At 41.0% G+C, this 143092-nt stretch overlaps 17 protein-coding genes across 17 annotated transcripts; 4 read left to right on the forward strand and 13 right to left on the reverse strand.

The window, feature by feature from the left end:
• Positions 1-9161: 9161 nt before the first annotated feature.
• Positions 9162-10777, reverse strand: MELLADRAFT_96245 (uncharacterized protein; the record flags this gene model as incomplete). Its single annotated transcript, XM_007407644.1, has 3 exons — positions 9162-9560; positions 9627-10476; positions 10599-10777. 3 exons carry the CDS (start codon positions 10775-10777, stop codon positions 9162-9164), a joined length of 1428 nt encoding a protein of 475 aa, XP_007407706.1.
• A 3837-nt stretch (positions 10778-14614) lies between these two features.
• Positions 14615-15035, forward strand: MELLADRAFT_96246 (uncharacterized protein; the record flags this gene model as incomplete). The annotated part of the gene is made up of 2 exons (XM_007407324.1): positions 14615-14902; positions 14985-15035. 2 exons carry the CDS (start codon positions 14615-14617, stop codon positions 15033-15035), a joined length of 339 nt encoding a protein of 112 aa, XP_007407386.1.
• Positions 15036-15161: 126 nt separating this feature from the next.
• Positions 15162-15795, reverse strand: MELLADRAFT_71254 (uncharacterized protein; the record flags this gene model as incomplete). Its single annotated transcript, XM_007407643.1, has 2 exons — positions 15162-15564; positions 15650-15795. 2 exons carry the CDS (start codon positions 15730-15732, stop codon positions 15285-15287), a joined length of 363 nt encoding a protein of 120 aa, XP_007407705.1.
• Positions 15796-18177: 2382 nt separating this feature from the next.
• MELLADRAFT_115782 (uncharacterized protein) lies at positions 18178-19471 on the reverse strand (the record flags this gene model as incomplete). The annotated part of the gene is made up of 2 exons (XM_007407642.1): positions 18178-19144; positions 19231-19471. 2 exons carry the CDS (start codon positions 19379-19381, stop codon positions 18519-18521), a joined length of 777 nt encoding a protein of 258 aa, XP_007407704.1.
• A 7757-nt stretch (positions 19472-27228) lies between these two features.
• MELLADRAFT_96249 (uncharacterized protein) lies at positions 27229-28305 on the reverse strand (the record flags this gene model as incomplete). Its single annotated transcript, XM_007407641.1, has 5 exons — positions 27229-27504; positions 27690-27775; positions 27849-28024; positions 28087-28191; positions 28283-28305. 5 exons carry the CDS (start codon positions 28303-28305, stop codon positions 27229-27231), a joined length of 666 nt encoding a protein of 221 aa, XP_007407703.1.
• Positions 28306-30216: 1911 nt separating this feature from the next.
• Positions 30217-30962, reverse strand: MELLADRAFT_96250 (uncharacterized protein; the record flags this gene model as incomplete). The annotated part of the gene is made up of 2 exons (XM_007407640.1): positions 30217-30587; positions 30677-30962. The coding sequence occupies 2 exons, from the start codon at positions 30960-30962 to the stop codon at positions 30217-30219; spliced, it is 657 nt and encodes a 218-aa protein (XP_007407702.1).
• Positions 30963-31540: 578 nt separating this feature from the next.
• On the reverse strand, positions 31541-32630 carry MELLADRAFT_104250 (uncharacterized protein; the record flags this gene model as incomplete). Its single annotated transcript, XM_007407639.1, has 2 exons — positions 31541-31612; positions 32235-32630. The coding sequence occupies 2 exons, from the start codon at positions 32628-32630 to the stop codon at positions 31541-31543; spliced, it is 468 nt and encodes a 155-aa protein (XP_007407701.1).
• A 20032-nt stretch (positions 32631-52662) lies between these two features.
• Positions 52663-55235, forward strand: MELLADRAFT_123957 (uncharacterized protein; the record flags this gene model as incomplete). Its single annotated transcript, XM_007407325.1, has 7 exons — positions 52663-53290; positions 53383-53559; positions 53634-54018; positions 54096-54176; positions 54277-54334; positions 54864-54984; positions 55072-55235. The coding sequence occupies 7 exons, from the start codon at positions 52663-52665 to the stop codon at positions 55233-55235; spliced, it is 1614 nt and encodes a 537-aa protein (XP_007407387.1).
• A 1631-nt stretch (positions 55236-56866) lies between these two features.
• MELLADRAFT_52030 (uncharacterized protein) lies at positions 56867-57103 on the forward strand (the record flags this gene model as incomplete). Its single annotated transcript, XM_007407326.1, has 1 exon — positions 56867-57103. The coding sequence occupies one exon, from the start codon at positions 56867-56869 to the stop codon at positions 57101-57103; it is 237 nt and encodes a 78-aa protein (XP_007407388.1).
• Positions 57104-57217: 114 nt separating this feature from the next.
• On the reverse strand, positions 57218-66184 carry MELLADRAFT_96254 (uncharacterized protein; the record flags this gene model as incomplete). Its single annotated transcript, XM_007407638.1, has 3 exons — positions 57218-57253; positions 57341-57404; positions 65976-66184. 3 exons carry the CDS (start codon positions 66182-66184, stop codon positions 57218-57220), a joined length of 309 nt encoding a protein of 102 aa, XP_007407700.1.
• Positions 66185-79154: 12970 nt separating this feature from the next.
• On the reverse strand, positions 79155-80550 carry MELLADRAFT_96255 (uncharacterized protein; the record flags this gene model as incomplete). The annotated part of the gene is made up of 6 exons (XM_007407637.1): positions 79155-79235; positions 79333-79411; positions 79495-79721; positions 79824-79861; positions 80007-80141; positions 80400-80550. The coding sequence occupies 6 exons, from the start codon at positions 80548-80550 to the stop codon at positions 79155-79157; spliced, it is 711 nt and encodes a 236-aa protein (XP_007407699.1).
• Positions 80551-80586: 36 nt separating this feature from the next.
• Positions 80587-81550, reverse strand: MELLADRAFT_77161 (uncharacterized protein; the record flags this gene model as incomplete). The annotated part of the gene is made up of 3 exons (XM_007407636.1): positions 80587-80909; positions 81032-81088; positions 81179-81550. 3 exons carry the CDS (start codon positions 81548-81550, stop codon positions 80883-80885), a joined length of 456 nt encoding a protein of 151 aa, XP_007407698.1.
• A 10231-nt stretch (positions 81551-91781) lies between these two features.
• MELLADRAFT_96257 (uncharacterized protein) lies at positions 91782-92229 on the reverse strand (the record flags this gene model as incomplete). The annotated part of the gene is made up of 3 exons (XM_007407635.1): positions 91782-91790; positions 91863-91976; positions 92062-92229. 3 exons carry the CDS (start codon positions 92227-92229, stop codon positions 91782-91784), a joined length of 291 nt encoding a protein of 96 aa, XP_007407697.1.
• A 5382-nt stretch (positions 92230-97611) lies between these two features.
• Positions 97612-103248, forward strand: MELLADRAFT_77162 (uncharacterized protein; the record flags this gene model as incomplete). Its single annotated transcript, XM_007407327.1, has 6 exons — positions 97612-100912; positions 100942-101096; positions 101162-101309; positions 101378-101469; positions 101542-101761; positions 101825-103248. The coding sequence occupies 6 exons, from the start codon at positions 97659-97661 to the stop codon at positions 102609-102611; spliced, it is 4656 nt and encodes a 1551-aa protein (XP_007407389.1).
• Positions 103249-104050: 802 nt separating this feature from the next.
• Positions 104051-106945, reverse strand: MELLADRAFT_104259 (uncharacterized protein; the record flags this gene model as incomplete). The annotated part of the gene is made up of 12 exons (XM_007407634.1): positions 104051-104236; positions 104319-104321; positions 104440-104588; positions 104668-104855; positions 104930-105147; positions 105504-105814; positions 105896-106081; positions 106161-106209; positions 106291-106440; positions 106502-106572; positions 106680-106848; positions 106889-106945. The coding sequence occupies 12 exons, from the start codon at positions 106943-106945 to the stop codon at positions 104051-104053; spliced, it is 1737 nt and encodes a 578-aa protein (XP_007407696.1).
• A 6975-nt stretch (positions 106946-113920) lies between these two features.
• MELLADRAFT_96260 (uncharacterized protein) lies at positions 113921-114781 on the reverse strand (the record flags this gene model as incomplete). The annotated part of the gene is made up of 3 exons (XM_007407633.1): positions 113921-114201; positions 114310-114537; positions 114676-114781. The coding sequence occupies 3 exons, from the start codon at positions 114779-114781 to the stop codon at positions 113921-113923; spliced, it is 615 nt and encodes a 204-aa protein (XP_007407695.1).
• Positions 114782-120343: 5562 nt separating this feature from the next.
• Positions 120344-120757, reverse strand: MELLADRAFT_96261 (family 4 glycosyltransferase; the record flags this gene model as incomplete). The annotated part of the gene is made up of 1 exon (XM_007407632.1): positions 120344-120757. One exon carries the CDS (start codon positions 120755-120757, stop codon positions 120344-120346), a length of 414 nt encoding a protein of 137 aa, XP_007407694.1.
• Between the last annotated feature and the right edge of the window lie 22335 nt (positions 120758-143092).

A 143092-nucleotide genomic window follows, 5' to 3' on the forward strand; every position in this document is an offset into this window, starting at 1 on the left:
ATGTCCTCAGATTTCTATTGCTTTTTGCCATTTCTTGGGTGGTTTAAAGTTGGCTTTTTTACGTGGTTATACACTACAACAGTTTTGTGGTATACATAAAATATGCATAATTTATTGAAATCAATGAACCTTTTTGAAAAGGATTAAACAAAACTTTGCTAAGGTGAACATTTTATTGTGAACTTTTTTCAAAGTGCACAAAAGAATGCGAAGTCCATAAACAGTTCCAAGTGGAAGTTTACAGTGACCTCATAAAAAGTTTACAGAAAATTGCAATTTCTTTGTGAACTTCATCCAAAGTTCAAATTTTATTGAACTTTTTCAAAGTTCACAAGAGAAGTTTACAATGACATGTGAATTTCATAAAAATGTCACAGAAAATTGGAATCCTTTTGTGAACTTCATCTAAAGTTCACATTACATTGTGAACTTCATCTAAAGTTCACATTACATTGTGAACTTCATCTAAAGTTCACATTACATTGTGAACTTCATCTAAAGTTCACATTTTATTGTGAACTTTTCGTGAAGTTCACATTTATGGTTTGTTATCTGAACAAATGAAGTCCTCAGATTTCTATTGCATTTTGCTGTTTCTTAGGTGGTTTAGAAAGTTGGTGTTTTTTCCGTAGTTCTACGCTAACCCAATTTGTGTCTACATAAAATATGTGTCATTTAGATTTAATGAAATCAATAAACCTTTTTCAAAATGTAAACAAAATTTTGATAAACCATTTTGAACTGTTTATGGAGTTTACATTCTTTTGTGCACTGTGAAAAAAGTTCACAATCAAAAGTTTACAATGACATTTGAACTGCATCCAAAGTTCACATTTTTTCGTGAAGTCCATCCAAGGTTCACATTTTACTGTGAACTGTTTTCAAAGTTCACAATGAAGGTTTACAATGAGATGTGAACTTCAGAAAAAGTCCACAGAAAATTGTAATGTTTTTGTGAACTTCATACAAAGTTCACATTTTCTTGTAAACCTTTTCTGAAGTTCACCCCTTTTTGTGAACCTTTTCTGAAGTTCACATTTTTTTGTGAACTTCATCTAAAATTCACATTTCATTGTGAACTTTTTGTGAAGTTCACATTTATTATTTGTTATCTGAACAAATCAAGTCCTCAGATATCTATCACTTTTTGCTATTTCTTGGGTGGTTTAGGGTGTTTCAAGTTTTTTTTGCTTAATTTTCAAAAAAATTCTGCAATTCCTACATGAAAAGCAAGTGGGATTGAATCGGATGGGAGGATGCGATAATACATCTGGGGTAGAATCGCATGAAACGAGGCGAGGTTGGATCACATCTAAGTGGAGCGATGAAACAATTTGTTCGGATTTTTTTGGTGCGATTCCATGGGTTGAATCGCCTGCGCATTTGAGTCGCATTTGATTGATGCGATCTTGAATCGCCTGAGCGGTTCAGTCACATTGAGCCGATGCGATATTGATTCGCTTGAGGATTAGATCGGGCTGAGTTGATGCGATCTTAAATCGCATCTGAGTCAAATCGCACAAAAGGATGCGATTTCACAAGTTGGATCGCATGAAACCTGTGCGATCTCACATCGCACAGGCTCTTCATCGCATGTCACATATGCGATCTGAAATCGCATCTCAAAACGCGACCTGAGCGCGCATGCCACAATGCGATTCAAATTTGTTGGAGGTGGGACCGTGGGGTGAGTTTGTTGTGGTGTCCAGGAGGGATTGTATAAGCGAGACAACCTATAACACGAAGTCGACTATAAGGAATATTGGGCGTTTTGACCTTCATAGCAAGTCTTTGCCAAGCGTATTCAGGACAGTTGTATCTAACTGATTTGGATGGACATAGGTTAAGAACGAAAGAGGTGGCCATTATGACCTCTCCCCAAAGCCGCACGGGAAGATTTCCATGAATCAGCTGAGCACGCAACCTTTCAGCAATCGTTCTCATGAACCTCTCAGCTACCGAGTTTTGCTGAGGACTTTCCGGAGGACCCATCTCATGAATTATCCCATTGTCACTTAGGTATTTGGAAAATGCTGCACTGGTGAACTCGCCTCCTCTATCACTTTTGAAAACTGCCAACTTGGTTGAGATTTGATTACTTATCATAGAATGAAATTGTTTAAAGGCTTCAAATGCCTGAGATTTACACTTTAGTAGGAAAACCCAATTACGACGAGTAGCATCATCTATAAGAACCATAATATAATTGAAACCCCCAATGCTCGCAGCAGGAAACGGACCAGCAAGGTTGCAATGAATACGGTGAAAAGGTATTTGAGACCGAGGAAGATTACCAGAATGACTGCTCCTTGTTTGCTTCCCCATGGTGCAGGCTTCGCAAGTCGACGATGCATTAGGACTAATTCGTAGGACATCTTCCATGACACTTGCGGTACTCCTATTGTTCAAGTGACCAAAACGCAGGTGCCACAAGTCAGTTTCATTGGGCTTGGGTGAAACGACAGATAACGCACGGGGTTCAGTGAAGTGATAAAATTTCCAGAATCCCCCTGGTCCAGCGTCTTTGAAGGCAGGTAGGATGCTCTTGCTGTTGGAGAAGTACATGTTGACATAGCCTTTGTTGGTGCCGGAGTGAGGGTCAACAATTTTGAAACCAGACTCATACAATTCAGTGACTGAGATTAAGTTTGCCGGTAAAGCAGGTGAGAAAAGTACGTTGGGGATGTTCACGAAGGAAGGTGCACCATTGATGTCAAATGCGTGTAACTTTGCAGTTCCCATCTTAGTGGCTTTGATGCGCAATGATTTGTCCACATTCGCTACATTGATCCAGACCGGATCAACATCTCGCAAGTCGTCCAAAAGCAGCTCATCACCGAACATGTGACGATTGCATGCAGTGTCGGCTAGAGTCGCCTTGTGAGTCGGCGACGCGGTAGGGTAGAACTCGGACATAGTCATTGATACCTGAGGTTGAGCTTCAGCAATAGTGTTGTAGGATGTTGCGAACTGACAGTCTGCCGTTTTCTCAGTAGACGTTTGTTGTTGAGTGTTGTCTTGCAACACCGGTGAAGACTCAGGCACTGCCTGCGCATTGAAACTGATCACGCCAGCTGCCGCAAGCTGATTGAACCGCCTCACTTTCTCCTGATCAGTAAGGGAGGTTGTTGTCTGTGAGTTGGAGTTGTTTCCATGAGGGTTACCGCCAGCCCGTCGTCGTTGTTTAGAGCAAACGCTGTTGGGATGACTGAAACCCCAGTGTTCACGAAGGACACATGGGGCATTCGGCGACTTATCGGTTCGTGGAGTGATGATCCTTGACTGAGAACTCGGCGTTGGTTTGGCAGAAGCAGCCATGACAATCGGAGACTCGTCCACAAAGTTGAGTGCAGATTTTGTTCTAAGTCGAGAAAAGACCTTGGCAGTTGATAAGGTTTTCAATTCGCCAAACATCTGATCCCTGATTGTACCGAATTGTTTGCCAGGAAAGCTTAGCAGTAGAAAAACGGCAAGTAATTTATCACTGATCTTTAGCGCTTCATCGGTTGACGTTGCTTCAGCAAGTTTGGTGTGTAGGTCATTGATATTGTCAAGAAATGATGAGATGGTTTCAGAACCGGTGAATCGTATAGTAGCAACTTTGGCAATAAGAGCTGCTACTTCCAGGCCATCATCCTGGGAAGCCTGTTCAACAAGCATCTCGTAGGCTTTCTTAGGATCCTCGATGCCTCTGATGACAGGGAGTCGAGTGGGAACAACAGATGCCCTGATGACTTCCAGAACGCTCGCTCGATCACATTCGAGTTGTTCGACCTTGTCGAAGTCCTTTGCGTCCTCTTCAGATAGGGACATGTCACGAGACACATACTTCCAGAGCTTTCGACCTTTGAGGTAAGTCTTTAAGCCAAACTGCCAATCAACTTTGTTGGTGTCGCTAAGCTTGGGGATTTGTCCGATGAGGAATGAGGAATGTGATGGTACGGAAGTGGTGTTCTGATTAGACGTCATGTTGGAATCGTTTACGAGTACAGATTCCGAGACAGTATTCGTTGTATTGATTTGGGTTGACGGATCGTCAGTTGAGTTTTGAGGTGGGGGAGGGTGGGCCAGATTGACTGAGATCTGGGTGTGCTATTGGATCCGTTAGTGTTTGTGGGGTAATCACTAAGTTTGATAAATGAACTGAAGTTTATGTTTGTACTCCGGAATTCGAAAGAAGATGTTCGAATTTTAGACAGTTCAGATTATCGTTCAGACGCTAGGATTCTAGAATCTATTTGATAGTATTTTGAGTTTAGATTTTACGGGTTCTCGTGCCAAGAGATCGTGTCTATAACTCTAATCTACTTTTTGTTCGAGTTGATCGATTCAAGTGCCAGGGAGCCTGGGCTCATAACCTATAGGAATCTTTGATTCCTTTATCAATCCAAAACAACACTTATATCAGTCAGTAATCAAGAATGGAGGTATAATCCGGAGTGAGAAGATGATATAGAGTGTTGTAAGAAAAAGCTTTCAATAATGAATAATAAATTTCTTAATCAAATAACAAATGAAACTAAACATAACAATAAACAACAAGGTCATACCTTTATCAATCCAAAACAACACTTATATCAGTCAGTAATCAAGAATGGAGGTATAATCCGGAGTGAGAAGATGATATAGAGTGTTGTAAGAAAAAGCTTTCAATAATGAATAATGAAAGAGAAAGAAAGCTTTTTCCCAACCGGATGATTTGATAAACTATAATGAGTGATACATCATGTTATTAGGTTTGAGACATACAAAGTTCGTGAGTAATGTAACAGAACATAATTCATAGCACATGTTAATTCATAAGTAAATAAGACATAAAGAAAACAAAACCAGAAACCATTAATATGAATGTAATTTGTTCCAACGTCTCATTCACTCATTTCCAATCCTTTTCTGATTCCACCATGTCATCCCTTTCCCAAACCACCACATCCTGCACATCCTGAACCCTCAATTTGACTGATCACTTCTCACAACCAGCATACTCCTTTCTTCTCAGTCTGCTGCTTCCCAACACACTATGACCTCTTCAAGTATCCTCGCTCCAGAAACGCAAGTTTGATCAGGACCATACAAAGTCAGCATTAAGGTGTTGGATATCCAATACCTCCAGGGTGGAAAGACAATTTCTCAAGTGCAAGAGTTATTGATGTCACCAGTTAGCTCACACATAATCTCACAATTCACACCCTCCATCATAGGAAGGCCTCCATGGTTTGCAACCCTGAGGAGCACAACATGCTTGGGAGGAGGTTACCCTTGCTGGAAGAGGACTAAGACTTCATGATTGAGCTCATCAAAGGGAATCCTGGTCTTTACCTCAGCAAGTATTGACACACCATGTACCATTGTACTGGTACATGGATCTCCCTACCAATGGTCACCTGTGACCTCAAAAATTGACACAAAATCTCTCTCAAGAGATGTCTTACTGTTCATCCCTGCCAAAGCACTTCCAAACAAGCCCAATATTTACATGCAGTTGCAGGTTTGACCCTTGATATGCTGGTTTTCTTAGGTGAGTGTATGATTTGACCCATTTTTCCAAGCTGAAGAGTTGATTTGTGATACAGACAAGTGTGCCCTCCAGGAATGCTTCCTCAACAGGCAGTTTGGCCAAGCCATCAAATGCCATTGTACTAACAGAGTACTGGGCAGTTTTACTGGCAAACAGTACTCCTTTCTTGCAGCAATTTTGCAGGCGGTGTTCTGATTCCCGCCTGCCAAGAGGGAAGCTATCTTTGCATGGACATCAAGGTGTTTTCTCAAAAACCAACTGGTATGTCTCTGTATTTTGTCACCTGTGGCAATACCTGATACTCACCTGTTCAATGTGACAGGTTCTAGTCATGAATTCTTATCCACAAGCAAACTTGGTTTTGGTCATGGACAACACCTGTGTCCATCATGGGGAACAGATTGCTGAGCTGGCCCAAGAAAGAGGTTTACACAGCATATACCTCCCTCTGTAGTCACCCAATTTCAACCCCGTTGAGAAAGCCTTCAGTGTTCTCAAGTCCCACTTCAGATGTACTTATAACAGCCTCTACCTAGCCACAAACCACGAGAAGATCCACTTAATTGTGGACAAAACTTGGGCCATATTTTCTGGTGATCTTATGCATCAGTTATACATGGTGGGCGGGTATTGGTTTACACCTGAAAGGTTTACTAGTTGACCTCATCAGCACCCTCTAACCCATTGGCCTGAAAGCGCATAAGATTGCCCTGAGTCAAAAACTTTTGAGAAACCAAAAGTGATCAAGATGAGATAAAAATGAGGAGACATACCCAATCATTAGAGTAGACTTGTATTTGCAAGGTGATGAGGAGTACTACTTGGTCAGGATTCTTTGGGTTTCAAACCAAGGTGTCATTTCCACCCTGTTTGAAGTCCATTTTGAAGTTTTGCCTCAATATTTGGAGGTGGTGTTCCCTGGGGCTAAGAATGGCAGACAGACACATAAAAATTTCAGTTGAACTCCTCTACATGAGATCAAATGGAAGACAACAAGATTGTGAAAAGGTGAAGCCTTACGCCAACCAAAACAACAGATCCCTCAGAATCATTCTCATCAACAGTATTTTGAAGGGCACTTGCAACAGCTTGTTTGGTGTTTTTGGTCTTTACTGGGTTTTTGTGAACAATTCTGAACCCCACAACCAATGCAACAGAGGCAGTCAAGGCAACAGTGACAAAGTCTTTGAAAAAATTGGTGCAATTGATGGCAACTTTGTCATTACCCTGATGCTTGGGGAATTGTTGATGAACTCCTGGATCAAGATACATCCAGATAGCCAGCCCCCCTGAAGCACTACAGAGACACTGAACAGATCAGAGTTTTAGCCAGTAAACATTTGTTTTTTTAAAACAAACAAAAACCATTTTTTTGGACGTATAATTATTGGGACTGGGTTGATTAATGGACTCATTTATCTTTGTCACCAAGTTGGTGGTTGGAGATATCCTACACCAAAAAAAAGATCATGAGTGTTTCTTTCCAATTCTCACAGCCAGTGGCAATAAATAACTCACTTATTTATTCCCATGCTTTGAGCCAGAAAAGCCTGGTGGCTGCAAGGCCAGATTGCCCACAACATGTTGTCAATTTGGTTGTTGGCAGCCTTGCCAAGATGAGAAACAACCAAAACAAAATCAGTGAAATCAAGCAAGCAATTGTGAGGAAGAATTGAAAGGGAAAAATTAAAGGGAAACAACTCACAATGGGATTTGTGACAATCTTTGGTTAACCATAGTGGTAGTTGGTGTGTTGTTTGGAAACAGGGATAGTTTTATGGATTTTTGCCAGTATGTTGGGGGGATTGATAGGGAGGATAGCCTTTGATGGTGCGTAATGGGTTGTTAAAGTTGTGGTTCATGAGATTATTGAGGACTGTGTTGACCAAACACCTTAATGGCCAACCGGAGTTGGGTCACTGATGTGAATTCAAGACATTGAGCAGAAGGATGCAAGCCATTTGTTTGTTGGTCTTTTGGGTCCAATTTGAATAGGTCAGCCAAGCATCAGGACAGCCTGATCAGTGGATAAGGGCAGGGACCTGATCTACAATGCTTTGTGAGTGATTATGGTAGGTTGGTCCCGGTGGTCTATCAATGGTGATACTAAACAACAATCCACTGGTTATCAAATTCAACTAGGTTAATCAGTGAAAATGTCAGGTATATGATCTGTTGTTAATTGTTTACCAACTGTGAGTGTCTTCTTTCTTGTTAAAATGAGCAATGAAGAGAGTTTTCAGTGACATATCCATTAGCGTCTACTCATCCCAATCTAATCTGCAAGGTATAGCCTCAAGCCTAAGGTGTATGAAGTGTTGGGGTTGTTTACCAATCACAACCCTACTATTACTAACTGGCATTACCACCCACATCAGAGTATCCTTTGCACTTGTCCCCCAAGAAGTAAGGAGGTGGGGGATCTGTATGCGAGAACTTAAGGGTCTTGCTAGGTTCAACAGTGACATCATCTCTGCATTCCACACTTTTTTAAAGTGCTTTTTGGCTAAATCACAATAAAAGTACTAGTACACCTTGAAATATTGGCCATCTAGTTGAGAACAGGAGTAGACATTTACTTTAGGATGAAGCAGATATCTTTTTGATTCCAAGCTTATTGCTTTTAAACCCTTTTTACATCTTTTTTTGAAAATAATAATTGAATAATTTAATTTTATTAATCCATCTTCAGGATTTTAGCCCACCCAAAGTAAAGCAATGGACCCCTAGCATCACTCTTTCTTCTTGGAAGAGAGAGATGGTAGAGTCACACTTTGTCAAAAGACATCCTGGATCCATGATTTGTATCATCCGCGGCTGTCCGTGCGGATCCCGTTACGGGCTTTTTCCAGCCCGACTATCACCTCTAGAGGGCCGGATCGTCTCGCTGCGGAGCTTGGCCCGCGCGGTTTTGTGGACTAACAGGGCTATTCAGGACCCCGGTATGCGCCTGCAAAGGGTAGTCCTACAGACAAGTTCATTTTGAGCTCTCGCGTGGCCCCGTCTCTGCAAAACTATTAAGTCCAATCCCTATTGTAACCCATAGCTTTAGGGTCCTTCCTCGGAAAGCTTTCAAAAATCAAAATACTTGCGTCCATGCTATGATACAACCACTCCAAAAAGTTTCCCGACTCTCAAAAAAAGCACAGAGACAAACTTGACAACAATCACCTTGTGCGTATAAGTTATAACTATGGACTCCGATTCGACCGATTTGGTTCACATGAAAATCAAATCGGAAAGAAAACATCAATAGTTGTCTCTTTTACCAGTTCACGTTTTGTGTATCTTTCGCGGTTCTTTTTTTTGTACTCTGTTTCTTTGTTCTTTTTGTCGACTATTTGCTTACTGAAATTGTAGGACCTTTCGCAAGTCGTATCTTTCCTGTTTCTTTTTCCAAATACAATGAGAAAGTAATCTCACAACACTGCTTACAGGATTGATAGGTTGAAAATTTGTCGAGTCATCGAACTCAGTACATGATGCACATTATTCAATCGGCTGCTCCACTTTTCTTTGCTCACGTTTTATGTGACAAGACCAAACTAAAATTCATCGTTTTATCAATGAGTATACATACTGTTGGATAAGAAGCATACAAAAAGGAAGCATATAAACTGCAACGTATTAGTTTCTAAGAATATCAATCACAAGGTTTTTCTGAAGCTTTCTTTGCTAGCTTCTGATACACCTTTTTAGTCTTTTTGGGCAGGAAGAGACTCTGCCACGCAGGAGCAGTAGATATGAAGTTTACAAGTACATCCGGGACTCGATAATGACCTGGTCCAAGGTTAGTAAAATCTGGGTCGTCACCTTGCGGACTGTAGAGGTACACAATGAACTTTGCAGCCAGATGACTGAAAGTCCATTCATTTGGCAAATCTTGCTGATGAGCAGCGTGAATTGTTGTTTGACCAGGGCTGTATCGGTAAATCTCCAGCGAGACGTAGGAGAGCTTGGCGCGCGATGAAGACTCGGGAACCCATGCGTGCTTGCCTGAGTGATGTTCAAAGATCGCAAGAACACGTCCTAGGTAGAAGTACTATTCATTTCAAAATCTGGTGTTAGTTTTGAAACAAGTGAGATATGATTTGAATATAATGCTTACGCCGTGTTTGATCACAACAACCCATTTGTTATTTGTGATTGGTGTTTTGGCTGTGATCGCACCGGCTCCGAGCTTTTGATCTTGCTGTTCTACACCAATCTGGCCTGGTCCTTTTACACATTCAAATTGTGTGTCGAGATCATCTGGGTTTACTAAAGTGTCTAACTGCATGTCGGTAGGCTTGCAAAGCTTGCGTTTTCCCAGAGTCTTCCAGCGGTGTTGACAGGCTTCACCGTATTCTGGATCGTCCTGTGATCGCCAGTAAAACAAAATGGCTTTACTATACTGGCTTGGCGAAAGCGTCTGATGGCCGGTGTCTGGGTCGTATTGAGGAGTGGGCAGATCTTTTGATACAACACGTGGTCGCTCTGGCCCGTGATGATTACCGACTTGACTGTCGTGAGCGTGTCTTTCAGATGCCATACGAGCTGTATCCAAATCTCCGTCTGATGTCACCAAAGGTTTTGAGAGACTTGATGAGTTTAAATTCGGATCTTGTAGCTGATTGGGATCTGGCTGCTCAGCAATAAGATTGATAGGTGCTTCGAGTGCTAGATCTTCCAGGTCTTCTGTTAAATGAGACATCGCCACATCAGCTTCCTGATGGTCGCTTGTCAGTCCTGCGGCAGTTTCCAATGCCTGCTCAACGCTCATCGTTGATGTGTCAAAAGGATAGTCGAAGTTTGAGCGCTTGTGTATCGACACAGATGCATCCTCATGTTCTCCAAGTGCCTGATCGGACACCAATTCTTGGAGTGGCTGAGACAAACCGTCGCCTATTCCAGCAAAAGTTGCAAGTGCTTGCGCTGAAGATTCTGCTATTTTGAGTAGGTCACGGATTTTGTTATCACTTGGGTAACAACTGAGGATGGAAGTATAATTGTGTCTATTGTCATGTGAGAAATCGTGTTTGTAACCTATGCAATGCATGATCAGCTTCCTATTAAATTTGATGAGACTACAAAAACAAACTTGCCTGCATGTAAATTCTCACTATTAGGTATTACAATGTGCCCGCTCATGACACTCTTGATAACAGCAAATATTTTTGGCATCATCTGCCTTGCATCCAATAGGGTGAAAGTTGGTGAAATCACCCGCATCCATCCAAAGATGTGCTCGCAGCATTCAGTTCCATGCTTCCAGGGCATCAGTGGATGTGTGGGGTACCGGTCGCGATGGGAAATGATGAGTCCTAAAAGACTCTCTCCGAGTTTTTCAAAGATGCGGATGCTTTGGTGTGAGATGCAGTTTGAAGATAAATTCATCAAGTTTCCGGGTTCCTTCTGACGTCGGAGTAGATAAGCCTTCCACTTGCGGACAAAGAAAACTGCTGTGTAGCTTGAGACAATCCTTGCTGAATGTGGCATACTTTGATTTAACCATGAATCAACAAGTTCACCAAAGATGTAAAGGTATAATACAAGACCGATGCGATCCGGTTCCGTACAAGCAGCCCTGAAAGTACTCTCGCTGAAGGTCCGGTAAGCACATCCATCATCTTGCTTGTCCGTGTTTAGTATATCCTTATAGCCAAGTGGTGACTCATTAGTGCTAAGCAAGCTACGTAGCTGGTCGAGGTTGACATTGAACCTTCCAAAGGCTAATAAATGTGCCCCAGAAAGCAGTTGATTCGAAGCTGTCTTCCGAGCATGCTTAGGATCTTGTACTGCCACAATTGGTCTTTTGGAAGCGCCTAGAAGTGGAATGCGTATGTTGACTGCAAGTTCGGGAGCCGAGAACTGTAGATATTCATTTGCACATTCGACAAGTTGTTCTTGTGCAAGTACTTCTGATGCAGCACCATCGGACCCCAAGGAAAGAAGTGGGATTCCAAATTTTTCAAGCAAATCAAGGAATTCGAGATGTTGAGCCTTGATATCCTCAGCGGACTCATCCTCATGACTAGCAATCAAAGCCACAACAAAAGTGGGAACGTTGGGCAGCGGTACCTGTAATGTATATGCTCGAATCTGATGAAGGAGTCAGTTTTCTTCATTTGTGCTTTGGAAGGCAATGGCAGAGATTGAAATAGATAGATGCTTCACACTAACCTTTTTACACAGACAATCTCTCTCGACTGCATCTGTCACTGCAGTTTTTAAGTGATCGAGATCAACTATTTCAATATTGCCACCTTCCACACCAACTAAGCACCCCTCATTATAACGAAGTGCCTTTACACATACTGTTTGGTCAGTCCCAGCTGAGATCGGACCAGTGTATCCAATATGTTTTAGCCAAGAAACAACTGGAAGGACATTGTTGATGTGAAAGCCGTCAAGCATCCGAGCCCCAATCCTCTGCCGTACTGCGCGAAAGCTACGAGATGAGCGGCCGCAGAGATTTGCACGGAACAGCTCGAGAGCACCTTTAGAGTACGCTCCTGCAGTGGTGAGCATATTGTCGAGGTACTTGTTAAATTGCATTCCTCGAGTGCTTCGACCATTAGATTCGCGTTCGGCCCGTATGCCAACACCCTCTGCCACACCTCGGAACACCGGTAAATCCTTGAAAAGGCCAGCGCGGGCATGTACAGCAAACATAGTCCAGAATTCTAGGTCTCCAGCTCGGGTCGATTGTTCGAGTGACTGGTATAACATCCTTACTTCATTATACCGTACAAGCAGGTCATAAAAAGCACCTCCGTTCATGAAAGTCTTTGCAATGAATCTGAGACTATCATCAGTTGCATAGCCTCGATTGATCGCTTTACTCAAAGAGGAGAGTTTCTTGAGCTCCAAGCAAGGCTCGCAGACTTCAACAGCGTCAGGATCAAGAGTTGGAACCCTTTGAATACACTTGGTCGAATGGATTGAACCCTGGCTCCCGTCTCGCCTGATGATCCATGACGATAAAGATAAGAGCTCTTCATGTAACTTTTGTTTCTGACTATCTGAAAGAGAACTTTCTACAGAGGTGTTGAACAGTCTAATACATATAGTAAATCTTGGTGGATAACCATGATATGGTGTGCAAGAGTGTTGAATGCATCTTGATATAGGATGTTGTTCTGATTCAGGACGCTCCCATGTCTCGTCAGTCAAGCCAGCACATCGAACATCAAGTGGCTGTGGCGGATTAGCTGGATCATTCAAGTTTGTTGGCCGATTCACAGCCCTTCGAAGCCTCGCTGTTGCCTCCTTACAAGTCTCTACATTTGAGAAATCACCGGAGGTTCAGTATATAGAAAGTCCAGAGTTCCACAAACCACACCTACTCGTATTCCAATGAGCTTTGACAGCCATGATCCTGCCTCCTAACATCTTAACTGACTGTCCACAGTGGCATCGCAGAATTTGATTGGCGCCGTCTTTTGCAAAGACACAGTTCAGGCAACTCCGGCCGTCGTCTGTTTTTAAAGGACAGTCCGCACGCCGGTTTGCTTCTTTCTTGGCAGCTCGCTCAGCAGATAATCTAGCTTTGGCGGTGCGGAATACTGGTGACCGTGAGGCAAGAGATTCTTCATTAGATGTTGACATGGTTGAATTAAGGTTGAAAAAGTTGAATAACAATCGAGTACACAAGCTTTGCAAGAACCATTTAAGCGCCATCCAATTCGCGGAGAGATGCGGTATCAGTCTTTTTCTGAGACTGCCTGAGACAAGCCCTGGGACATACAGGGGTAGTATAATTTTTTCTCGAGTGGCGCTTGTTTTCGAGAGGCGTGTTTTGTTTTGAATCGCCGAAATTCTAAGCCTGTACACAGGTATTTTGTACAATTGGCGGATCAGAACGATCAGAACAATTTAAAGGAAAGTTAGGAAATGGAAGACAAATAACTTACGTTAATTTGATCAAAACATCAAATCAAGAGGTTGAGTCAGCAAGAGTGCGAGCCGCACAGTCACTTATAAGCTCTGTGAAAACTAGAGCTACAAAGTGACAAATCGAATGAAGCAAGAGAAACAATAAAAGAGATAAAAAGATGATCAAAAGGATTAATCGCTCCAAACGAGCCAATTGTAATGAAAAGGACACCCTAATGGAAAACACTTACAACATTTCAGCTTTATAAGAAGCCGTTGATGAGAAGGTGTCAAAGATATAACATATCTTGGACGAGTAAGAGGTGACAAATTTCAGTCCAGATCATCCAAGTTTTGCTCCTTTACAACTTCAAGTCCAAGCCCCTTCATTGTACTCGATTCATGCTTTTCAAAACCTTTTCAAAGACTCTCCAGGATGTAACATCTGGAATCTGGACTCAGCTTCATGTTGAAGATTTTGTCAAATTCTGTCTTTTGGTCATCGTACGGGTCGTGGTCTGGGTTTCCCTACCAAGACGCGAATCGAGCGAAGTGAAAGAGACAATATAAAGAAGATTAAAATAAGGAACTAAAATACTTGATCGCTCCAAAAGAAAATGCTGAGGAACAGATTACTGAAGTTCATCTTGAAGTCGCTCTGAGTCTGATCCGATTGAACATGAAAATATAAAAAACCTCAAATTTCAATTCATCTTTTTATCATCTATTCTTACGTTGATCTGTCAGATGAGGAAATGACAAGATTTTTAGGATGATCATGATCGATTGTGACCATGTAAGAAAATACAACGAGAGTTGAAACTTGAGCTGAGTTGAGAAACAAATAATGAACTATGGAGTGCCACCCTGTGCCACCATTCTTGACCACACTGTATGACGGGTGTACACAAAGCCACTATTTTCTGTAGCTGAGAGGGAGTCTCAGAGGAGTCTCAGAGGAGTCTCAGAGCATCAGAGTCTCAGAAAAAGACTGATACTGTTACGCTCCCCCAATTCGTATGCAGATGAGCGTCTGGGATGGCAAAAACTGGCAATAACCAGTGGCAGAAACATGTGGTGTATGTACAACAAAGTGTAAACCCATCATGTAAAATACCCGATGGAGCTCAAAATGAACTTGTCTGTAGGACTACCCTTTGCAGGCGCATACCGGGGTCCTGGCTATTCATCATATCCTGATTCCTGACTGTTCTACTAATTCATCTTTTTTGCTTCACAATGCCAGTCTCTCAAGAGTCAATGAAAGAAAAGTTGGTACAAGCCTTCCCAGGTGCGATCAAGACCGAAGTCTTTGATATTTCCGGAGGATGTGGGCAGTCTTATGAGGTCCGTACAAGAACCAAAGTTCGAGACATAAGAGTGATTGTAAGTTTAACGTTGCAGAATGGTCCTTCACAGGTCTTGATTGTATCTGATGAGTTCAGCGGTAAAAACTTGTTGACAAAACATCGACTGGTAAACGAACGACTCAAGGAGGAAATTGCCGAGCTTCACGCATTCACTCAGGTTTGGTGTCTTTCTCTAGTTATTTGGACTCATCTCTGCTGGCTATGAAGTTGAAGGGTCTCATCTTGAATCACTCAAACAGAAAACCTACACTCCCGAGCAATTTGCGAAGCTTAACATCACTCAGCCCTAGCCCAGAAAAAAGCATTCACTAATATCTCAAGCGTCACTCCATCCTGCTTCGTATTGATAGAATCGAGCTTCAGACTTAATGGTCGGTGAACATCAAGTCTTGCGATGCAAGGCCCGACTGTAGAATGGGTTATATATGCTCATTGCTACTTTCTTATTGATCATCCAAGCAATTCGTACGGCCGACCCGTTGTCTATCACTATCTCCAAACTTCAGAATTTGCACTACTCTATCTTACTCGTCCAGTCATTAACCGCCATGCAGCGTACTGATGAACAAGACATTATCACCATCTTTCAGAACAGCTTCCATCCCACTAGGTTCCAATAACTCCCAATCTTCATCATTGACTAGCGGAAGGATTCCAGGTTTGATATCCCATTCTGGCCCGGGTGAACAAAAAAGTGAAAGTGAAGTAGGTGGATTGACGCGTGTAGCCAAGACGGAAATGAGGTGCCGAATGTCAAAGGGTTCTGAAAGTTCCATCATCATCGTAGTCGAGTTGCCGAAGAGCGTCTCTAAGCCTCCTCTTCATGGTCATTGTAGCCCATCGAACACACATGACTTGTATTAATGAATATGAGACAGAATCAGAGAAGCGAGAACAGACCTACCCTAGTTCAACTTTCAGCTTGATTTGACGAAGGCCAGTCCCCCCTGGATCAGCAGATTGTGTTGATGGTGTCGCGGAGTCCATGTCGAGAACGGTGAGCAGCCGTACCAGATCTGTGCCGGGCAATGCAATCTCGTCTTGCCGTCAGTTACTTTTTTGTTTTGGGTGAGACGATTTTGTCCGTCTATTCGGATCGGAAAAACCCGGTCCGATATCCGAGCCTTCACAACATGCGGCTTTGTTGAAGCCTTGCTCCTCATTCTTGAAGGATGTCCCCAGCTTGGCTGTTCAGTAGGTCCTGCATGTCCTTCCCAACACAGATCAATCAGCTTATGAGCTGGAAACCCCCTACATACATGTGTAAGATGATATCCTATCAGCTCGTCTGTCTGGTCAAACCCAAGAAGACGGTCTGTCGAAAACTGATATTTGTGTGCTGTAGGATTACTTGGATTAATTAGGGTTCAAACCTCTTGCTAAGCTAGATTTGAAAGCGGAAAAGACCTGGAAACAAGGCTGATCCCACCTGACAAAGCCCATTGCAACAATGGGGACAGATTCAACGCTGCCTGGGACCTGTCCGTCAGAATGGCCTTTGGTGAGGGACCTGTTAAGGTAGAATACTGGTCTGATTCATGCAGGGCAGTGCTAAGCTTGCAAGCTTGGTACATGCCCTGCCAAGATTGCAAAGATGAGTGCCAAACTGAGGGACTTTGTTAATTTGGCAACACCACCAAGATATTGAACATGTCTGTTTTTCAAACACGTCCTATATAAATCCCAAAATTTGACTTCCAATACCAACTCAAAAGCTTCCACTTGTTTGGGCTCCACATCCTGACAAGTTGAAATTTTCTCATTGTTAAACTTATGGGCACCCTAGAAGGCTCTTGGATACAACCTCACACATCTTCTCTCCTGAGATCTGCTTCCAGGCACCACTTGGTGTACAAGGTGCACCTTTATTGGCAAATTGCTTGTAGCAGTCAAGAATGCTGATTTGTATGCCTGTGAACCAAATATAACCTAATACCATCAACCATCAACAGGATAAAGTGCTCTCCAGTTTCAACTCATGCTACCAGGTTCCACTTTTGATACTGGCATGTCTGCCCAGTATCTTGGCTTCAAAACACACTGTGGGGCACCCCAAGCCAGTTACATTTTTTTTGGCCTTTTTGCCCCCCATTCAAGCAAAATACTACTCTACAGAATCTGAAGAAATACCTCCAATGAAGACATTTACCAGCACCCTCACAGCCAAAAAAATATTCTAGATTTCTCAATCCAAGGTATCATCAGCCTCAAATCACCAGACAGAATACTCCTAAGGTTTTGAATCTGATCCAAGGTATTTTTACACAGCAAGAGATACCCCAGATCAAATCCTTGGACAAGATCTGTCCAAGGATTTAGATCCAATGATGCCTTAGATTCTGCAATCTAAGGCATCTATGTTGGTGGTGCCTTTGATCACTTAATTCAGGAGTATTACACAAATCTGAGCGGGTCTGCTATGCATACATCTTTTTTGACCTTACATTTGAGAAATGGGATCTGGGGCCTGACTGGGAGCTTGTACAATAAGGGCTCCACCAAAAATGGCCCGCTAAGCTAAGCTAAGGATTTTTGCCACCTTGGCTTAGCTTAGCTAGAAGCCGCTAAGGAAAAATCCGCTAACACTAATCTTATCAGATTTCCGCTAACGGGCAGAAAGACTTACACCCCAATGGGCTGAGTATGAAGCAGTAGTGGACTCTCAATAGTGTAGGATGGTTCCAATAGTATTTGAGTCACAACTTTCCTTTGCCTAGTAGTTGTACGCTCAATCTCCAGATCCACATCTCCATAATCACACACGCGTTTTCAAAGCTCTATTACAACAATCCACTTTACCGCGCGTGAAGATTTTCCATTGTTGGCGATTGTCATATTTTTTTATTTTTTCTTCCCACCCACCCACCCATCAGAAAAAAAAAAACATGACAAATTTTCATAATAAAATTTCTTTTTTCCTCATTTTACATTTTCAATTTAGGTAATAATTTTAAAAAAAAAGTACATCCAGATTTCCTTTAAATGTTTTATTTTAATTATCTTAATTGTGTTTTCTTTTCATTTATACGTGTGAAGCAGAAAAAATTTGTTTACAGTAGAAGTAACATTACAATTTACTGGGAGATTATTCCCAAATGATACATGGCTAAGAATATAGATAGGAAACCCAAGAAAATAGGACACAAAGAAGAGTAAGTAAAGGAGACAGTTTTCTTGGTAGGTTGAAAGAAGATCAATGCTTTTAACAAGCTAGGAGATTACCAATTCACAAGTTTCAATCACTCAAGCATATAAAATCTTCAGATGATGACCATTTGGATTGATAGTTGTCAGATTCAATGGTAACCAGATCACCCTCAAACTTATTCTGTATGGTTTTATTTGAAAGCCCTTTCATAATGAGAGAGTCCATGACAAACTCAACAACTTCATATATCTACGACTAGTAAAAGGCTCAATTTGGAGTCAAATAGAATTTTCAAGTAAGACGCGCAAAAGGCATCATAGATGTCCATATAAAATTTCCCAGATGATGACAAGTGTTCCAAAAGGAAAAAAACTCTACAAATGACATGTGGTATATGGAGCCAAAAATGAGGTATAAAGTAGAATGAGAGGTTGTACAAGCAGATCTTGATAGCTAAAAGAAAAAAAGGTTATTAAAAGAAGTTGAAGACGCGAGTTGTGGATATGTGAGGTAGAACAAATGATTCAACCCGTATTGGACGCTTCTATACACACGAGTTGATCAAGGCCGCGATGGACGAAACCCGCACACGCAAAGGGAGGGAAGGGCACGACGACAAAGTCTATTAAGCTTTTGGCGGTTCGACTGATTCTTGATGTTGTCGCTTGATGGTTCGCTTCCGTCGAGGTAGTTTCGTACAGCTATCCGCATCGGCTGAGCTGTCCGCCAGGTGCTTCGCAAGTGCCTCTGCCGCTTGAATCTCTGCCCATTTCGCTCGAAGTCTCTCTGACAAGGGTGGTGGAGCGGGTAAAACACGTGGTGGGGTGTGATTACACGCGTTCCTCAAGGCATCGAGAGTGGAGACCAATGGCAAGGGAGGGGAGATTTGAAAGCGTGTGAGGACAGGACAGGCCGGATGATGAGCAGTTGGCTGGCGAGGAAACATGCGTGGCACGCCGGCCTTTTGATCTCGATTCAAACTTGTTGATGGTGAGATCGCGTAGCCTTCTTGTGAGCCTACGCTTGTGGAGCCAAAAGTGGGTTTGAGGGCCGCACTAGAAGCTGTGGTGAGGGGGTCGACGCCGATGGATGGTCGCTTGCATGTACAGTGCGGAGGACTGCGACTTTGTGGCGGGGTGGGAGCAGTTGCGTCGCGAGATTTGGATGCGATGGCTGGTTGTTTAGAGGAGGAGGAACCAGCAGGCATCTTGCTCTGCGACGTAGATGAAGTGGGCTCGTCGGGTTTAGGAACTAGATGGATCGGTAAGCAAGCAACAAGTCAGCTTTGTGCTCGAGTCCACCTTTGATTTGTGAAAGAAGATATGGTAAAGACTAACCTGCCCAGGGGTTTTTGGTAGTGGACCGACGTCTGTGGGAAGCACTGTGATGAGAGTAGGTAAAGTAAGATTCGTCTTTGAGTTTGTGGGTTTGCGAATCGTTGTTTGAGGAAGGTGTTGGGAGGTGTGATTGAGTTAGACTGGCGGTCATGTTGGCTGTGTTTTGAGAAGTGATATTAGAAGTTGATAAAGGTTGATGGATGTTTGAAGATGAGGTATTCAAAGTGATATGATGAGGAATGTGATGATAGATTGAATGAGAAAGAAAGCAAGGAATAAGGAATGAAGACCAGGTATTTATATCGATTCAAAATGGCTTGAAGTTGAAAATTGTTAAATGAAATGGCTGTTGGTATTTCACACAAGTGTAACTAACCAACCAATCTCAGCCAATCAACTCGTCTATTTTAATTAGTGGTCTAGGTCAGTCTCCTTGTCGATCATCCGCCTTCTCTTTACCAAGACCGGCTTCAAATTTCTAGTCAACGGGATTACGGATAAACTTTGCACTACTGTCATCGGCTGACCACCGCCATCATCAATCATCCGTTTCAGGCCTGACGATGGTTAGAGTCTCAGCTTACAAATCTGAACAAATCAGCTCGGGTCGATTGTATAAGCCTTCTTTCGATTCCAAGCCCTCTGCAAGGTCCGTAATATCGAACAATCCAGCTTGCTATCGAATCGCAGAAGGCGGTTAGCACATGACCGTACTGGTTGTCGATCCCGTGTTGACTGCCGCCGATGAGGCAGTCTCGTGTTGCAACAGCAAGTATGTACTCAGGGACGGAATTAGGAAAATAGATGATCAGTATTGCAGCGATGAGACCATCTTCCAAAGGAAATACGGTCATCATAAGGACTTGTGGGCGAACAAAGGCTGGCCTCTGATGCTCAATTGAAGCTAGCCAGCCAAATGATGGATCATGTCATGTTCAAAGTAACAGGAAGAATACAATCATCTGATTGGCAAAAGGTGGATTTATATCGATCTTGGTGATGGCCAACAAACACAAGCAAGACAGGCTATATTATTCATGAATACATCCTGGCTGTGTAATATCCTTCTTTCTACCTTGCAAACAAAAAATCATCTAGTTTGCTAGCCTCCAAACCTCTCAGTCGAGTACCACATCTCAGACTCTCACCCACTCTTAGTGAGCAGCCTTCTCACACAAGAACAGTAATCTTGTGTCTTGTAATTTGGTCTCCAGGCAGAGATATTTTGAATCTCCAATCAGATCAATCAACATCAGATCATCAACTGTGGCTGCTAAGTTGGATCATACAGAGCCATGAGGTGGGGTAAGATGAAGTTTTGTGCAAATTCAAAAAACCTACAGTTGCTCCAGTCTAGTCACGACCAGACTCGCTCTGCAAAATCGAAATTTGATTACACAAGTTTACACACTGAACTCTTACTTACAAATCATGTGTAAAAAGTCATTTTTGGGCTCTAAGGGGGGTGTTTGTGTCAGAAATGACTTGGTGAGTCAACCTGCTTGGCCGATTTTTTTTTTTTTTACAAACCTCCAACATTTGGGTCTAGGTACCTAATGGACCTAATATTAAGTCCGTAAGTACCTTACTTAAGTATTTAAATCCTTAGGTAGCCACTTAAGCTGTTACTTATGTACCTTAAGTAAGTAGGTGGAGCACCTCTCATCACAACTCCTGGGGTACAGAACAGCATAGACTTGTATTTTTACAATACAAGGGTGAAGTATGCAGTGATAGAGTGAAGAAAAAGAACTTTCGCCGGAAAAAACCCCTGCAAATTTTTTTTTGGTATTACTGGGACCCCCCAACATTTGGGTCCCGGGGCCGGGGCCGGGGCCGGGCTCTGGTTGTGACTAGACTGGAGCAACTGTACAGGGAGATGATTGAAAGGAGACTTGGGGAGTTGGTTTGGCAAACATCAATGAATGAGACAAGGAAGAAGGAAAGGATAAATGAAATGAAATGGTGAACAGGCATGATGTCATATTACCATTGAAGGTAATATGATCATCTAAGACCCAACCCAACAGTTATATCTTCTACTTTGGATTACCTACATTCCAATATCACAATCAGTAATTGAACAGTGACCTACAACTATCTCCATGGTAATGAAGGAATCACTTGGACAAAAACACTAATGGTGGCTGTGCCAATACTTTATGAATTACATAACTCTAAAACCAAACAAAACCCTCTCCTACGTGCCTATAACAAAAGTGTATGTTGAAAAGTGGTGAAGAGGAGAGGAGAGAGTGAGAAATTCATCAAAAAGCAAGCCAGAACCATAGAGTTAGTAAATGACTTTCCAAAGAAGAATTATGGGAGAATATTCCATGTAACATGTTCATCTCTTCTTAAAAAAGAAAGAGAACAATGAGACTTTTAAGACAACAGCAACCATAATAAACCAACTTTTTGATGTTTTCCATATATTCTTCCTTAAGAAGACAAAAAGATCCACAACTCTTGACACAAAAATCTTGTCTAAGAATAAAATTCAAACACTAATGATCCAAGAATAATTCACATTAACAAAAAATGACAGACACATCAACATGCTTCAGTTCACCAATCACAGGGTTCTGAAAATATGGTAACCTCAGTGCTACATGACCTTGAATATATATATGGAAAGCTTCTGATGACCAACAACCATCACATTGAAACCTTTGATGATCTCTTCGAATTCTTTTTCTAGTACAGCTATTCACGAAATTCGTGTCCTGTTCGCATTTTTTTCTTTCTTTTTCCCCCCGCAAATACAGCTGCCGCGCAGCGCAGCAAACCTGTATCACCCCGTGGAATTGGTCAACCCCGAACCCCGGGATCTCTTAAGACACATCCTCCCCCTGGTTTGGTGCTCGCCACGTCGGCAATTTTCACATCCAATCCGCACGCCGAGTGATCACGATTGATCTCTCTTCAGTTTCACTTTCACTTTTGACTTATCAACTTATCAACCTCAATTCACATACAGATCCGTAAGTTTACATGTCTCTCAATTCTTCAAAATGATTGATTTGAATAACTAACTGACCTTGAGACTCCTTTTTTATATATAGTATGGATGGATGTCAAAAGCTAAAGCAAGATCTATAGGACTTAAATCAAATGTGAAGGTAAGGAGTTCATTAAAGATAAATCACCACCATGGAAAGAAATGCAAATCGAGATATATCCATCGGTAAGTGATTATAAACTTCCTTGAAAAGCTATTAACATCATTTCAAATTCTGATTCTTATGTTTCTGTAAACCTTTCTCCTTCTCCTTGGAAGTCATAGTCACTGGTTTACTTTGTTTACAAGCACATCCATCTGGAGCCAAACATTTTACTTGTTCAGTTGATGTGCTATGCAATTCATCCAATCTTGTACTTGTTTTAAAAAAGGCCAATCATCCCGTCGTCGAATTGGATGAATACAAAGTCACTTGCGCCACCAGATCTGTAAAGAGTCTTCCGCAAGCCAAATGCCCGACTAAATCAGACGTCAGCAATGCTAGCTTTGCTCATAAATTTAAAGCTTTCAAGGGTTCCAGATATCTGGGTCGAGAGCTCTTTCTACTCGCAGTGTGTGCTCCCCAGCAGGTTCTTGGGTCCAGATAACATGATCTTACAAGAACAAAGTATTCCTTGCACCAGAACACATTAACCAAACCACGACGCCAAATTAAAAACCTTATTAACACATCAATGCGTGTGCTTTGAATAACACTTTGAAACGAAGGGTATATCAAGCTTTGTCGTCCGTTTGCAGTTGGAATTTTATGAGGCACCGATCCTCAAGAAACCCTCAACACTCAGGAACACCACCTCTTGTTTTATGAGATGAACGGAGGCTGTTCATCTGAGAAATCCTTGGAGGTTTAGACTGGACTTCATGGTGCAGGCACCAAAGCCAGCAACTGATACAAGTTGTCAAAAGAAATCGATTTTTTGGTGTTTAAGATGTATATCATCCATATCTCTTTCATATATCTCCCCTCAAGTCATGGTTTGCAAATCCAACTAAGTCATGATTTGACCAGGTTGTTAATCATACCAAAGAATTATGAAATATTCTAATCAGTAAAAGGAAAATGAGAATGAAGGTGTGAATTGATGAGAAAAAGATACAGCATAATATTGATAACATTTTTTTCAATAACTCAATAACACACAAATCAATTATGAAAAGTCTTTTAGAAGGCTACATTGTCTACATGTAAATAATCCATTCAAGAAACCAATCACTCATCACCTCAAAACATTTAGATATCCAGATATTCAAGTTTGGTTGATCTTTCATCGATTCCAGAGTGAACTATAGCACCGCCATCATCATTTTGATGAGTTGATCGATCAGATAGATTTTGGTTTGATTAGATTGGATCAATACTTATTTTTTGGTTCCGAATGGACGTGCTTTAAGTGACATGAACCAGTGACAAGATTTTTCCATAACCTCAAAGAAAAAAAATTACGAACACATAAGAATCAGAATTCGAAACAAGGATGATAGCTTTTCAAGGAAGTTTATATTGACTTACTAAATTGATTTCCAGTTTGTGATTCGTATGTGAATTGAAGGAGAGTGAAGTAGATAAGTTGGTAAGGATCGATCAGAATCACCAATGTGCGGATTGGTTGTGAAAATTTTCAATGTGGCGAATACGGAATTGGAGGGAGGATGTGGCCCGCGGGGTTCGGGGTTGACCAATTCCACGGGGTGATACAGGTTTGCTGCGCTGCGCGTCAGCTGTATTTGCGGGGGAAAAAGACAGAAAAAAGTGCGAACAGGACACAAATTTCGTGAATAGCTGTAATTCCTGATTTTCAAAACAAGATTTATGATTAGGCTGGTTACACTACAAGAAATATAATATTTTCTGGGCAGAAAATTACATTATTGATACACAAAAATATTGAGAGGCCAGGCAAAGGGCAAAAAATAAATAAAAATATGCATCTTGTTCCCTGCGTTGAGAACTTCACTCTCCATATTTTTCCGTATTTTTACAGTCCATATTGATAAGTGTACTAACAATAAACCTTCATAATCATCCAATTACAACCTGTAACAAGCACTGAAATTTGGCTCATTAGTGTTTAGAGAAACTTTTGATTTCTGAAAAAACTCATAACTTTTTCAATTCCGGGCCAGAACGCTCGATTTTGAGTGCATTGGCAAGCTGGAATGGTCCTCCAAATAGTTCATAATAAGACCACACAGCATGCTGGTCTGCTAAAAAGGATATCATCTTTTTTATACATTTGTACATACAGATCCATAGAATGTGTGTCATACTAGCTACATAGTTATTGTCATTGTGAAAGTTTGAGAACGGGAGTTGGGCTTTCTAATGCACCTAAAATCAAGTGTTTTGAGGCAGATTTGACAAAGTTATGGGTGTTTTCAGAATTCAAAAGTTTCTCTAAACACTAATGAGCCAAATTTCAGTGCTTGTTACAGGTTGTAATTGGATGATTATCAAGGTTTATTGTTAGTACACTTATCAATATGGACTGTAAAAATACGGAGAAATATGGAGAGTGAAGCTCTCAATGCAGGGAACAAGATGCATATTTTTATTTATTTTTTGCCCTTCTCCTGGCCTCTCAATATTTCTGTATATCAATAATTTAATTTTCTGCCCAGAAAATATTATATTTCTTGTAGTGTTAAAACGTCAGAAGAAGGTAATGGCAATGAAGTCCAAAATCCCCCTGTGTGTCCTTTCATTGCTGATCTCACAAAGGGTTTATTGGGATGAAACTTGAGGTTTTAGTTCATGGAAAAGCTAAACTGTGTGACTATATCTTTCATTGAAACAGAAAGGCTGTATCTTAATCCAAAAAATATCTATGTGACTACATATGAAACAGTTTCAAATGCAAATAACTATCTTTGCAGGGAAGATACAGCTCATCAGCCAAACATTTAGATGAATGCTGTGGCTTCCTAATGAACCAATGATAGAGTGTTCTGGCCAAGAATTGCAAAAGATATGAGGGATTGTAGGATCCATATTATTGCCTTGTTACCCACAAGCCAAATTCCAATAATGGTTACAGGTTGTAATTTGATGATCCTGGAGGTTTTTTGTTAGTACAATCAAGAATTTGCACACTCAAGATACAACAAAATACTCATATTGAAGGTCTCAACCATGGGAACAATGTGCGTTTTTTGTCTCTCTCTTCCTGACTGTCCAATATTTTTATGTGTCAGTATTTATATCTTCTTCCCAGAAAATATTATATCTCTTGTAGTGGCACAATTTATTTAGTGAACACCTCATAAATCTTCACCTCAGCTGCCCTAATTGTAAATGCTGATAGGGGGAGCTCAAGTTGGGCAAAAAAGACAACCCTTTTACCTCCCATGAGCCCTTCAAATCCTTTTTTTTACAAAAAAACACTAAAATGTGCTTCTGAATCTCAAGAAGGGTTTTCTACAAATGTATTTTAAAAATTTATAAATATCATAAGCAGTGTCATTGGATGTAGGGACATTTGTATTTGAGGGATATTTTCCATTTCACTTGAAATCCCCCATGATATACCTCATGAAGTGTAAATCAATTCAGGGAAAAAACATACAAAAAAATCTTTGATCAGAAGAAAACTCTTTGAAATTTAAACCTCAGATTTGAAAAGAAAGGTAGTGAGATTGAAGAAGATATGTATATGGGATCAAATCAAAAGTTTTCAACTGAACTTTTTATACTACTCACTGTCAGGATCAAGATGAGTTATTGAGTTGTGAAGTTAAGGTTTTTGTATGTAAATGTTGTACATGTATGCATGTAAGTGTAAAATTCAAAGTTCACACCAATTTCTTATTCCTCTTATAACTTTCTTCACACACCTCTGTTACTAGTGGTCTAAAGTTTGTACATTATTTAATCCATGCTTCTTCGTTGAATGAGCTATCTACTATCCAACTCTGATGTCATTTAACATATGTAATAAGCTGAGGGCCTCCATTTTTGACAAAATTCACACCTTTTCACCTCTTTACACAGCTATTGCTAACACTCTCTTGCTTCAGTAATGTTACATCATCATATATAACCTTGAAAATCCAGCAAAATCCTCTTTGCAACCTCAAATATCACTACTACCACCATTACATATGTAAACTACCCGTAAAACCCTTCTTTACCAACTTCAAAAAAGTACTGTTTTCCTAATAGCTTTTATTCCTCCTTATCAACCATCAAGATTAAAATTGTTACTGTATAATATAATGCTGTTCTTTCATATTACAACCTCACAAAAAACGTAAGCCTAATATCAATACCCTAAAATCCATTTCCCAGCCTGTATACCTATATTTTTGAATTTTCCTGATGTTTTTGTTTCTTTTCTTTTCACAATCCTTCTGCTAACAGTTCACATTGATCTTAATAAGTTAATTGAAATATGTGACCTCATCATAATTTAATGTACAATTCATAATCCTTAAAGAGCTTCTATTGATCAGATTCCATCAATTTTAAGTTTTTCTTTGCACCAAACTTTTCTAATAACTCGGCAAACTACTTGTGATTAATTTTCTTTGGTTGATCCCATGAATTGATCACCAAAAATGTCAAAAGCTCAATGGTTTGATTTTGGCCTTGGAGGTCAAGAAAAACAATTGCCTTTGACTTTTACACCACAGTGAGCCAAGTGGCAGAGCTACCAAGTCTTTGATCAGAATTTCAAGGTGAGCTCTCACAGTAGGAGGGCAGCCATAGCCAAAGTGATGAATTTGGTGGAAGGTGTGCTGTCTGAAATCTGAAACTTGTCATTACCTTTATGCAGAGTTGAGCCATTGACAAAGCCCTGGATTTTGAGACTGGAGGAAACCCACACTCCTTGAATAGCATTGGAAGCACTGGGACATTGTTTGTTGCAGGCCTCAAAAAGCTTCTGTTTGGATAAAAACCAGGGAATGTTCTGTGGCTGGCAGATGAATTTTTTACCAAATTTGGGGTTGTAATTGGTGTACTTGAGGACTGGGGACTTTTACTTGCTGAGTCTGTGTCCTCCGGGTCCTTGCTTCTTTGGATCAGGCAAGTCTGGGACCTGAAGTTGCCAAAGGTTTGAAACCTGGAATGTCTGTTTGTTGCTGATGTCCGGACCACACAGGTTTGAAGCAGATGCCGCAGACTCAGGGGCCGGGGCCACTTCATCCTCAAATTTGACTGGGGATTCTGACCAAAGATACAAAAAAACATCATAATAATAAGCCACTGAGGTTCCATATAACAAGGTGGTAGTTGGGGCTGGGGTGACTCTTACCTGGGGCAGGGATGATGACATCAAGGATATCAAGCAGCAGATCTACAAAAATTGACAAATGCAAAAACAAAGAGCAACATCAGATCAGACATATGATATTTTGCGGTGTGTGAACAGTCAACTTCTTACCTGGGGAAGGGTTATCATTCCTGGACACCAAAGGATGAGCAGTTGATTTGGCTTACAGGCCTCTTCAATGGTGAAGTTTCAGCCCTGGGTAAGTGAGCATTACCCAAGGATGTTGTGTACAAGATCAAAGTACTTGCCAAGGCTGGGTGTTGACAAGATTGAGAAGTTTTGAAAAAGGACTGATAGAGGGGTTGATAGACAAGACCAAAGATGACTGGGAGGAATTGGATGGGGCAATGCCACTTGGGGATGTCTCCCAGGCAGATGTGAAGGTGACATGGCAGACAAATAGGCCAGAGCAGGTTGACATGGACTGTATGGAGGGGGTAAGTTTCCAGAAAAATCCAAAAGACCCGGGAGCAGTGTAGCTGCGCTGGGGGTGGACAAGATCCTGCATGGATGAAGGATGTCAACAATGGTTATATGAAAACAAAGAAAAATTCAATGACTTACTGGTCTCTCGTCATGCTTCGAGCTACCAGGGCCTGGTATCTGCATGTGCAAATCACCCATGGTGGAGATTGGGCTTGTGGGTGATTGATTTGGTTTTTGGCTGGTCTTCAATGGTCATGAAACAAATCAAAACAAGTTAATTTCAGTGAAAAAAGATTGGAGAGCAAAAAAAAGGATAAAGAATGAAAGGACAAACATTGCTAGTTTTTGGATGGCCATGGTGTAAGGCTGTAAGATTTTGATTCTTCAAATTGAGTGAATCTATCTTTTCTGGGGATGTTGATAGGACCAGGCCGCCACCTTTTTGTTGAAATCCAATCAAGACAGGTCTAAGTGTAGTACTTACAAGTCTAGTCCGAAAAGGTTACGATGTTAGGTTATAGCAGTGTAGGGTTAGGATGACTGGTCTCAGAGTGGTTTTCAGGTTTGACGGTTAATCATCCCAATCAATGTTATCGAAAATCTTCCCCAATTTGTTTTGAGTGTTTTCCTTTTTGGCGCTATGAGTAAAATATAGGTGTACTAAATCCTGCTCTAAGGAATAGTCACCTGTGGCTACTAGATCTTTGGAGCAGTACCCGAGTAAAGTAGTGTAATTTCCCTTGGGTAAAAGCCGCTTCATCACTGTAGATTCCTGGACTTGTCAGACGCATCTCCAGATTTGTTTCCAAGGCTGATTTTCACAAGTCTACACAAAGACCAATCTACGCATCAGCAGACACGTCTGCAGACTGTTTACACAAGGCCATGGCCCACACCTGAGTCCACTGCTGAGCTACACCCACCAATTGCTCAACTTCACAAACCCGTTGCTCAACTTCACAAACCAACCCAAACTTCCAAACCTCAAAGTTTCAAACTCATCAACACTCGTCACACCTCACCACCTCATGAAGCTCCCACCTCTCATCGCTTGAGAAACAATCAATCAACACTCAATCGGTTTTGCAGGAACGGCGTTTGAAGATTCCAGATCCACTCAAACTATCATCGATCAATTAGAACAACCCATTCACCCTCAATTTTCTACTTGTCATTTGCAAAGCTTAACAATTCAATCAAGAAGACTCTTCAATGAATGCGTGCTATCAAAACGTGGATCAGAATCAAGTCTTACAAAACCGACAGCTTGGTCAAGTCTTGTTTCATATCTGAGATCGACTTGGATTGATCCAAACTAGAATTCTGATTTATCTTTTCATGTCATTTGGGTGTGAGTTTTCTGGAAAAAGAATTGCTAAACAATTATCATGATACTAATTATGTTTTTTTGATTTGAAATTCTACGCATGTTCAAGTTGAAGTTCTTACAGATCAAATTTACTTGTTTCACGTCTTTCTTTCCACGACATCACCTAAGAATGATTCCTATGCCCAAAAATCATATTGCAGAAAGTAAAATTGTTGTTGCGACTTCCTTTTTTTAAGTGTGTGTCACATCACATCAAATCATTTTGGAAAGTAATAGTAGGAATCGTATTTGTGGACTTTTGTAAGCCGCATCCGCTTTTGTCAGCCGCCTCCGAGATTGTTGAGCTTGGCAATGGAGTATTACAAATACAAAGAAAATTGTAGTTCAGAAGATTGATGATCATGATTGATCACAAGCGCAAATAGCCAAATTGTGAAGGTCCTTGTGAAGGTCCTCCATACACATACAGATGACCAAGGGTATATATTTGTATATAATTTTTTAGATAGGAGGCTGTCCTCAGACATGTTTATCGAATTGATTATAATCGCTCTATCGCTTGGTCTGATACCAATTTGATTTGCTATTTGCAAACACTTTCTTTGAAAATAACGATTGAAACCAACTTGAAAGCATTCATTGCACTAAACATACTACATGTATATGTAACCTTACTCATTTGAATTGGTTGTACGCAAGAGTCTTTATCTACAGTGTTGAAAAGACTGAAAAAAACAAAAAATGGAACAAGATTTCTTGAAGGAACTCTCATTTTGGATACTTTCAAACCATTCAAATCCTTACACCGGAGCTCACTTGACATCAAACATGATTATGATCACTTCCGTCAAAGAAGGTAAAAAAATAAGTCGCGTCAGAAATTCAAATAATGTAGGATTGTATTTTATAAGAAGCACAAACTTCACTGGTCCCATATTTTAAGTCTCATCATCTTCAATACCAATACTACCAAGCCCATGCCACTCTGGTTCGTCTTCTTCCGGGTTTTCATCCGACTTGTCCTGATCTTTTTCAAAGTTTGTATCTTCTTGGTCAGATTCATGCACAGACATGTGATCATCTTCACCGGGTATTTTTTCCAGTTTGAACAGTCCGGCGTTCACATCATTCAGCCATAGATTACGCCGGCTGTTGGTCATGGCATTAAATCCTAGCTGCAAGACTTCGGAAGGAAGAGTCGATCCAGGTAGTTGTACCATCTTGATGTTGTATCCCTTTTTGATCAATCGAGCGGCAGGGTCTGTTCCTCGAGGAAATCCTTGAGAAGGTGAGGTTTTCAATGCCTTTTCTGTAGAAATCAATCATTTTGTTGTTTGTCAGCGCTCCTTGAATATAGCCCAATAGAATCAGGAGGAAATAGTGAAAGAAAAAGCGTACTCAATTTGGCACGCAACAATTTTGCAAGTTTCCCTTTCGTCTCATCTGCCGAAGAAACCGGAGCAGTCGTAGATTTCTTGTTCTTACCAATAACCTTTGCAACAGCTTGGTCCACGGACTGACCTTGGGTCTGTGCAGCAAATATAGTTTGAAAGTTACACTTCTCACGGACATACTTAGCCATGTCTTTGTGTGAGGTATACTCTCTGCACCACCCAGGAGCCTCTGAATCTCCCTTGGTAGACGTGTAGGTACTACTAGCAATGAAGTAATACGCAAAATCCATGTGATTGGATTGGGTTTCGATCTATGTATGACATATGGATAAACATTCCATCAATTGAATTGAATAAATGTAAGCAAGTGGTCAAAGTGAAAAAGTAGATTCAAATATCACACCTGATTGTGAAGCTTCTGTACACACTTCAAAGACTTCTTATTATAGTTCGCTAATGATGTTCCTTGTGGTATACCAGCAGCCACCTTTGCATATACTTTGGCTACCTTCGATTTGCAGACCATGCGATCATATAAGGCTTGCAGGTTGGCTCTCTCTTCAGTAGTTAACTTGATTGACTTTTCACATCTATCGGATTGTTAATCTTCGTCCTTGTTGTCCTCATCGTCGGTATGATCTGAAGCTTTTGGATCAGGCAGGCCAGAAAGCAAGTAGAAAATGGGCGGATGGAAGACACGTTTTTCGTCATCGGACAGCGATTTCCACATTGCTGCTGTTTCACGATTTCGTTCACCTAATGCTTTTTTCTGGCTTGTGCGAGGCACTGTTGACCAAGATGATATAACTCACAAGGTAAGCAGGCAAAAATATAGACGCAGTTGCAAAAGATTTACTTACTCCTTGCCTCAAGAGCCCGGGTAGCATAACTCTGCCAAAGCCGCAAACAATCCGGAGACCGGGTTCCACCTAGCTCTCCACTATTGATTGAATCACATAACCAGTCAATAAATATCAATCTATATGTGCTATTTGACATAAAGGGAGGCTTTCTCACATGGCTTTATTCAATGTGAATAAGGAGACCCCGCCCATGATCGCAAGCATAGCTTTCACCGTGTCCGGGTAGTGTTCGCTCGTCGACGAGCGCGCACGACTTCCCTTTCTGCCTCAAAGGGAGTTGGTGTGCGCTCGTCGACTAGCAAAGCCTACACAGACACGGTGTTTGTGTTGTTTGTACAATTTCTGGATTGCTTTGAGCTCGTCCAAGATGTGTGCCAGTACCGCGGAGCTGTGGGGTGGGTGATCAAGTTCATACTGTGCAATACGTGAGTCGTGCCACTGTTTAACCTGACTCTGATAGGTTTTGATTGTTGGAAGAACAGGATCAACGATTTCAGATTCGGGGAGGTGGCTGAAATCTTGGACGTTGTTAAGTGTGGAATTTCCAGTGCTGAGTGTCAAATTGGCTCTAGGGGGAGTCGTTGCGATACTGTTTCGAAGACGTTCTAGAATTGACTCGTCATCGTCGTCATCATCATCATCAATATCAGGAAAGACATCCTCATCGTCATGTTGGGTTTCATTGGTGTCGATGCGAACTCGTTTTGAAGGCCTGCTGCTAGCTTTCTTAGCTCTGGAGCGATTGTGCAAGATTTTTGCGGTCGGTTCTTTGTCATGATTGGTTGTAGATTGTTCGGATTCTGAATTGTCCGGATTGGGCTGGTACATATCGTCATCGGGAGTTTCATTTTCGGAATCTGAGTGTGAATGTAAATTATTAGACTGATGGTTGGTGGAAGCTGAGGCGCCTTTGCGTTTAGTGCTGCCACGAGTTGAACGAGTGTCCAAATTGGTTTGGGTAGCGGATGGCGTTGGAAGCGTAGCTGCGGCTGATTTCTTATTCTTGGCAATTGACGATGAAGTGTTGTTGGATTCAATATGAGGAAGGGTACATTGCGGTTGAGATGGACGATGTTTGGAGCGGGTGATAGGCATGATAATGAATCTGGATGTAAGATCAATCCAGCACAACCGTCTTGTTTTGTTCAAATCAAGTGGAATTTGAGAAGTGCAATTTGTGAGGGGGTTACTTCAAAAGGGTTAAGTAGTTTGATTGATGGAACCACTTAGTACAGTACAGGCTTACGTATACATATGTAAGAATCAGATGTATGTACCTCTTGTTAAAGTATGATGCCTTGATATCACACAACTTTTCATTCAAAATTATGTAACCATTGATTTTGTCATTGAAGGAAAATTACAAAGTTGTAGCATTGAGTCTGTCATTTTCATGTAGTACATGCCATGTACACGCTTTTACTATTCATTTGTCACATTTCTACTGAATTGGTTTGTATAGTGAGCACCCAAAGGGTTTCCAGATTGTTTCACATTCTCTCATTGGTTGAAAAACACTACATCAAAATTCTGATCATATCTGTGAGTAGTTGCAAGTTATGCTTCACCTTTGAAGATCAAGTAATCTTTGCGCACAATAGTTAGTTATGTGACAGGTAAGTTTCCTCAAGTGGATATCTGTTTCTTTGTGTGTTGGTCACAGCTTTTTGTTTGCTCTCATATTTCTTGAAATATGAGTTTTTGGTGAGTTAGTAGATGGAATTACAATTACAATCAATTTGAACTAACAATCTTCAACATAAGATTGATCAATGTGGAGACTGTGCTCAGTTTATGATAGAATCTTAGGGTGTGTGTGCATATATGTGCGCTGTTTGATGTCAGTGCAGCATCTTCCAAAGATACTGTGCATCAAAGTTATGTCCAGGTGGATTGTCCCAGATGTAAGTTGAGTTAAACTATCTGTCTCAACAGTCATCACAAGAACTGCAGTAGTATTGACAAAGTTGATCACAAAAAGATGAGTTGAAATAAACATTCTTATATACAGTCAACTCCAGGTGGATTCTCCCACAGGTAACTTGGATCATAGTATCTATCTCAACAATCATCAGAAGAATTGCAGAATTTTGTAATAAGATATCAAAAAGTGATGAGTTGGAATGTGGTTTGGTGACTTAGTGGGGTGGAAACCACATATCATAAACATCCTTATATCAACTCCAGGTGGATTGTCTGGGTGGATTGTCCAATATGTCATTTCAGTCAAATAATCTTTCTCAACAATCATATCAAGAACTGATGTAGTATTGAAATATATATTACAAAACTGCTTGGTTGAAATCATAAACATTCTTATATATAGTCAACCAAAGTACTATATACGTGGATTGTCCCAGATGTAAAATCAGTCAAATAATATTTCTCAACACCCATAAAATGAACTGATGTAGTATTGAAAAGTTATTACAAGAACCTTGGTTGAAATGTGGGACATTGACTTACTGGGGTGATAACAATTAAAGTGTATATGCGCTGTTTGATGCCAGTACCACATCTTCTGAAGATATAGCGCATCAAATTTATGCCCATGTGAATTGTTCCAAATGTAAGTTGAGGCAAAGTAACCACAATAACTGAAGTAGTATTGAAAGATTTATTTACAAAAAGGTGAGGTGAAATGTGGGTTAGTGAATTATTGTGGTGAAAACAACATATCATAAACATCCTGTGGCAATTTACTTTCAAATCATTCAATATATACTTCACTTGGTTTGTCCCAGGCATGTGGTCCCAGGCATTAATTTGGCCAAATGATCTTTTGAAACAATCATAACAACAATTGGAGCTGTGGTGATTTACTTTGAAGTCAATCAATATATACTAGTAAATCTATCATATCAACAATTGAGGCTGTGGTGATTTACTTTGAAATCACTCAATATATACTAGTAAATATATCATATCAACCATTGAAGCTGTGGTGATTTACTTTATATACTAGGAAAAATATCCTTACTTTCTCTATTGAAGTGTAAATATATATCAACTCATAATTGCCTGCTAGTAGGACCTTTCCCTTCCTCACACTGACACCTTAGGAAAACCGCTTGTTCTTCTCTTCATATTAATGATACTTGACAAGTTGTGGTCAATCATTGTAAAAAGCTTGTGTGTAAATAACCCCAACGGCATAAGTAACTTATTTCAGACTACGTATAGATGATTATGTACATCTCATCATCTCGCTTATTTGTGATGATCTTCGTTAAGGATATGTGAAGATCATCGTCAGTGTGATGATTAATCAATCATTAACAGTGGCGGGAGACTTACTCATTAACAATGGCCAAACACTGCTCTCATACTTTCAGTCTTTCTTGTGCAAAGGACTTGGTGACAGGTGTCTGTCCGCTCATGCTAATGTAGATTATGTTGAATTAGATCTTCTTGAATGTCAAGATGAACTAATTGCATGGTATTTCAAAACGGGTGACCATTGTGATATGTACCCTCATTGGAACTCTCCGGTGCCTGGGCCTCTTTTACTTAATGGAGAAAATCATAGCCTATTGGGTGATTCAGCTAAAGGAGCATTGTCTATCAGCTATATCAATCACAACGCTTATAACTTTCCCCCATCATATTTGTTAAATTCATCTTGTTATGGCTCCAAAGGGCCGCTCGATTCCATGTCCTTTCGGCGCTTCTAAAAAGAAGAGAACCACCTCGATTCAACCTGGACCTTCATCTCGATTAGTTGCAGAAGTCGAGGCCAACGAGAGTTGCTGGGCGCAAAACCGGACTAATGAGCCAACTCGCGCGCTCGCAAACCATTCAGCAATGCAACTTTCAAATGTCGAAGTCGATGAAGCTCAGAGTGGGAGTGATGGAGGTTCTGAATCCAATTCGTATTTTAACAATTATCCACATATCAACAACTCTATTGGGACCGATAATCATGAAGTGTTTCCAGACGTGAATGGTTCGTTTATTGAGTATGTCAAAGGGAGTTATTACAAGCATAAGCCATTAAAAGAATCAAATAACTGGCTCAAAGTGATACCACAGATGTTTGTCGCTTACATGAATTGCTCTCAGCCTACCTCACAATGGGGTGATAAGGCACAATGGGACATGGATCGTAACACTACACAAAATGTCATCTTTACCGGGCGGTAAAGAAAACTACTGACATAGAAAAGTCCTGAGGCAACAGGAAGAGAGCTAAAAATCTGAAAAAATACACACCTTGTTCCTAGATGTTGGGGCGTCATGACGAGTATTTTTTTGTATTTTACACACAGATATTGGTTAATGTACTAACAATAAAGGCTGAGAATCATCAAAAACCCACCTGTAACAATACCTGAAATTTGGCCCTTGCCTTTGAAGACAGGATTTTGGAATCTTCAAACATCAATAACTTTTGCAGTTCTGAATCAAATCACTCAATTTGAAGTGCATTAAAAAGGTGAGTCTTTCCTCTACATTTTTCATTCAGACATCACATCTGTCGCTGGTCTAAAAAAGATCCTACAGAGCTATTCATGCAGAACTGTTTGAACATATGTAGAGTGTTTAAATGACTAGATAGCACCTTACTAACATTATGAAGTGTGAAGGAGAATAGTTCAGCTTTTGAATGAACCAAAAATCGAGTTATTTGAAGCAGAACTGAAAAAGTTATTGAAGTTTTTAGACCACAAAATATTGTCTTCATACTCATGACCCAAATTTCAGGTATTGTTACATGTGAGTTTTTGATGATTTTCAACGTTTATTGTTAGTACAAAAACCAATATCTGCGTGTAAAATACAGAAAAGTACTCATCATGACGCCCCAACATCTAGGAACAAGGTGCATATTTTTTCAGATTTTTAGCTCTCTTCCTGTTGCCTCAGGACTTTTCTATGTCAGTAGTTTTCTTTACCGCCCGGTAAAGATTACATTTGGTGTAGTGTAACATGCTGTGCTCCTGTGGAGACGGAGACCGAAGCTCTCAACTCGTAGACATCGTAGACATTGTAGGTACATAAACCTTTTCTTACATGTACAAACTACTCAAGATGGAGAATGACAAGATTGAAGTGATATTTGTAGCTCGCGATCAGGCTGAGATACAATTTTGTAAATGTACTCCAGACCAAGTACGGCTTATTCGGATGGGCTACATAGGAGGCTCTCCTGTTCATCCTTGGACTGCATATTCGATTCGACTGCTGAAGTTGCATCACCACTTATGGAAGTATTGCACCGTCCGTACTCAGGGATTTGCGCTTGCCTTGGACGAGTCTCTTGACGCAATCAATGCACTGATATTGGTAGAAGGAACAAACGAGGTACAGTTCAACCATTTATTTGAAACTCACAAGAACTTACTGACGGCTGAAACTCTACCCATCACTAGCCTCGTCTTTGGAGGCGGACTATGTCTTTGGCTATAGATGCTTTCAGACATATGTTACAAATGGAGGAGGAGTTGGCCATTCGAGCCCTTCTTCTAACAGCACTGCAAAAACTTGCCCAGATCTGCCCCCATTGTTTTGGTCCTCTTCAAGAAAACGATGAAATAGACGAAAGTGACTATGTAGTTTGTTGTGACGGAAACTTTCAGCACCGTAGGCACAAAGCGGCCAGTCGCGAGTATGAAGAAAAAGAGGTAGTGTTACCGTCACTGTTCATGGATCCATGAGACGTAGCTAAATGGGACCCAGGTCTTTCAAAAAAGGACCAACAAAAAGAATTCAAGGTATGGACATTGTATTTGGGATTGTAGCTTTCTTCGATCTGACCTATCTTCAAATAGGATCGGTGTACATCCCAGCACACTGCTGCTGCGGACCATCAAGGCGCCAGTACCTGGAAAGGTTGTGATGAAACTGGACTTATAGGCATGTGTAATGATGCATATATATACATCATCACAACATTACATTAAGTACACATACCTTACATACCTAGACCTTAGACTTAGACTTAGTAGTTTTTCATATATCCATCGAGTGCCACGCTTACGGAATGGCTCCTTAGGGAACTCAAGACTGATCTCGTATTCTATTCCTTTGGAGCCAGGTTAGCAAACTCATTTCTCTTATTTCTATTTATATCAATTTCTCTTATTCATACAACTTATATTGTTTAGTCCCGTGAGGGAACTCGAGACTGATATCGTATTCTATTCCTTTGGAGCCAGCCAGCTTTTAGAATTAATTCAATCATACCTACTTTGGTTCTAGAAGCATAAAGTCCCTTGTGGCATCAGACCCCTCAGTTCCCTCCGTGAGACTCCTTCGAAGTGAGGACATCTTAAGTCCTTTACACTTTTTTTTTCTCGAACCAATACCGGTATTGACTACTTCAGATTCCTTCAGAAGAACATAGTTCTTAAAAGCACCCCGGATATTCAAGATCCAACCTTATTTCAACTACTTACTCAACACCTTGAAGATCCGTCTTCACACTTCGATTTCGTACATCAAGAACTATACCATATATGACCCCGCCGGTTTCGACTCGCAGCAATTCCACTGATCTCACGTCTCGGGTAGACGATCCGGAAACTTTAATCAGAAGATCGAATACACTACCCCCACAATTCCAACACCATTCCTTTGAAGAGTTAGGAAGATATACCCACGATAAGGTTCTTGCGGCAAGCGTTCCGTCTAAACCCATCCCAGCGACAGCTAAACCATATAACCCAGCTGTACAGGCCTCGTCGTCACGTGCATCCTCCTTACCCGGAACCTTCCCCACTTCTCCTCTTTCACATCGTCGTTCTCCTTTATTGCTTCTACAACGAGAGGAAGAACACATTCACCGCGATTTAAACATCAGATCTAAACGTCCACCCTCACCTTCTTCATCCCTACTACCAAAAGTTGACGAGATGGCGGGCCAAACGGATGATTCGTCCTTGAATCCGACTTCGACCGACGAGCTGCTACGTGCAATGTTAATGGCACAAGCAGCAGGCATCAAAGCGGCTAATGAGGCAGCAGAACGCAATGCACGATTAGAAGAAGAGCGGATCGTAGCTGCACACGAAGCGGCAAAGCGAATCGCTGGGTTAGAGGAGAAACTACTCCAGATGCAGATGAACACGTCTACACAATCACCTGCTTCTACGACTCATGAGGGAGTTTCCCGAGGACTTGATCTTGCTAAATTCAAGGCATTGGATGGACCGCAATTCAAAGGTCCATACCGGGATGTAGAGGCGTTCCTGAAGTGGTTTACCTCCCTGAAGATCTTTTTCATGGTCAAACAAGTCAATAAAGACGAGGACCGAATTATACTCACCGGCTCGTACTTACTGGAAACCAATCTCCAAGCGTTTTGGGCCCACAATATCGATAACTTCAGCAAAATATCGTGGGACGACTTCAAAGAAAAACTCTTTCGGGCAGCCCTACCTTCTGACTGGAACGACAAGCTCAGAGAAAAGATACTCACGTTACGAATGTCGAACAACGAGGACTTTCGGTTTTACTGTACTCGCGCTCGATCCATTCAGTCTCTTATGAATCACGACCAAGTTGAGATCGATGATTTCACACTGGCCAGCCACATGTTGTTGGGAATGCTCCCGGAGTTGAAATCAACTCTTAGGTTAGATGGTCCCCTAAAGAAGGAAAATTTTGACTTTATACGGTTTGAGGAACGCTGTGATTTGATTTACGAAGACTTGGTCGTGAAAAAGATCCTCAATCGACGACCCATCCCCACAACCGTCACTAGAACTTCACACGGCCAAAACGCTACTCAAACACCTAGCCATCAAAACACCAATTCTGAATCTGAGGAGGATCGTAAACAAGCGTTGTATTGGAAAATTAATTCGTACCTTGATTCACAAGGACTCTGCCACTTCTGCAAAAAGCAGTGCGGTAGCGAGTATAAACATTGTACCGGCACCTTCTCCAAAGAGCGGATCACCTTCCCTCCCGGTTATACTCCTCCACCTAAGCCTGCGAACTATGTTCCGCCTCGAGCCCGTTTAGCGAACACTGCAGGACGTCCTACTCATGCACCTGCAGGACGACCTCCACGCTCCCAAGTGGCCGCTGTTAGCTTCCCAGAGTACGACTCAACTACTATTGCGGCATATGAAGAGATAGATCGTGAACTCCAGGAGATTGCCGAGAGCGCTGAGGATACGTCGGAACCCGAGGTTGAAGGGTATGTGCACCAACCTATCTCGAAACCCACTGTCATCCTGCAATTGACATGTAATGGAAAAACCTTCCAGGCCTTGGCTGATGCAGGATCCGAGACGAACCTGATATCGGAGAAGATGGTCGATGAGCTACAATTACGTCGTCGCAAACTAGTCACGCCAACAATTGTAGGATTGGCTCTTGACTCAAATGGTCAACCACCTACACTGACCGAGTTCACCACAGCGTCACTAGGACATTCTTCATCAAGGTCTCAGTTTGATCGGGTGTACATGAAAATAGGGAATCTTGGTAGCTCATATGACATGATACTTGGTGCCCCTTTCCTTTGTCGTTATCAATTGTCTGTGTCGTGTGCCAAGAAAGCGGTAGTCAAGGAAGAGTCGGGTGGTTTATTGTTAGATTACCGTCATGAAATGAAATTGAAAAAAGATTTTGAAGAGGAATGTAATGACAGGATGGCATCCTTAGATGAGAATTGTGAGAGCGAGAAATGGAGAGATTGGGAGAAGACCTTGAGAAAAAAGAATGAACCAAGTCGGAGTGCCGAACCTGTTACGTGGAAAGTCTTTGAAGAAGCACTATTACTTCAATTTGGAGACATCTTCCCAGCGGATATACCAGCCATTTCAGATGAGGCCGAGGAAAAAGGAGAGTTTGTGGATGGATCATTTCCTGAGAAACTTCAACACCCATCGTCTCAGGTCAGACACAAGATAGTATTGACAAACCCTAATGCTATTATCAACAAACGGCAATACCCGTATCCCCCAAAACACCACGGAGCTTGGCGCAAACTCTTGGATCAACATCTAGACGCGGGAAGACTCAGACGATCAACGAGCCAATATGCTTCGCCAAGTCTTATTATTCCAAAGAAGGACCCTTCGGAACTTCCAAGGTGGGTATGTGATTACCGCACCTTGAACAGTATGACCGTCAGGGACCGTTCACCACTTCCTAAGGTGGACGAGTTGGTCAGACTGGTAGCTGCAGGAAAAGTTTTTTCTATTTTAGATCAAACCAATGCTTTTTTTCAAACTCGAATGAGGGAGGCGGATATTCCATTGACCGCGGTGAAGACTCCTTGGGGGCTCTACGAGTGGTGCGTGATGCCTATGGGACTGACCAACGCACCAGCTACGCACCAAGCTCGACTCGAAGAGGCCCTAGGAGACTTGATCAACACGGTATGTGTGGTTTACTTAGATGATATTGTGGTATTCTCCTCAGATGTTGAGGAACATAAACGGCATGTTCAACTTGTCTTGGAGCGGTTGAGAGCGGCGAATTTGTATTGCAGCAAGAAAAAGACAAAGCTTTTCCGGCGTGAAGTGAAATTCCTGGGCCACGTCATCTCAGCGGAAGGAGTGCGTCCAGACGAAGATAAGGTCAAACAAATTCGGACTTGGACATCTCCAAAATCTACTAAGGGTGTGAGAAAAGTTTTAGGAACGGTGCAATGGATGAAAAAGTTCGTATCTGGGTTAGAGAAGTATGTAGGAACATTGACACCTCTGACCAGCAGTAAGCTGGATCCCAAGAAATTCAAGTGGGGGCCAGCAGAAGAGACCGCGTTTCAGAACATCAAGACTATCATGACATCCCTTCCGTGGCTCAAAAATGTTGATTATGATTCCATTGATCCCCTGTGGTTATTCACTGATGCTAGCGGTACGGGATTAGGTGCGGCCTTGTTTCAAGGACGAGAATGGCAAAGCGCTCACCCGATTGCTTACGAGTCGAGGCAAATGTCAGTCGCGGAGCGGAACTACCCCGTCCATGAGCAAGAACTTCTCGCGGTGATTCACGCCCTTCAAAAATGGCGAATGCTCCTTTTGGGCATGAAGGTGAACGTGATGAGTGATCATCATTCTCTCACATATTTGCTTAAACAACGCTCTCTCAGCCGTCGACAAGCTAGGTGGCTAGAACAATTGGCGGATTTCAATCTCGACTTTCAATATGTTAAGGGCAAGGACAACTCCGTGGCAGATGGGTTATCCCGAAAAGATGCGGAGGATTTCCAAATGGGCGTCGAAACGGTAGCCGCGATAGCTCTCTCAGGGACGTCAATTTCAGATGAATTTCGTCAAGCGATTCTCGAGGGTTACAAGGTTGATAAGTTTTGTCAAGCTGTGAGAGCAGGCACGCCTTTGAGAGATGATTGCTATGTGGATGATGGCCTGGTGGTTATCGACGGCAGATTATTGGTCCCGAACTTGGGTGGTCTTCGACTCCGTTTGATTGACGAAGCACACTGCCGAGTAGGACACTTAGGTTCACTCAAGACCATCGCCGCCCTTCGGACCGATTTCTTTTGGCCTAGGATGACCAAAGACGTAGATCACAGGATGCGTTCGTGTGAAGTCTGTCAGAAGACCAAGGCCCGAACGTTGCTTCCTAACGGAAGAATGAAAACGCCCATGATGCCAATCACACCTTTATCTGATGTCGCAATAGACTTCGTCGGTCCCTTACCGAAAATCAATTCTTACGATATGATCCTAACGTGCACTTGCCGACTATCTGGATTCACGCGCTTGATTCCGGTCAATCAAACGGACACCGCAGAGAAAACGGCATCTAGGTTTTTCTGCGCTTGGATGGGAACTCTAGGATCACCCAAATCTATCATAAGTGATCGAGATAAAGCATGGGCATCTAAGTTCTGGAAGGCCCTGATGGGCAAACTGAATATCTCTTTTCATCGCTCGTCAGCGTATCACCCACAGGCTGACGGTCGGAGTGAGCGTACAAACAAGACCGTTGGACAAATCCTGAGAACATTCACCGCCAAACGCCAAACACGTTGGCTAGACTCCCTGCCCTCTGTCGAATTCGCGATCAATAGCGCTGTTAATGTTGCCACTGGGATATCTCCTTTCGAACTGATCTTTGGTCGGCAAGCACGACTATTCCCGACTGTCGAAGGTCCAGACGATTCACCACCTAATCTTGACGCGTGGTTACGGCAACGTGAAGGCTGTTGGGCCCAAGCCCGGGACAACCTTTGGTCGAGCAGAGTCATTCAAGCACTACACCATAACAAACGGCATTCTGATGTTACCATCAAACCTGACGACTGGATTCTTCTGGATTCGGGGGACTGGCGCGGCCGACATTCAGGTGGAGTTGATAAACTCAAAGAACGATATGAGGGACCTTTTAAAGTTCTCGACACGTTGAATGAAGGCCAGAGCATTCGAGTCGACCTTCCAGCAAGTGACAAACGGCACAACGTCTTCAATGTGTCAAAGGTGAAATTGTTTGTGGAACAAGAGGAGATCCCGCTAGGGTCAGTGGACCAGAAGTAAGTTCTCTCCTTAGTATGCACCGCCGGGCTTTTGCTACGTGTTTTAGTCAAAGAAAACATTACCTTGGCCACACTGTGAGCGTCGAACGTGGTCTGTCCTCCTCCATTTCAGATTACCTTTCGAACTCGACGGGCGGGTGGATTCTCGACTGTACAACACATCACGGTTTCCTTTTCTCTTGGTTCTTTCAAGAAGAAAACCTTTTCTTTTTATATCTCTTTCTTTCAAGTTTCTCTTTTTTTTCTTTCCTTTCTTTCTTCTTTTTTCTTTATGCTCTTTCTATAATTTTCATAACTCAATTAGGCTCTTACTTCTCCCCTTTCTCAAGTTTTTTTTTATAGGGGGGGAGAATGTAATGATGCATATATATACATCATCACAACATTACATTAAGTACACATACCTTACATACCTAGACCTTAGACTTAGACTTAGTAGTTTTTCATATATCCATCGAGTGCCACGCTTACGGAATGGCTCCTTAGGGAACTCAAGACTGATCTCGTATTCTATTCCTTTGGAGCCAGGTTAGCAAACTCATTTCTCTTATTTCTATTTATATCAATTTCTCTTATTCATACAACTTATATTGTTTAGTCCCGTGAGGGAACTCGAGACTGATCTCGTATTCTATTCCTTTGGAGCCAGGTTAGCAAACTCATTTCTCTTATTTCTATTTATATCAATTTCTCTTATTCATACAACTTATATTGTTTAGTCCCGTGAGGGAACTCGAGACTGATCTCGTATTCTATTCCTTTGGAGCCAGTCCCGTGAGGGAACTCAAGACTGATCTCGTATTCTATTCCTTTGGAGCCAGCCAGCTTTTAGAATTAATTCAATCATACCTACTTTGGTTCTAGAAGCATAAAGTCCCTTGTGGCATCAGACCCCTCAGTTCCCTCCGTGAGACTCCTTCGAAGTGAGGACATCTTAAGTCCTTTACAGCATGGCGTGTCGGCACGACCATGTGTTGAAGTTTTTCAACGTGGTTGAAAGCGGGGAAAGGTATACATCCGATTTGACCATCTACACTCACCTAATTGACTCATTTTGTCATCTTTCAAACCTTCAGACAGTTTTTTGTATTGGCCATGATTGACCACCTGATTAAACAGGTTTCTGAAACTGGAAAACCCAATAAGCGCATCACAATCTTATATGACATTGGGTGCACATTAGAGAGAAGTATATTGAAGGTATGTAATAACTTCTGTGTCCGTGAGATGTGTTGCTGATTTATGGAACGCCCACTATGAGAAACGGTAGAACACAATATTCAAAGCAGAATGTGAGTGACGGGAGCTCAAGTTTGGAACAAGCGCATTCCACGCATTTGTACATGAGTGGTCGTGTCAATTACTCTACAACCCTCGACTCAACAAGGGTTGGGGCTTGTCGGATGGGGAGGGCCTGGAGAGGACGTGGTCTGCCCTCTCTTCTCTGGTTAGTCTGAATTGTTATGCAACCAAGCAGCATCGATTCGATTCCTTGAATTTAAAGGCCAGCCATCAAAACCAGATCTTACACAGCAATGCCGGTATGTATAATTCAGTCTCTCTATTGTCTAAGTGGTCTAAAACTGTATGTTTGCTCTGCATCGGTATATATCAGTGCGATCTACTGTGATGAAATTGGGAACCACCGAAAAGACATTTGATGCAGCCCTCAAAATCCTTCAGCGGCTCAAATCTGAAAATGAAGAATACAGTATTGAGTATTTTGCAGAACAGTGGGAGCGACAGAGACGCTGTCAGCTTGCCGCTATGGCTAATGATGGCGTAAGGAAGCTGGAGGAACACCTGACCGAGCTGCTTGACTTTGAAGAAAAATTAAACAATGCCCAGTACGTTATGAGCTTTTCAAAATGGCTGTTTATGTTTTGCTGACTGTATTAACAGCCGCGAGCTCTCACAACTACGAAGGAAGAGACGGCGTCATCAGACAGAGGCCGAAAGAGAACACATCTTGAGGTTACCAGCCTCAATAGTTGTACTTGAAAATGCTGTCCTAAATGTGACTGACCAGCTCGGAGGTCCTGAATTTCGAAATCTCAAGGATTCATCTAGTAGGCTCTAATGTGTATTTTGTTTTCAAATTGTTTCTCACAGATTGTTTTTTGTCTTTAGCCCCATTAGCGCGAGCTCTGATTCGTGTACGAATTGCAAAGTCAAAGCTATATGAGGCCAAAGTTGGCATCATAGTGGCACAGCAGCGATGGGACAGGGGTGGTTGGGGTGAGAAGGGTTCATCTTCCATACTATATTGATTGTGCATTGTTTGACATTGGCTTGCGTAGGTACCAAAAATCAACAAGGTCTAAAAAAATTAATGTCGAAAAAGCAACTCATGTTCAAAAAAAAATGGACTTCGTATAAGGAACAGGTTGACCAATATTATGGGATTGCACCAAACCGTAACCGTAGGATAATATGCCCGGGTCTTGATGAAGCCAAGCGGCTAGAGTTTGAGGACGCATTTTGGAATGTAGGGGAACTGTTGCATCCGTCCGAGAAGTGGGCTACAGATGCTGGAACAAAAGAGGGTATCATGGCGTTCCTTAAGCATCAAAGTGCCAGTGAAGAACTCCGACGAATTGGTAGAGAGACACAACAGATGGTACATGCCGCTCTCAAAACAGATGAGAAGTTGAATAAATTATATGCTCAATGTAACACTGGTAAATCATTCTTTGTGTAAATCAAAACATCTTGCAACAGTAATATCATTTTCTTACCTATCATTCTAGAGTGGGATGGCCCGGAGAGTGGGAAGAAGCTCATCGATTTGGTTGGCCCAGGTCAGCGTGTGTCCAAGGACGTTTGGGAAGTTAATGTAGGAGTTTTGTGTGCACTACACAACAATCTCCGACAGCTCCATTGCCGAACATGGATGAGTTGGAATTCAGATGTTGCCAACCTGCTTCGAAGAACGGTAAAATACACCAAATCAACAGTCAAAGCAAATGAAGAGTTGATTCGACGGTGGAATCAGTTGGTAGAGAGGGGGACAAGGACTTGGGAGCGGATTGTGAAGGCGAAGAATTTTAGATCGACAGAACTTGATGAACTAGAGGCAGTTGAGCAGCAAATGCTAGTCGATGAAGATGGAGAAAACGATGTTGGTCAGTTGCTAGTAGCCAATGAGGCTTATGTAGAGGATGACGAAGAGAGCTCGGAAGAAGACAAATAGTAACTTCACCAATCGATTGACTTGATACTCTCAATGTCAGTGATGATTAGTTGTAATGAAATTTGACATGCATGATATTGCCCAGATGAAATAGTTGAAAGATTAACGCATTTGGATCGAATTGAATTGAATCAAAATACTAAAACGGTTTGATCAAGTTGAAGTGAAGTGCAATGCTAAAACCCTCCCATGATACTTTTCCGCATGGTCATTAATTCCTTTATACAGTGCTTGCTCTATTAAGATTAACCACTGTATAAAGGGATCAATGACTCTGCAGTGAAGCTGGGAGTGAATATCAATGATTTGAATCAATTTAGATTTGACGACGAGATGTGATGGGTGAGTGTTCGGGTAAAGGTGGTTGTCATTTAATCCATGATAGTTTGAGTGGATCTGGAATCTTCAAACACCGTCCTGCAAAACCGATTGAGTCTTGATTGATTGTTTCTTGAGCAATGAGAGGTGAGAGCTTGTGTGACAAGAGTTGATGAGTTTGAAACTTTGAGGTTTGGGAGTTCGGGTTGGTTTGTGAAGTTGAGCAACGGGTTTGTGAAGTTGAGCAATTGGTGGGTGTAGCTCAGCGGTGGACTCAGGTGTGGGCCATGGCCTTGTGTAAACGGTCTGCAGACGTGTCTGCTGATGCGTAGACTGGTCTTTGTGTAGACTTGTGAAAATCAGCCTTGAAAACAAGTCTGGAGATGCGTCTAAAAAGTCCAGGAATCTACAGTGATGAAGCGGCTTTTACCCAATGAAAATTACACTATTTTACTCGGGTACTGCTCCAAAGATCTAGTAGCCACAGGTGGATACCAGTTATCAAAGATGGCAAAGATGAACAAGCTATTGATCCAAATTGTATATTGCAATGGTGGAGAGTGAGTCTTCAATTTTTTGTTCAACTTTTCCACATGCTAATCAACAACAATGTGTTTGTAGGATCATGAGCACCTTTATCTGGTGCTTGCGTCAATGGCCCGTGACTATCTAGGGGTTCCAGCTTCCTCTTCAGCTGTGGAGAGGTCTTTTTCAGCAGCCGCTGATGTGTGCTCAGCCAATAGGGGTTGATTGGCACCACAGACCATCGAAAGAAATGTGGGTAGCCTCTTGTGGCTTCGTGAAAAGGTGGAACTCATGGGTGAATGGATTGTTGTAGCCGGTGTGCTCGCAAGGATCGCGGTAAAGGGTATTATAAAATAATTTTTCTTCAAATAAAAGCTTGTCTTGTTTACTATTATATCATGTCTTTACCAAAACAAGAAAAAAAAACTTCAAGTGCAATAAGCACCGCTAATACCGCTTTTAGCGGTATTAGCGCGGAATTTCTTGCTAAGCTAATGACCTAGCTTAGCAGGTCCTTTTTACGCGCGCTAAGCTAATTCCTTAGCGTTAGCGGAATTCCGCTAAGATTAGTGTTAGCAGTTTTTGCCTTAGCGGAATCTAGCTAAGCTAAGCCCAGGTGGCGAATTTCCTTAGCTTAGCTTAGCGAGCCACCGTTGGCTAAACTTACTGAGACTTTACTTGCATGTTAGTAGATGTTCTTGTTTATCTTTTGAATTCTGCTTTCTTGAGACCATGACTTACCAATAACTTATAATTATAATTATCATTGGTTGTCTTAATTTTCTTAGACCCAGTCAGTCGAATTTCTTTTTCTTGACAAAATAAATGATATTGTTTATCTTTGAACTATCCTGATGATTCCCGTTTTTTTTCAATAGGTTGAATTTGGAAGAAATGACGGTAAACTTGGTCATTGGAATGCAGATTTAACTGATTTGAGAAACATAGTAGAGAACGGCGCAGCTTGTTGGATACTTCAACAAGTTGAGTGATTTTTTGTCCTTTTTTTGCAACTCCCAAAAGATATTCAAAGAAATTGACCAAACAAAAGTATAAAATGCTCCTTTACTTAGTTCAAAATTCACTTGCATCTGTTTTTGAGCAACTTGCTTAGCCGTGTTCAAACCTAACCCGGTTGACACAAAAACCCGGTTACCCAGTTGCTTTTCTGGTGGTAACTTTGTGTATCCATTGACAGTTCTTGACAGCTTCCAGCCAAAAAGTCCACTGGGTCAACTGGGTTTTTTGAAACCGGGTCAGGTTTGAACGCGGCTCTTGTACTCCACACAGTACCACATGACTTAGAATTCTTTTTTAGTCGCCATCTACTTTCTGCTTATTTTCTCCTTGATTTATTGTCTTATCTCAGTGCGAGATTAGTTTGATTTTCAACTTTTTGCTTTTTGAGCTCTTTGATCCTTTGTTTTGGCAACGATCGGATACGATGATATAATAGGATTCGGGAGTTTTATTTATTGGATCTCTTTCTTTTGGCCTTCTGAGACCAGGTACAATTTAAATATGAATTATGAAATGTACCGGTTTTTTTTTCTTTGTGTCAACAACTCCATCTTTGTGTGTGTGACGTGTTCAGTTCTCACTTATCAATATATATTTTCATTTCTCTTCTGTAAACTTTCGTCTTGTAAATATATTTCTCTTTCCTTTCTTGTTCAAGCAATCACTGATCTAGGTCTTCACCTTATTCAGGTTTAGACCTGGTGTGGGGGGGGGCCGTAGGCCGGGGACTGCCTGTCCGAGAAAGGGTTTTTTTTTCTTGGGCAGGGGCGGGTGGGTGGCCCATGGAACCATTTCCTTCATTTGATGAGATCTCCAATTTTTATGGCCAATTCCATCTATTTACTGTGCATCTTATTTTTCTTTTTTTTTCATCTCGATTCATTTCCTCAGTCTTGAATTTATGTAATTCTTGTTCCTGTTCTTGTACTTGTTTTGTTTCCTGACTGACACCCATTATACTTCCCGTATATTATCTTGCTCATATCTCCTGCCCCTATCTGTAGGGCGGGTGGGACGGGTTTTCAAAATGAAATTACTTTATTTCTTTTTGGGAAGCATTTAGCAAAAGATTTGATGATTTGAATCTGAGATGTATGAGTGGTGTGTGGCATGTCAAACTGTGATGAAGAGATTTTCACAGTTTGCCTAGCCTCTCTCTCACAGGGCCGGGTATTGTCCCGGCCCTGATTACTTCGCACTCATACACTACGTCAGGATGGGGGCACAAAAAAAATAACGCGCCACGCGCCAGGCGCAAGGCGCGCCCCGCAATCTTGAAAACAGGGTTGGTGCGCCCAAAAGTCTGTAAGGCCCGTAGTGAGAAAGTGGGGCTTTCCCTGTTTCTAGTCTGTTGCAAACGCCATTTTATGAAGTTTCCTCTTTGTCTTCTACTCCATTTTTGTGATGCCAATCATGTACACCACAAAGACACTTTTGCGCAGAAAGACGTCCCAGCCGTCCAAGACTCAATGCTCAACTCGGTGTCCCCGATTGGGGTGTCTTTTAGGCGTCCTCAAGCGCCGACATCTTTTGCATACTCTCAGGATATTGTGATGACTCTCTGATCTTGGATGGGGGATCAGCCCCCCTGCTCTCAGCCCGACCTGGACATCCTTATTGAGGCTGTCTTCCGAGTGAAGCCTGTATGTCCTCACAAGATCTGAGATCATAATATATAGCGGGTTCTGTCAGGTGTGCATCAGGTAGTCCGTGAACTTGATGTTGCCAACTGACCCCCTTCTCTGAGCCTTGTGAAGACATTTCCAAACCACAATGTTCAGATGGTCCCTGTGGTGACCACGTATGAAGGAAACTTCTAGAAAAAAGACTACATAAACAAAAGGAAGAAGTTGGAGGGAGAGGGGGAAACAGCTTGAAAATTCATAAGTCCGCTTTGCCTTCCTCATCTCACAAAGTTCCAACCAACATTAATTTCATAAAATCTCATCGTCACCACTTCTCATTGAAAGCAACATGATCGATAAATTACACAACACTTCTAATGTTCCAAACTCCTCGTCCTGATAACTTTATCCTCATCATCATTCTTGGATTGATCCCTCTCTCAGACCAGACCACCAACTCAAACTCCAAGTCATGAGAGGCTTTCAACATTAATAACCCTTTCCTACTAAACTTCAACTTGGCATTTCAGGTCTTCTTACTCATCAGAGCCTATTCATCAGACTCTGTAAGCTGAATCATTTCTTCCACTGAAAACCTACTCTAATTTAACCATACCTCGTTTGCTTGAATCACTTTGAGTTTATCATCATCTTCAGGATTACAATTAGCCCAATTTACCACATTTCAATTCCAATTGGCTATCAGTGATTGGAGCTGAAGGTCCTTTTGGTACATCTTTGATTGATTTCATTGCTCCCACCTTTCGTGAATCAATCAAAATGGTTCAAGCTCAATCATCACATTCTGATTTTGCTTGACAGATCTGTTTGTTGTAAAACTCTTCATACATGTCTCAAATCCAAAACAAGTCTTCATTTCAAAAACGTTCAACATTTCGATTCCAATGGGCTATCAGTGATTGGAGTGTCTTCCTTTTAGTTCTTGTAGGATTGATTTGATTGCTCTCACCTCTCATGAACATATCATTGAAAGAGTTTGAGATCAATTGTCATTTTCTGATTCTGCTTGATAGATTTTTTTCTTTTCAAACTCTTTATTGGCGCCTCACATTCAATAAGTAGTCTTTGATGTTCTCTCCTTTTACCACATTGAAATGTAGTATAATTTGTTCTCATAAAAAAGGTCTATGAAGCTGTCTCCTTGGTCTGATAGCAGGTGTGTGAGACAAGTGAGAAGCCCATCTCTAGGACAGCCTAGATACCATTTTGATATTGTGTCTATTGTACAATCCGGTGCTTCAATCGGTCCTAGAGTTGATCAGTAAGGACATCCTCATGACTACTGCTGAGTGTCCCAACAGTTCAATCATATGCGGAGCTCTCAGCACAGCCCGTAGAGGCACCTTGAGGACTCCCAATGTAGGATACATGGGAAGACTTTTGGAAGCCCGTGGGACGTCCCAAATTCCTGTTTTGATCGGGGCTCCTTGGATCAGTTTCGTCAGGACGTCCCTCCCCCTGCAACAATAACCGGTTGTCCCTGGGACATCCGTGTGTCTTTATGGTGTAAATACCCTCCATGAATTGACTTCTAAACCATTCGGTTCAAATTTCACTTGTTGCTCAACTTCCATGGCTTCAAGTAACATGCAACCTTCAAATATCTCATCTTCAACCTACCTGATCAGTAGCTAAAGTGTATTTAAGTTTAGTTAAAAAGCAATTTTTTGATTCTTTTTCCATCTTTTCCATTTTTTTTGTTTTTGCACTGTGAGAGGCTGCGCCTAACGCGCCAGTGGCGCCCAGACGCGCCTACTTTCTGCACAAACGCGCCAGGGCGCGCCTTTTTTTTAAAGGCCGCACCCCCATCCTGAACACTACGTCACGTGTCTCGATGGAACTCTTGGGTGACGTCGTGCCTTTGGCCACCCTCGTCAATATACTGTGGATGCTGTGACATGCCGAGGGGTACACAACCCCACGAGTCACTAGGCTCTTGCTATTACTTTTTTTTGGCGGGGAAAAAAACAAAAATATACTTTTGGTCTCGTTTTCCCCGCCAAAAAAAAGTATGTAGCAGAGAGTATGTACGCCTACATACTTGCTTTGAGTACTGTAACTGACTATTCAGAAAGATCGCGTGGGGCAAAAAGAATCTCACAAACATCGGTTTTTGAAACCCTCAATGAGCCAGTCAATGCCTGCAAAGAAATGATTGCAAAGTTCTCACGCCCCTTATATAAGTCAAATGATAACGGTAGACGTAAACTTAATAAAGTCCCACACAGTCAGCTTTCGCTTGCGGCAGCCCAAGCCTGCGAGGGACTTATCGAGACTTATTGGCAATGCCGCACAAACACAAGACTCCCCGTTGAGCCTTTTGCTTGTCTTCAAAATCCTTTTACACCTTTAACTACCGAGGATTCCGTGGTGGTTCAAAGAGAAACTTTATGCGCACAATGTACATATTTTTTTCACGAGCAACTTGCTGCCCTCTGCCTTCATTCGTCTCTCAAAGGTTGGTTCTGGGACTTTGTTAAGTTTACGGTAGACGGCTGATAGGGGGTCTCAAGTTTGGTCATTTTTTACGTATCACATATCTTTCAGAAAAAGCGCCTATGATCATAACCGGAAATGTGAAAACATCACAATGACCATGACAGATCGCAGCGTACTACTTAAACCCTCTGGGATATCCATCACAATATGTACTATGAAGTGTGATTGAAGCTATGGAATCAATTGCAACCAAATTTTTGTCCAGTCCACCTCGACCAAATTCAGGGGGACTTTATGCAATTGTCGAAACTTCAGTCAATTCAGAAAAACTCAAGTTCCCCGCCAATTTGCTGAAGTTGTCCGGGCAACTTTGGTCAATGTTTTGTGAGATGACTGTTATATAACCCTGAACACTTCTCCTCCTTGTCCTTTTTGTCTTCTGTAGATATAAATCCAAAATCATCCATACCAAATTATAATCGTACATATTGAAACCACATCTGACGGCCTCTTACGACCTACATCATGGAGTTGATCATATCGGATCAAATAGGCTTATCATCAATGATTCCGAATCTCAATGTTAACAGTCTAACTTTTCTGGATCAATTCGTAATATTGATTTTATTAGTTTACTTGATGAATCAGATCAGATGGAAAGTTGAAGAACACTCTAATAAAACAAAAGCAAAATCCTTAAATAGTAAAATAGCACCTTTAGTGACTGGTACAATACCATTTGATTTGAAATTCTTGTATTATAAAATCACTTCACTTTTAAAAGGTGATCCATCAAGTTCATTCGCTTACCTCAATTCTCATTCAAAAGTAACCCCAGCTATTAGAATTAATGTCTTTGGAACCGACATCATTCAAACCTTCTCACATTTGGATGTTAATTATATTCTATCTAAAAAACTTCAAAATTGGGGTAAATCAAATAGTTTCAAAGAGGCCCTTTATCCATTGTTAGATGATGGTATCTTTAATTCTGATCAAAGATTGCTTTGGTCTTGGCATAGAACATTAAGTAGACCTCATTTTACAAAAAAAAGAAATTCTGATGTGGAAGCTTGTGAGAATCATGTTTCCAGATTGATTGGTTGGATTGAATTTCAAAATGGGTCAGATCATTCTGTTGATATTCAAGATCGTACGATCCGTTTCACTTGTCCGATTTTTCTCGTCACTATTGATGAACTTGTGATTTACTGACTTGATGTGCTTTTTTGTTGATTTTTTTAGTCTTTTCACGTTTAGCCCTCACGGTTGCTACCCAACATTTCTTTGGACATTGTTTGGATATGCTCAATGATCTCTTACTTGATAGACCATTACAAGAAGGTGCTATAGATGCAACAGCTTTCTCCACCGACTTTGCTGACGCCCAAACACATTGTATAGCATATATCTTTATACCATGTAAGCACCTTGTTTCGGTCTTGTGGAAGTTTGCTTTCGACTTTCACCAATCCCCTTCCTCTTCTTTCACCTAGCTTTCATAGTCAGATTATTTCAAAAATTATCACCCGATCCATCCACTAAGAGAGTCTCGGCAGCCGTAGATGTATTGATAGAGAATGTAGCCAAAGAGCGTAGTTTATCAGATGATCAACAAGAACCTGAAACCCTACTTGATGGCATACGTCGATCAGGTTGCTCAACTTGCCTTCTTCGTCATGAACTTCTCAATATATTAATTGCCGGAAGAGATTCACTTTCTTCTCTACTCACTAGTTGCATTTACGAATTAGCTGGCCGGGATGAGCTTTGGCATCGACTTCAATTAGAATTGAGTCATCTTGCTCAAATTTCTACAATTTCTAGCAATCAAATCCGTCAATGTAAATTACTTAGAGCAGTGATTAACGAAACTCTAAGGTTTGTGCTTCCAGTTCATCCAATCTTTTACATCTGCTCCTTATCAACATCATTGATGTGTTTTCTCTGGTTTTCAGACTTCATCCACCTGCTTGGTGTAACCTACGCGGTGCATTCGAAGATGATGTATTACCATCCGGTATATTTGTTCCAGCTGGGTTAGTCTTGATCACAATTTTACTTATCTCACATTTTAACTTCATCTTTATATCTTTTGAAATTGACTGTTACTGATCAACTGCTTACTCAAACATCTAGAACTGATTGTCGATTTAGTTACAAAGACCTCCAACGAGATCCAGAAGTATGGGGTATGGTCAGGACCCAGGAATGCGCCTATAGAGGTATGTAATGTAAATTCCGACATTTTGTTGGCGGGGTTTTAGGGTACTAAATCACCTTATCACAGCACCTACAGTAGCGCAAAATGTGCGTGAGAAGGAGGGCTTTCATTTAAGCTAGCTTTCAACCTCATAGCACCTATGGTTCCAGAGATAATTGGATGTAACGGCCAAAAATGGCTCAAAATTGAATGTCGGAATCAGGCCTCGGAGGCACAAATTTTTTTTGCGCCTTTCCATTTTACGCCAAAAGTAGCAAAGCCTCGGACCTCGGGCTAGGCTCATTCGATAGCTCTAGACCATGCGCATCTTTTGAAGTGCTCTGGACCTTGTTACGACAAGTGGTGTGTAGTGTAGAGCCCAAAAACTAAAAAACGAGTTACATTACATACCTCTATAGGCGCATTCCTGGGTCCTGTATGGTCAGTAATAAAAACAAAACCTCTTGATACATTTGTGAAACTAATGAAGCTTGGATTTGATAACCTTTTGAAATACGCATAGGATGCAGAAGAATTCATACCGGATTGTTGGTTAGATGGTAGACAGGTCTTACAAAGTGAAAATCCATCTACTTTCCAACCATTTAGTGCAGGTCCAAGACTTTGTCTTGGTCAACAATTTGGTAAGCTTTTTTCTTGCTTTCAAAAGAAAAGAAAACCCCTTTCTCTTGAAAGTTAAACTCACACAGAGCATTTTTTTTCTTCTTCAGCTTATATTCAGACGTCTGTCGCATTGATTAGATTAATTCATCAATTCTCTAGAGTTGAGTTAGCAGGTAAATCAGCCGTTAGGGAAAATATTAAAGAAGTCCACTCTGTGACTTTGAGCTTTCAAGATGGATTATGGGTTAAGTTTCATCCACGAACGATTTGAAATTGCATGTTGATTTTAAAATGGTTTCACAAGATATAATGATCTCAGGCACTAGTGGCATGAAGTTGATGAATTTGATGGATGTGGAACCTCAATGAATCTACGTAATTAATTTGTATCAATATTCCATTCTTCCAGGTTTATGGTTATTCTAGATTCTCTTGTCGTATCTGAATGCAGAGAGTGTTTTTTTTCAATGGAGGCTCAGTAAGGAGATGATGCTGTTTGGATTTAATTTTGTTGTTTGAAGATCTTGACACCTTTGTTAGGGTGTGTCTCAGAAAAGCTTTCTAGGGTATTACTAATTTTTCTTGTAAACCATTCCTACCATCAGACAATTCTTGCTTGGAGGAGGACATTTGCAACTGTTGAAGCATTCCATTTATTACCTTGATCATTATCTATCTTCTGAAAGATGATGTAAGTTTTCCAAATCTATTTTGAGAATATATGTACTACCTCTCCAGAAGAATCCTACAAGAGCATACACAATATTTGGTGCCCGGAGTGTGAGGGATATCAATGGTATAGGGAGCCAAGACACAAAAAACTGCTGCAGTGGACCTTGTACAATACAACTGGGGGTGATACATCAAACTTAACATTTTGCGCGTCAATGAGATTTTCAAAAAAACATCAATCTTTATTGAAACAGCTGTAACTCCAAGTTGCCTTTGGACATGAAGATCTTGGCTAGTATGTATACTAGAACAAGGCACTGATAAAGTATATTTGGCGGTCAACAAAAGAAAGGCGCATAATTGCACGGTGTTTCAATGAACCCAGCTAATTGTGATTCAGATCAAGCTATAGAATTTATAAATCAGAATTTTCTTGTTCAAACTGTCCCCATTCTTATCGTTCTGATGATGATCAACATCATCCTCTTTCTGTGTGAAAACTGTCCAAAGCGACTTTATGCACTCCTATGCAATGGTTTGATTGCCATTGCCGAGCCAAATAATGGCCTTGTTTTCCCATTTGGAATGCTGAGCTGAGGAGTGGGTGTAGCCAGGGGCAGGTTCAATCCACCCATGGATACATATGACAAATGATCTGACTATCAATTGACCAAAGTAAAAAAAAGAAGAAAGAAACTAGCTAGATAAAGAAAAAGAAGAAATCACATCTGTACAACCTTTAATATCCCAAGATGTCCATGTACAAGATACACGTCTATCACTTTCATTGAACACATGAGAGAAACCAATTACGGTACTCAAAGCAAGTATGTGGGTGTACATACTTTTTCCCACATACTTTTTTGGGTTGTTTTTGAAACTATGTCCGGTCGACAAAAGTATTTTTTTCTCCATCAGGGCTAAGTGACTCGGGTTGCTTGAGACCCTCTGTTCACCCCAATTGCATGTCCGATCACCCTCCTCCAACACCAAACAACACATGCATCAACTCATCGAATGCACTGATAGGCATGATTGAAGTAAAGAACAGGAAAGAACAGGAAAGAACAAGAAAAGTATGTTTGGGGTCCTCAAAGCTACATAGTTCTCGACCCGAACATACTTTTTTTTTCCCCGCCAAAAAAAAAACTCACAAAGTATGTGGGAAAAAGTAACATACTTGCTTTGAGTACCGTAAATACCAAACCAGATAAAATTGGTTTTTACCAAATGGAGAATTACATCAGATTTACAAATGTACAACGCGTAAAACATACAAACGTCAAGAAATCTGAAGAGGAGCAAGCAGTAGTTCATGTTTGCGTGATTGCTAAACCTTGCATGCACTATAAAAAACAGTTGGAAATTAGCGCATGTAATTGTTTGACTTTCTGGAGCCGTTGGGATAGCTCGCTTTCAATAGTCATGATGACTAATGTGTGTAAAATGTGTGCCATAAGGTGTTGAGCCGGTTGAAGATGCGAGGATTGATGATACATTGGCTCTAAAAGTATTACTGGTTTGAGTTGGAGAGTTAATTGTTTGGTTCGATTCATCCGAATGTAAGATGAGGTTCAATCCCTAGATGGTCGGTTGCGCGACATTCCGGCCGGTGAACTGAGTTGAAAAGAACATGTTAGGAAGCATTTGCATTAGTCGTCATCAAAGGATGATCAAATCAATAGAAGCGTGCAGGAACTCAACAGCTTCTTCCGTTTTATTTGAATGATTTGTTCCGATGTCCAGATTGATGTTCCAACAACAGAACCTATGAGATGATGATTTGACAAACTTAACTAAGTCCCACCCTGGACCTAACCACCAACTCCAGGGAGGGACTTACGCCCAATTGAGGAATTTCAGCGTGAGATCGGTCAGGGTATTTTCCCAAATAGCCTGATCTCGCTTGCTCGCCAAACCTTCATGCAAAAGGTGGTTGAGGTATATATGAAAAAGAAGCGCAGTCCTTATGGCAATGAGCCTGCGCTTTCGGCTGCTCAAATGCTCAAAGAGTCGAAATAATATTGCAGAAAAGGCTTTTGGGGCAAAAGCCGGGGCCAAAGGCTCAAGAAGACAAACCAATGCTGCGCGTCCAAATCGTTTTGGACCAATCATAAAGACACAAGAATAAAAAGCAGTTTGACCTTAGCCAGTGGCTTAATAATAATGCATTACACCCATTACCCTCACTCATGCATCACCGCAAAGGAAACCAACCAGGCCGGCTTGAATGTTGTGCGTAATATGAAGTAGGTAGACCAGGAGCCGAAAATTGGGAGGTTTAGCTTGTGTGACTTGTGCTTCCGAAAATCATGACAGATCAGAAGGGAGCACTGTATATTCCTATATCATGCATCTGGTTTGTCGGACGTGGTTAGAGTCTTAATCAGGGGGGCCAGAGGATATCAAGAGTAGTGAATTGAGTGCACACCTGGCCTTCTATATATTCCACCCAAAAAACCCGGCCAACACTATAGCCAAATAGTTGCCGTCTGATCATATTGAGGACCAAGCAAATACTAGACCGCGACGCGGCTGCCTCTCCCCGCCATTTGCAACGCACACATCTGAACTCTTGAACCGTGGGGTCGAGAAACGTATGAAGGAACTGGAATAGAGTGACATCTTGACCTTCCATGAATAGATAAATATCAAAGACCCGTTCCACTAGTGACGGTTGTTGCTGGGGTGGACGAGGTCTTTGTGACTCTAGCAAAAGCAGGAAAGACGAGACTGTCAAGCCTTCCGCTCGGATGGCCTCCAATATGTTGGACACCGCGCCGTTCTGGTCGGGGGGAGGCTGGGTTTCAGTTGGCTCCATGGCTAAGTTGTTAGTTGATTGATTGCTCTGTCATTTGTCGTGGCAAAAGAATAAAGATATATATATAAATATCTGACCATCGCTGAAACATCGCAAAGCTAGTTACCCCCTCAGTGAACGCGTGAGTCATGAAGGGTAAGATAAGGATCACTAAGAACAGTTTCAGTGAGTTAGACCAGAGCAAATAGTGTCATTGATTCTGATGTGGTGCGTCAGAATCTAACTCATTTAGATCAATCCGAATAGAGCCATAGGCACTATTTGGATTCCATGTTCCAGAGGGACTATTCGGATTCAATGAACCAGAGGCACCATTCGGATTCGATAGACCAGAGGCCTCGCCGCCGGCACGTTTCAGATAGAGACCATAGACATGATGTTTGGATGTCCATGCTTGATGTGGGGCGGTGAGCATCAAATTCGCCTCATTCTGTGCTATTATTTTAGACAGGGACCTGAGGGTGGGGGTGCATACGACTTCTTTCTGGCCTCGCACCCGTGGGACGGTGGAGAGTTGGAAAAGACATTGAAACATGTCTTGCCGTGGATACACTGCTAACCTCTAAGCAGTCAGCCTGGTAGGATATCCCAATTGCAAAAGATAATAATAATATTTCTTAATTAGGTCGTAGTTCTTTAACTTTTCTCTACTTTATTGAATATAATTTTGAGCAATAATGACACAACCTCGCATTCCTGTCACTGTGGCCCATACCATCAAAATATGCAACTTCATAACACTACACGAAAGATAATATTTTCTGGGCAGAAAATTAAATTATTGATACACAAAAATATTGAGAGGCCAGGAGAAGGGCAAAAAATAAATAAAAATATGCATCTTGTTCCCTGCGGTGAGAGCTTCACTCTCCATATTCTTCCATATTTTTACAGTCCGTATTGATAAGTGTACTAACAATAAACCTTCATAATCATCCAATTACAACCTGTAACAAGCACTGAAATTTGACTCATTAGTGTTTAGAGGAACTTTTGATTTCTGAAAACACCTATAGCTTTGTCAAATCTGCCTCAAAACACTCAATTTTAAGTGCATCAGAAAGCTGAACTCTTCCTCTCAAACGTTCATAAGATCAAAAACTATGTAGCTAGTATGACAATCATTCTATGGATCTGTATGTACAAATGTATAAAAAATATGATATCTTTTTTAGCAGACCAGCATGCTGTGTGGTCCTATTATGAACTATTTGGAGGACAATTCCAGCTTACCAATGCGCCTAAAATCGAGCGTTTTGGACCGGAATTGAAAAAGTTATGAGTATTTTCATAAATCAAACGTTTCTCTAAATACTAATGAGCCAAATTTCAGTGCTTGTTACAGGTTGTAATTGGATGATTGTGAAGGTTTATTGTTAGTACACTTATCAATATGGACTTTAAAAATACGGAAAAATATGCAGAGTGAAGTTCTCAACGCAGGGAACAAGATGCATATTTTTATTCATTTTTTGCTCTCCTCCTGGCCTCTTAATATTTTTGTGTATCAATAATTTAATTTTCTGCCCAGAAAATATTATCTTTCTTGCAGTGTAAATTCCTTGGGGTTCTCGCCCAAGGAATTCATGGTCACCTTCCTCTCGGCGGATAATCCCGACCTCAAATCACGAAGGCGCCTGATGAAAGTGGGACTGGGCCGCAAGCAAACTCATTCGATATTCAAGAATCTTGGAAAACTGACTTCCTCGTGCGAGTCGGGGCAAGCGATATGGGAGGAATTAATATTTGAACAGGTCAGTGTGAGTGTCAACCAAGTACAAGGTACTCATAGACTTACCCGCACAATTTACTGTTCCAGGCACGTACCATTGTGAATGCCCAAGAAGTGCCACGTGGACATTTTCCTGCTGGCGCATATATTAGCTCGAACAGAATCACACCGGATTTTTTCAGTGAGAGCGCCGAAAAGCTTAGACATGATCAAGTCACCTCGGGCATGAAATTCCTTTACCACCTGATTCATAGCAAGATTACGACCGGGCTCAAACAGAAAGACACCATTCAGTATAACGACAACCGCGACAAAACCAAAGATATTGCACCCGCGGCGGATTCGGACTTGACACAGGATCCTCTGGATATTGACGGCGCGCTGGACGAAACCGCGGTTTTGTCTCTTGAGAACCTGGTGTATGTTGAGATGACTCCTACAGACCATGCTACCCACAAACTGGCCACCGTGAGTTGTCTAATGTATCCACTGCGTTGTATGTGGCTAAGTATGCTTTCCAGCTCGCTGATAGCTACCCGTGACGGTGTGTTCCATGATCGCGGCGGTGTGCAATTGTCACAGCAATGCAATATCCATGGCTAACGGCCTAGTCGCGTTCGCTGGAGGGGTGTCCTGTAGGGTACATGAATGGCTCAATGGTCTGGGTATATTGGCGTCCAGAAACACTACCCTTCGCGCCATGGAACACCTGCGTAAAATTCAAGAAGTTTGCATGATGGATATATTCAAAATTAACCATAAAATCATGCCGCTGTTATGCTATGACAATATCGACATACATCTAAGAATCCACAACACCCGAATTGATACTTCTTCGCGTCTTTTCCACGGAACATGGGGGTTCTTTGAAGTGGTTCGGTCGTGTCTTCAGCTCAAGTGTACTGAGGAGGCTGATGGACTCGCAGCGTATTTGAATGCCATGGCAGCAGCAGATCAGAAAAGTGTGAACATGTCCCTTTTTTTGCCTGGCCCTTCAGAAGCTGAGCATTGGAGGTCAGTTATCAAGGCCCAACTGGCAAAAGCGCTCAAAGAATACTCAAATCACATACCAGGCGCTCCTGAGCGACATAAAATTGCCTCCTGTCCCACGCGACCCCCGCCAATCGATCTCATTTCCATGCACAAGCCCAACATTCACTTCCTACAAATGTTGAACGCCCCCAACTTGTCAGCTGAGGGCGTCACTCGGGTTCTGGAACAGATCAAGTCTCAGATCGGTGTTGATGAAGCTGCTTACGCTGAGAGACTTTTGGTGGCCGGGTGTGACGTCGGCTCAAACTTGCTCCTGGAGAGCTTGCGCGTGAAGCGCTTCCCGCCAATCAATTCGATTGAAGGCTTTGAATGGGTGCTTTTGGTGTTTGGTGGGGCTCATACCACCTGGAATTTCGCAAAGGCCTTATGGGGACATCACTGGGGAAACATGGACAACAAGGACAATCCGGGAGTTTGGAGATCGTCTTTCGCCTTGGGGGGGGAATACAAGAAACCGCCGGCGAGTCAGGACTTTAATACGATTATGTGTTGTTTACAGCAGGTCCACAAAGCAAACCTGGTCTTTATTTTGAAGTAAGGACAACACGATCTTGAGTGCGATCGGCACGGATATACTTTGCTGACTTACTGATCACTTATTAAGACAAGTGATTGAATCCACAGACGGTTTTGACCTGAGTAAATTCAAGGACTGTGAATTACTTTTTGAAGAGGTTTGGGTTAGATACTTTGATCAAGCCGCTATCCAAGATGCGAAAGAAAGTAAAAACCACACACATCATAACCTTTTATTACGAATGCGAGACTTGGCTACGGTAGTGGCAGCACATGACACGACACGAGGAGGATACATTGGACGACTTATGTCAATGTGGAAGCGTTGGGCTATAATGGGGCAACGATTACCCGGCCTGTCTCACTATAGCCGACATATCCCCCGCCTCGTAATGCTTTTGGAACAAGACTTACCTGAGAACCTGGCGCACGCTATCAAGCACTCCTTACTGATACCTTCAAATGAGCGACAGGACCATTGGATGCCAATAGATGAGTTCCTTGAGGTTCATATCTATTGGCTTAAACACTTGTACAATAACACGGTAAAGGTTTTCTCGTTATATTCGTAGCATATATACAAAGACTTACAGAACACTCTCTTTCTGTCTTGCGTGCTCATCAGGGCCATGGCACTGATATCGAAAGGCTCACATATAGGTTGTCCAACAATATACCTCTGGTGAGTATTTGATTTTGTTTGCTTATTTGCTTTCATTGCATAAGTTTGGGGATGTTACATTCTGGACGGGCCGCTGACAAGGGAGAATTTCGTGATGTTTCAGCTACGCAAGCTCATGCAACTGCTGAAAGCGATGTCGGGCCACAAACTCGTTTACCAGCCGAATCTCAATGCCATCACCGATCCTTCTTTAGCCAGTTTCCTCAAATATGCTGAAGAGAACTTGGCCAAAGATAACTCCGCAAGACCACCGGCTTTGGTAACAAACTGTTGGCGCGCTGGTAATTTGAATATGATCAGGATGATCACAGCAGACAAAGACGCGGGTTGATCGTCCTGATTCCGTTGGGGTGCAGCGGATGTGTTATTGTCTTGGGAAAGTGAAGACGTAAATGAAGATATGGAAGGTTGATAGACAGTCATTTGCCAAAATCAGCCTGTTTGAGCGCATCTAAATCGGCATGGGAATCCCTTTAAGAGGCCTTGACTTACATCCAGGCGTGTGTGTTTGCTGGCCTCATTGAGTAGCCCTGGCTCATCCACTGCACGTTTCGAGCGTGGCCAGGCCGCTTTTGCAGCATCTTGATCCTGCTTTTAGCGCGATCGTCTCTCGTGTTCAGCGGCCTTCTGTAATGCAGCATTGCTTTTGACTTTCTCATGTGCCACCTTGGCTGCGTCCCGCGAGACAATCAGCGCTTCCCGCTCTAAATTCGCCTTTTCTTTCGCGAGTTGGTTACCCTCGACGGATTGAGGAGTTTTGAGAGATACCACAGGGCGAGATCCTTTGCGCCGACGTTCGGCAGCTTCGGCGATCGCGCGATTAGATCCGGGTCCGTCTTTCCACCGCAGAAAGGTGTCAAACATGCAGGCAAACTGGCCAGGCAAGGTTTCACTACCAAGAACCACCCCTAGATCACTGGGCACTTGGAGTATATCGATGTTTTTTACCACATCCCACAACATTTCGCGACCAAGATAGTCTTCAGGGCTTAAATCACATCCGCGAGGAAACTTGCTGAAAAAATAGCTATTGAAAGTGCGCTCTATGCGTGAAACAAGCGCTTCTAAATGCGGTTCGAGCAATATGGGGTCATCTCGTACACATCAGAGGCTGACTGGTCGAACGTTGGCGGGATGGGAAGGTGGGGCCTTGGGCAGGTCTTGTACCAGGTTTGTGAGGTCAGATACCCCCATGGTGAAGCTACTATCTATGTTGTTTTTTGTCAGCGCAGCCTGGCAGAGCCAGAGGGCCTCGGCTTCCTCGGGGAGGCAATTCGAGCAGTCACACACAGCCATCCCCGCACTTCTCTGCCTCGCAGCCTCAGCTTTCACTGTTAGATCTTCCACACAAAGTGGTATATAACCGTGGCTAAAGAATTATGTCAGCTAGGGGTTGCGAGATGCCTCTGTGTGAATTGTGCCCACTGACCTCAGATCCACCCCAAGTGCAACCTGTAGGCATACAGGAGTGATTGCCAAGGCGTCCATCCTGTCGTCATCCGTCATGACTGTAGGAGTGGCAAAGTGCGCAATCTCATTCTTGCCATTCGTACGTTTGTGCTCAACCAATAGGATTCCGAGGCCACGTCGGCCATCTCGACCACAACAACTGGACATTTGAATGAAATGACACGGATCTTGACGCCCTACCACAACCACACGACGGACCCTGTGCCAATTTTGGCCTAACCCAAGGGCCAGCGTGCAGCAAAGGACTGCGAGGGTGCCGGCTATGTAGGAAGCAACCGCGTCAAGCTTGGCTTGGGGTCCTGTAGTGGCGTAGTACCGCCGAGCAAAACCTGAACGTCCGTTTGCCGCTTCTTTCGGTTGACCTCGTGATGCACATATTATTTGCAAAAACTCCAATGTTGCGTTTTGTGTACCGGAGTATAGGAGTGTTGGGGGAATTGCTTTGTTTGGTACCGTGGTGTGATGAGTAAACAGACCGTGGAGTGACGCTTTGAGCGGGCGCTTGAAAGTCCTGCAAAGTAGTCGAATTTCAGGTCTTACGAGCTCGGCACGGTGGAATCGAACATCACTGGATTCTAGTTTGAGGTTGGCTGTGATCGCGTTGATCGCTTGAGGGGTGCACGTAGCTGACATTAAAAGCAAAGGCACTTTGCTCAAAGATAAAAAGCGCCGAGTGAGGTCTCCATATGACGGCCGGAACACGCCGCCATCCTGGACTCAAACATGACTGGCCATCCTTTTTGCTTCGCCGCTGGCCACAAGGCCCCATTCATAGACCATGTGGGCCTCATCTACCACCACGAGCACGAGTCTAGCCTGGAATCTGGGATCACGCCACATTCGATCGAAAGTCGAATTTGTCAATGCCACTTCCGGACTCTGATCAGTCAGAAACGTGAAAGACTTTGGTCAGAATGGCAGGCAAAAGGGATTATAAAGTAAATCCCATATACCACATAGACAAAGGGGTAATTCCCTTGCAAAATCGCGTCACATGCGCCTGGGGTGCAGTTGGTTGCAGTAAGATTAATCGCTGCCAGGTCGATTTGGGCTTTCTCAGAGACCTGACCCATGACACATTGGGTCAGCGAGCCGTGGCGCTGTGTCTAGGACAGTTGTTTATGGCCTTACCTGATCATCGCCCAAGGAGTCCAACGGGTTGATACAGAGGATGATAGGTGCATAGTCTTCGTTATGAGCGTCGTAAAACATCTCGGGGACTCTGCTCTGCCCAAATCCGGTCCCGGCAAGCAAAAGTGCCGTGCGTACATTGAGCACATCCACGAATGAGTCAACCTGCTGTTGCCTCGCGGCATAGCTGTGTTTCGCCTCGAAATGAATTTGTCCTGCAGCGGCTTGGGTGAGTTTGGATCCGTTTTGATACACAGGTTTTAACGTTGGCCGTGCGGTCAATGATTTGACCCTCTGAGTTTCGCGAGCCTGGCTCAGCTCAGCCTTGTTGGCGGCTGATTGGCTCCTTTGGAGCATCGATAGTTATGAGAGCTTGACAGTCTCGCAGGAAGTTAGATGTGGTTATATCGCAGGTAGGTGGTTGTGGTAATATCACGCACTTGGTGATATAATGCCCGTCGTCATCCAAACTACAGTTTGGATGAAACTGATTGACGGTTTTGTCACACATAGCTGTGGGATTTGTCCCAATTTCCTTGTTTGGAATGCCGCAGTCGTCTACGGCCCCGGCTTTTGCCCCAAAAGCCTTTTCTGCAATATTATTTCGAGTCTTTGAGCATTTGAGCAGCCAAAAGCGCAGGCTCATTGCCATAAGGACTGCGCTTCTTTTTCATATATACCTCAACCACCTTTTGCATGAAGGTTTGGCGAGCAAGCGAGATCAGGCTATTTGGGAAAATACCCTGACCGATCTCACGCTGAAATTCCTCAATTGGGCGTAAGTCTCTCCCTGGAGTTGGTGGTTAGGTCCAGGGTGGGACTTAGTTAAGTTTGATGATTTGATGGTCAGTTCAGGGAAGCCAAGTCTAGATAATATCAAGTGGGTTGTATATGGCTCAAAACGCAAAACGCAAAATATGATAGATGACTCAACAGTGTATCAACCGAATTACTAATGAGGTCTGTCACAAAACAAAGGATCCAGAATGGCATAATTCCGCACAATATGAAAATCAAAGGTTCGAATGCATATTGTGTTTCATCGTTGGCGCCTTGTCGCCGACCAATCACCACCATATATCCAATCAAGCCAAGTGTCAAGCTGATGGTTAAGGACACCAGATTTAGGATCAATTTGACCATTAGATCTTGATAGGCAAATGATGTATGTCAAGCAGGCAATTTCCAACATTTAGCTAACTGTTTCAAGAATGATGTATTACAAGGTGAGAGGAGAAACATACTATGAGCTAATCCAATTTGGCCATTGCGACTTATCAAGTGTGATGCTCTGGGATGTAGCTGAGATTCTCAATCGGAAAATCCTCACGGCACGATTATAGCAATTCCTCTTTTATGAAAAGACGGTTTTATCTCGGATCGGAGATGTAAACAAAAAGAGAAGGGAAGATAATAATTATTCTGATGAAGAGAAAAGCATCATAATCTAGACAACCATAAGACATATATATGAAAACAAATACAAAATAAGGCACATAATTTTTAGGTCTGAGAGTTGTTCCTTGATTATGTAATTCTCTGTAACGCATCTTCTATACTGCTAACAGCATATCCTACTAATACGTAATAGTCCTAGCAGTTCATGACAAATTATGACTTGTCATATACCATAGCAAAAAAATACCACCACGCTTTCACATACCCAAGTCTTGAGTGGCTTGTTTAGGCTCACAGGGGTCAGCGTGGAAGGTTAAAAAACTTCTCATGAAATAAGAGCACCAGCAACTGCATTATAAGCAGAGTCCACTCTTTGTCATGCCCGTGTGGGGGCTAGACATCATTGGCAGGTCCTGATCCCAAAGAAGGCGACATCCAATGGAAGCGTTCCAGATAATGATCCAAGTCGAAGGGAATCCTGGACAGGGGTAGCCATAGCGCGTCCAAGTGCAATGCATTCTCCATCTTCACCAAATATTTGTGCATGCCAACGTTGGTCAACCGGTAATCCAAGATAGTCCTCACACGCTCGTGATTGCCTACTAACAGATCCGTCATCCCCAAAGGCCTGGGAACGACTGAACTTCCTGAAGATCCTACAAACGGCAGTAATAAGGAAACATTGAATACAGGATGCAAACGCTGCAATGAAGGAGGCAATTGTAACTCAGCTGTGTTGTTCCCAATCATCCGAACCACCGGGAACGGACCCAAACGGCATACGTCCGACTTGTTGTTCGGGCGCTTTGTCTTCAAGTTGCGCCTAGAGAGCCAAACAAGGGTCCCTGGCTCGTAAATCACCAAAACTCAGCGATCCTTGTTGTAAAACCGTTCTTGAGCGTTTTCCGCTTGCGAAATATTCTCCCGCAACAAGTCTTGTACGTCTTGCATGTGCTGCACAAAACCATCGGCCGCTGGCCTCCCCGAAGAGCCCGTCAAAGAATTGAAACGCGGGTGGTATCCTAGAAGCGCAAAGAAAGGCGTCATCCCCGTGGAACTCAAAACAGAATTATTGTACAAAAACTCAGCTAAAGCCAGGAGATTCGCCCAGTCACTCTGATCCTCAGAGACAAAATGCCGCAAGTAGTCCTCTAACAAGGCGTTGGTGCGTTCCACTTGTCCATCCGTCTGAGGATGGAAAGCCATGGACGGAGCAGGTTTGACACAAAGGAGCCCTAGGACACTCGTCCAGAACGAAGAGACCAAAGTCGTACCCCTGTCGGAAACAATAACATCAGGTAAGCCATGAAATCAAAACACTTGATCCACAAAAGCCTTAGCTAATTCGTCCGCCTTCCATGTCTCTTTGGCTGGAATGAAGTGCGCAGCTTTTGAGAAATGATCCACGACCACCATCACCGAGTCAAAACCTTTCGAAATAGGGAGTTTAACAATAAAATCAATGCCGATTGTTGACCAAGGTCGATCTGGAATTGGTAAAGGAATAAGTTGGCCTTGGGGAGAGCGTCGATCCACCTTCACCTGCTGGCAACTAGCGCAACCTTGAAGGTAGCCCAAAATGTCTGTCCGCATACCAGGCCATCCAAACGACCTTGATAACAACTCGTAGGATTTCAAACCACCCCAATGTCCTCCGGCCGGTGATACATGTGGCTCTTCAAACAGAGCCTGCCGCATCCTCATAGGTATATATAACCTATTCCTTCACCACCAGATCCCATCCACAAAGCGTAAGAAGGCTGGATGAACTCCTTTGATCAAATTGTCATCTACATAATGAGCCACAATTTTGGCCGTCAGTTCTTGGTCAACCGGCGTATAGGTAGAAGAATCAAAACACCCAGGATTGGCAATGTTAACCACATTAATTGGGAGATCTTTTACTTCACGAGAACCGAGTAGAATGACACGTGAACTGTCTGCCTTCCCACAAACAAAGTCTGAGTGTCGAGAAGCAGGATCTGCCGGATTCGTTTTTCCTGGAGTATGTAATATTTCAAAATTAAATTCGCCTAAAAACAAAGCCCAACGAGCTTGGCTTGGTGTCAGCATCTGCAAAGTCATGAAGTATCGGAGGTCAGCGTGATCTGAGAGGACGGAGACTGGTAACACTGTCCCCATTAGCCATGCCCTCCATTCTTGAAAACAAGCCACTATTGCCCCTAACTCTTGATCGTGAATTTGCCAACGCCTTTCTGCCGGTGTCAATTTCTTTGAAAAATATGCCACTGGACGCAGTTCTCCCGATGGTGCCTTCTGTGACAAGATCCCAGAATAAGCGTAGCCAGAAGCGTCGACCTGTAGTACACGCGGTAGGGAAAAATCAAAATGCAGCAAAAACGGTGCTGATGAAAACAAACGACGTAGCAAATTAAAGGATTCCACGGCTTCTTTCTTCTTTAAACCCGAAACAGCATCTGCTGTCTTCGCCGTTAAAGTTGTTAAAGGTGCCACTACTTCCAAAAACTGTGCTATAAATCGTCTGTAAAAATTTGAAAAGCCTAAAAAACGCTGTAGATCATTCAGTCCTTCAGGATATGGCCACTCAGCTATAGTTTTCAACTTTGAAGGATCCATGCTAATGCCTTCTGTCGAAATGACAAAACCTAAGAAAATGACTTCCTTTGTGAAGAACTCACACTTCCCTGGTGATGCAGTCAACTTGTGTTCTGATAGCTTGGAAAGTACCTTCCCAATGTGATCTTCGTGTTCATCTGCAGTTTTTGAAAAAATCAAAATATCATCAAGATAAACAAAACAAAACACATCCAGATACTCTCGCAATACCAATTGAATGAATCGCTGAAAAACAGCAGGTGCGTTAGCAAGGCCAAATGGCATGACACTGTATTCAAATAATCCCCAAGGGGTCCGAAATGCTGTTTTCCACTCGTCACCCTCTGCTACTCTTAGTAGATTAAACGCCGCTTTCAGATCAATTTTAGCAAAAAACTTACAACCCCGCAGCTGATTCAACAACCAGGACATGACGGGAATAGGATAACTGTCTTGTTTTGTTATTTTATTCAGACCTCGATAATCAACGCGGGGACAATTCTTTTTTCCTGGTACTTTGACGAAAAAGATTGGGGCAGCTGCGGAAGATTTTGAAGGTTGAACAAACCCTTTACTTAATTGTTCATTCAAGTAGTTTTTCAATTCAGACTGCTCATCAGGGGACAAATTGTATAACCCTCCAAATGGAGGTTCACAACCAGGCTTGATTTCAATTGCAATATCAAACGGTCTGTGGGGGGGCAAAACAGATTCCTGTGGACAAAAAACATGTAAGTATTTCACACAACTCGCGGGTAGATTAGAAAGAAAAGACTTGTCAAGAGAGGTTTTGAGAGGTGCTTCAGGATTATCGATGGGTGGAGAAATGTTTGAAATTGAAGTGCGAGTGGAGGTAACGAGAGGAGAGACAGTAGTATTCTTTGACTTACAAGAAACTACTGATACATCCACACAGTCATCCTCTACTATGACTGTTGATATCATACAACCACCGATTTCCAACCATCTACCTGACTTATTCATCATCAAAGCTACTTCATATTCTTCCATCCACGGTAAACCTAAGATCATATCATGTCCTCCACTCAGCTTCGTAACTCCTAACGTAGGCTTCAATTCCTTCTTCTCTCCTTCAACATCCAACATACTCAAACATCCCTTCCATTCTTTTGTTACTGAAACACCAGAGACTCCATTGAAACCAAATAATTTCTGCGCAACATCCTTTGTCTTCAACTCTATTCACAGCCCCCAACTACTGGTCACTGGCAGACCAGTACATCCGATGTCTCCAAAATGTTTTCAACAAAACTTCAATTTGTTTTCAGCATAACATCCATCTGCTATCAAGATGTTTTGGTTCAGTTACCAGCAAAATATTTCATACCACCAAAATTGAGATGATGTCATACAGCATCATAAACCTGTACAAACCTGCTCCTGTATTTCCCCACCAAGAATATATAGTTTATTAACCTTTGTGACATAAATTGACTGAGTTATTGAGGTTTGAAAAAAAAATCACGGACTAAAAATACTATTTTTGTACTATACCTAAGAATTGATTCTGGAATATCTTCCAGTTTCATCAATATACATACACAAAAAAATTGATATTCCTTTTGAAAACATGTTTCTCCACCTTTTTGTCACCTCAAGCCTTCCTGTGTGGGCAGTATTTCTATATGTAATTGTGGTGTGTACACAAGCAGTCAACAATTTGATTGATTCTTTGTTTCTAGGCAGTATATGGCAAAGTTTATGGCAGAAATTTTTGTCAAATAACATCTACATGTATATCAATCAAATTCAGAATGCTTTTCCCAATCTGTTCCCTCAAAATTTTTATTGGGGCAAAGTACTTCAGAAAATCAAACTTGCAGACACATTCAGGAATTACATGTAGAGATACTGCCCATACAGGAAGGCTTTAGGTGACAAAAATGTGGAGAAACATGTTTTCAAAAGGAATATCAATTTTTTTGTGTATGTATATTGATGAAACTGGAAGATATTCCAGAATCAATTCTTAGGTATAGTACAAAAATAGTATTTTTAGTCCGTGATTTTTTTTTCAAACCTCAATAACTCAGTCAATTTATGTCACAAAGGTTAATAAACTATATATTCTTGGTGGGGAAATACAGGAGCAGGTTTGTACAGGTTTATGATGCTGTATGACATCATCTCAATTTTGGTGGTCTCCTACGGAATGCGACATGTGCCAAAGTGACAACTTGAAATTTCAATTTTTGAAATTTCAGAATCCCCGGGTCAGAAACTGACAAAACTGGATTAAACATCGGATTTAACTCAAATACTGGTCTGAAACCCCCTGTATTTGGGATGAAACCGTACTTTTTGCCAGTTTTTACTGGTTTCCAAACCACTACCCTGAACTTGACTGCTGAGTTGGCACTTTGGCACAAATAATACACAAAAATTTCAAAAAATCGAATTTCAACATGACAAATTTGACAGTAAACAAAAAATGTCCACACAGAAAGAAAACAAGTGTAAAACTCAGTTCGGAATTGGCAAGAGCATCATGATGTAGTTGTGAGTACTGATGCATATTGTTTCCTTGATACTATATCTTCTTCTTATTTTATTTCCGCTGCAGCCTTCATAGTAGCTAAAATGCTTGCAGCTGGGGTATCATTGGTGTACCTCAAATTGGGTATCAAACCTCTGACACCACCAATTATAAAAGATCCTAAACATCCCCAAGAAAATCTGGAGTTTTCTACCAGTTTGATCTGCACATTCAGAGCGGAATGAAGATCCTTCTCTTCCTTCCGGTTCCACACTTCTACGGCTCCGGTTGATCGACTGAAGCTGCAGACCACCTAACACTAGGTGGTCCAACTTTAATAGACAGACCACCTAGCCTTAGGTGGTCTGGAGCTCCAGTCGCTCCCTAGAGCTCCAGTCGATCGACTGGAGCTACAGAGCAGCTAACACTAGGTGATCCAACGTTGATAGACGGACCACCTAGCCTTAGGTGGTCTGCAGCTCCAGTCGATCGACTGGAGCTCTAGGACCTCGGTACCAGTAAGAAAGTACCTCTGGTACCGTGGTCTCAAGCTCCGGTCAAGCGACTGGAGCTGCAGACCACCTAAGGCTAGGTGGTCCGTCTATTAAAGTTGGACCACCTAGTGTTAGGCGGTCTGAAGCTCCAGTCGATCGACTGGAGCTCCAGATCACTTAAGGCTAGGTGGTCCTTCTATTAAAGTTGGACCACCTAGTTTGAGGTGGTCTACAGCTCCAGTCGATTTGCTGGAGCGTGAGCGAGTGGTACTGATATAAATGTACCACTGGTACCCTGGTCTGGAGCTTGCACCCACTTAAGGCTAGGTGGTCCTTCTGTGAAAGTGGGACCACCTAGTGTTAAGTTCTTGATTGAATTGAGCTTGAGCCAGCGGTATTTATACTGTGAAAGAGAGACCGCCTAGGCTGAGGTGCCCTATTCCTCTAGTCCAATGACTGAACCAGTGGGTAAGACAAATACAAGGGGTTTCAGACCAGTATTTGAGTTAAATCTGATGTTTCATCCAGTTTTGTCAGTTTCTGACCCGGGAATTCTGAAATTTCAATTTTTGAAATTTCAAGTTGTCACTTTGGCACATGTTGCATTCCGTAGTCTCCCAACCACTTCTCAACAAATTCTCAATCGATGGATGTTATCCATTTGGTATCCATTTCAAACTTTCTCATAACTTGCTAGGGTCGGTGGGAGGCACTGGCCTGCCAGTGACTTGTGATTGGGGGCTGTGAGTGTCTCTGGTGTGTTAGACTGGCTGATGATGTCCTGTTCAAACCAGTCCTCAACCTCGGCGTGTTCAATGGATTCGTCATTAAACCAAGCCTCTACACAGTCTAATTCAGCGTTAAAGGAGGCTTCCGATAGGTTCTTGGGTCTTAGGAGGCTTCCAAAGGACAGCTTCTCCTCCGATGAAGGCTCCAGGTCGGGGCGTCTAGACAGAGCGTCGGGTTTAGTTGAGTCTCGTCCTGGCCGGAATCGTTTATGGAAGTCAAAACATCCAAGTGTTTCCGCCCACCTGGCCTGTCTCCTCGTAAGTTGATTGGTTGTCATGAACGTCTCCAAGTTCTTGTGGTCCATGAACACAGTCACCTCTAGCCTATTTGGGTTTCCTTCCAAATAGTGCCTCCACTCCTTAAAAGCTGCCACGACCACTAACGATTCCTTGTCAAATATCTCATAGTTCCTCACAGCCTGTACGAGTGACCGGGATGAGAATGCAACGGGATGGAGTACTCCTTCATCGTCATTTTGGGACAGTATGGCTCCCAAGGCGTAATCTGAGCAGTCGCACTCCAGGACAAACGGCTTATACGGGTTAGCGATCTTCAAGATGGGGGCGGTCGTAAAGGAGGTTTTCAGTGTATCAAAGGCTTGCTGTTGAGCGTTGCTCCACTTGAAGGGTACTTTGTTGCAGGTAAGATTGTGCAGTGGTCTTGTAATACGTGAAAATCCGCTAATGAAACGTCGGTAGAAGTTTGCGAACCCCAAGAATTGCTATACTTGCGATACGTTCTTGGGTGCAGGCCAGTCGCTCACCGCAGAGACCTTTAGGGGATCCATACAAATCTTGTTCTTCAAAATTAGCAAGCCCAGGTAATCAATCTCCTTGCGCGAAAACTTGCATTTCTCAGGTTTGAGCCAAATATTGTGCGATTGTAAGATTTCAAGTACTTCTTCCACAACTTTTTCATGGTCTACTCCAGCTGGTGTATAAATGAGTAAGTCGTCCAGATAAGCTGCTAAGTCCTTTCCTATCTTTTCTCTGAATATGTCCGATATGAAGAATTGGAAATACCCAGGAGCTCCAGTTGGCCCAAAAGGCATCACTAATGGCTTGAATTGTTCCTGTTTACAAATGAACGCTAACTTTTTTTCATCTCCTTCCGCAACTCGCAGGTTATTGTATCCGTTACGCATATCCAGGGATGTATAGTCCTCGGCATCACGTAGGCTATCAACAAGTTCCATAGTTAACGGTAACGGGTATCTATTTTTCACTGTCAACGAGTTTAGCTTCCGGTAATCAAAACAAGGCCGTAAGTTCCCGTCCTTTTTTCCCGTGAATAAGACTGGGGCGGCCCAAGGTGACGTCGTTCTTCTTATTGTTCCCCTCGCGAGTCCCTCATCGATCATTGTGTCTAGGGCTATCTCTTCTGCTGGGGACAATGGGATCATCTTACTTGCCTGAGCTGTGGCACCAGGGATAAGCTCGACTCAAAAATCATAACGGCAATGAGGAGGTAGTGTCATCGCTTTGCTTTTTCTGAACATGTTGATGAAGCGGTGATATCGTGTAGGTACAAGTTCTTTGGCCGACTTTGCAGGTTGATCCCGTATTTCTTCCACCGCTAGTTTGGCCGACACGTTCCAGGAAGTAGTTGCTGGGCATACAGATGGGGTAGTGCTGTGTCCGGGACATTGAAGCTTGTCAACTGCTTCACGGTCTAGGGTCTCTCCAGTAACAAACTCACCTCGCGGGGGCTGAATCTCCATTTTCAAGAGAGCCCCCTCGCCAAGTTTCCTAGTGTTCCTCATATGGGCCAAAGGGCTATCCGGGGGTTTTTTTGGAGTAGGCAACACTGTCTTCACAGTGGCGAGTTCTGCATCTTGACGTTCACGGTCTTCTTTGTCGGCTTTAATCTGTGGTAATAGATGTACAAGCTTGTTGGCTGTTTCGGGGCGGGGTTGTAAGGTAAGATCATTGTACTCACATCGCGGAGGTAACGTCAGATAAACTAACAGCCCCCTTGTCATGTTCCCTAGCTTTCCCCTTCCGGGCCTCAAGGCAATCTGGGGTGGTTTTCGGGTCGGACGACGCCATCTTGATGGCAGCGATGTCTTGAGGTGAGTCTTTTGGTCGTAACGTTCCATTCTTCCAATCAATACGATGCCCGTTCTTGCGTAGCCAAGGCATACCGAGGATTGCATCGTATGAGTCTTTGATTTGCGTGACTAAAAATTGTGTCTTTTCTTTGTCGTCATCAATGCATAGTTCAGCATCCTGTGCAACAGCACGAGGAGCTCCATCAAAGCCATAGACCTCTCCGGCAGTTTTCAAGGTCAAAATCGGCAAGCCAGTACGCTTGGCGAACTTCTTTCCCAGCACCACATGCGTCGAACCGCAATCGATCAACGCATGGGCTTGGGTACGGTCAAGGTTGGGGGACGTGGCACAGGAAGTCTCAGATAAAGAAATAGGTGTGAAAATACGGGGATCAGTTGAGTTCTTTGCATTTGATTGTACAGCATCTAATCCCGTCACTAATTCCTTCCTACTATGGCCCGAGTGTGGCACATCAGTCACTCTTGAGTATCGCCATTTTTTGATTGGTCCGCTTTTAAACTACCACCTGCCGCTACACCCTCCAACGCCGCAATTTTCGCCTCTAACTCCGCCACTTTTCCTCTCCCAACTGCTCTCTTACTCCCACCCTCACGACTTTTCCCTTTACACCAACGAGCTGAATGACCACTACCTCCACAATGAAAACACAAACGCTCTTGCACTCTTTGATGATACTCGTCCAATGATATATTGAATCTTGCTGACGAGATGTCCATGGGTATGTGGTCTGAAGTCCGGGATATGGTGGCAGGTTCGACGGCTTCACCTCTCAGGTCGTTGTCGATTGCACAGGCCAGTTTAGTAATGCTCTCCAGGTCAGTGAATTGATCTCGTATCATGGGGATTCAAACGTTGCTTTTTAACCCTTGACGATAGTGACTTATTAGTGTTGGCAGTTCCCATTTGGTAGCAGGTGCCAGTTGATTAAAGCATACCGTATACTCAGCCGCCGATTTGGTCTGTTTCAGTGCTCGCAGAGCCGTCTCAGCGCGTTTTTGACAATCAGAGTCGAAAAAGACGGATTCAAAGGCTCGAACAAACTCATCGTAAGTGACAGGGTTCTCTTTTGCTGGGTCCATGATGTGTTGCAGTAATGGCTGAGCCCACTTGATGGCTTCGCCGGTTAGGTACGAGATTGCAAACATTACTTTTGCATCATCCGTCTTGAACAGTGTGGCGTTCATAGCAATATAAATGCCTACTTGACTATCGTACGCCTCAGCCAGAGCTCCGCGTGCGCCTTCATACTTGTCAGGAGTGGCGACCTTGATGAGTTGGAGCGGGGTATGTGCAACGGGATCAGGCGGTGGTGTGTTTTGGACGGGGGCTGGATTGGACGTCGGTGGGTTGGTCTGGGCCGGGTGGCCAGTTTCCAGCTGGGCCAGCCGAGCTTCTGCCTGTTCTCGACGCAATGATTCCTTGGCTAGTTGAGTCGTAAGTGTAGCTCTTTGTGCCGATTCTTCCGCTAGACGTCGACTCAAGTCCTCCATCTGCTGAGCTAGTCGGTTTAAATCCTCAATAGTAGCCATTGGTGCGATGGTAGGGTCTGGGTTTGCGATGTTGTGCCAAGATTCACTCGTCAGAGACTCGGTGTCGTCGGTTGGGGTTTGGAAGGACGGTGTGGTGATTCAGGTGGTGGTGAGAGGAGTAATGGGGTGGTTCAATGGCTTTCTTGTGATAACTTTTAACTTCGTAAAAAAAAAATTCTTCCTTCAATGTTACTAGCCAAATTGCAGCGGGCGCCGCTTTAGCGGCTGACGCCGCCATCATTATGACATGTGTAACCAGTGTCAAGTTGCGGGCTTAAGAGGTCTGATCACACTTTTCATATAAGGCAGTATGCTGCTTAAGCTGGACTTCAAAAAAATTGACTTCAATTTTCATGTCTTGAAATAATTTGTTTTAAGATGGCCAGTAAGAAGTCTATGCTGCAAGCAGATCAGCAGCAGGCCATGCTGAATACTCATTCTTCTTCTAATTCCGAAAGATGATTGTTCCCATCCTCTTTTGGTTGGCTACAAGTAGAAGTCAGTAATGGTTTTAATTTTTGATCATAATAGTTTGGAGATGTTTCCTAAATTTGAAAATGCTTCATGATTTTGTTGCAAGGAAAATTTCCCTCAGAAGGTTGTGATTGCCTGAGATACTCACACAAAACCCAATCAAATGCAAATCAGATATTTTGACCTGAGTAAAATCTTATAATAAGTAAGCAAAATGACCTGATGAAATTTTGTCAAGTTGATGAAATCTATATCATGCAACACCTTTCTCTTCATTCAATAATGAAAAAGCTTTTCAGATACAATTAGGATTTTTGATCAAGGAATATTTGAACTTCTGTTGTGGAGAAGTAGAAGCAAGCAATGAGATTTGATAACTAATGACAATTGATTATCATGGGTGTTCTTAATTCAAGTCAACTTGAGCTGTCGCAAACTGAGAAGTCAGGAGAAGGATCTTCAATTTGATAATATGATAGCTTGATGAGAAAGTGATGAATTATATGATGATGATGATGGTGATGATAAGACCATGATTTTGATTGAGGGATTGAGGTTTGAATTTGGTTTGTTTTGACAGTAGTTAATTTTGATTGGACATCAATCAAAGTATGCATCAGAGTTTTGTTGATGTTGTTTCAATGTATGTCAAATCAAATTGAAGCAATTAAATGAAATTATTCATGTATCATCAGAGGGATTTTGTAGAGGAATAAAGATTGTTTTAGATGTTCGTAACATTTTTGAGAGTCCTAGTTCATGTATGTTGTATGTTTTGGTTACTGAACGCTGTAAGATACCAAACAGCAATATAGGACCATTAGTTTTGAATTTTGACTTGACTTCAGCTCTTGGACTCAATGACTCTGCGGTGTCAACTCACAAAATTTCTGGGACTGTTTGCCTGGTATAAAAGTTGTCAAATTCCATGTTGATTTATTGAAACACCAGCAAGCAGTTAGTCTCTCCAATAGATTTAGTCTTTCAAGTTGGTAAAAGCTTGGAAAATATAGGTCCAGAAGCTTGACTGGTACATACATTGTCATTTGCAGCTGTAAGTGCATGTAAACCTCATCAAGTAGTTCCTTCTATGTACATAATCTTCAAGTTAATGTTTGACTTTATTAGTTAATGAACCTGAATGATGATGATTTGGTTGTGTTAAAAGCATGTTCTTATTCAATGAGGTTGTAGAAGAACTTTGATCAGCTGATGATGAAGCAGTGATACATTACTATTACTTGAATTAGGTATTTCAGGTCTTGGAATTGTAGTAGCATTAGTACGTAAGATTGCATTTGATGTCACTCCATCTATTGATCATCTAGACCTACACAATTTTCTTTTAGCTACTGCTTCAGGTCCTTGATCATGACTCAAAGTTAAACCATGATTCACAGTTTCAGAAGAAGAAAGTTGTTCTCTTAAATACATTCAATCATTAGTTGATGTTGAATCTGTTCAATTTCATCTTTTGTTGCTCCTCTCCGCTACTATCACCATTAAAATATCTTTCTTCTCTATTTGCTTGTTGATAAACTTGTGGTGATCTTGGTTGTGTCGATTTGGGACTTAAGGAGGCTGATTTGATCATATTAGATAAACCTAATCTCCTCTATGATGATTGTACTCAAGGATGACCTTGACCAATCTAGCTATGTAGTACAATGTGATTCTTGACAAGGTGTATAAATTGGATTTGACATCTTACAAGCTCTTGGTGTTGTTTTATCTGAAGTTTGGAATTCATTGTCTGCCATTGTTATGATGATGGATGGTGCTGGTAACAAGATAGGCTGCGGACAAGAGTTCTCTGGAGTGGCTTCGGAAAAAGAGAAAGAACATGTTATTGTACCAGAAGATGATGTATATTTGGGTGGAAGTAATCGTCTTAGGGTTGTAGGATTTGATCAATTATAGGTTGAGTTTATGTCCAGGTTTGGTGTTAAGCTTTGATGATGATTTAGATTTAAAACTGTTTATAATGATGAATAGGATTGTGGATTGGTTTGATTTGAATGTATCAAAAAAGGTCGATCATAGCTATTTGACGAATGCCTTCCTTGGTTTGAATCATGAACATCTGGAGTTTGTTGTTGGGTATGCAAAGGGCGAACTCAAGGTCAGTCAAAGTTATAAAAAAGATTGTAAGAATCAATAACTCACCATGATGAACTTCGATTGTAGAGATGATTGACTTCTAGGTTAGTTGAATGTCTTGAATCTGGAAGTAAATGAGATAAAGATGAAGATGTGATGATTTTAGGATAAGGTCTATTATCCTCAAGGGGTGAACCATGATTCAGTAGATGGCGATATAGGAGAAGATGAAAACGAGAATTCTTCAAATATTTTTTTAAAACCCTTTCAACGAAACAAATTTAAGAGGGATGATTCATTTCAACAACATGACTATCAAAGAAACAAGTCATTTATGAAAAACGACGGTTTTCAAACCGACGGATAAAAAAAGAGATGTCGGCGGTTTTGGAAGGACAAATCCCCAACACCTTATCAGTGGAACGATAAAGCAAAAAACCCTGTAAATAAAGGGAAACAAGTGTTAGTCAAATTTGATATTGTTGTGAAAGTGTAACTACTGATAAGATAAATGTATATTGACCATTCATTTGATTCGGGTTCTGATGTATTTGGAGTAGGAGGTGCAAATTTCAAGATCGAATGATTTGCTATTGTTGAAGTGGTATTAGTGTTATTGGGATTACCAGAGTTTGTGGTGGTAGCTGTGTTGGTAGTAGTACTTACTGGATTGTTTGTTGAACTTGTTGTTGGTTGGTTCGGATCTGATTGATTTAAGATTGATAATGAATGAGTTTCTTGATGCATAAACTTCGTAGTTGTTGTGGTTAATTCATTGAATTTAAAGATTCAGTCATATTTAGCATTAGCATATATGTGAACGATAATCGGTAAATCAATCAAATTACTAACCATTTCCTTTACTTCATGTTGTAATTCGGTGACAGTGTCTTCCAAACTCTATTACATAGAAATCGATCTGAAAAAAGATCACCCATCAAATCGTTCAGTAAATCATTGAAGTTCAGAAACGCCTCATCACGTAAAGAGAAAAGTTGATATAAGAATAGGGTAGGAAGCTGAAGGAATACTAACTTTTAATGTAAGTTTGACGACATAAACAAAAAGCAGCTTGAGCATCAGAATTTTGCCTTTTCTTTGCAAGTAACTCTAAATCACCTTCATCTGATTTGATTGGTTTGACTGATGAATTGGTGATTGTGTAGTTGACTAATGACAATGACGGTTTGAATTCAATTGAGAATTGTTCAAGGTATGTTGAATCAAATTATACTATTTTGTATTCAACATGCCCAAAATCGGTGTATGTCCATTGAAGTGGGTGGAATTCGGGGATAGAATGAAGTTAAATGGCCTATAATATTTCATGTCTACAGCCTATTGTATGACGTGTGAAGTGCAAAAAGGACCATATTAGTATAACAATAAAATGGAGAAATCATGTAAAAATATGACAAAGAACATTACAAACACCACTTGAGCGTTCCAGAATCCAGTATGGTAGCATACTAAGTAGTATGAGACAGATAGTGGGTTGATATGGAGAGAATCTTTGAGGGTGTAATCGGTGTAGATGAAAATCAAGGTGGAGTACGAAGTTGATTCGAGTTCGTGGCATTGCAGGTTCAGAACGAATTTCAATTTAGCATGATTTCTAGTTGGCAGTAGTGTTTCCAGTACGTTCATCTCAGGATCCAAGTTTTGATTTTGTGGAATCGAAGCTCTTTTCTTAGCACTTCATAGATGATGTTGATAAAGTTGATTAGATGTACCATTGCTATGTATTAGATTTTGGACAAACAGTGTTGATCAAAATGAACTTGATTGGTTGTCCATCTTCATCTGCACTTTTCACAGCAGCAGCGAGTTTTTGATTTGGATTCTTTCAATCGGTATTTTTGGATTTAAGGTTTTTTGAATGTGTTGACTTTGATCTGGGTTTGATTTGAATTAAAATAGGGGTATGTTCAAGGTGAACTGATGTTGACATCACACATCCAAAACAAACAAAACAAAACCATTATCAGTCAAACAAAGCGAATCAAAGAATATTCACCATCTAAAGGGTCAAATGTGAGCAGCAGATTAAAAAGATTTACCTTTAGTTTTGGTAGCAGGATTTGGTTCCTTGGATGACTTTTAGAAAGTATGAAAACCTTTCAAGTTTCATTTACGGATATGCAAAAAACATTGTATTGAGTAGTGTGCATTCCTGGAATTAATTGTTATCAGAAGCGTGAACTTACTTCCAAAGTGCGAAGTGATTTGAGTGTTGAGGCGGATGGTTTATAAATCTGAGCAGGGGTCTGGAGGAACTGAGAGTAAGATTTACGTGTAATGACCTGACCTCTCTCCCAATGCCAATGAGATTGTGTTTGAGGTGATGGAGTGAAAACACTGGGGGCGGACGTTGGTATGAGAATGTGAACGCTGGTCGATGTCGTAGGTGTTTGCCAGGAGGATGATCGCTCCTTTTCTGGCACATATGGTGAGTTGGTTCGAAGTAGGCTGGGTGGCAAGGTAATATGGTCAGGTTGATCAGACAGAATGTTGGTGAGGCGGAGGGTTTGAGGAGAGGAAGGGTGTATCTGGGTAGTGATGAAATGGGGGATGGGCATGTGAAATGTGGATTGAAGGGGGATTTGCAGGGATTTGCCTTGCCAGCGGATTTCTGACCAAGACAAAACTGGAATATCCCAGCTTAACACAAGCCCCCCCAAACCTCCGGAGCCTGCGGAGGGGGGGCTTGCGCCTTATACACGAGTTCTCGCGTGATAGCCTTTGTAGTTTGGCTGGGACTAACTTCATCCTCCCATACCACTGTTTTACACAATTCAAGTGTTTGAAGTAACATGATGAAATTGTAGATCTTTGTCTTCCTGATCTTTTGTTCGATTCAGATTCTTCTTAATCGCTTCGGAGCTCAAAATTGCAAAGGAGCTCTTGTTTGAGAGTTTCAAATTTCAATTTCTGAGCTTGCTGCGACTACAGGTGATCATACATATACTTGATTCTTTTGAGTGTCTAAAAGGTTTTGGACAAGATAATAGTTTCAGCCGTCAGCGCAGTTGTTTGATCAAGCAAGATTAATGTTACAGTCTTCAGTTCTCCACTGAAGACTACAAATACAAATAAACACATCTGGATTTTGGAAAGGAAGAAGTACAAGATGCAGCGGAACAACTTGGCTGATTCGGAAATGTTTGTTGTCTAGTGGTGAGATGAGTAGCTTAGATGGAGTCGAAAACGGCCAAAAAACACAAATTTCAAAAAGGGTACCAGGCAAGGAGACGTGTATAAGTCGTAAGTCCCTCCTCCGCAAGCTCCGGGGGACGCGCGCGGTTTGAGGAGGTACTTAGTTAAGTTAGGGAATATCACGCTAATGGTGGATTTTGTCCAGTTTTGTTAGGGCCCGTTCGGACACCGCGAGCAGATACTATCTGGCGAAATTTCACACCAAAAGTGTTACATAGCGCCAGATAGTATCTGGGTCCAAACTCCACCAGATATTCAAAATCTGATTGGCGTTCGGTTCAGATATCTGAGGTCAGTATCTGATCATCAAGATCGAGATATTGATCCATATTGAGATACAGCCAAAAGGTCTCGAGCCAATATGTCGATGTGCCCCTCCCTCAACCCCCATCTACCCATCACTTCTTTCTCCTTTTCTCATTACCCACGCACCCTTTTTCCTTTTTGATCCTCACAACTTTGCTTAGCCGTCCTGATTCCTCGCAGCGAAGCAGTTCTTCAATCAACTTGTTTTCTGCTGTCTTCGTGTCTTTCTTTTTGTTTTTTGTTTCTTGTTTGCTTCTGTTCTTTGTTTTTGTTTTGTTTCTTTTCTTTTCGTTCTTTCCTTTCTTCTATTCCTTTTCCTTTTCCTTTTTGTTTTTTTGTTTCTATTCGCTTTGTCTCTTTTCTTTTCTTCAACTGTTATTACTTTTGAAATCGATTGTTCAATTTGAACCATTTTGGTGCAATGTCAACACAAGAAGGAAAGTTTAGGATGTAAATGATGAAGGTCTGGATGACCGTTTCAAAAGATTGAGGCAAATAAAAATGGATGCAAGTTGATATGGCCGTTACCGAACAGCGATATGATCATCACGAGGTCAACAGATGTCGGTTGACCTCTTTTGGTTTGCTGTTCAGTAATCTCCATGTCCGAAATACGACAATGTCGATGTGCCCCTTGAGATAGGGGCAAATCAAAATTTTGTTTTCAGGTCAGATAATATCTGAAAACGATCCGAATGGGCCCTTAGCGAACCGTCTTTGGGATTAAATGTTATGATATCTTTATGGTTTCAAAATTTTCAACTTTCTTCTTTATAACTTCAACTTTCTTCAATTTCTTTGTTTCTTGAATTCTTCTTTATCTTCTCAGTCTGTCTCAGTTTTAGACGCTACAATATGTTATGACTGGCTTCAGGGGTTTGGGGGACAGAGGGAGAAGTTGGCACCACGTAATATAGTTATTGTAGCGTAAGGAAAGAGAGCAAAGTGGGATGTGCTATCTGGTACAAGTGCGGCTCGAAGCCGTGAGGTGTCACAGTACGTGAACCATGATCCGTCACATAGGATCATAACATATTAATTTGTTCTGTATCACTCCGTCACCAATAATTAGACCTGAACTGATCAAATCCCCTGTCGAACGTTAGAAAGTTTTAGTTCCCTATGAGTCTTGATCGAAAGTCTTTATTACAGCGGAATTTTTGGTCAACGACGACTAACCTAGATTGAGAGATGGTAGGTAATCAATCATTCGGATTTTTTCAATGATTGTTTGTTCAATAATGCGGCTAGATGATAAGATCCAGCTAAAGTTTGTAGCACATGAAATGAATTCCAAGCATTAAAATCATTAACGTTTCATTGATGTGCGAAATATTGAGAAGGATACCTAATGTTAGGGAACGAGCTGTGAACAAAAAATTCAATTGAGGTGGTGCAAAGCATAGCTTGAAAGAGGTAGTTGTCCCCATTGAGTTCGGCTATGTCGATTGAACTTTCATCATAAACAATTAGCTCCGTTTTAGCTTTGGAGAAGTTGATGATGCAACTATGTACTGCGTTTGGAATAGATAAATGACGTAAGATAGAGATGCATTGGTTGTACTGGTTTCTAGCAAGCAAGGCGTAGTTGTTAGAAGACATGTTAGTTGATGATTCACTATTGGCTAATGCAAAGACATCAAGTCAGTATCCATACTGTTAATTTAATGATCGATTACGGTAGTTGAGGTAAAAGAATGATTATTACCGGCTGAAGAAATAATGGGAAAAGTAAATGGTTGAATGTAGGAATTTAGGTCAGTAAAGAAGTCGGTAGAATGCGGAGTATTTAATTTGGGTAGCAAGATGTAAGAGAAAAGTTGACGAAGGATAATACTCAATGTTGGCAGACTGTCTCGATATAAATAAACTTTAGTGATCGAAAGATGGTGTGGAGCTGGTAGATGCAGGAAGGGAGGCAAGTATATATCTTGCGGTCATGGTCATTGCTATGAAATTCCTGATGATGTTGCATGTAAGAATGGAGGCCTGGGAGCTGAGAATGAAGTACAATTTTGTGTAAGTTTATAAATGGGATATATAAAGCACAAATTTGTGGTAGATGGTGGGTTGTGTAATATACACACATAGTGGTTTGTATGGTAATCCTTAAAGGATCAAATAGCACGACCAGACGAAACTCTCACATTTTCAAAGTGATGGAAGGTTTTGTCCGACTTTTGTTCAAATTGCAAGTTCTCCATTAACTTGTATGATCAATTCTTCTTCTTCAAATAAACCATCTTCAATCTTGAACCGTAATAATCTTCTCTTTCCACGTCTTGAACCTCTTCTTCTTGCTTTACATTTACCGCTATTCAAACATTTACCACCGTAAAAATTATTAAACTCATCATCATTTGAAATAAAATTAAATTGAGAAAAATATGAAATTGAATAAGAGTCAAAAGAAAAGTTTTGATTTTGAATATAAGATAAGTCAGAGAAATAATTCAAAGTACAATGAAAATTATGATGCAAATAATTAGATGAACCAGGGGTGTTTTGCTGCACCTTGACAATTTCCCCATGTAAAGATTCACCTACAAATCTTTTAAATGCCTTTGACCGTCATCAGCATCTTCTCTAACTAATTTCCAAACTTTCTTCCCACTATTTGGATACCTATGTCTTCTTGAAGATTGATTTCCTCTTGAGTCTTCATGCTCATAAACTTGAGGAGGCCAATCCATTCCCGGAATACTCCTTTGAAATTCACTAGCTTTACCATCACAAGTTGAAAACCTTGCAACCATTCCTCTATCATCTACCATTGAAATTCTTTCACCATACTTCTCTGAAAACTGACAATTTGCTTCAAAATCAACTAAGAATGGACGTCCTAAAATAACTGGTGCATCACCGGTAGTTAAAAAGAAATGAACTTTTCCTTGAACATGATTACCAAGTAAAAGCGGAACATTTTCAACAATACCAACTAATTCAGCTTTATTATCACAATACCACGTAATGACATCTTGATTTTAACATGAGATTCTAAACCCATACTATACGCAAAATCTACATTCATGACATTAATTTGAGAACCTGAATCAATAAGACACCTTGCAGTAATTTCATGATCTCCAAGTTCAACATTAAGAAAACCCAAAGGACATGAATACAACCAATCTTTCTGTCTACCCCAAATTGATTTTAATTTACCAAAATCCAAGTTTTCCAAATCCATATGATCCATATGACCAATATCTTCTTCCTTAATAATTTCATTACTACGCCTAATACTACCACTTGAACTTAAATTGACCTTCTTACTGAAACCATTTCCAACATTACCACCTTTAACTTTCAAACCATCAACTAAATCAGGCACTAAATTAATTAATTCCTCCATTGTAAGTTGAGGAGCCTTCATTTCTTTACACTTATCAATTAAACCTTGAAAGCGCCATTCTTCTTGCTTGAAACAATACCAGGTGACTTTGATCTTGGTTCCTCTTCCTTGACATTCTTTAAAGGTGAAATATAAGTAGGTTTTCTTGAAGTTCTTCCATCTTCAATTGAAATGTCCCTCAAAACCTTATGTCTTTGATCTGGAGTATTTGGATAACTTCCAGGTAAAATTTCTAAAATCTGAATCAGTACTTAAATCTTCAATTCTAGTACCTCTCTTTAAAATTTTCTTGGGAGTAATTTGAGGTGTACTTGAAGCAGGTACATCTCTTGAATTTTCCACAACTCCATCCCAACCAGGTGTTGAACACCTTTCTGAATTCTCACGTCTAAATTCCTCAGCTTGTCCATCAGTAATAATAATTTCCTCCTTTCTTCTTTCATCATTTCTTGAAGTTGATTGATTAATTTGATCTTGATTATCTTGATCCAAATTAGCAAAACGTGGTGAAGTCCTCTTCTTGATTACAGGATCCACTTTCCTCCTTGCCACATCTGACTCAAAAATAACTCTTCTTTGACTTGAAATTGAAGGAACATTCCATTGACTTAAAGTTCCACAGCTTGATTTAACAGCTTCCTTTCCTTTATCTTCATCCTTCTCAACTTTGACTTTGTTTTCAGTAACCTTAGTTGAATTTTCAATTACTGATTTCCTATACGGTTTCTGATCCCAAGGAATTCTGTCTCCATTAGGAAGAAAGAAAGATTTACCATCAAACTTCACCAAATTATCATCCACATCCTGCTTGACATATCTACAATCATGAATTGAATGACCTTCTCTATCACAATACCAACACATGTAAACAGACCTGCTACCACCTTCAATCCTCTTAAAATCATCATTTTCATTCCTGTTACCATAATTATGCCGTGAATAATTATTTTCTCTATTACCACCATAATTACCACGAGTAGAATTACCATTACCACTGCTACCATAAGTTCTTCCACCTGTAGCACCACCTTTCTTCAAAGTTTCATTCTCTTTCTCAACCATTTCCAATTTCTTCTTCAATTGATCCAATAAATTACCTGTACCACCTGAACCACCTGAAATACCCAATGAAGTTTGTCTTTGAGTCCTAAAAATTTCCATCACTGAAGCAACATTTTCCTTCTTAAATGAAGATCTTTCTTCTTCATTCTTTGTTAAATCTCCAAAAGCCATATGCATCCGCATTACTCTACTAACGTAATTTTCCAACATACTCAAATGAACCATTACATAATTATGACCAACCTTCTTCAACTGCCCTTCACTATCCATTAAAATTTTAATTTGATGTTGAATAGGTGCTGAAAAAGCCTTGAAGTAATACCTTGCCATCTGTCTTGAATCACCTGAATCAATTTGACCTGAACTCTTCAAATAAATTAACATGGTCTTTGATTTATTTTCAAACTTCACATAAGCATCATTTGTTGAAATGCCACCAGCTCTAGCCAAATCATCACATAATTTATACAAATCCACATCCGTATACAAAGGTTGAGTACCTGCACCCCATAATTCATTCATCTCATTCTTCAATAACCTCCATCTTTGAGTCCTGTAACCAGCCATAGCTTCAATAACAGTCTTCATCTCATCATATTTAATAAAAATTTTGACTTGAAGACACTTATCTCTATCACTTGCATTATCAATCAAAGCAGCATCTTCAAAATCTCTCAAAAACCTTTCCATATCACCACCTGATTTAAATGATAAACTTTTGTCAACTGGTTGAATCTTAACAGGTTTCTTCTGATCCTCATCTTCACTAATGATTTCCTCATAAACAACTCTCCTTGTCTTCTTTGATTTTAACTTCTTCTTAATTTCATTTTCAATAAATTCATTCTTCACATTCCTCATTTTAATTTCATCATCAACTTGATTTTATCCATCACTTTCCAATTCCTTTCCAACACCTTTACCCAATAGGTCATCCTGAACTTTCTGAGCATCAACATCATCCTCTGAATTATCACTATGATAAACTCCTTCACTCCTTAATTCTCTTCTACGAACTTTCTCATCTCTTGAAGCCTTCATCTTATGCTGCTTTAATTTCTGCAAAACTTGAATAACTTCCTTCTCAGTTAAACCATCCATCAAACTTTCCATATTATCCTCAGCAGCCTGATAACTTTCTGATAAATCTTTTCCTTTTCCTTCATCCAACACATCATAACCACTTGAACCAGCCTTCACATCCTCCTTTTCCCATTCATTATCAAATAAGTTAGCCATTTGGATTAAATTTAATAAGTAAATTGAGTTAATGAATTAATTAATCCAAAAACACAAAATTCTTGATGAGTTGATGAACAATAAATAAACCAAAAATAACAATAACAATTGAAAACCTGAGTGAATCTTCAATAATTTCTAAAAGACCAATATTGATCCTAACATACCCGGGAGGCCGCGGTCACAAGCTTCATTAAGTAACATCTGAGTGTCTTCAACATTTGGCTTGCGCAGGTATTCATCCCCGTATAGCTGAACAACATCTTGACAAAAGGTTTTAAGACATTCCAGAGCGGTAGACTCGCCAATCTGGATGTATTCGTCCTGGTATTCGGCGGAGACCCCAGTAGCCAACTGTCGCATAGCAGCCGTGAGCTTTTGGTGAGGAGATAAACCAAGACGTTTCGCGGCATCGTATGTCTGGATCCAGTAGCGGTTGTGGTTTTGTAAATCAATCATAAGCCTGTCAACAATGACTTGATCTACTCGATATTGTCTTCGGAAGTGATAGTCGGTGTAAGAATGATTCAGAGCAAAGTACTGTCCGTATATGATCTCGTGTGCAAGCTGACGATGTCGGCTGATTTCTTGATGTGTTTTCTTCTCTTCAGGAGGAATTTGTTGTGTACTTTGGTACCAGTGAGCGGCTACTTGGGCTGCAGCCGAATCGATGTCATCGTCATCGATGAGGTCGTCAACAAAAGCTATGAGCTGGGTAGGATCCATTGATGTGGTTCATATGACTTGTCTTCTGTTCGCTCTGGGTGGACAGAGCGAGTATCATGGAGGATGAGATGGTACAAGCGTACCATATCCCTCAATTGAGGTTAGACCCCCCATTTTAAGTGCACTGCTGTGCACCCGTGTTTTTTCGACCCCCTACATCCACAAATCTGGATCAGGGGTCTGTTTGGGGGCCCGTAAAATAAGCGGACCGTTGTGGATGCTCTAAGGTTCAATCCACAGTTGACGGTAAACCTAACCTAACTAAGTCCCTCTTGGACAAACGAGTAGTCGAGAGAGGGACTTATAGCTTATCCACAGATTTTGGCGTGTGAGCCTGTGGACCTTTGGCAGGGGCACTTTTCAATCTGATACACAGCATAATCCTGCTTACAAAAATCCTCCAGACCCAAGAAATGCACCGTTCTCTGAATTGCCCTACATACACCTGTGCCAGTCTCACCCTCCTAATCCAAATGGATACTGAGTTATTCAAGCCCAATTTTTTGGGAAATTGCATCCTCTGTAACTTGCTGCGGAGGCGTCAGAGAGTCTTCTACTCCTGTCATTTGAGAAACTCTCAAATTTTCCTTCGATCTCTTCAATTGATTTGAATGAATTTGGAAGGGAGAGGACATTGAATGAATAGCACTCGGTTTTGACTTTGAGATCTTTTGAAACCTATCCATACCAGAGGATTCCTCATACGAGTCTCTACACTTTCCAACCTCAACAGGGGAAGCCTCAACGCCTCGCGATTTATAAGTACATCGATTCAATAACTCTGAATAGTTGCTCGTGATCATGAAGCTCCAAAGGAGTCACCATATTTACGTAACTGACAGCTTCGAGATAAAAATTCCTCATTTTTGCCCAACCTGTCAAACTTGTTGCAAACTCGCAGCAGCCACACTGGAAGTTTACATGAGACTGGATTTTTTCAATCAATATCTTGATGACCTTCCTGGGGGTGAGTGTTTATGTAGAAAAACCAGTGTATGTAGGACAGCTCACAGAACAATCCATTTCTTGGGTCCGGGGGATTTTTGTAAGCAGGATTATGCTGTGTATCAGATTGAAAAGTGCCCCAGCCAAAGGTCCACAGGCTCACACGCCAAAATCTGTGGATAAGCTATAAGTCCCTCTCTCGACTACTTGTTTGTCCGAGAGGGACTTAGTTAGGTTAGACGGTAAATCAACTTTTGCTTCTTATCATCTCACGCTCACACCCGAAGCCACGAAGCCTCGTGGCGCTATGGCAGGGCTCAGGGCCGTGGCCGTGGCCGTGGCATAGGCCATGGCCCCTGCCCTGGCCTTGGGCCCTCTGTGGCCTTTGCAGGGCATTAAGCTGGCCTTAAGTCCCCTGAAGACAGGCTTAAGCATGGGGAGTCGGCCAGAGTCGACTTCGGCTCTGATCAGACGTTCTCTGGCTGATGCAAATGAAAGCCTTTGTTCATATGTGGAGCATACGACCTCAGCATTTTGGATCTTTCTCTTTTCGAAGTTCTGGCATTGATTCATGATGATGAATGAACAACAACCAGATTGAAGCTACAAGTCTTTGAAAACAATAGATGTAATTGTCTATTTTTATTTCATGATACCACTCACATTATGATGTTGCTTTCTTTTGATTCTTTGCTGAATTTACAAAGAAATAACAGTAAAGACGAGCCAGACAGAAAAATCAACACGAGAAAATCATAAAATTCACTACATTCGAATAAAAATCTATATGTTCCAAGTTACCTTTGAAGATTTATCATTTTATCGTCCTAATGCCATTAAAGCCGCAATGAATCTTAGACTTGTTTCTTCTTTAAAAATTTTAAAAGATCAAGATAGACAAAGGAACTTGGATTGCAGGGGATTGAGTAATCGGCGAACGTTTGATATGGTGGGCTTTATCGTGGCGCCACGGTAAGGCCCTGGCTAGAAAGGGCCTTACCGTGGCAGGCCACGCCGGGTGTAGGCCATGGCCCTGGCCATGCCCTAGGCCACGAAAAAGACGCCGGGTGTGAGCGTGACTTGTCAAGAAATTCCTCATTCTTCCATATGAAGACAATTTTGGCTATGCTGCTTTTCTGGGTTATCATACTATGTGATCTTTACCTCAATTCATAGCTTAACTGAACTTCGGTCCAGTAGCTGGCATCATCATGTTTGTGTCACACTTTGATCAAAAAGTTGAAGCAAATCCTGCTTATGTACATTATAATGGCATCACAAAAACCCCTTTGTATTGGAATAGAATAGATCAAAACCAAGATATGATGCTTGCTCAATTGTAGGTGAATTTCCGGGATAGACTTTGGACTGAAATTGGTTTCTATTCTACCTTTAGGTAAAAAGATTCATGCTTGAATTGAGCAGAACATAATGAACCTCTTTTGGTTGTCCACTGGTGTGATAAAGATTATCTTATATTTGTTTACCTTCTCCATGTATGACGATTATGTTGGTTTCCTGAAAAGCTTTTAGCTTCATGAAAAAAAAAGAAGAATTCAATTTCCAATCATCATATCCAACACCTTCTATGTGACTTCTGGAGAAAATTGGTGATCTTTGTTTTGCAAAACGTACTTCACAAATTAATATTAGTCAAATCCGAGCTCAAAAATTTGACTAAATAAGATAAACAATGATGTATTTGCATAGGCACATGCGTAAGAGATTGTAGGAAACAAATAAATAAAGTCCAATAGCTCAGACTCAGTCTCAGAGCCGTAATGATCAAAAAAGACGTGTCACAAAAATGGTCTGGTATATGTTTACAAGTTGATTTTGGTATGAGAAAAAGAAACTTGTTAGTTGAATCGTCAGTTGAAGAAAATGAGAAGAAGGAACTTACAGAGAGTAAGATGTGGAGATATGAAGATTTGCACATCCAATAGTAGTGCAAAAACTCTTCAACAAGTCTAAAAGGTATCAAATCCCATAAGCTTAATAAGAGTATGATCTCTGATACACAAAGAATATAGATTGCTTACATGATGGGCCCACACCTCTGCATTAACTGCATCATCAACACAACAGGAAGTGATAATACATCTAGCACTGATTCGAAGATAACTATCATCCTGACAATGACAATTAATATCAAGCTAATTGACCGAAGAAACGTTTATCAGTAAGCTTTTTTTGAAAAAATGACGACATTCATTATGAAGAAATTCAAGGAAGACTTACTAGGTTACAGTTTCTAATAGTACCTAATGCTGCTTTGATCACACATCCTTGAGCACACTTAGGAAGACCGCTGAGATCTAAACCTGGTAAGCTGAAAGCCTCAGTGCCAGTGGTGGAGATAGTAAAGACGAAGACAGTAAGGAAGAATAGGTTGTAGAATGAAACCATGTTTGAGATTTGGATGACGATGATTTGATGAAGATCAGGTATAGTTGGTAACAAGTGGATATTGGATGATGAGATGAATGGAGGGCAAGGTAAGGATGGTATAGAGGATTTATATGTTGAATGGAGATCTGATCAAAGAGAAGATTAAACCCAAGGAAAGAACAAGAAAGCTTTAGGATCGTTTGAGCGAGAGGTCTGAGGGTGTGAAAGGATGGCTCTCAATCACTCTCAGATCCCAAGCTGTGGTATGATACTTCTCCTTACCTGTCCCAATCCATTGAAGCTCAATCAATCAAACCATTCCTGGCGATTTTTAAATAGTCTCTTAGACTTCACTGACAAAATCACATTCAATAATTATGGATCTGGATCTTTTAAGACCTATAATGAAGCATCTTTTTCCCGCTTTCCCATTGCGCTCATCCAATAGCGATCAGTCTGTTCCACTTTCTCCCATCAATTTTCTCATATTGACATCCTGAATTCAGGATATCTCTGATCCATAGAACTTTGTGGATAATTGACACGCACATAACTGATAATTAGAGTCTTTTCCTGCTTGTTTCGTCTTCGCGCACGCCGCACTGATATCGAGTGGGATCGAGATCGGTTTGCTTGGTCACATATCTGCTCAATTCCACGCTGCTCTGGCACAAAAAAGTCAATTGTTCTCGAAACACCAATGCAAAAATTTAGGGTATTCAAATATCTTCTGGAAATTTCCAGAAGGTCTTTTACAGAACGCCAGAACTTTTTTTTTTGGTGTGTTCTGGCGTTCTGGAATTTGGCAATTTTGAATGCACCAAACTTCCCAAATGCCCACAAAACCCCATGAGTGTGTTATGTACACGATCCAACTCCAACTCTGCGCCCCTCATCCACGCTCTTCACCGCTCACACCCAACAAATCACAAGACCATCAGCTACTCTAATCACTACACTCATCTAGTTGAAATCAATTCACCACTGATCCCGCAATGCCTCGAACAAGCCAGCGTCGACTTTTGAAACACTCCATCCATCTGGCAATCAACAAGCGGAATCAGCTCGCACACACTAACTTTTCAACTCTGGCTTTTGTAAAAAAAAGGAACCATGAAAGTTTATTCATACTTCGGTGCATCCAAGCGATCATGATGCATCAAAACCAACTATCAGAGGCTGCAGCAAATGATGAGCATGATGATGATGGATTCGAGGCTAAGAAGCCATTCTACCTTTTGTTGCTTTCAGCGCTGGAGCATCACTTAGCCAGGGCACGGTCTGTCAAGCTGGTGCTACTTGGTCGTCGTCTACGTCAAATAGGTCAAAACGAACTTGATCGTCTTGAAGAGGCTTTAAAAATTCTAAATTCATCTCGTTACGTCAAGGATCGGGAATCACGTGGACGGAAAGATTTACGAAACCAATCATTTCCACACAGGATGTGGGAAGGAGGTGATTCTTTTGTGGCTATAGTAAGTAATGACTTTGTCCGATTGTGTGTTGCTTTTGGCTAATGGTGGATATTGTACTTTATCTTTTAGGCCTGAATGAGCAAGGAACGTTTTTGGAAACTGGTTGAGCTGATTCAGTCAAATGAAGTCTTTATATCTAATTCAAGTAATAATCAAGTTCCAGTACCATGGCAGCTTTTGGTGGCTCTAGCAAATCTTGGATCTTCGGGAAATGGAGGTGATCATTCTCACTTGGCATACATGTTTCACATTTCAGGTTAGTGGACTTACTTGTTTGATTAACTTTGAGTCTGTTCACTAATCCGATAATTTTTATAGAAGGTAGTGTCCACAATTGGACTAATCGATGTATTTACGCTATCCTTGAAATTGAAAAAGATTGGGTGTTTTGGCCAAAAGAGGACGAACGAGAAATACTCAAATCAAAAATGGCTTCTTCTGTCTTTAAAGATACCGTGGGGTTCATGGATGGAACTCTCATTCCACTGGCCTATGCACCGGTGAGCAATCCCGAGGACTACTGGACTCGAAAGAATTTTTACGCTTTCAATGTCATGTTGGTGTGTGACATCAACAAAACTATACGATTCTACGAGCTTGGTTGGTGTGGCTCAGCTCATGATCAAAGAGTGTTTCGCTCTTCGGTAGTAAGTCACTATTGGATGTGAGTGTAATGAAACGGTCTAATTGTACTAACTTCCTCACAGCTCTTCTCAACTCCAGACGACTTCATGCAAGAGGATGAGTATCTCTTGGCAGACTCGGGTTATACCTTATCTCAACACGTTATTACACCTTTCAAGCGCTGCCAGGGTCGCCGATTGAGGGAAAACGAAAACGCTTTCAATGAAGAGTTGAGCATGTGGAGGGTGGTCATTGAACAGAGTATTGGAATGCTCAAAGAGAGGTTCCAATCTCTAAAAGAGCTCAGGATATCATTACGAGGTGTGCAAAGTGCTAAAAGAGTCAATGCTTGGATTCGTGTTTGTATAATTTTGCATAATTTCACAAAGGCCGATGGTGAAGAGTGGCATTCCGAATATGGACACAATCGAGAAGTCTCTTTGGGACCAGGAAGGCATACTCAAAATCAGTCTTCAGCTGACACCGTGTCCGTATCCGTGTAGCACGTCCACGTGCACACACCAAATACTTTCAATACATACTTGAAAGACACATTAAAGAGGTCTCCACAATAGGCATGTCTTCCCTTTGTCAACTGGGACGTTGGCACTCAGTTGACCCCAACTGCTGACAAAGGATCCCACAAATTCTTTTGTCAAATTGTCATTCACAAAGGGTGCTCGGCACCGATCTCAGACTAAAGCCTACCAAACAGCTTTCTGTTTTTTTTCAAAACTCTCCGTGTGTGCACGTCGACGTGCTACAAGGATACCGACATGGTGTGATGTCTATGAATTTGGTCAGGATACTACAAGAACACTTTTGTATAAATCATCTGCGATTGCTTTGGCTTGTTCATAAGGAGCGTTGTTATCTTTCATAAACTGATTGATAAATTGACCTTTTGCCATGGCCAAATCCAATTCCATAGCACGTTTTGTTTTTTGAACATCTAATTGAGCTGCCTCAAGCTGACAAATCTTGAGTTTTGCATCAACGTGTGCTTGTTCTACCAGTTCATCTTTGGTCAACAAGCTCGTGGCATCTTCTTTTGGTTTCAAGACACTTGCTAAAGAATTCATCATATCCTTCATTGCAGTGTTTTCAAGTCCGCTTTTAATGAAAACGTCTTCGAGTCGTGTCATTGTTGAATTGGTCTCAGTATCCGGGCGACTCAAAAGTTTGATTACTTGGGATTCAGCACCGCGCTTGTTATTCTTGCGTGATCGAGAGGTTTGAACCGAGCCACTGTAGTTGGAAGTTTGAGTTTGAACTGAAGGACTCTGTTTGTCTGGAAGAGATGATAGAAGAAGCGTAAATATTAGTACATATCTAACTGATCACAAGGAACAATCTTACCACTATGTGGACTGTGGTTCTCTAGAGAAGATTCAAGCTGAATCAACATGACTTCACATATGCAACAGATGATGAGTACAAACTTACGATCATCTTCTTCAAATTTGTCATCCAGAGCTCCTCGAATTTGATTGTTAAATTCATCTTCAACATTACTTGAGTCGAATTTCTTATGATGAAATTCATCATTTGAAGCTTGTGAATGATCATCGTCATTTCGTTCGGTCGAATGAAAATCTTCAGGGCACTGTGAGGACTTCTTCCCCTTGGATGACATCCCCAAAAAACCTAAAGAAGCGTGAGCAGGAAGTTGTGCTGCACTGGTTGCACCATCGAGTCGAGTAGCCTTGTCTCGAGTGCCCAGGATATGCTCAATCTGATAGTAGTATTTAAATTTATTCTTGATTACATAATCTGTCATAAAACAAGATCAGCGAAGGACAAGACGGACGTTCAAGAGTAGAAACACTGACCTTCTATCAAAGACTTCTTACGCTCCAGACTTTGCCTTTCCATGCACATTCTTGACATCTCGGCCATGAAACCCGTTTTGAGCCAAGTAATCAATAATTTCCTGCACAGTATGAGTTTTCACAGAATTCATATTTTTATATCGGGTCCAATTACCGTAAGTTGTAATCCAATTTAACAAAACACTCATTGCACTTTCTCCCTTATCGTTTTTCTCCTCTTCCCAATAAACCGGTGCCTTTCTAGTCAAGGTACCATCATCGGCATCTTGTTTCTTTTGTTTCTTAGATGTGGTTGTCAATTTCGACTTCGAGTTTGAGATTTTGCTTGTGGTGGCTTTGCGGGTGGCTGAAGACTGGGCCTTACCTTTTTGAGGCTTGGTTGATTTTCTTAAAGATTTTTTAATCGGAGAAGGATGTTCGATTGGTTGAGAGAGCGAAGCCATCGAACTGAAGGACGATCCAAAGGGAGAGGGTTGAAGTACGGTTGCAGGGAAGCTTTGTGAATAAAAGTTTGGTGAAGCCGAATTCAAATTGAAGGATAGGGCAGAGGGGTGAATTTGGAAGGCCAAAGGTGTGATGACAGGATCTTCTTGAGGGCTGCTTGGATCGCTGGAGGTGGGGATATCGGTATCGTTGTTGATCATTTGATCATGCATGTTTATCATGTATGGTATGCGGAGTGAAATGAACTAAGAGTGGAACACACGCATGCAGAAAACAAACTTTGATTGTTTGCAGAAGTTTAGGTTTTTCCCAAAGTTCAGAAGGGTTCTGGACTTCTGGAAAAAACCTTCTGGAAATTTCCAGAAGATATTTGAATACCCTAATTGAAGAGAGAGTCTTGATGGGAATCGGATAGAGGTGTACCGGCTTATACCCGGGTTCTGTTAGGTTAAGATCGGGGTCGAGTTCTTGACCAGTGTTCGTGTGACACGAACTGATAAATTATAATATCATCATCACCATCACCATCACCATCACCATCACATATCATGGACAACAATAAACCACTATGGCAAACAGATGAACTCAGTCAGGAATGGGTTCAATCTTCTTCTAATTCTCAATTCTCATCCGAAATTCAACACCCACCTACAACTACTACCAGTCGTCGTTCAACTTCCTCGCGAATACCCATCAGCACCAATCGGTCACGATCAATTGAACCTTCCTCTCGATCTGTCTCTCAATCAGAGCTCGAACCCTCAACCTTTCGCCCTTCCATCTCTCAACCTGAACTATCTGATGGGTCCAGTATTGTCGTAAACCGTGATCTTCCTCCTGATCCGGAAACTCCGCCATGGCTCAAAGCTGCGGTTGATGGAATGGTTCAAGACGTTCTTGGGAAGCGTCCGGGGAAGCTTGAGAAGATTTTTCAACCTGAACAACTTGATCATTCCAATCACAAATCTTCTCTAATGCGTGAGTGTTCTTTCGTTTACTTCCTTCATTCTCTTACGCGACCTGCCCATTCTACTACTTCTATTTACTGAAAGACAACAAATTCTATCGTAAAATGTTTCCATTAGTCAACCGCGAAAGTCCAGATTCATTCCCAGACCCCCACCACCCTCCTCGTATTCAAATCAACCACCATAGGGTAGCCGAAGACGCGGACCTAGCGAGTTGTAAACTAGCCAAGGAGACCTTTCAATTTGCTGTCCCTCGATCAAACACATCCTGGAAGTCTCTTCGACATTTCTCCGCTTCTGATGTCTCCTCAGAGGAATCGTCTGGGCGGAGCTCCATCGTGGAGCGCGAGGAACCCCCGGCGGCCGAGTTCTTCGAACCAGCTGCTCAACATCAATATTATCGCCGCCCTACCCGTCTGGGTGATATCGAAGTAATTGAAGAGGTTTCAGAGGAGCCTAGCTTGCAGTCTGATTCAGGACGTGAATACGCTTCAGGTTCACTTCCGAGTTCTACGCACCCACCTTCAATCCCTTTCGCGCATCCAACTCCTTTGCTCCGTCATCCAACTAACGGTCGAATGGAGCAGCCTGATTCATCTTCGTCTCAATCCGATTCCTGTGAAACTTCTAATTCGATTCGCCCTCCGCCTTCCTCCTCCGCTCAATCACAGCGCCAAACGTCTCAACCCACACCGGATCCGCAAGACCACGAACAGCGGATATTCCATTTCACATATGATACCTTCGCTCGAAAACACCTCAGTCGACTTGTCGAAGAGATCGACGGATTTTCTTCAGGCTCCCTACTACATGACGGCTCACCTAAAATTCACGCTTTGATAGGATCTCCAGGAGAGGTTCCATCCTCTAATGTCAGCCGATCTAGTCGTGGTCTGGCTCATTCCACACCCCCTACTACCAGTCTTTATGCCGGTCGGACTCCTTTTCGCCCGTTGCAACTACCAACGTACAGCCAACGCGTCAGAGAAGAGGCGGCCTGGCACGCCAGCTTTCTCGAACCCAACGCTTACGCAGCTGAAAGCCTTTGCGGACCTGGTCACCACTTCCTCGACGCAGACAATGATGATGAGAAGAGCACATCCTTTGATCGCCAGGCTCAATTTGCTGCCACTGCTCCTGCCAGAAGCAGTAAGCGTATCAGGCTTCTGTCTTCTCTTCCTTCTTCAACACACCTTCATGTTGCGCCCTCTCTCAACACAAGCAGGTTGAAGGATTCAGTGATCATCGCAAGCGAGCGAAAGACCAAACGTCATCTCCCTACTGATGTGCACAACCCAACTATGGGGATGCCTTCAGTGACTGATGCCGAACAACAGCCTGCAACTCGTGATCGATTGGCCGAAGCACGCGCACTGATGGATCGCATCCGTGCCAAGAATATATTGCCACCACCTGTCACAACTACACAAAAGTCAGACCATGTTGATTCGAGTAGCTCTCTGGCTGATGACAGTCAATCTCACCACCAATTTGAGACCCCTATGAACTCTCGTCCTCGTAACCCCACGCCTCACGCAGCGTCATCGATACCACGTCAATGGATATCATCTCCGGAAAGTCAGGAAGATTGGGCGGGCGACATTGAAGAGAATGAGACTCAATCTTGTGAGCAAGCTGGTGAAGGAATCGAAGACTTGGTGGGAAAGTCTCAAGATGATCAAGTGTCTGATTCGATTGTCGAACATGACGATGAAAGGCTCATTGCCGAAGAAGACGAGGATTTTGCATGGACTATCGTGAGTGACACCTCTGCCAAAGGTATGAAAGATCCTGCCCAAATTCACCCAAAGCAAGTTGAAGAGCGAGATGAAGCGGATTCGATACACGATGAATGTTCTAGTACCCGTATCCGATCCTGCGGCAGTTCTACATCCGAATCTTTTGTCCAGCAGAGTCCATCACTCGATGCCGTACACGAACGACTCGCATCTACTGCTGCAGCTTCATTACGCCAAGCTCTTCTCGACTCAGCACATCCTGCTAGTCGACCATCGGCAGGAGTACATCAGTCTAGGCGAAGTCCCCTTGGTTCTGGCAGATCGGTGGCTTCCTTTGCTGCCCCTGGTAGTGCTACTCGCCGGCATTTTGCAACGCAGCCTATCCCGTGTCATGAACTCGTCACTGATGCGAAGGTTGGGATGAATATTGGAAAATCAGCGCATATGTTGTCATCTTTACGAGCTCGGCCGGTAGGATCATTCGACCGCCATACTTCTGGTACCGGTTCCACCTACACACTATCAAGTACAACCACCAACACTAATCAGGCTCACAAACCGATACTCATGACTATCGGTCCAGCAGATGTTGAAGACCTTTTGCAGCAAGAGCGAGTAGGTGGAATGATATTTGATGCAACTCAAAAGAGATGGCGGCGGTGTGGTGTTGAAAAACAGCCGGTGGAAGGAAAAAGGAGCGAAGATGTTGGCAGTGAAGCAGAAGAAGAAGAAGAAGATGTGTTTAAAGATATCGAGAGTCTCAATAGCCGTGGGCTGACGGATGATCAGGTGTCTCGTCGGCAAGAGGAAGATGAAGCTGATGGCCGATGCAAAGAGGACAATCATCAACGTGAGCCGACAACGACAGATGGAGGTATGTTTGACGCCGCAGTGCAACATAATGAGCCTAGGACGGCATGCTCAAACTTCAAGGTCGCTCAACACTTACCTTTTGTCGATAATCACTCCACACCGGCTACGACCACCCGACCCAAGTCTGCATTGAAGTCTCGACTCGGCGCAACTCGAGCGCCTTCTCCCATACCAAATGAAGAGGTGGTGATCGAACATAGTACTAGACCTAACCGATCTGTCAGTTTTCAGGACGGGAGAAAGAACGGTAAAATTATCGGATTGGTTGATCAACCTCGTTTGGTTCATGATCCTGACGGCACAACAGATCAAGACGCTTTCAAGTCGATTGCGACCACAGCTGATGAGATTTCAACACGTACACGTCGTATTGGGGCCGCGCTTGATGAACTTATTGGAGTAGGTGGAATGAAGCCGGGGGATACATCAATGATCTCGCTTGGCTCGACCACTAAGAAAGTCAGACCAAAGAATGGTCAAAGAAAAGTTTCATCAGGTTCATCGGGTGGTGGTGGCCAAGCGGAACGAACATTCTTGACCGATTGTTCCTTTGGAATGTCACGGGAAAAATTATTGAAGCTGATCACCGATATTGAACCCTATGAACCTATGTGGGACCAATTGAAAGTAGTAGATCTGTCCGGCAAAAGAATCGAGTCCGTGGTCAAATTGGATGAGTTCTTGCCTAAGCTAGATCAAGTAGATCTGTTGAGTCTTCTCGTCTATTCTCATGTTAGATCGTCTGAGTGACTAATTGTACAGCGATGATATCTAGGCATTCGAATCAGCTCGGTTTCTTGACTGGTCTTCCGGGCACAATCAGAATGCTATTGGTGAACGAGAATCGATTGACCGATTTGGTTTCCTTTGGACATCTTTTGAATCTTGAAAGATTAGACTTGAGCAAGAATGGGTTGACTAGTCTTGAACGTATGTCTCTCATCTCATGACATCATGTCTACTAGATTCTTATGTGTCTGGTTTGTGTGTTTAAGAAATATCTGGATTGAAGCATTTACGTGAATTGAAGGTTGATGATAATGAGATTGTGAGTTTGGAAGGATTGGCAGCTTTGGACGGACTTACAAAGCTGAGTGTAAAAGGTAACAAATTGAAAAACGTTCATCTTGAAGGATTTGCATGGTGAGTTCGCTTTCTTGATTGGAAATGAGTTCTTCACCTGGGTCTAACATACCACCTGAATGGTATAGGCCTCGATTGGAAGTTTTGAATTTGAGTCGGAACCAGATTCGAGAGATAAGTGGCTTGGAAGGGTTGCACTCGATGTATTCTTTAAATCTTGGTTTGTTCTTTTGCTTGATTGTCCCGATTGCCCCTGAACTCTGAAGTGCTGACTTTACGCGACATCCCACAGATCATAATGATTTATATACATTATCTGCACCACAACAATCAATGTTGGGTCTGAGAGTGTTGAGGATATCAGATAACCACATTGAGAGTGTTGATATCTCAGCATTTACGAACCTGAGAACGATTTATGTGGATCATAATGATTTGATTGAGATAAAAGGCGCGGAACGATTAAGGAAATTGGAAAATTTGAGTGCTCGTGATCAACATGGCGGAGAACTGTAAGTAAACTTGATCTCTTTAGGGTTGGTGTGTGTCTTGACTGAGGAAGTCGATATTGTCAGTTCTTTGCCGATGAAACAGTTCAGAGACGTAAAACGGCTTTACCTAGGTGGAAATCCGATCCCAAGTGCTTTTCCATCTCAACGATTCTATAACCTAGTCTACCTCGAATTGGCAATGTGTCAATGCAAGACCTTACCGAGCGATCTAGCCAAGGTGATGCCGAATGTACGAAGTGTGAACTTGAACTATAATTTCTTAACCGACTTGGACGCTTTAGTGGGATTAACTAGACTTCAAAAACTTACAGTCGTAGGATCCAGATTAAAAGAGTTTGGCAGAAGATTAATCAAAGTCTTGGAAAGTTTACCTGAACTTGAATTATTGGATTTAAGGACGAATCCATTCTGTTCATCATTCTATGCACCACTTTTAGCCGAATTAGGAACCAATAAATCACCACATCTGAATCAATATGAGATTATTGCTAGTAGTGCCAATAGTAGTACACCATGTATGCCTAAATCACAACAATGGAATTCGATGGATGAAAGATTTCGAAAAGCATTACCTAATGAATATTATTTAAAAAGAACTACCTATAGAGCCTTGGTGATTGGAACAAATTTAAAATTAAAAGTTTTAGATGGATTATATATTGATGAACCTGAAAGAAAGAAGATGGGTAAGTTTTTAAGAGGATTAGGTAGAAAGATAGAATCCAGTAATCATAACCATCCAAAGAAAGTGGAAAATAATGAAAGTCAAATTCAAGGAATTGAAAAAGTAGAGGAAAAAAGTTGTGTGGGGTTTAGTTCTTTGATTGCTTCTGCTAATGCTCGAGATTGAGGGATAGTTTGGAATGATGTCGTCTTTTAAAGTTTCAATAGATTGATATATAATAGTTCTAAGGACTGGTTTCTGGGAACAAAGTTGATGTTCTCTCTTGATTTCAAATTCCGATGTATAATGTTTTCTTGATATTTCTTATTTCACTTTGGTCTTTCTTTAGTCTTTCTTGTCATTATGATTCATCAAACTTTTTTTTGTTAGGTATTGTAATGATCTAAGATTTCTCATTTAAACTAAAATTAGGATTTGTAAGGGGTTTTTTTGTTTGCTTGTAATCCATTTCACACATTCATTTTTCTTACTAGGTATATAATATAGAAGGAAAAAGAAAGAGACTTCTAAACTCACAATCTTTCGTTATGTTTTTCTTTTTTTTGCTTCAAAGATCAATTGTCCTTCTTTTTGGGTGTTTTATCTCTTCTTGGTTCGTTTCTTATCTTCGTGTCTGTTCTTTCTTTGTATGGGGCTTCTTGCAAAACTAAATGTGTAATACCCAAAAAAAAATCAATTAAACCTTAAAATGAATTTAATAAGTACTTCTTTTGATTGTATCTCTTCAACCAATGTTTTTCTTTTCTTGTGTGTGTTTTGTTGGGAAATGAAGAATTAGGAATCGTTTGATTTGATTTTTGAGAAAAAAAAATGTAAATCTCAGTCTTAGAAGTCTTATAGCTTTTTGATCATCCGATGGATCGGAAGCTTTAAAAATTAAAGATTTCATGTTTTGAAAATAAGTCTTGACTTTCACTTGTTTCAAATTTTTAAAACAAGAATCATTAAATAAATTTACATTGAGAAGATGTTTCTCTTTCTTCTTTTGTGTTTGAGTTTCAAATAAGTTTTTATTGTTGCAAGAGAGATGAAGGAGGATGTAGGAAGCTCTTCAAAGAACATCCTTCAGCTTTCGTACGCTATTGATCAAAATCAGGTTTATTGTTCATACATGACTATATTCGAGGATCTCAACAAATTCTAGATTACCGAGTCCCACTTGCTTCTTGAGCGAGCCAGAGCGAGCCTTACAAGAAACAGGTGGGACTTAGTTAAGTTAAAGCGGACACTTGCGATGATGTCACGTTACAAACCAAGTCTCATAAACACCAGTCTCTTTCCTCAATAAATGATGAGATGATAATTTTTTTGTTAAGTTTAATTGAAAATGAAATTCATACATCAAAGCAATTATCCACACATGATGAATCAAAAATTACACACCAATCACATTATGACCATAGATAAAGAAGAAAACAATTAACGATTCAAGGTTCAAAAAGTATGATGAATTTAACTTACAAACGAAACTTGAAAAGATGCCAAACAAAATGTAAGGGTCGAAAAGAGATGAAAAGCAAAAAATAATAATTCAACCTTCTTCCCAAACCACCACCATCCCTCAAAAACAAAAACGATATGTACACAGGACCATGGAGTCTGGATTATGAACCTTGATATAGGTTTACAGATGATGAAGGACCACTTCCGACAATATTAGAATGATGACTACCAACTGGGACAGTCAGTGCACATAATAGAGCTGAAAAATCAGCTTGAGTTGTACTAGATAAGCTTCTTAATCCATCTGCTAACAATCTCGTGAAACTTGGAGTTACTGCTACAGTTTTCTAATCAAACCAAAACCAAATTACATCGTTAGTCGTCAGCAAGTGGAATCATTTCTGATGAGGTGAAATGTGTTTAGCTTACCCACTATTCATAGAAGGAAATCGTTAAGGCATACCCAAAAAAATATTCGTTGACGTTCATAAATCTCTTTCTTTGGTAAAGAAAAAGGACCGGATGTACATTTGAAGAATAATCTACTTACGTTATTCCTTAAAAAGTCAAAAGTGATTGCTCTGGCTTGATCATATTTACCTACAAAGGAGCTAGCTAATTCTATGCAGACATTATCAATGGTCAAGAACCTGTTGAACTGATTCAAAGCTTCCTGTCTCAGTTCAGGTAATTGTAACACTGTCATTGAATAAACAGAAGATCAGTTTATGAGAAACGTATTCAGAGAGAAAAAGGTAAAGATGGTTCAATAGCTCACTATCCGCTAGGACATACATCGATTTCGGTGAGGTAGGTTGTAGTTCATCCGTACTCAGGGCCAATGAGAATTTGACAGCTTGGTCACGAACGTATACATTCCTCCTGGGTACTAATCCGCGTCCTTTGGCTTCTGCTCTGTCCCGCAACACTTGCCAACTTGACCTCAAAGGGGCAAATGCAATAGAGCTAAACACGTAACAAAGCCCGCCACCGTTGCTCAATATAGTAATCAATTAATATGATAGGAAAGAAAAGCTCACTTGGAGTAGATATATAGCAGCAAGGCACGATAAGTAGTATAAGAAGTAGTGGTGATCACGATTCGATGAATTCCCTTACGAGGTGAACCATCTGGATGATGAGAATTCGTATCAGCCAATTGTGAAATCCTTCGCTTCTTCGATGGTCGATGAACGTTTGCGTTCAATGTACGAGAAGGTGAAGCGTCCGATAGGTTTCCAACATCGGCGAGGGTGAGCTTATGATTTTTTTGTATGTTTGTGAGTTTGTTTTGGGTTTCAAGGACACGTACAGGAGAAAGTGAGTGAGTGGAACCAAAGCAAAGTTGAGGAAATTGAAGAGTCCGAGATAGCAGGATAAGGAACAGAGAGAGACAAATCGAGTACAGATGAGCTCAAGGTGAAAAGCCACATAAGGATGATTTGTTCAAGACGAGGGGAAGGTATCATTTGGATTTATGATATCATTTTAGGCTTTTGTACATCACAACCCTCCGTTTCTGTTCGTGCGTGCGAAGGATTATAATTTCTAGAAAAAGATTCTACAAGAAGATGACCAGAAAGTAAAAGTTTGAGGAAAAGAGTGATGACTCACATGATCAGCAGCCTGTTGAACGCCTCTTACCGATTCTTCAAGTTCATCCAATTCAAAATCCGAATCGTCTTCATCGTATGCACAGTTTTCACTTTCGAGGATTCCACTTTCCCCCATGAGTGAATCTTCAGCCATGAGCGTCATATCCGGTAAATCCTCGAGTAGAGGGCTAGATGGTTCAGTCTTGATAAAATCTGGATCGGTCTTGATACCCCCATTTGGCAGTGATGGAGACATCGACATCTCATCCATCTCGATTGAATCCGCTTGACTCAGGGCGTCTGCACTTTCTAGAAATCCTGACTCGAACACTAGAGAGCAAAAGAGATAGTTGAGATAGTGTTCTTGCTGTCTATGTACCATATAGAAGATCGTGATAAGGATCACTCAACTTGTATTGAAGTAAGGTACTGATCGAATGATATACTTTTGAGCATATATTGTTCGAATTCCACGTTTGCTCCCTTTCTGCTTCGGAAATACGAAACAAACATCCGAACAATCTGGATCATCAAATAGTCCCGAAAATCGTGCTGAACAACCTGCGAAGCGTGTGATATCGCCAAAGGGTGAAGGTTCTAAATTTCAAAAACGAGCATGATTAGATTTATGTTTCCACATGGAATGCCATTCATAATTGATGAGATGAAGACTGACCCGTTGTTCGCCTCCGTTCGGTGAGAGTAACTTGCACAAATAATGCTTGCTAATTTCCTCAAGAAGCAGGAGCATTGATAATCAATAGACCACTCTCAAACCTTGCAGCTTGAGTGGGTAAATTGCTAACCTCGAGAAGAAATCCTTGATCCTGAAAGAGCTTGTCTAGCTTTATGTATTTGGCTTGTCCTCTTCGACTTTCTAATCCAGAATTGAAAGTATATCCACCTGAGATGTTTTTGTCCTTGCCATAGGTACCAGGTTTACTGGGAGTCCCAAGCTAAGGCAAAAAGTCGAGATTAAAAAGATGAGTAAGGCTGTAAAAGTCAAGGATGACTCACAGTCGCTGTACATGTCTCACAACGTCTGACCCATGTCTTGGATGTCCGTAGTTCAGTATCTTGAGCTGCACCTAGAAAGACGCCCAAATAACCTTTTATTGAGTGAAATAAATCGGTATCAGATAAGGAGATTGGTTTAAAATCATGGAAAGTAAGGGCAATGAGGATAGATGCGAACCAGGTGTTTTGGCTATTGTACCAACTGAGATTTGCCACCGGTTATCACCAAAAGGTTTAGAGAGTAACTTGACTGGAGAAGTCTCGAGAAGTTCCTTTGTGCAATTTGGAAATGTCCATTCGAATTTATACTTTTGGGTTTTCAGATGATAATCAGTTCTAAAGATAAGCTGTAGCAAGGACAAAAACAAGGTCGGAGAACAAACTAACATCGGCTTTCCAATACTCCACACCTGGTTCTTCGAACCAATCCGTCGTAGAAGACATCTGAATCGAATTCTTGAACTTATGACGAGTGTAGTGGGTAGGAATTGGATCGTTGGCTACGTTTATGTTCGAGTCCAATCGAGGTTTTTGGGATGATTAAGTGTGTTGAATGGGGAGTTTCTTGAGGAGGTAAAGAGGAGTCTAACTTATGAACAATCTAACAAAGACTTGGTCAACAAATATGAATGAAGAGTGTACAATTCAATCAATCGCATTCAAAGGTAAAGTGATTTTGCACATGTAGCATATATATACATACACAACCAGTGACATGTCTAATCAAGGCTTTCCGTGATTTCAAATCCATTGATAATCCCTCAGAATCCCTCTGAGTCTCATTCTCACTCTTCTCATCGAGCTCTGAAACAAATCTTGAATGACTTCTCTTGATATCCCATCATCACTTACGTTGATCACACACATCTGCCCGGTTTGTTGGAAGTCCCTCTGACACGTACCTCACAGATTATGGGGTATCTATCGGGCGGCTCCGGATGATGTGGCCTTTGGGCGGAGGAGTTTGAATGCCTTTATTGCGTAAACTTGCAAAAAAAGTGGCAAAATGAGAGCTCCATAATATTTATCAAGGTAGATCCTAGCTATATCATGTCACAGGGTGAAAAAGTCTTTCTCTTGGAAAATTCTCTTCACCCAATCATCTTATCTGCAAAGATCCTTTGTGAGGTGATGATGCGCTCAAAACTTCCTCATCTGCTGATGATACAAGAACATCTAGCTAGATTCAGCACTGGATCTTGAACTCCTCAAGTGGTTCCAGGAGGCAGATCTGTCAGGGAGATAGGAGAACCAAGCATCAACCATACTGGGTAGAAAAGAAAGCAATACTGTGATGAGAAGATATGGATGCAAGTCCAGCTTGAAGTCGCCTCACGTACACCTTGGCCTTCACCAGGAAATGAATATAAAAAACAAAAAACAAGACTTCAAGTCCTCCAGACATAAGTCTCGGAGGGCTACTGTGATTTCAATAGCTTATGAGGAAGGGACTTGGCTGGATTAGTACAAAGGTTCAATCATGATAAAAAGTTTTTAAGCTTATTAAATATCTCTCAAGCTGCATATACATACCTGAAAATAAATCCTACCTTTCAAGCTTATCAAAGCTTCAACCAAATGGTGCATCTTTTTTTAAAGAAAAAGTGCTGAGTTGCTGAATCACATATTAAACGATCTAAACAAGTTAATTGAGTAGGTACTAGGACACCTGGACCAAGCAGCCATCTAGTCAAAACCCAGAGTTTGTGTTGTCTTTTTATCCTTTAAACAGTTTTCGATTTTCTTTTTCTTTTTTTGTTTCATTTTGGCACAATAACCATCATCTTATTAATTTTCTTACAACTCTTTTATTCAAGGAAAGATAAGAACTTTATTGACACTGTCAGGTGTGTGATTGGTTGGTGATTGTTGACCAATCTCGGCTATGTTCTTTTTTTTTGAATGACCAATGAAGAGGTTATTCAGTGACAATTCCTTTGGTGTAAACTCTTCCCCATCTAAGGTGGAAGGTAGAGCCTCTGTGTGCATGAAGCTTTGGGGTTTTTTACCAATCACAACCTTACTCTTATACAGCCGTTTCAAGAAAGGTTGACAACTTTTTTTGGAGAAAGTTGTCTCCGCAGCGGGTAAAACCAGAGACAAAACTTGATTTACAGGTTTATTCTTTTCTGTATTCTTCCAAATAGCCGAGAGACAAAATCGGGTGAGGGACAAAACAGGACAAAACCCGGGTTTTGCACATTGGCGAGATTTTCAAAAAAAAATCAATCTTTGTTGAAACAGCTGTACTACCTTTGCTAAAAAGGTTGACCGGGTCGACCGCGAAGGAGAAGAGAAGAGCTGCCAAATTTGGCCGCAGCCTGCTGCGCAGCGCATCCAAATTCCAATTTCGCTCGATTCAAAAAATGATCAGGTTGTCAAAACACTCAACGTGACCTGGTGGTTATGGTAGATACCGAGACTGGTCACGACCGATACTCAGTTGATTTAGATTATGACAAAGTCGCGCCAACAGCTGTCTTTTGCGACTTGTTTCGATTTGATCGATATCTTGCCAAATAAGAGAAACAAAAATTGCTGTGGACTAATAGTATAAAGTACCGGCTGCTACAAGCTGTCGAGATTGGGTACAGCTGTTTGTGGGTTCAATCCCCATGGTGTTGCCCTTTTGCTGAAATTTTGAAGTAAAATTGAGAAGTACATCTCAGAGATGTGTCAGTGCCATCATTGTTACATGATGACCCTCTTTGAGCTTTTTGGGGGTAAGGAAAAAAAAAGTTTTTAAAAGACTTGTGCTTTTTTTGTATCATGAGGTAAAACCATCCAAGCTCAAAAAAAACATGAACGCGACTCGAACACACGCCGAGCTGTGCATCACATCTGGGCAGATGTCACACCTTACACCACGTGCATACAGCTGTCGCAGCATTTGTTACTACGCGCTGACGTATACAGTGTTCCTCGGTTTGCGACAGCTGTGGGAAGTTTTGCGACAGCTGTGAGTTTTTTGCGACAGCATTGCAATTTGTGCGATAGGGTGTCGCACGGGCTGTTGCATACACTCTCATCCCTTCTCTCTGCTCGCACGACTATCAATAAAGTCCATGGCCTTATTCATGAAGGTCACAAAGAGGAAGAATACCTTGGGTTTCTCAAAACACAAACCAATCGATACACGGAATTCCTTTCAACATTAAGAAACTGATTGATATTCTCAAGTTTTTCAAGCACAAAATATCAACTGATACCCGGTTTCTTGTGATATTCATATACACTATTACCTTCTCCACTTCTTGAAGTGGTTTCATTTTTCAAGTGTCACATAACAAACTCATACACAGTCAATTAATTGGATTTTATGATGTCAAGTAAAGTGAATCGCTGTTTGCTTTCCTCGCATTGTTCCTAAAATGTTGAGATTTTTGCTTTGGTCTTCATTTGTAGTAGTACTTGTTCTTATGTATGTCTAAAAAATAGAAATGAATCATGATCGATTAGATTTGTTTTCATTTGTCAATTTCTATCGTTATCTTCAGAGTATTTCTCAATCAAAGTTGTCTTCTATGTGAAGATTGTAGTGTTTTAAAATTGATCATAACTTTATTGTGATAATGACTGGTATCACTTTTTGAATATTTCATTCGATTCGATGCAATCATCAGATGTCCATCGAGCGTATAAAATCGGTCTCATATCTGTATTGATCCTTTCATTTTGATGTTGTTTTTGATACAAAAGAGAAGGACCTGTGGAAAGACTTTAATTTGGCCTCCATGTGTATCAACTCAAATATATTATCTTTACAACAAGATTTGGTCAAAAAAGTAGACATTGAATCAAAGGAGACTTTCAGAGGTATCACGGACAAAGGGCAAGAGGAGTCTTTGTCTTGACACTTGATCTTTTCTGGCAGAGATACCCCAATGTATCTAGGTAACACCGGACCTTTATGTTGATTTGTACTCCCTTCTTTAACTGATTCTTCAGAGGAGCGAGTTACAAATATGGACCATAACATTCCATCACTCACTTTGTGTGCTATGTCCTTCACATACATCTTTGACCAAGTGTGTTGACCAGATCAACACTTCAGAGGCTAGCCCCATCGTGATCCGAACAGAACTTGCTTAAGACATCAACTTTGTCTCCATTGTTTAACGCAAAGGGACAAAAATTGTACAAAACTTGTAAAAGTAACAAATTCCACTGCCTCTGTGATCATGCAGGCAAAGTCTTAGAATGGAGACTCGGGGGCATTGCCATATTGGTCGCATGGGGTGTTGTCTGCTAGGGAATACATTGGGTTCTTGTTCTCGTATGTAGCTGTCTGCTCTTGTCTTTGACTTCATGTTCTCACAATCTCTGGGCCCTTCATCTTGTTTTGGTAGCTCTCCCTCTTCATTTTCTTGATCCACTTCTGGGATTCATGTTTATCTGTCTTTTGACTCTTTTAAATGGGTTTTGATGTTTTCATTTTGAGTGATAGCAAAATCAATCAGGGGAACATACATAAACTTTGCAACCCAGTATTAGGATGCAAAAGAGGTTTAAGGTTGTTACTGCTAGCACATTTCATAGGATTATCCATTTCAATCATTTTTGTTGTTTCTGTTGCCTTGTATGTGAAGTCGTTTGACCACGTTAGAGTATCTTTCATTTGAGTTGTATCCTCCATTGTACCTAAGCTCATGACTCATATGGGGATATTGGCGCGAGATTGACCATTGAGCAGAAATGAGCGGAGAGAGGGGATGAGCGCCGAGTGCCAAAGACTTGTATGCAACAGCCCGTGCGACACCCTATCGCACAAATCGCGACGCTGTCGCAAAAAACTCACAGCTGTCGCAAAACTTCCCACAGCTGTTGCAAACCGAGGAACACTGTATACGTCAGCGCGTAGTAACAAATGCTGCGACAGCTGTATGCACGTGGTGTTACTGTTTGCACCAAGAAAGCTTGGATGATATAACGTCCAACACCATCTCATTCCGGTCGCAAGTCGGCTGTCTGCACAATCTCAACGTAATGAGCTTAATACTGATTGTAACTAATCTCAATAGTTGCCATGAGACAGTCACATCAATTTTTTTGACAACTCGATCATTTTTTGAATCGAGCGAAATTGGAATTTGGATGCGCTGCGCAGCAGGCTGCGGCCAAATTTGGCAGCTCTTCTCTTCTCCTTCGCGGTCGACCCGGTCAACCTTTTTAGCAAAGGTAGTAACAACTAACATCAGCGTAGTATCCTACCCACTTGTCTCCCAATCTAAGGAAGGTGGTGGGAGCTTTATACATGTAACAGGATCTGCTGGATTCAAATTATGACAGTGAAATCTGCTTAGCCATCCACTCACTCCCCAATCTAACACCATGTAAATATCCTTGTAGCATGTCAATGTGCACACACACAAAAGACTTTTCTTAGACCCTGTAAAGAACCATCAAAGAGGTGCCACAACAGGTGCATCTTCCCCTTATCAACTGTGACCTAGAAAGTCAGTGGACCCCAGCTGATGACAGAGGATTCTACAAATACTATGAATAAACCACTATTCACAAAGAGCGCTCAACAACAATCTCAGTCTAAATCCAACCAAAAGACTTTGAGATTTGTTTCAAAACTCTCTGTGTGTGCACATTGACGTGCTACACGAATATTGACACGGTGTACGGAAGGAGGTGGTGTTTTGTAGAGTATGTTGTTGAATGATTGATAGTAATTTAGTTTAAACTTGAGTTTGTTTGAAAAGGAATTCCAAATGTAGGAGTTTGTTTTGATCCCTTTGTCTTTGATTCTTGTTCTCATTGGTTTTCTGGCCTTTGAGTAGCTTCTGCAATAAAGTAAAAAGTGGTGAGTGTTTTTTTAAGTCAGTCCGCATGTATCACAGCAAGAGGAACTTGTTGGTTTTTTTTGAGTAGGTGAGTTTTAAGTGGGCTGTTTTGGGCTCTGAGCTGGAAAATAGCAGCCACATGCCCTTTCTCAAAGCTTTCTAGTGAGTTAGCTATGATCAGTTTGTTCTTTGTCTTGAATGGTTGTTTAGAAATTACCAGGTTCAAATGACAGAACTATAATGTTAAAATTATCTTTCTCATGTTTTCAAAACTTGCTAAGCAGGTAGGAAGAGTTATAGCTTAATCAGGTTTAGAAGATGCTTTGCTGGCTACAATCTAGAGTGTCAGCTTTCTTGACTAAGTCAATTCCCATGTGGCCTGGAGTCCAGGACAGTAAAATTGGTGTCTGGTGGAAGTTGGTTGATCTGGTATCAAATCTTGATAATTTTTTTCTATTTCAGTCTGTGTCGGGTTTTTAGAACCAGTGTCCCTTTTTAGTCTTTTTGTGTACCTTTTTCTCTCATGCAGGCTAATAAGACTAATTGCCTTCTTGGCAGTCAAGCGTAAAAACCTAGCTGCTGATCAGCCCAGAAGCCCAGAACCATTCCATTATGTTGGAATTGTTTGAAATCCTGTTGAAGTCTTGTTGAAGTTGTGATAGTCTCTGGCCTACCAGTGACTAGTAGCTGGGGGCTTTGAGTAGGGCTGTGACCCAGTCGTGAGTGTGACAGGGCCACCCCAAGACTTTTCCTGGCCTCAGGTAGACCAAAGTACCTCTCAGAAACTATTAGGGCTGGCCAGGACATGTCAGGGTGGAAAAATGCAGGGCATTATTGCAGTTTAATAAGGGTTTGAGTCCTTCAAAATAACATCTACCAACATCATTGTGAGATATTTTTGGCAGAAGAAGGGACAGTATCCTGGCCGGGTCAGCCTTCCAACCCACCTGAAAGGCCATTTTTAACTGACATAAAGTTAGTTTTAAATGCCCTGGGGCCCATACTGTCACCTCTGTGGATGTCTTCAGGCAAAGTCAGGTGGCCAGGGTTGGGTGTGGGTCACGGCCCAACCTTCTAGTGGAGGTTATTATAGCCACCCTGACACATAGCATTAGCCGGTCTCAAGCCAAACCCGGTTGGCGAAAAACCTGGTACACCTGGTTGTCTTTTTGGCTGGGAGGTGTCAAAAATGTCAACTCAATACACAAAGTTACCACCAAAAAAGCAACTGGGTGTACTGGGTTTTTTGGCAATTGGGGTTGCTTTGAGACCGGCTATTGACTGCAAAATTGACCTGGGCCTACATGGGCACCTTGAATACATAATCATCCAAATATCCTAGCAACCTAAGCATGGCTTTTTTTCACACTGACATAAAATATTTCATTAATCTAGGGGATAGAAGTCATAAAAAAATTGATCACATCTGATTAGCTTCAAGAATACATTTTTAAACAAACAGGTAGATGAGAAGAAAAGATTGTCCAAAACAAGATGGAAATAAGGTTGTATAAGATGTCAACATGTGCTATCTGAAAAAAAACAAAATGGTCCTATAAAACCCAAATTATCTTGTATAATCAATCCAAAGAATAAACGAAATGTGAAGAAATGAGATATGAAAGTTTCATTTTGTAGATAAAAGATTAGATCTACGAAATTGTAAAGTAGAATTGATCTTGTTGATTTGATCCATGAGCCAAAACTTCTCCCAAATTTGATCTAAACTAGATTTATTGGATCCGTATACATAATTGATCAAGACTTGATGAAAGCTTCGACTGCGAAATGGATTCAAATCGGCGGTTGAGAATAATCTATTAGTTTGGTGATAAAACCCGATCCAAATCATACTAATTGAAGCTCCATAAAGCAAACCACAACAAATCTGTAGAGTAGTATGATGGGCTACCAGATTTGAATATGATATTTCGCAAAAAATATGTCAATCAAGGGGTCAATAAAAAGTCATAACATGATGGATGAGATTTCAATACAATTCAAAAGATGACTTACATAAATAGTATCTAGACCAACAAACTGAACTTGCCACAAGACAAACGACAATGACGACAGTAGAAGTCAAAATTGATACCGCTTCATCGCTGAGTGAAAATCCGCCAAGATGTGTTGAATTACAATGAAACGCTATACCATTAGCTAATTGGCCTGAGGCTCCACTGAAGAGAGTGTAAAGAGCAATATAGGTGACTGTAGACGAATGAGCGGATGGCATCCCATAACCTAAATATTCAGGAACATAAACAGATCATTAGAAAAACCGTCAGTTATCTCGGTCTTCTTGGAGTGTTTGGTGAGGGAAATACTGGAGTGATTGAAGTAGAATTCGGAAGAAACTTTAAATTCATGCAGAAACTTAACTACTTTTATTCGATCCGATTGGACGACTTTGACGTAACAAAGTTTGTAACGCTTTTGCTCCAAATCCACAGACATACATCCCAATTGTAAAGTACAAAATCGACATTGACCTAGTCAGAATGAGTAAAGATGTAGTAATGAAAATCGCGATAGTTAAGATCTACCAGAGAAACAATCGCAATTTGGTTCGATCAGGATTGCAAACATAAAAAAATGGTAAGAAGTTTGGTCAAAATTGTTGTAGTTCAATGAGAAAGAAGGTTCAGAAATCGCAAATTGATTAGCACAGATTGATGGATGGGTCAATTCACTTACATTTTCTAAACAACATATGGGTATCTCCTTGATTGAATTAAATTGCAAAGTTTCGGACTTCATTTGGAATTGTTTCAATGAAGTTGATTGAGTAGAGATAAAAAAATGATTAAATATTTGTTTAAAGCGAGCGGAAGACATTAAGTTTGAAATTCGAATTAAGATGTATGATTAATTTTGAAGACTATGAGTGCAGCACAAATTAATCAAATTCTGCTCCACAGACTGGTGTCCGAGGGTGGGGGTTTTATGAAGCAAGTGTTGACCTGTGTTGACAAGCAAAATGAATTCTTTCAGTAAGTATCTTAATGAAATTCTTGGGATTGTTGTTTGTTATGACTAGATAGAGTGTGAGGTTGTTATCTCCTGTAGGGCAATTCGAAAGATTTTATATATAAAATCGAACATATAAAAGACTACCAAGGTGCCGAGGGGAGAGAGTGATAGGAGTGCAGGAATACCAGGTTATAAAGAAAACTCACGAACGCATAGTGATTCCATCACACTCTCCGTCCTACAATCAACTAGAAACAGATTGAATAACAAAAAAGGGGGGCGGGGAATTAGAATTTCCCACATATAATCAGTATAAAGCACAATTCTATCACGAGTTGAAGTCTTTCATTCAGTTTGATGAGAGCTGTGAATCCGATCAAGATGAGAGTTTCATGAAAAAGTTGAAAATTGTGGTACATATCTCAATCAAGAGAAAAAGTAACAAATTAACTTTCATGTTCTTCTGATTCGGGTTGATTCCAAATCGTATATCAAACCCATTTGTCTTGCCTCCTTTCTGAAAGAAATCAAGAAATTAAGAAAAACCCCATTCCCTCGAAATTCATTTAAATAGAAGAGATGTGATTGGGTTTATGTTTGATTGATTGATTTCCTGAGTAATTCAACACAACTTTAACCACATTTATTTTCATATATATATGTACAAATTCTCAAGTTGAATGTTATAAGCAATGAAAAAAGCCTCCATTGATTCTGTACATTTGATTTCTATATTTCGTTTTTTGGGAGCATTCGCAATCACAGTTGAGTTCAGAATATTTAATGATTTAACGGAGAAGTGAGTAACCATGTAAGTAGCACGGTGGCTGTGATTTAGAGAAAGGAATGGCGGTCGGAGTTTGAGCGCATAAACCTAAATGAAGAAAATCAAGTTGATCCAATGAGGCAAACGTAACTAAGTCCCACTCGCTTCAGCCGGGGCTTTGGCGAGGAGGGACTTATGTATAGTGAAGTTCGCAATTGAGATCGAAAATCGACTTTCAGTGGAGAAAGGGTTTTTTGAAGAATAAATTCAATTTTAAAATATCAATGGTCGAACGTATGAAAGCGATTTCATCTTAGGAGATTCTTTACAATAAGTAGTGATAAACCAAATGTAGACCTTGGTATCTTCAAATTCATCTCTAGGAGGAGGGAGAGAGAAGAGGGAGCTTTATTTCACAATTTATCATCGACCCCCTTTCTCATCCTTCTACTTGAGATTTACAACCCGTCCAAGATTCGAGTGGGAGAAGGATTTTACCTTCTTTCGGCCCGGGAGCGTGGCAAATTTCGGGGTATCAGCGAAAATCACTCTGAAGATGTGGGCGTGGTCTAACTTTCGACAGCTGTTATTCTTAGTTTGAATGACAGCTGCCGAGGCATCGAGGGACTTTGTGGGGCACGGTGCGAAAAACAAAGTTCCGGATTGGCGTGCGCGTTGTCCGAAGCTCAACCAAGTGAGCGTGTTCCGAACTGTTCCGAACCCAGGGAGCAATTTCTCAATTTCCACAAACAAGCTACAATCGGCCTAACACAAGCCTCGTCAACCGCGGTTCCGGAGGAGGGCGGGAGGAGGAAGGGGCACAAGTCAGGATATCTACAATGTAATCATTGCTTTTGTTTGAAAGTACTTGTTCTGTTTCATTTGCCGGAGACTGAGCGACAACCCGATTCTTGGGGGTTGGAACTGGCCTTGACAGACGGGAATGTTAGTAGGCGGATGTAAGGTTTATGTAGTTGTTGGTACGAAATGATGAAGAAGAGATTTTAAAAAGACGCACCGAAAGGATTCCAATCTGACATGATGTGTACCACAGCACTAGGGAAGACTTTCGTCCTCTAGCAAATTATCACATTGGTTTGTTTCATCCATTTTGTGATCAACGAAATTATTATCCTATACAAATTCTCTTAGTACATAAAATTAGTGATAAAGAGTTTTGTTATCCACTTGGGTGACAAGGGTATAATTTGATTTCTAAAATTCCTCATATCTTTCAAACTTAACAAAGTCCCTCACCAAAGGCCCAAGCCCCAGCAAGGGACTTGCCACATAAAAGGGAATCCTGGCATGAGAAGTAGCCTGTATTGGCTCAAGAAACATTACTTCAAATTCTGTGGTTTGTCTCTAAATAAACAGGGCTTGGAGTTAAATAAAAGGAAGACATCAAATATTCATTACATACAATCCAATTGCAAGCTCCCCCAAATATTGTCCAGAACTAGGGCTACTGAGGGATCAACAATGGTTTGTTTTTCACTTTTTCTGAGCGGCAAGCCCGCTCATAGCTGCTATCTCTCAGAAAGCGGTGAAAATGATTGATCTTCAACTACTCAAAAATATAACTTTCCAGCAAGATAGAAAGTAGCTTGCAATTGGTATGTATGTAATGCCCCCTTGTTGTTTTCTATTTCCTTTGTCTCAAAGGATGTTTATTGAGAGCGGGAAACAACAAACAGTGTGGTGATCAATTTATGGGATCAATTAAAAAATTCACAATTAGCAGTTTACCAGTTTATTAGCAGGATTCAGCAGGAAAGAAAATTCAAAATGAGGGTTTTTAGATCAATTGAAGCTCTTGTAGGCTTATGTATTGGTCATTAGGTTAAAATTACATCATTTTATTTCACATTATTCATTAAGATCATTATAGTTTACTTACAAACTCATTACAAAAAGAAAGAAAGAAAAACATAAGAAAAATTCGAAATTATAGGTATATAGGTTGGAAAATGGTTTTTAGGTTAGTAAAAATAAAGTTATGGGTATTATGAGGTTAGAATATGAAAGAACAACATTATATGATACTATGACAATTTTAATCTTCAAGGTTGATAAGTAGAAACAGAAGTTATTAGGAAAAAAGCACTTTTTCGAAGTTGGTAAACAAGAGGTACACGTGTAGTTTGGTTGTGTAATAGTGGTAGTGATGGAATTTAAGGTTGCCAAGAGGATTTTCCGGGATTTTTAAGGCTATAGATGATGATGTCATATTACATGAGCAAGAAAAAGATAGTAGTAGCTGTGAAAAGTGAAGAAAATGGGTGAAATTCGTGGAAAATGGAGGTTTTCAGCTAATTACATATGTCAAATGACGTCAGAATAGGTTGGTAGATGGCTCATTCAACGCAGAAGAGTGGATTACATAATGTACAAACTTTAAATCATTAGTAACGGAGGTGTGTGTAAAAGGCTATAAGGCAAATAAAGAATTGGTGTGAATCTCGAATTTACAGTCACAAGTCATATGTAACACTAAAAACCTTAACTTCACAACTCAATATCTTACTCATCACTCATCAGAAGTAGGTCATATAGGTGTCAGAAATGATCAGTAACACGTGGGCTACAAGACGCACTTTAGTAATCAAAAATTGGAGCACATCTGAAAAAATTCGTAATCTCAAAAATTGGTTTTCAGTCAGTTTACAAGGAAAAAATCACCTGTAATCATCATAAGAAGTGCTGTACATCATATTATTGCGTCATTGATCACTTTTTGCTGTGAAAATTACATCATTTATTAGTAACAAAATCATTACATTGCGTCATCATAGGGTTTTTAGGGAATTTTGGGCGGATTTGATTGGTTTTGAGGTTGTTGACCATTGTAAAAGTTGTAGTACATTGTTATATATACTTTGAGAGGGTTTTGGGACTGTTGTTCCCCTTTTTTCTTTATCATTTACACCATTATTATTTTGCTTATCATCATAAAATTATTTTAATAGTACCTGGTCACTTAAATACGCCCTTTATTACAGCTATAAAGAGAAATTTACTTTAGTTTTATAGTCATAAAGACTTATTGGGAATAATATCAATCAGATATTGCTTATTTTCTTTATTTATCAATTGGGGATAACACTATAGCAGTGTTGATAGTAATACAAAGTGTGTTTTTTTGAAGTTAAAATACGTGTGAAGATATATTTCTCTGGTGCCTTATCTGTACTCAATACAACAGAGTCTTTTCCTGATTGTGTTGTTTTAGAAGAGCAGTCTCAGACAACTTCTACTAGTCCTTATATTAGTAGATTGTCCTCTTCCAGCTCTGTATAACCCTTGTTGGGTTATAAGTTCTACAACGGATGTAGAGAATCTGGAGCAAATACAGCTCACTTCTCATACCAGGATTCTGTTTGATGTGGTAAGTCCCTTGCTGGGGCTTGGGCTTTTGGCAAGGGACTTTGTTAAGTTTGCATATCTTTTACAATTCTTGGTGAAAGCACTCAATTTTACTTCATTAGAAAGCTAAGGGCCCATTGTGGTAATCAATTTATATGGTCAATTGAGAAAAATTAAAAAAGCTTATTATTATTAGAAGAAGTGAAGTTTTTAGAGCAAAATCAGGTTTTTTTCATATATTTTGATTGCAGTGTTCATTGATTATAAATCAATCTTGTGTAATCATTATTTTTTTACATTGAATCTAATCAATTTAAAACAAGTTAAACATTATTAGAAAGAAGAAAGAAAAAGAAAGATATAAGAAATTCAAAGATATAGGTGAAAAGATTGGAAAATGGTTTTCAGGTTATTATTGTGGGAGTTATAGGTTCAAGAAGGTTTGATTCTGAAAGAGGAAGGTCACTTTGGTCATTAGCAACTTTGATAATTGGAAATGAGAAGGGAGGAGAAGAGTTATTCAATAAAGGGTGAATTTCAAGGAATGGTACTATGGGATTAACTTTTGTGGAGCAATGTCATTGAGGAACTTATGGCACCAAGAGTTTTTCAGATTGATTGTATAGTTATTCTTTAGAATGGATTGATCCAAGCTGATCTTTTGATCGAAGGAAAATTGATATCAGATGAGAAAAGTGGGAAAATGGAGGCAACACTCATGTCGCACTGCTCCGCTCCGGTATAATTGCACTTTTTACGAGTGGAGCAGATTTCTGCTGTGTAGAAAGGTGCTATCAGAACTTCATTGCTATGAAATCTCAGAGTGGTGGGGCAGAAAGAATCTCTCTGCTCCGTCATTGGAAATATATCTTGGCCTTTGCAGTGATCCAAAGTGAGGCACACAAGGTTTCTGTGTTTTGACACCCAATTGGATTGCATAACACACTATCTGAGGCTGAGGGGAGGTTCTAAAGCAAGAGCAATGAGAAAAGGACTTTTTTTTGATTTGCTGAAATTTTCAAAAGAAAACATAATAATAAAACGGAGAGTAAAAAGTAATGGGTTTTTAGGAAAAAAGACAACAATTGCCAGGTGGGTAAAAAGTAACTGGTTTGGAGAACAAAGGTAAATTTTCTTTTGATTTAAAAGAGGAAAACTTGTGAAAGTCTTCACATCACATGGAGGATAAACTATTTGAGACAGTTTGGGAGGATTTGATGAATCATGAGGAAAATGTGGTCGCAGTAGTTTATCTACATGAGTTTTAGTCCATGTAGAATTCACCATTAGATAATCAGCTTGTTTTAAACAAACTGAATACACTTCAGCCAAAAGGAAAAATACCTTTTGGTTCCCCATGCCCCCGAACCAAACCAAAAAAACAAAACTAAACAGTTAGCTCTTCATTCTTTTAAAATCAGATTAATATATGTGGAAAAGGAAAAAAACATACAACACTTTAAAATAAGATAGAAAGGAATACTTTAACATAAGATAAAAAGGAACTAGAAGAGATTGAAGTTGAATTCTGATAAGACAAATTTCAATCAGTCACTCTTTTTAACATATTTGTATAGTGCTTATCCCTGAAATCAAGGAAATCTAATCAGATCTCCAAAACCTATCCCCTTTGCCAAAACTCACCTTTTTTGAACTCCACAAGTTGCTTTGGTAGTGTGAGATTGAGGACTCTGTGTCCATGGCTTTTTGGAACAATCCATAGTTTTTTCTTGCTTTTCAAATACCTATCTTTAGAGCACAACCCTGTTCTACATTTCCTTCTCTTCAGTGATAAGCACTATACTGATCATCAGATAATGTACATATGTGTTTCTCTTGAAAATTTTGATGAGTTGAATTTGAATGATCAATAGATTGATTAATAAGTTCAATATGTTTGTAAAACAAGTAAGAAGTAAACAAGTTTTTTGGGTTTATTGTTACAACTACTAGTGTAACTCCTTTGCATTATCAGGTGCTTTTTTGGGCCATGAGACACTTTTTTGCGTCATCAGGTGCCATTTTTCTATAAGTGCCTGTGGCGCTATGGGGCCTCATAGCACAGCAAAGATTTGCTATACAGTGCGGGTATAAAAACCACTATTTGAGCTGAGGTAGTACAATAGCTATAGCATAGCTCAAACACCACTATACACCAAAATTGATAGCGCAAGTAAAGCGTGCGCTGCGCTATTGCTCTGCTGCCGCTTTTCTGGGTGGAGCGCTGTGGGTGTTGATGGAGGTTTTCAGCTAATTACATATGTTGAAATTTGTCAGATCAGGATGAGTGATAGCTCAATCAAGGCAAAATCATTCAATTCATAATGTAAAACCTTTGAATCATCAGTAAGAGAGGATTAGTGAAAAAGGTATAAGGAAACAAAGCAAATTGAGTGAATTTCAAATTTGGTGCTTACATACATGTAAAATATTATTTTCTCAATCTCTACATAACTTATTCATCACACATCAGAAATAGGTCATATTGGGGTGATACATGATCAGTATCTCAAGGGCTACAAAATGAGCTACAGTAATTCAGAATTGGACAACTTTACAAAAACCCGTAATTCCAAAAATGGGTTTCAGCTATGAATATTAGGAAAAAATCACCTGTGTTCATCATAAGAAGATCCGTTCATCCTTTATACACCTCAATGGATCAATTTCACAGCTTGAATCATGACAAATAATATTAGTAATGTCATCATAAGGTTACATTGAAGGGATTTTGATGGTTTTTGATGGTTTTGAGGTTGGTAATCATTGTTTTGGTGTTATATATTCTCAAATGGAGGATTTGGGTGTTGTTGTTCCTCTTTTTTCTTTATCATTTTGTTTATCATCATAAACCTACCTTAATAGTACCTGGTCACTTAAATACGCACTTTATTATAGCTATAAAGAGAAATTTACTTTAGTGTTGTAGTGTTTTGACCAAGGAATTCTATTGGGAATAATATCAAAAAGATATTGCATTAATTTTCTTTAGTTATCAGTCTGGAATACCACTATAAGTGTTGAGAGTTAATTCAAATTGTGTTTTACATCTTGAAAACCGTGCTTTTGGTCCTTGGAACATTAAATCAGTTACTTTCCTCTTTTGATAATCATCAGTACTCAATTAAACATAGTTTCCTTGTTTGATTGTCTTGTTTTAGGAGGGCAGTCCGTAGACATATTCTACTAGTCTTTATTTGGTAGATTATCCCCTCCACGCTCTGTATAACCCTTGTTGGGTTATGAGTTTCACACTGTTCAACTGGTTTGACAGGAAAGTGTTACACAAAAACACTGTTTCATCCTGCCCCTTTTTCAAGGGGCATAATGAAAAACTTGGAATTTGGCTTTTTGATTACCAAACAGTGAACCAAAAAGCTCTTCAAAAGATCAAGATGATTTTCTTTGACCTTTTGATGACCGGTCAAGTGTCTTGTGACAATCACCATGACCGTTTTCATGTGGCACGTCGACATGCACACACAAAGAGTTTTGAAAGAAATTTGATTGTTTTTTGTTTGTATCAAAATAGTGTCCAGGACTTCTAAGTTCATGGACCCAGTTATGTATGTGTGTTGTAAGACTCTTTGCATATCCCCAATCTTCCTTGTCCAATCAACTACCACCACATCATCCAAGTCCCTCTCACCTCTTTCACCAATATCACATTCAAAATTAGCCCAACACACTGACAATCTCCTCATCCTCAGCTTACTCAATCCAAACCTCCACATTCATTTGCTTAAGGATGATCAATTCCGACTTTTCAAATTCAGCTCCAAAGGAGAACGTATCAGGAAATGGACCATGAAAAATAGCCTAAGAATCTTTGGACAACCCTTAAACAAATGTATGTTCACTTTCAAACATCATAAATGTTCCCTATCAACAATTTTGATTGCTTGCACTGAAACATCATACTTATGAGTACATAGATCAATTCAAATCAATGACAATTGATTCAAATCAATAGTAATTGATTCATAAAATGTATATCATCAAGGACCAAAGAGAATTCAAACTTCAAGCTTGAGCTTATGAATACATAGATCTATCCAAATCATGTTTTCTTTGTTAATTTCTCCATGGATTTGATTTGGGTTGCCTTGTGTTCAATTGTTTGCATCAATTGCTTTAGCTGACTCAGTCCTTTCTATTGATCTGTCTGATGATTGTGTCTCATCTAACACTGCAAGTTTTCCTGTCTTGTTCAACTAACCGGTTTTCCTTTACTTTAAATTCTTGATTACACAAACCTTTGATGGTTCTCTCCAGTTCCTTGTAGATAAGCTTGATAGAGAGATATAATTAATGGTGATAAAAACACATACACGACTTGTATTTTTCTCGATATATCTATCTGAACAAGCTATCAAATGAAAAGCAAAAAGAATCAGTGTCAGGTTGTTCAAATCATGTTTGGTTCAGAATCTAGTCAACTTATGCATGAGTGAAACAGAAACTTCACAGAATTGAATAGCTTTTGGGTGTACACAAGTCAATTTTAGATGTTGAGTAATTGTCAGTGTAGACATTGTTTTTAACCAATCACAATAATCTATTAGATATCCAGTGTTTAGTCGATGATTATGAGGAGAGGGCGGTTTTGAAATTCTTATCTTTTGTGTAAAAGGGTATGTATGTAGATATACTTTTCAGTTAGTCAAACAAAAGGATTGGAGTGGGAGCCTGAATGCTTCCCCAACTCTTCACTGACTCAAAAACAATTCTAAGAGAACACTCTTGTGTGTGCACGTTGACGTGCCACTCGGAAACGGACATGGTGAATGAATTACAGCTGTTCCTGGATTGCTTGCTTTTCTTACATTTTTTTCTTGACAATTTTTACATTTTTACATTTTTTATTTTTTTTGTAACTGAGTCCCAGCAAGGTTGAAATCACTTCACTATGCACAGCTATATGACAGGTCCTCAGTAGTGGTGTGGTGTACCACTATTTTGAACAACCAATACACACCACTATCTGCAGAAACCCACTATGGATCATATGTAGTGGTGTGTGTTAGTCACTAACACTCACTGTGATATTGTACCACTAGCACTATAATAGTGCACATGTTTTTTGAATGTGAAAAGAGAAATTTATCAAAAGGCGTGTAGTGCACTACCTAGAAAATATGTACAAAGAACTATTCATCTTGGTTTATGGATTACTTGAGCCGGTCAGGAAAAAGCAGAGAGATTGAAAATGAACCAAGTTTTAAAGAGAGTTGGGAAGCAAGGGGAAAGGAGTGAGATGAGAAAATAATAAGATAAGATAGCCAAGATTTGTATTAAAGAAAGCTGTGAACCTGAAGAATAAGATAAGTTGAATGAGGAACAAGTGCATAGGGAGATAACCTCCAAAAAAGATGCAGAAATATTGACAATTAAGGATTACTTCATTTTTTGCATATACACATCCAACACAAGGCCTCAGAAAACTCTCAGGAAACATTGAAACCGGCCTTTATCCATTCAAAAAATGAATTAAGTTGTTCAATGGTTGCCCTTTACAATGCCATTTGATCAGACCTGCAGACATTGGCTGCTCCGGAAAATATCCTCTCACACAAACAAGTGGTTCAGAACAGCACAGGAAATCCTGAGCCATCTCTGCAAGAGCAGGAAAGGCACCTGAGTTGTCCTACATCACACAAAGTAGTGAGAAATCATAGTATTGGTAAAGAGAATGAAAGGGAAATTTACCTTCCACCATGAACACAGCAAGCCACCAATCAACAGGAACTTCCCAGACATGCAGCCCTCCATCTCATGACTAACACCATTGTCAGGAGAAGGCATTGAAGCAAATACATTGTACTTGTCATCTGTAACAGTGGAATCTTGCTGATCTTATACCTTCAGCATAACAGTATAAGATGAATTGAAAGAAAATCAAGCTGAAAGATAAGAAATTGATTATAAAGAAACTGGATAAAGGCTCAAATTGAAAAGTACATTTGTTGGGGGGAGATGTAGTGGTATGTAAAGTATGATTATTGGGAGGATGCTGTTTAAATCAAAGTTTTTGATAATGAATCTAGATTTATAAGTCACAAGCAATGGTCCAAGGGGATTAAGGCAGGTTATTTCATACTTTTCATTTGAAACTCACTTTTGATCATGATTTTGATGGGGTGCACTGGTATGGTAGACGCGGTGGGGGAAAGCGGATTATAGAAGGTCACAAGGTGGATGAGTGGGGCAAAGTATGACAGAGGTGAACTCAAGTATGTGTATACCTTTAATGCTAAAGGAAAGATAAACAAGGGTCTTAACAAAGCACAGGACTTTTAATTGTTTGGGGGCAGAGCCTGATGAAATTTCAATAAATTATCTATCAGTGCACACTGCAGTACACTATGTGGACCACTATATGTGTGTACACACTGCCAAAACTGGTGAGTGTAGTGGACATTCCACTATAGAAATTTTGGACTTTTGTATAGGGCTGTGCATCAACCGCTATCACAAAAACTAATTTTTGAAAGGGTAGTGCCACAGCACTTTCACAACACTACCACTATCCATTGTGTAGTGATTTTGACCTTGACTTGATAGCCCCAATCTTCACTCTGGTACAATAGATTGTTTAATGGCGCAATATCAAGGTGGGAGAGGTAGTGGCTCTGAGAGTATGAGGTATATTGATCCATTGGATTCAACCAAGTGGGTCAGATTGAACAACCTCAAACTTCGAATGTGGGCGGATGAACTTGTAAGTAGTTGAATTGTTTCTCAAATATGGACAATTGTCTTGTTCAACTGGTTAATGCGGCTTGTGTCATTTTTAGACTGAAGCACGACGTGCTGGATGAACAGATTGTTGTAACCCTTATAGCGGGGTTATGCTTATACTGTGTACATCGCCGCTGTCTTCTATCTGCGCGCTCACTACTGTGTAGACTCATGCTTCAATCTTAGTTACTATATCAGAACACTCTCTGATCTCTGATAGCCTGAAGATCATAACATATTGGAGCATCCTTAAAATTAGACGTCAGAGAGATTGAAGGAAGAAGTACAACAAATCATTGAAGAAGAAAAAATAAAAGAAGTTATTGCAAGAAGTGAAGATCATTAATCAAACTTAATTCAAAGCCAAAGGAAGAAGTACAACAAATCATTGAAGAAGAAAAAATAAAAGAAGTTATTGCAAGAAGTGAAGATCATTAATCAAACTTAATTCAAAGCCAAAGAAACCTTATTTCCACTCAAACTCCAGATCTGCTTAAACCCCTCACGTATCATCCAAACCTTATCGATTCTATTACTCAACAACAGCCAAGACGCCGGAATATACAGTCCCCGACAGTCCCAATAGCACCACTGCCACTACTACTAAGTCCCCCACATTTCAATCGGCCCAGTCTCAATCCGAATCTGGGGAACCGGACAATCTTTTAACCGCAAGAATGTCAGATCCTTCTTTAGATCCGCTAGCGAGGATAATGGCCCGTTTGGATGAAATGGATCTGAAGCTAAAGGAGGAAACGCTGAAGCGTGAGCAAGCTGAACGAGGTCGGATCGAAGCTGAAAGTAGATTAGCTGCAATGCAACAGGGTCAACCCACCGCTGTACCTCTCCCACCGACGACCATGAGCCAACCGTCAGCTAAACCTCCAAAAGTAGCCACCCCTGATAAGTTCGATGGAAGCCGGGGAAGTCGAGCTGAGATATTTGCAAATCAGGTGGGACTGTACATACTCATGAACCCTGCGCAATTCCCAGACAACCAAACCAAGATAGGATGGACACTATCATACATGACCAACAAGGGAGGTGAATGGGCCAAACCATGGACCAAGCGGCTCCTTCATCCCAAAGCTGAAGAAAATATCACGTGGGACACTTTTACGAATGCTTTTGAGGCTACCTTCTATGAATCCAAAAGAACTGCTAAAGCCGAGAAAGTGATCCAAGCATTAAAACAAACGGGCACGGTACTAGCTTATTCGCTGAAATTTAATGACTTAGCTCTGATTGTCAAATGGCCAGCTTCAATTTTAATCACTCAGTTCGAGCAAGGACTGAAATCCGAAATTCAGGTGTTAATGGTACGAGATGAGTTCAATACATTAGATGAAATTTCTGAATTGGCGATAAAGATAGATAATAAATTACATAAGAGAGGAGATGATACAGGAGTAGAAGTGAAGGAGGCACCGGTAGTAGACCCTAACGCTATGGATTGTTCGGCTTTCAGATTTAAGATTTCAGGCAACGAGTACAAGCGTAGATTTGAGAAAGATTTATGTTATAGATGTGGACAGAGTGGTCATATAGCTAGAGAGTGTGGAGCGGGGGGTCACAGAGGAGGTTGGAAAGGGAGGAGGAGCTAAAATTAGTACTTCTGAGGTGAAAAAGGAGGGCGAAGGAGAGGAATCAAGTAGAGCTGAAGAGTCGAAAAATGGAGGTGCTCGGAGTTGAGGGTTGTTCCTTCTTCGAGCTCAGTAGGAGATGGGTTGATTATAGACATGGGTGCAATTGATCTTGAAATTGATTTACTTGAAATGAAAGATAATCACATTTTTGCTTCCTTGCCTATTTATGACCCAATCCGAGAGACAACCACCACTGCCAAAGCTATTTTTGACTCAGGCGCTACCCACAATGTGCTAAGTGATTCCTTTGCATCCCGCAACAACCTCTTCACCACCAAATTAGCAAAGTCAAGACCTGTAACCGGGTTTAACGGCGCAAAATCAGCTATCACCCACATTGGTCAATACATCATCAAGAAAGAAGATACTCACCACGAAATGGAACCGTTAACTTTCTTACTATCACCGTTGAAAGATTCCATCGACTGCATCATTGGTATTGATTGGATCATCAAGAATCATTCATTGATCGACTGGAAACGACGTACCTTAAAGGCATGTTCACCAAACATTGCAGCTACCAATGTAGTCTCGCCACCGCCGAAAAACGTCCTAGAAAGTACCCAAGGGGATCCTGTAGGACAACCTAGGAACAGTGGCGAGGGGGTGTGTATCTTGAATGATACGTTAGCACCCCCGCAATGTGAGTTTTGTGTAATTTCATCAAACCCATACATCAAAGCGGCTAGCATGCTTTGTTCTTTTCCAAATAACAGGACTACGGACAAGAGAATCACGGTAGGAATGAACCATGATGGTATTGAGGAGGATGTTGCAACTGGAGTTCCAGTTTCGTCAGATCCAAAAACCACCCCAAACCACTCGAAGGAAGGAGGAGAGGGGAACACTAGGAATCTTGACGAGGGGGTGTGTATTCCAAGTGATGCAATAACGCCCCCGCAACGTGAGTTCGATACCAAATCTTCATGTATTGTGCAAGAGACAGCTGGCAATCAGAATTCTCTCCTAAAGCAGATGAAAACACGTCAACAAGGAACTCTAATGACATCATGGCAACCCAAAGTGCGATCCTGCCTGCCAAAACCGACGATCCTCAGGACTCCTCAACTAGATGCTGCACGTGCGTCTTGGAATGTTTCAGCAAAGTTAGCAGCAGAGAAGACGGCAACGACATCCCAATTATCAGCAGCTGAATTAGTCCCTAAAGAGTACCATGAATACTTAGCTATGTTCGAGAAGTCCAAGTCAAAAGTTCTACCCCCGCACCGACCATACGATTTCTGCGTTGACCTTGTACCTGGAGCCACACCGCAAGCAAGTCGGCCAATACCATTGTCACCGGCGGAAAACGAGGTTCTCACTGAAATGATAGAGGAAGGCCTTGCTACAGGAACCATAAGGCGAACTACGTCACCATGGGCGGCGCCGGTACTATTTACGGGAAAAAAAGATGGCAAATTAAGACCTTGTTTCGACTATAGAAAGCTGAATACACTTACGATCAAGAATAAATACCCACTGCCCTTGACAATGGAACTAATTGATAGTTTGCTGAACGCTGATAGATATACAAGCCTTGATATGCGGAACGGGTACAATAATTTAAGAGTCAGAGAGGGAGATGAAGCAAAATTAGCATTTATCTGTAAGGCGGGACAATTTGAGCCACTTACGATGCCCTTTGGACCTACTGGAGCCCCGGGGTACTTCCAATACTTTGTTCAGGATATCTTTCAAAATCGGATTGGAAAGGACATGGCTGCATTTTTGGATGACATTTTGATATACACAAAGCCGGGTGAGGATCACGAGAAGGCGGTGAAAGAAGCACTAGATACGCTTAGAGAGCAAAATGTATGGTTAAAACCCGAAAAGTGTAAATTTGCGCAAAAGGAAATCACTTACCTAGGCTTGAAACTATCGCATAACAAAATATCCATGGACGAGGACAAAGTCAAGGCTGTCACAGATTGGCCAACGCCAAAGAATGTTAGTGAAGTGCAACAATTTGTGGGGTTTGCAAATTTTTATCGCAGATTTATTGAAAACTTTTCGCGTATCGCAAGACCATTGCATGATCTGACTCAGCACAAGGTCCCATTTGAATGGAACAAAGAACAACAAGCATCCTTCCAAGCTTTAAAGAATGCTTTCACGACGGCGCCAGTCCTCAAGATAACGGACCCGTACAAAGCATTTGTAGTCGAGTGCGACTGTAGCGACTTTGCGTTAGGTGCGGTGTTGTCGCAGGTTTCAGAGGAAGACGGGGAACTCCATCCGGTCGCGTTTCTTTCACGTTCACTGATTCAAGCGGAGAGAAATTGCGAAATTTTTGATAAAGAATTGTTAGCAGTGATCGCTTCCTTCAAGGAATGGAGACATTACTTGGAGGGAAACCCAAACCGTCTCAGTGTCACCGTCGATACCAATCATAAAAACTTGGAATCCCTAATGACGACTAAGGAACTCACACGCTGGCAGGCGAGGTGGGCCGAAACCCTTGCTTGTTTCGATTTCGAGCTCCGATTCCGGCCTGGTAAACGCTCGACTAAACCAGATGCCTTGTCACGCCGACCAGACCTCAAACCAGACGATGGATGCAAATTGACTTTCGGCCAGTTGTTAAAACCCTCAAATATCCCAGCAGATGCATTTATATCCGAGTTAGATATCCAGCAGAGTTGGATGGAGGAGGAGGAAGCTGATATCTCATATTTTATGACCAAAGAAGAAATGTTATATGAATTAGAGGAGGAAACTGAGGAGGAGATTGGGGATGAAGATGAGAGAGTATGGGATGACAGCCTGCTACTGAATGAAATCAGGACGTTATTATCAAAAGATGAACAGTTAAACTCAATCAAGTCACACTGCGAGAGCAACAAAGAGAACAAATGGGATGAGTACGTGTATACAGGAGGACTATTATATTTTAAAGGACTAGTGGAAGTACCAAACAACTCCAAATTGAAGAGGAGGATAGTGAAGTCGCGTCATGATAGCCTCCTAGCAGGCCACCCAGGTAGAATGAAAACACTAAAGCTGGTGCGAAGGAACTATCGATGGCCATCGATGAAGGCATTTATCAATGCATATGTGGATGGATGTCATTCATGCCAACACGTAAAGTCAAGATCAACAAAACCTTTTGGCTCACTGCAACCGCTACCTATACCTTCAGGACCGTGGACGGACGTATGCTACGACTTGATAACGGATCTACCAGTCTCGCACGAAATGGACAGTATCCTAACGGTTGTGGATCGCTTAACAAAGATGTGTCACTTTATACCTTGTAGGACCACCATGTTGTCTGAAGAGCTTGCAAAGACCATGATTCATAACGTGTGGAAGTATCACAGAACTCCTCAGTTGATCACGTCTGACAGGGGAAACGTGTTCATTTCAAAGTTAACCAAAGAGATGAATCGACAACTTGGCATCCGAACCCAATCATCGACGGCTTATCACCCGCAGACGGATGGCCAGTCGGAAATAGCCAACAAGGCGGTAGAGCAGTATTTGCGTCACTTCGTATCTTATAAACAAGACAATTGGGCTGACTTATTGGATTTAGCGGAGTTCGCATATAATAACAGCCCACATACGTCTACAGGCATTTCACCCTTTAAGGCGAATTATGGTTACGATATCACATACTCATCAATTCCATCAAGCGATCAATGCATACCAGCAGTGAAGGAGATGCTGACACAACTGAAAGAAGTCCAAGACGAATTACAAGCATCCTTGAACCTGGCTCAAGAGACAATGAAAGCACAGTATGACAAGGGAAAACGAGAAACACTGGATTGGAAAATTGGGTCAAAAGTCTGGCTAGATGCACGACACATTTCAACTACCAGACCAAGTGCAAAATTCGCGCATAAGTGGCTAGGTCCCTTTTCTATAATTGAAAGAGTATCCACAAACGCTTATAAATTGAAACTTCCTGTGTCCATGAGCCGGATACACCCAGTGTTTTCAGTAGGACTTCTTCGGCCGTATGAGGATAGCAAGATAGAAGGACAACATCAAGGACCGCCCCCACCCATTATAGTAGAAGAAGAAGAAGAATTTGAGGTTGCAGAGATATTGAATAAGAGAAGAAGAGGTTTGAAAATTGAGTACTTGGTCAGTTGGAAAGGGTATGGACCAGAAGACGATTCATGGGAGCCAGAGAATGGTTTGAACAATGCAAAAGAGATGGTGGATCAATTTAATAAGAAATACCCAGGGGCAGAAAAAGAATACAAGAGGACACGGAAGGTTAAGTGAGGGCAATGCTTTTTCCCCATGAGGGTTTTTTAATGCTAGCCCGGGGGAAGACATCAGCTCAGCAACGAAGAGCGTGGTGTAAAGGGGGAGTAGTGTTGTAAACCTTATAGCGGGGTTATGCTTATACTGTGTACATTGCCGCTGTCTTCTATCTGCGCGCTCACTACTGTGTAGACTCATGCTTCAATCTTAGTTACTATATCAGAACACTCTCTGATCTCTGATAGCCTGAAGATCATAACACAGATGTCACCATATTCATCCCTCCTAAGACCCCTGCATTCCGAACCTACTTAGGAGGACACAAACCATCTGGAATAAGGGCCTTGCATGAAGCACACCCAGCATATGGACCACCAACTCAAGCTATCATTCCAGTGGAGCCCAATCCAATTCAATCAACCAGTGCTCCTGTTCCTCCCATCAACAATATTCAACCAAATACACCAGTGATTCCGAATGAACAAGATCACCTTTTGTTTTTGACTCGATATTGTGGATTGTTTAAAGACTTCTTCAAGTTCTCTCAGATTTCAATCACAGACACTGCTACACGTGAGCTTCTGGCAAGCTTAATGTTGGATCACTGGTCCACATTTATCACCACCAATACTATGAATGAGGTAGCACTCAAATGAATGGGCTTTTCTCTTGGTGCAGCTATCAAGCTCATCAGCGGTGCAAATTGATTCCCAGCTTATATACGTCAAAGTATCAAAGCAGGAGGCTTTATTCCAATTGGGGAATGAGTAACTCTGAACACTCTTGCAATTACATAATTCATATACTCTCAGTTATTTCTATGATATCACAGCTGAAGCTAACTTTCACAATTAAATTTAGGCAAGAGTTCATTGTATCAAAATGTAAAATATATTATTTACTTCTATTTTTTGTCTTGGTAATTTTGATTGAACCTGGTGTGGAAAAGTTCTGGATCGTGTATGCAAATCAGAATATCAATTTTTCCACATTTCTGAACGCTACACCACGGGTCAACTTCTTGACAGTCTCGATATCGATCCGATCTACAAATTTTTTATATCGGATCGATATCGGGTTGAGATCACTTCGATATTGGAGAGCCAATGATTAGCCTCCGCTGACAGCCAGCCAACAGAGCTCTGGCGGCTGTGTGATCCTTCCTCACAACTGCCGGAGCTGGTCATCAAAGCCCCGCCACGACCGGGGCCAATTGCGAACCTTAGCAAGACAACTTGGACAAAACGGTGCCACCAAACATTTCAAGGTAGAGGGATGTGGAAGAAAAATATGGGAAGCAAAATTTCAAGGCTCAACATGCATATTAGAATGATTTGAGTAAACAATCCTTTCTTGGTCTTGCTTTCATTATCTTTTTTTTTTTTGTCTTATCACAAAAAGAAAGGTCTAGAAATGGTGAAACAAATGAAGTTCAAACACCTCTTCTTAGCCAGAAGTACAAAATCCAGTATCTAGTCATCCAAGGGGTTATGACAATCACTTGGTCAATTGGTGTATCGGATAGATTCATGGGCAGTGCGTGTCATGCAAGGCTCTGGATGGCATGGTGTGTTCGAATCCTCGAGTGGCACCTTTTTTGTCAGTCTCGGTGTGGAGTCCTGCTTTTGAAGGGCCCCAATCCTCAACTCAAATCAATTGATTTGATTGAATTAGTAGAGGTCTCAGGGCCTGTCAATTAGCCACGGAACCAAACGGGTCCGATATCATTATGATATCGGACCGAGATAAAATCGATATCAAAAATTTGTATATCGAATCGAGATCGAATCGATATCAAATTGACATCGGGCCAGATGACATCGAATTGATATCAGCGCTGACCCGTGGTGTAGTATATCTCAACTTGATATGCGCCTTTTGTTTTCATAGACTTGACATGCATGTCTTCACTCATAGTCAATTTAATTGGGTCTCAAAATCGCCTTGTATCAATTTTTTGCTTTTGAAAGAAACATTTGTTTCAATATTGAGGTAATGGCAGTGATATAGGACTAAACTACACATGTTTCGATTTATATGAAGCATATATTGGATCGAACAACATTGAAACACTTTATTTGTCAAAGGTTTCTCTAATACACATGGTTTGTTTGATGAATCAGATGTGAATTCACCTCGAACTAAAGCATAGATGGTAAATAGTTTGTATGATAAGGTGAAATAAATTCTAAGGTGACAAGACTGGTATGACGAAGCTGATAATACAAGCAAGAATCAGGACCTGAAGACTTTGAAATTGGAGCAGTGGAACAGTAGAGAAAGATACTGAACTTCAGAGCCAGACCAATCCCTCATAAAGACCATTTATCATCTCTGGTGTGAATACTTCCTCTGCTGTGATATATATTTCCTCCATCTCTTCTTCAGGAGCTAAGTTGTCTAGCGAGACTCCTGATCGAAGCAGGTGACTTTTTGTGAGATCAAAGCCTTTCTCAATCGGATTGTAATTGGGAGAGTATGGTGGTAAGTGAACCACAAACACACCATACTCACTACACATCGCCCGGATTTCACCGTTGTGGTGAATACTGGCATTATCAAGAACAATCACCGAGTTTGGTCCAGGGAAGGGGTTTGTCATTGGAAGCTAGTGCAAAAGACACAAGAAATCATCAGCATCAATTGAACCAAACCAGAATATGGTGATTTTGAATTGGTACTTACCACATGACACTGTGAACATCATTCAACTTCCCCACATTGGAAGAGGAAAATGATTCATAGTACAGTTTGTCATAAAAAGATCCGATACCGCTCACCTGAGCCTCAACACCCACACTACATGTGTGCAGTACGCTAAGTAAATAGTTTTCTATCATGTACATACAGGTCTGCTCAGTTTTTTGCCCATCAGAATATATAAATTACATGTTATACCACATGTAAATTTTTTGACTTGAAAAAAATTGTCCCAAGAATTCACTACATATAATTCTGTAGCTGCTCAGGCAATATTTTTGAAGCTATTTCTTAGTAACAGAAAGGGTATTACATGCAGTTGAGTTGATGAGATTGCACCAAAACGTTGAGTCAGTGTATGTAGTCTATCTTTTGAATGCTTTTGTCAATCTGAAAAAAGTTACAGCATGTATTACATATGAATAACTCATCCTGCTGAGCAGATAACTGAGCAGAACTGTATGTACATGATAACCACCAATTCACTGAGCCTGCTACACATATGTAGTGTGGGTGTTATGGATCAGGTGTGGAGTGATAGATCATTTTATGACAAATGATACTCCCAATCATTTTTTCCTGCCCACTTGGGGAAGTTGATTAATGTTTGCAGTGTGATCAGAGAGGAAAGATTCAAAATCACCCCTCTTGATTGATCCTTCTTTTACTTTCAAACCAACCAAGCCACCAAGTGAGATTGCTGGAAGTAGGCTGTATCGTCTTGATGCAGTCTGTCTTGGAAGCCGAGCTGTGCGTTCACCACAAGGTGCTCTTGCATATTGGCGATATAATCGTCTCTTGCTGATTGAGCTCTCATCTACAACTCAATCAAGACAATTAGAAATGCTTGTACATGCACCTACCAAGACACAATAAAGAAGAAATTGACTTACCAGTAAAAATTAAGCACTCAGCTGAGATTTTTCCCATATCGTAAATGAACTGAGCACGAATCTCATCTGATCGATTTGGATGCACAGTGCGAGCAACTTTTCGAGTCAAGTCAAGTCAATCACGGAGGTCGATTGCAAGCGCCGACTTTGAGATTTCAATACCGGTTTGTTGTTTGATGCCTCAAGCAATCTCATCAAGAAATAATGTTGGATCAACCTCTAATAATTGGATTGCACAACAGCGGCCAGCTTCTGTAAGCTTTGTATCGCAGCCAGGGGTGAGATTGAATGCTGGATCAGATATGACCGCTCCAGTGGTGTGAAAAAGAGAAACCCAGCACCGGATCGAGTCGATCAAAACATCAATGCCAATTTCTTCTTCGATTTGGTCGTGTGTTAGTCCATTGAGGGCATGCCGAACTACAAGCCATTTTATTTGAGGTGAGTGATATACGTAGCCCATAAAGAAGATTGTTGATGAGCTGATGGAAAGGAGCCAAAACCGGTTCTGATGGCATGGAAGAGGTAGTTTGGTCAACTGGTTTATAGACGGTACAACAGTGACATCACTGGAACAGCTGTATAACACTACGCCAAATTGCAAATTTACCGTGGAGTTTAGAAAATTGAGTAGACATAGAAAATTATAGAGAAGCTGGCAAGGGTCAGAAAAATATGAAAAAATAATGGGAGGACCCTTTGATGCATTCCGATTGTCTGGCATATTTTTTCATATTTTTAAAACCACAATGCATATAACAATACACAAAATATAATATCTTCTGGGCAGAAAATATAAAAACCAACACACAAAGATATTGAGTAGTCTGGGAGAGAGACAAAAATATACAAAAATTTGCATATTGTTCCTATGATTGAGAGCTTTGATTTGAGTATTTTTTTGTATTTTTAGTGTGAAAATTGTTGATTGTACTAACAAAAAACCTCCAAAATTCTCAGATTACAACCTGTAACAGAGATTGGAATTTGGCTAAGGGGTGACAAGGGGAAATCTGGAATTCTATATCCCTCATATCTTTTGCAATTCTGGGCCAAAAAACTTGATAATTAGTTCATTAGGAAGCCATGAAATGCATTTGAATGTTATGTTAACACATCAAATCTCTAGCTCCGCTACAAAAAAAGATATTTGTCTTTGAAACAATTTCCTATATATCCACGTAGATATTCTTTGAAATTATATGCAAGTTTTCTGTCTTGATGAAAGATATAGTCACAGACTTTGGCTTTCCAATGAAAAAAAATTAAGTGGTTTGATCAAGAATTGACAAAGATATAGGGGATTGTTGAATTCAAATTATGCCCTCCAATCTCTGTTACAGGTTGTAATCTGACAATCCTGGGGGTTTTTTGTTAGTACAATCAACAATTTTAACACTAAAAATACAAAAAAATACTCAAATCAAAGGTCTCAGCCATAGGAACAATATGCATACTTTTGTGTATTTTTGTCTCTCTTCAAGACTGCTCAATATCTCTGTTTGTTGGTTTTTATATTTTCTGCCCAGAAGATATTATATTTTGTGTAGTGTTATATGCATTGTGGTTTTAAAAATATGAAAAAATATGCCAGAAGATTGGAATGCATCAAAGGGCCCTCCCATTATTTTTTCATATTTTTCTGACCCTTGCCAGCTTCTCTATAATTTTCTATGTCTACTCAATTTTCTAAACTCCACGGTAAATTTGCAATTTGGCGTAGTGTAAGCATGACACACTACAAGCATTTTGACTTGTACTGGGCTTACATTGAAATGACTTGTTGTCCAAACCAATTATCTTGCTCCTACAACAATCCCAGAGCGTATCTGAGTAATGTAGGGTATTTTTAACAGGTACTGGGACTCAGTTACAAAAAAAAATAAAAAATGTAAAATTGTCAAAATTGTCAAGAAACCCGTGTAAGAAAAGCAAGCAATCAAGGAACAGCTGTAAAATGGTTTTTGGATTAAAGCATCAAATTCAATTGATCCATTTTTGATACCATCCATCATGGGATTCATAAACAACCATGATCATCAGTCCTTGTCTCAGCCTAACTTGAGCTGTAAGGCTTCAAAACTCAAAATTTGAAATGACAGGAAGTGTTGTTCTCATCCCTGTTTTCAATCACTCATGCCTATAGACTGTGCCAAAAATCAAATAATTAGCCAATAGAATTGAAAATAATCAGTCAATAGAATTGATAACAGAACAGGATAGAGTTTACAAAAAAACAAGGATCAATCACTAAGGCGCTGCTGCAATGATAATACATCAATAGAATTGAACAAAGACAACAATAGAAAATGAATGTGAATGTGAATGTGGTGTGTGTAGGATTTGAAAGGGTCCTGTGTCGATGGAGGGTTAGAAGATTAAGTCAAATGATTGATTGAGGCAACACTGACACTATACTATACAGTACTGTGATACTGTAGTATAGTACTGAGTTTTCAATACTATACTTTGAAAGTATAGTATTGGACTACCCTGTTATATACTATACTTTCAAAGTATAGTACTGAAAACTCAGTACTATACTAAAGTATCAAGTACAGTATAGTCAAGAGGGAAAAGCACCTATTTTTGGATCAATCATCAATCCAGTCTGTAATACACATGCAACAACACCCCATAGATCCTAAAAGAATATCAATCAATCGATTCATCAAGCATTTAATCAATCATTTGAATCATCACACAAAGCAAATCACAAACAAATGAACATCAAATCAAAATCAAAACTGAATCAAATTCAAAATCCAAATCAAATCAACAATGAGTCAAAAACAAATCTAGTCTGAATCAAAATCAAAGCAAAATACGAAATTGAATTCAAATCAAGTCTTGATTTCAGTCTTGAGTTCAAGATGAAATCAAAGGGATTGAAAAAGGAAATCAGTCCAAGCTTCAAATCAAATTCAATCTCAAAAACAAACAAACAACAAAGTAAATCAAGAGACTTTTGCTGATTGAGGCCTCTCAATCTGCTCACATCCCCCATTAAATATCTCTCAAGTTCTTCAGCTCATCACTTTCAACTTACAACTCAGTCAAAAACATGGCCAATCTTATCTCTTTTGTAGTACTAACCAGTCTGAAATTTCTTACTTTTTATTGAAATACTTAAAATCAAGAAGATATCATCTTGTTTTTCTTGTTGGATTCTAACTATAGACAAGCTAACAAGAAAATGAAAAAACAAATTTGATTTCATCTATTGTGGTATCCTGATAAGGGGGGAACTTTGCTGGGTTCTCCTTTATTCTTAGTGCCAATCAATCTTACATTAAGAAAAATCAATAGAAAAACAATTGAACAAGATCATGTTTGCTGGTAAATCTCCATAACACTTGCAAAGTTGTGTCTACATGATTCAATTTGTTATGTGAGTTGGAAAACCAGGCATTCTTGTCAAAACTGATATTTTATCTCTTTCTTGGTGCTGACTGCTTGTTTCAATTTTGACCAAAAGAGATTTTTTATTGTAAGGAGTTGTAGTTAAGGTGATACTACAATACTATACTTGGTATAGTATAGTACAGTATAGTATAGTATAGTTTAGTCAAATACTATACTATACTATACTATACTGTCTTTTCAAAGTATAGTCAAAACTATACCATACCTGGTATAGTGCTATACTGGTATAGTATAGTGTAGTGGCAGTGTTGATTGAGGTGAAGGTCAAAAACAGTTTTTGGTCTGATGGATGAACAGCCTCAAGGCTGTTTTTCAAAAACAAACAGTTTTTGATCAAAAGTGTTTTTTGCTTTGCTCAAATGAACTTACCAAACACCATTGTTTTTGACAAAAATCAAAAATGTTTTGAGCCAAAAGCATTTCTGGCTTGTGTTTTTGACCACAATACTGTTTTTGGGTTCCAGCCAATCAGGCCCTAAACTCTGTGAACATATATTCTATCAAGCACAAAATGCAAGACTCCTCCATCTCCAGTCAAGGCCCTTGACCCTAGTATTCCTGATTAAACTTTTACTTCATCTGTTCCGCTTTTTGTTGAGCCTACCCCACATGCTGGGATAAGTAGCATTCTCACTTGTATCCAATCATTTCACAAGCAAGTAAAGCACAGTTCCAAGCTTACACTCAATATTGATAACACTGTCCAGGTCTGCCCTAAGACCAAAAGCAAAGTCGGTTCAGTTCACAAAGTATTAACTTGCTGGTCCTCTACTCACAATTCCCTCAAACAATTTTTATTACTCCAACCTGTTATCAAATATGTTTGTGGTGGTTACCCTGCTCTCAAGTCTTTCTCACGTGATGACAAAGAATAGTGGTACACAAACATGAACACCCGACCTAAAAAACCATGGACAAAACCCATGACAACCCAATGGTTTTTTGGATTTTATCCGACAGGGAAGCGGAAAACCAATGGACAAAAGCCCAAAAACAATCCGGTTGTCATGGGTTTTGCCCATGGGTTTTTAGGTTGGGTGTTCAAGTTTGTGTACCGCTAATGAACCCTAGTTGAGACCTTAGACAAGTTTTTGCCTCCCCTTGCTGAGGTCCTCAAGTTGATCAAAGCCAACAATTATCAAACTTCCTCTGATGTTATGCCAGACTACTAGTGGCTTGTTGAACAACTCAAAGCTGTGTTTTTTTTCTTTGATCAGTTTTTCTATTGTCATTGATCAAATATTGATTTGTTTTTTTTGTATCACAGGTGTGGCATAATGCTGATTGCAAGTAACTGAAAGTGTGTATCTTACCAATGATGATGAAGATTGTTCAGTATCAAGAGGCAGCTCAGAAGAAAGCTGTCTATATATGCTCTGCCATACTTCAAACTCACCACTGCCAGGATTAAACACTGTCCCTATTGGAATAATGATCACTTTTACATTAATTGCTTAGCATTTATAGGGCAAAAATTAATTATCCCAAAAAAGCAACACACTATCCCAATTAGAACAGTGTTTAATCCTGGCAGTGCACTGCATTCAAAGGTTCCACCGCATGGAATTCCTTGGTTGGGGACCCAAAGACTTGCTCACATACTTTACCAAGCAAGCCAGCAAATTCAAGCTAGCTTGCAATACCAACATTGATCTCATCAAGCCTGAAGATACTTTCAGCGCTGATTGACCCCAGAACTTCATCAAGTGTTGCAAAACAGTTCCTATTAAGCATAAAATCAATGAATACCTCACTGCCCCTCAAGAAGATGAGAAGCAGGAAGTACTTGCCTATTGGAAGTTACATGAGCATCACTGGCCCAATCTAGCACACATGGCAAAAGCTATGCTTACTGTACCAGCAATCAGTCCTCCATCCAAGAGGAGATCACTGTAAGAGCATCAGCTATCGTTCAGTAAAATTTCAGTAAATTAGCAGTACATACTGTGTAACTTACAGTATCTTTAGATACAGATTAGTGGAAATCCACTATCGTCTCAGTAAATACCATTCTGTACGGTATCTACCATACAGAAAAGCCTATGTCCCGTTATCGTGCGTTCAGGTTCCTTCTGCAAAAACTGCAAATTGCAAGTCATCGAGTAGACTTTGTTGTTTCTCATCAATCATTGTAAAAGCTATCAATCTAAAAACTAACCTAAAGACTATCAACTCAATAGCAATCAATTTGAAAACAGTTGAGTTTAGAACGAACAATGTGGAAATATGATTTCAAAACAAATGATCCAAAAACAAAAGTTTTGAAAACGGAGACAAAGGATTTGAAAAAAAATGAAAGAACCAAGACATGGTAAGTACAAAGCGAAATAGGATGTTGAAAGTTATGTTGAGACTTGGATGGAAAGTGTAGTGTATGATGATCGAGAGCAGGAGAGGAGAGGTGTAGTGAAAACTTTCATTTTTGAGTTGTGGTGTGATGTTTGGCTCAGCAGACCAGTAAATTTGCAGATACCAATTCGGTAGAGGTCCAGTAAATTTACTTGACCTCTACAAATTTCTACCAATTCCGTAGGTACTGATGCGTGTTCTTGACACGATTGGGGATTTTGAGCCTCGGTACGGTAAAATTTACCGTACCGAGGCCATTTACCAAGACAATAGCGGATGCTCTAAGCATCATTCAGTTTCCCCTAGTGGGAAGGGGAAATGATTAAGAGTATATTTGTAATAAAAGGATCCATGATGTCACACCTGAGTCATAACACACCCACTACATATGCGCAAAAGGCTTAGTTGATAGTTGCCTATCATGTACATACAGGTCTGCTCAGCTGTCTGCTCATCTGACTAAATAAATCACATGTGATCCATCATGTAACTTTTTGCCATTGAAAAAATTGTCCCAACAATCCACTACATATATCATCAAGGCTACTCAGGCAACATTGTGGTAGCCATTCGTCAGTAACAGAAATGGTGTTACATGAAGTTTGGCTGACAAACTTACACCAAAACTATGACTCAATGTATGTAGTCCATTTTTGCAATGATTTTGTCAAGCTGAAAAAAAGTTACAGCATGTATTACATATGATTCACTCATCCAGATGAAGACATAACTGATCAAACCTGTATGTACATGGTAGCCGCCTGTTTACTCAGCCTTCTGGACATATGTAGTGTGGGTGTCATGGCTCAGGTGTGCAGTGATATCTCCTTTTATGAAAGATTATACCCCTAATCTGTTTCCCCTTCCCACTTGGGGAAGTTGGATGATGTTCACAGTGGGTGCTTTTCTAGAGCTTTACAAGTCAGGAGTGACCACCAAGCGTCTTTCACCACTCAAAATCTTAAGGGCTCGTTTGGTATGGCTTAGTTTAAGCAACTTATGGTGTAATTTGACTTTCATAAGTCGAATTACGAAAAGCCCGTTTGGCACGGAAATTTTAGGACTTTCCAAAGCTACTTATGGGACCCATAAGTAGCTTATATTTCTACTTAAAATAAAGAGCTCTTGAGCTCCTTATTTCCCAATAAGCTACTTATCAACCCTCAAAATCTCTATCTTCTTCTTTTTTCTCAAATCAGACAAGTCCCATTTTTAGTGACCCCCTGTCCGCACTTCAACTCACATCTTTGTCATTCTTAAAAACAACCCTTGATACATCTTTTTTTTCAAATCTACAAGTACCGTCTTCCATTCCCTCCCTGCTAACTTTGAATCACCTCAACGTCATTACCCACCCTGATCAACTCAACACTACATCCATCATCTTCACTACGCTATGGGTCGGTCCAAGACCACCAACAACACCACTGACGAACCCAAATCAAACGCTCAATGGACAACAGTCCGTAGTTTGGCTCTCATTGACTGCCTTCAAGAGCAGGCTCATCTCGGTGATCGAGCTGATAACGGCTTCAAACCAGTGGCTTGGAATGCAGCCATTGATCGATTGAAACTTCAGTTTCCACCCGGTTTCACCCTTTCTCAACTAAAAAATCATTGGACAGTGGTAAGTTTTTTATTCTACACTCTTTCAAAGACTAGTTTATCTTCAAGCTTACATTTTAACTTTTGCACCAATATAGATGCACGGATATGAA

The sequence above is a fragment of the Melampsora larici-populina genome, assembly GCF_000204055.1.
Source record: "Melampsora larici-populina 98AG31 unplaced genomic scaffold MELLAscaffold_9, whole genome shotgun sequence".
Lineage (NCBI taxonomy): Eukaryota > Fungi > Basidiomycota > Pucciniomycetes > Pucciniales > Melampsoraceae > Melampsora > Melampsora laricis-populina.